Source organism: Pteropus medius, unplaced genomic scaffold, assembly GCF_902729225.1.
Source record: "Pteropus medius unplaced genomic scaffold, Ma_sr-lr_union100, whole genome shotgun sequence".
Lineage (NCBI taxonomy): Eukaryota > Metazoa > Chordata > Mammalia > Chiroptera > Pteropodidae > Pteropus > Pteropus medius.
This window is the reverse complement of record NW_024345481.1, coordinates 937,627-1,077,306: the sequence shown is the minus strand read 5'-3', so window position 1 is coordinate 1,077,306 and position 139,680 is coordinate 937,627. Positions and strand designations below refer to the sequence as shown.

General features: G+C 41.9%; 1 protein-coding gene across 1 annotated transcript; it reads left to right on the top strand.

Annotated features, from left to right (window-relative positions):
* The first annotated feature begins 62,521 nt into the window (after positions 1 to 62,521).
* On the top strand, positions 62,522 to 139,001 carry CNKSR3 (CNKSR family member 3). The gene is made up of 13 exons (XM_039873843.1): positions 62,522 to 62,824; positions 105,872 to 106,035; positions 112,227 to 112,429; positions 112,984 to 113,071; positions 117,802 to 117,843; positions 120,384 to 120,503; positions 122,460 to 122,519; positions 126,493 to 126,561; positions 126,823 to 126,969; positions 131,725 to 131,849; positions 134,225 to 134,433; positions 134,931 to 135,020; positions 137,464 to 139,001. Exons 1-13 carry the CDS (start codon positions 62,773 to 62,775, stop codon positions 137,760 to 137,762), a joined length of 1,668 nt encoding a protein of 555 aa, XP_039729777.1. The 5' UTR covers positions 62,522 to 62,772; the 3' UTR covers positions 137,763 to 139,001.
* Positions 139,002 to 139,680: the final 679 nt, after the last annotated feature.

The window sequence follows — 139,680 nt, the reverse complement described above, 5'->3', positions numbered from 1 at the left end:
AAGGTCAAGTTCTGCCCCGTGGGTGGGAGGGTCAGGTTCTGCCCCGTCCTGTCCCGTGCAGGCCCAGCTGCTCTGCTCTGGCTGGAAGGGGTGGAGGCGAGGGAGCGTGATGCATCATAGGTTTCCATTCGGCAGTGATTGTGGGGACCCAGAAAGGCGAATCTAACCCTCCTCCGACACCAGCATAGGCCTTTTTCAACTTTGTTTTCTGTCTTGCAGTTTCCAGGCTCAGAACTGGCAGCTACAGGAGAAAGATTGAAGCTAAGGGGGCTGCCACCTTAGACTAGGGAAAGCCCTGCACAACCGTCTGTCCTGATCATCAGCCTCTCTCAGACAGAGCCCGTAAGTGGGTGGCAACCCAACACGTGGGCCTGCGAAGAAGAGAACTTCTGTGCAGATGAGCAAATCGGTGCATGGGTTTGCCTGGGAGCGGGTGGGCAGGAATGACTGACATGGGCTGTCACCTCCGAGGCTCTGAGTCAGAATACAGTTCTCTCTAGGTTGAGAAGTTGAGGGAAAGGCGGAGGCATTGGGTTCAGGGCTAGGTGATTTACATGACAACTAATTTATTTAATCCAAGTGAGATTGATATTAATATTCCTATTGTATTGATGAGGCAACAGGAGATTCCGAGGCCTTAAGCAATTCATATCAGCTCCCAGAGTTAATCACAAAGGCAGGATTTAACGCAAGACCTGTCCAAATCCACAGTCCACGCTTTTTCGGTTGCTCCCGTGCCTTCCATGATGCCCTACTCCATATTACTAATCAGTTTTCTCACTCCTGGAAGAAGGAGGCTGGATGGCGAGTTTCTTCCATCTATCCACCTGTTGCGCAGTAGAAACCCCATTATTTGACACTCATTTTTTTAAGATTGATAAAAATGATCTCTCTTCAGCTAGCCCCTTTTTAAAATGCAAAGGCCTCTCTAAAGGACTAACATGTCACTTTCCAGCATATCAGCCAATCTCCTCCCACCCCTGCCCCCAACTAGTGTCAAGAACTGTGACGGGTCTGAGGTTTTACTCTTTGTACAAGTTAATAAGTTAGTCTATTCTAGTTTCGTGGGTAATAGCAGAAGACATGAAACTCCAGGATCAGAGACCATGTTCCTCCTGGCACAGTAAACAGCATAAGCATCAGCATGTTGCGTCCATTCCTTTGTTCCCTAAGTCCCACCGCGGTGATACGGAAGGTCCAGACAGCTGCTGCACAGGCAGTGGATTTGTGTCACAACCGTGGAATACCGAGCTTGAGGAACCCACCAGTTCATAGCAAGCAGGAAGCAAGACTGCCATTTTATTTACATTGTGAGAATAAAGGAAGCCTTATTGAAAGCGGAGTCGGGGAGCCCTGCAGGGGGAGCCCTCGAGCAGGTACCACTCAGTCCACACAACCAGCAGGAGGAAGGAAGGTAAGAGTTATTTCCACAAAGGAGGACGTTTGTCACATAGGAATTTTATCTCCCGCTTTTAAGAAAAAGAAGGAAGATTGCTCCCGGACCGAGCAGCAACGCACTAACCACTGCTTGCAGCCAAAGAGAAACTGCCACGACTTCAGACTTTTTTGTTCTTTTCCAATGAACTTTGGAAAGCTTTCCAAAACAACCTTCCCCAATTTCCTCCTTAAATCTAATAAAAGCGAACCTTTCCTTGGTCTCTTTGAGCTTGCCTATGGTTTGCCATAGCTCATTTGTCCCAAATGGCAATTCTCTGATATTCGCAAATAAACTCATTTTGCTGGTAAAATAACTGGCTATTTTATTTTTGAGGTCGACAGCATAGAGGGAGACATGACCTCGCCCCGCTCAAGTTTGCTCACTGCAGATATGATCCTGAGACATGATCTGAGGTAAGTGAGGGTCTTAGAGTCCTGGCATTCTCAGGGCTGTGAGAGACCCTCGGAACACTGCCTCTCTCAGTGAACAATCCCTTGGTCCTGTATTATATTGACTTCTGGCAAATTCTCACCGACGTATGCCACTCCTTCGGCCACTCTGATTAACCTGACTGACAGATGCTAGAGCCAAATCCATTCACTTTGTTTCATACAGCATTTAATTAAAGTTATGGCAAACAGGGCTCTGCTACTCGCAATATTGACCTGCCCCTTGCTCACCAGGCCTCAACCAACTGTAAATAAATCCTAGGAGGACCAGCGGATGTTTTCTTCGGATAGCCAGGATATAGTCTGAGGCCACTCTGCTATCCATTATGAACTGTGCGGGAAAGTTTAAAGTGAACTACGGATCTTTACAGTCATTAGGAGTTACAGGTGGCAAAAGATGGGCCAAGAAGGTAACCTTATTCCCAAAGGAGGGATACCCGGTGATGTCAGGCCTAGCAGAATAGCTCAGCACCAGCCATGTCCACGTGGGTCTTTCTGCCTTTGCAGCCCATGGGTGAGACTGACAACGTGTCAGATTGTCGGTTACAGTTGCTGCTGGACCCAGGTGGGCCACGTGATTTCTAGTCAGGCTGTAGTGTTGGATACAGGGCACTGAGAGAGCATTAGCTACCTCTCCCGTCCACGTCCGCCGTGCGGCTTAAGAAACCTATGCAATGGTGACCTGAATCAACTTTGGTGAAAAATCCCGAACTCGAGTGACGAGTGTGTCTTTGTTTATATGTGGGAGAGAGTACACCGGGCGACACTCAGCCACCGGAAATACGGGTCTAAGCACCAGGCGACATCCCGCCACCGGAGATATGGACCTAAGGTGTTCTCTCCGCAGGTGCCGAGACTCTCGCTTTCCCTCCACGGCCATGAAATTGACGCTTTCCATCCCCTGAGCTCTAATGGCCCCTTTCTTCATAATCATTCCCTAATGAAAACCCCAAAGTTTTGTCTAGAAGGATCAAGTGCAAGCGGGACCAGAGTGTTTTTTTATAATTTTATAGGGACCAATTACATCCTCTAGCCCGCCCACATGGGAACTCAGGGAACAGTGCACCCAACCAAGCTGGTCATTGTTCTCATGATCCGGAACCCTGTCAAGTCAACGAGAGGGTTTGGGTAGCTGAATCGGATTGAAGTTTGGTTATTGGAGGTCTCCTTTCAGCTTGGTCACCACCTAGGGAGTGTGCCAAACAGGCTGGCCTGGGATTGCTGTTAAAGGAGAAAGACATGTCGTGCCCAGGAGTTGTCTGGGTGGAATTCTGGATTCTCAGAATGAGAATCCAGTCCGCAACCCCTCGCCCCTTTCATCCTCATCAGTGCCAGGAGGGACCCTTTCTGGAGACCCGGGTATTCAGTGGCCAAACTGTCTTACTGTACTGTGTGGACCAGGAGGTACTAAAGGACATCATTTTGAAGTCAGAATCTTTTTGAAGTGGTTTTTGGCGGTGGGGCAGTGATGTTCTGTTAGCCCCTTTCGGCACGACCCGGACCCTGCATAGGAGAAACCCTCTACCACTTAGAAGTAGAGAAACACGAGTAAGGAACACGACTCCGCATACATTCAGATGTGGAAGGCGCAACGAAGTCATTTTAATTTCACTTCCCCAAAGTCCAAACCCCACTAAGTTGAAATTGCGCACCATATTCCCCTACAGGAATGTGCATGAAAGAGTCTAACGTGTGTGTGAATTGGGGCTGCAGCAGAAGGAGCCAGGGGATCTCTGCCATCCCCCTGGGAGCACTGGGAGGGCAAGTGTGCTGGGTGTAGGGGTGGCCAGCCTGCAGGTATGGCGGGGTAGCTTTTTTTTCTCCCGTGACTCTTTGCCTGAGCGCTGGTGCTTCCTCCTTCCCCAGAACGTCTTGGCATTTGATGGGTGCCTGGGCTCACAGGCCCTGTTCGTTCTGTGCCTGTGCGTGTTACCACAATCCTTCGTGTCTTTGGCCACCACTGTACCAGGATACTGTACCAGTATCCTTGTTGCTGGCCAAGTTGGGCTGTGACAGGGGCCAGGCACATGAGCCTGGCTAGCTTTTCTCTGTTCGGCAAGGCTGTGCATTCATTTGACTCAGAAAAAGAAAAATTCTAATGTTTTTCATTCAGAGCCCTATAATGGATAGCAAGGTCCTCATTGCTAACATCATTTTTTTTTTTTTCTTTTAGCTTTGGGGACTGACTCCTTGACTCAGCAGCCACAGACACATTGCCGTTCAGCCACAGGCTCGCTGTCCTCTTGTCACTATAACCTCTCTTCTTCTACCTGCCTGGAGGACAGTGAGTAGACAAACAAGGGGCCATTTGGGTGACTTGTTTCAATCCTGCTTCTCACCCCTCCATCTCATTAACATGTTGGATAACGGGAACTCTTATCCCCTCACTTGTCCGCTGCGTGGATGGAAGCATTCGCTACCTGTCCTGTGAGTCTTCTAATATCCCTGAATCCAGCCCACAAGGCCATTTTCCTTTTCTTCTAGCAAGCCGTGTCTCTGTCAGAATCCTGTCCTCATTGCCATCTCGCTGTGATCGGGGCCACGGGCCAATGCAGAGCATCGCTGGGGAAACTAAAGAGAAGAAAGCAGCTCAGGAAAGTCAGGTGGTATGACCGTCAGCCCTCTGCTTTCACCAGCACAAATACACTGAAATGAGGGCATAGAATTGACGTGCTAAAGACGGAGGCCAGAATCAGGAGTAATCGTGTGTTATAATTTTGTCCAAGCACAATTCTCTTTCATTCTCCCTTGATCAAGCCTGGCCCTTTTCCTGTCAGAAGCTGCCCTAAATGAATTACCCTATTGGGTTCCTTCATTGTATTAGCAACGGATAACATTTTGGCAAACACAACAGACGGTAGAAGAGCCATTTGGGGATAATTTATTGAATCATTAATTTAATAACAAAAACAAAAAATACCAGGATTCTATTATACACCAGGCAGTAGAGCAGATGCTGGGGATACAGTGGAGTGGACCCTGCCCTCAGGGACCTTCGAGTTCATGAGGAGAGAGAGCCGAGGAAAGATGCAGAGAGGTATCTGGCCACCACGTGCTCCACATACACTCAATCTGTACTCCTGGAAAATAGCCAAAGACACACCAACCACTGGGATGGAAATGGGGATGGATTTGAAGTGTCATTCACTTCAAATGATCATTCTCTTAACAACACCTTATTTCATTTGGGATATATTACATGGTATTACATGAGCTTAAAAATAGGGTTCATTATATGTAAGAGTCATTATTATTCATCCTCTTATTCAAGAAGTCCAGGAAGTCAAAGGAAGTGTTTACTGTTTGACTGGAAGACCAGAGAGGTATCTTCGACAACGGCCCAAATGAAAAGCAATTCTAGAAATTCTGTGCTCACGAAATGAAAACGTCCTACAACCTACAACTGCATTGTTTCCTCCTCCACGCTGAGAAATGAAGTTTGAAAACTGGCATAAATATTGGTAATGCTTCTTTGGTGAGCCCGAGTTCTGCATAGTGAGGCTGATGAGTTAGAGGGAGTGATGAAAACTAAACATCTAAGCTGACAGCAAAGGGAGAGCGGCAGTATTCCTTCGGTTGGCAGGAGACACAAATTTGCAAACTCAGATTGGACGTGGAGGAGGAGATGGTATATTTGGTCCAAAATAATAACTTCCAAAATGAAATTAAGATGACATGTAGTCTTTTATCTTACCCTTGTTTCGGCTATACTATTTGCTGTTCTTTAAATATTCTTCCTCTGAAGAGCCTAGAAATATGCTGTTTCTACTGCCCTGGGTGTCCTCTTACCCAGTCACTGGTTCTGCTTGGTAAATGACCTTTAATCTTTCAATATTTAGTTAGAGTTTCATCTCCTTGGTGACACCATGCTCTAATATTCCAGGTAATGAATTTATAAGTCGAAACTTGATTAAAATCCTGGTTCTGCTACTTGCTGTCTGTGTGGCTTGGAACAAATCCTTAAACTCCTCAAATTTCCTTTTTGAAACTTGAAAACGCTATAATCATACCTATTTCATAAGTCTGTTATAAGAATTAATGAGATACCCTCTGAGAAGCACCTCACACAAAGCAGGCACTCAGTACAGTGTATTCCTGTCCTTGGTGTGATGACAATAATTTCCGACATCTCTATTTTAGCATGGACCCCACTGGACAGAGATTTTTGACTATCGTTTTCTCCCTAATTGATTGTAGTCTATTTGAAGGTAAGGCATGTGTTTTGTCTTTATCCTTGAATGTCTGCACTACCTAGAAAAATACTTTTCAGGAGTAGGGACTCAATCAATGTTTAACGAATGAAGAAAGAATAAGTGAAAAAACCGATAAATGAGTAATTAATTGACATTCTCTAATTTCGTAGTCTTTAAACTGTTGTTTTTTAGGGAAGTATTAAACTATTGCTTTTAAGAACCACATTGGCGGGGGGTGTGTGTTTATGTGCGTGCACGCATGAAGATTGAACCTCTAGAAGATGAAGTCAGAGGCTATTGCCTAGGTCAGTATGGAAGCTGGATTGGGCAATTAACTTTCACCAATGGTACAGATGTAAGGAGAAGTACATGTGTTTTTTTGGTTGGGCTGGGGGTGTGTGTGGGGGGTGCTTATCAATCTGTTGCTTATGGTGTGTGTTTTTTATTGAGAGAGGTGTTTGGTTCTCGCAAATATTGGGGTTGGGTGAGCTATGACAATGAACCAAGCTTTTTATAACTAAAATTTGATTGCCCCGTATGTTAAGTAGGAATGTTAATGTCTGCCATGGGTTACTGACAGTCTTTTATTTAATTGTTTATAGCACTAGATCTAGATCATCTGGGGGCATTTGGTCTCAGATGCTCAATGCTTATTTCACATTCACCTCTCTTTAGTGATATGTCCTATCCCTCCCATATTCATTGACCGTGGATCTTGACAATGAATAAAATATATGACAATAATTTTATTTCTTTAACCCTGGAGGGAAAGCTCACATCCCCCAACACCCAGAGAGGGTTCGACACACTGGCAAACATGCATTCACCAATTCATCCATTTCTGTTCGTTCATTTGACAAATATTTACTAAGACTGCTATGTGTCTAGTGTTGTTTTAGCATGTAACAGTGAGCAAGGCAGCTAAGTTTGGAGTTTAGAGTTAAATATATTATTACCTATAACTTAGTAGGTTCCAGGCACTATGCTGTAATCTGGAGATACACCAAGAAAAAATAAGAGTGTTCTGACTGCACAGAAAATACATTAATGGTGGAGTATATCTCTATGTTGAGGGAATGCAAGTATCTATAGAAAAGGGTTTTCTGTTTTCTTGAGTGTTAATTCACGAGAATCACTACTCAGCCTTTAAGTCTCCATTTTTATCCATAAATCATGCCCCAGACGCCACATAAAAGTTTTTGCAAAATTTTCTTGCTGTTTACAACTTTAATATTGAAATTGTTGCCTTGAATTATTCCACGCATTGCATTCTTTCTTCCTTTTAGTTTTCCATTTCCGTTATTCTCGAGTCTTGGACTTGGGGTTCAGACCCTGGGTGTTTCTGGGCCACAGTTTGTTTTCCTTTCATCTACACTTGTGCAGATTGCTTTGGTTTAGCTCCTGCCCCAGTTCAGCTAGGCTCAGGATGGGGATGCCCCAGCTGACAGCCAGTTTATGAGGCCACCCCAAATCCAAGAGTAGGAGTCGAACAAACCCAATGTATTTCAAATCTCATTTCTCAAAATCTTTCTCAAAGGGATGTACCCATTTCAGACATATATGTATGTACATATATAATATATATATAGTGTGGATTGAATCCTTCTTTAATACTTAAGGCTCTTGTATTGCTTTGCAGTTTATCAGCATAAACATTTGTCCTTATATATTATAATAAATCCACATAAAAAACTCTTTGATATTTAGAAAGTACCCTACACTTCATGAAAACACTCATTTATTAATATTCTAATTCCATCAATCAAAACGAATTCACTGAGCACGAATTAGGTACATGTCACTGGGCTAAGAGAGTTGGATGCTGAGAGAGATCAGAGTTCCAGGGAGGTTCAACAGAATGAGAAAGTTGACTTCATAGGAAATCAGAAGCATAACACAGTGCATAATAGAAACCAAATTAGTAACATGGGGAGTAAGCGCTCTCAGAATTCAGAGCTGTGAGAAAGATTACTGCGGAATGGGGTGAAATCTGAGCTGGGCCTTGAAGAAGAGTTGGGGTTTCAGTGGGAAGAGAGGAGGGGGGCAGCCACCAGGCAGGGTTCATGGCGTGAACAAAGACGGAGGTACCTGTGTCTGGATAACATCAAAAAGCTTCGGTTTTGTTGATTTGGCAAAAGCCTCTGTGGCTGTCAGGTGGTCATTGTGTTACAGTAAAATTCGAGTTCCCAGATAAGAATGACTGACAGCTTTCTGAAGACGTAAGTTGAAAAGCAAAAAGAGAAATAATGGTTCTGGGAGGCAGTTTGTTTCACTATATAAAGCTTCAATTACTTTTTGTAGTGCTAAGGAGAGATATGCCCTTCATTAGCGATTGTGTTTTTATGTTTAGCTTCTCTACTAGGGGGAAAATAATCTCTTTGGATGCTTTGCTCATGTCAGCAGAAGCCTCTCTGGAGAATTGCTCTTCGTGGATAATTTCACTCACTGCCCAGTCAGATTAAGACCTTTAACTGCAGATAATGACATTTTCCCTGGGCTGTTGCTTCTGTGAACTCCATTGTGACAGTTTATGTTTAAAAGGTGAATTGGTGTAAACTATGTGTCTGATGGGATTTTTAAGTTTGGTGTGAGATGTGTTCGGTACAGCTGGAACTCACAGGGCTTTGTTTTTCTACAGTTTTGGAGGGATGAATTTACTACGCTGGCCAAACGATTTCCAGTTTTGCGCTTACGGAATTGACTGAAGCCTGGTGGTTGGTACCTGCTTGCTGGTCTGGGTCAAACTGCAGGAATATATACTTCCTTCATGGAGGGCTAGGAAAGGATCATTATTGAGATGGGGGTCTGCAAAGGGTATTCAGAGGACAGTAGCTGGTATGAACCCCAATTATAGATATTGAGAAGGCAAGGATGTGTTCATAAAGACAGTGCTCAGTGTTGAGGCTAACTGCAGAAATGGGACATATATCCAAAGGTTAGAAGTTTAAGAATCGAGAGCAGGACAGGGTACAGCATGAGGGATGATTGTTATGGGCAGTTCTTAAAGAAGGGGCTGATGCCATGGTGCCTGGTCCCTGGTGTGTGATGTCGCTGGGCCCAAAGGAACCACACTGAGATTGGACTCCATTCTTTTTCAGGGTGGTCTCATATGGGTGAGAAGGCAGGCTATTTTTTTTTTCTTTAGAATTATTTCATTAGATCATAAATGTATAACAGCTTCTTAACTCTACAAATGCACTTAAATTTTTTTTTAAAGGAAAAACGTGATATATTATTATACCATGATCCCGGCTAATTGCTTTTCAAAACCTTGGGAAAAAAAATCTTTAAAAAGGTTTCACATACCACCTGAAATGTACAAATTTAAAATTAGCAAAGAAGGATGCTCTACACCCTTATAAATACAACTAGAAAGTGTAGAGGTGTAGGTGGGGCTTCAGGGAAGTCAGCTTTGGAAGGTAGAGGACCCAATCATCTGTGAACAAGGGACATGGGGCCAAAGGTCCTCGGAGGGAGGTGGTTCATGCATTCCACATGGTTGTGGAACCTGAATGACAGACATTGGGCATGTCGATGTTTATGAATGGGATCTAGAAAATTAACTTTTTTTTTTTTTTTGCTAAGTTTCTCTTGACTTCAAGCTAGGCACATGGAAGTGTGCTCAAGAGAAATCAGGTGTTTTTTTTTGTTATTGTCTTTATGTGTGTGTATAAGCTAATTGAAATCCCATTTACTCCAAGCACAGGGAGGAAATTTTAATTTCAATGAAACTGTAGTTATTTCAACCAGACTAAAGCTTGAAAAGCCATTTGGAACCTGAAACTTCTTCCTCTGTTTCTCCGGGACACATGTTTCTTGCTTCTGTTTCTCTCTGTGTATCAGAAGCATTCTCCCCCTCAGGAGACTTTCTCTGCTTTTTCGTCTTGCATATAGGCCAGCTTGGCTGCCAGCACCGTGATAAATCAGACCATCGCTGGCTGGGGCTATCTATTAGTTCATGTTTTTCCAAGGGGGAAATTGCTTGGGTGCTGGGAAGCCAATGGATTGACTGTCTGGGGACCACGTGCCCATCCCTGATCCCATCATCCACAGCTGGAGTGACAGAGATGTAGCATCGCCCCTTCAGAGGCTAGAATAAATGATGAAACTGTGCAGCCCCAAAGCCTTCCATCTGATATTCTGTGGACTGTCAGGCTGTGGAATCTGACCATTCCCCTAGGAAGGGGAGCGACAGAGGCTGGCGCCAGCGTGGCTGGTCTAAGAAGGGAACAGCGTTGTAGCTGTGGGATAAGAAGGGGCTCATCTGTGGCTGTAGGATCGCAGGCAAGAGCAGCACTGCTGGCCCTTGCATCATCCTAGTCTGCTTTTGGTCCTGGTGTGTGCCCTTCCCTTTTTGTTGATTTTTGAGGTGTGCTTCAATATTGTCAACGGCTGTCCCAGAGCAGTGCACCCTCGCCTGCCAGGATGTGCAGCTGGTTTCATGGCCATCGGAAAGCTACAACCCTCCTCCAGGTAACTAAGACATGGGGTAGCTCAGTCTCTCTACGGCTTTTCAGTTCTGAACGGGGCTAATGGATTCCAAGTTCTGTGCAGATGAAGCTCAGAGAGAGAGGCCACACGAGGTACATAATCTCGCTTTGAGAGCAGGTGATGGCCTGACAGCCTTAGCGTTTGAGTAGGTGTAGAAGATGCGAGGTCTGGGACATGAGCACAGACAGAGGCCCTCCCCCTGCGGCCCAGCCCCAGCTCTCCCCACCCTTGCTCTGTCCCTCACTGTGAAGACTCCACACATGAGTGCAGACCCTGCAGCCCACATGTCTCTCCTCGCAAACCGTCAACCATCCTTCGGTCCTGAGGGTGTGCACCCCAACAAGGCAATGCTCGTTTCCTTAGGAAAAGGCCTGCATCAGCCCTGGAAATGTGCTCAGGGCCATTTGGGCAGGAAATTCTGGGTCCTGGATGCCCAGGGCATAGTCTAAAAGGGTTGAATGGTATGTTCTCAAAGTGGGGACATTGGCGAGGCTCAGAGTAGTCCCCTGGTTGCCTCATCTAAACAGGGGTGGCGTGGCTAGAGAATGGCCAGAACGGGACCTTCTAAAGCAGGGGTCCCCAACCGCCAGGCCATGGACCAGTACTGGTCTGTAGCCTGTTAGGAACCGGGCCGCACAGCAGGAGGTGAGCGGCCAGTGAGCGAGTGAAGCTTCATCTGTATCTGCAGCCGCTCCCCAATGCCAGCATCACCGCCTCAGCTCCACCTCAGATCAGGCATTAGATTCTCATAGGAGCACCTGTCCCTGGTGCCAAAAAGATTGGGGACCGCTGCTCTAAAGCAAGGACTCAAGAACCTAGGCCTATGGGCCAGTCTGCTTATGATAGGTGGCATAGAATTATAACCTTGAGAGAATGGGCCCACGGAATCTAGTGTTGCTATTTTGAATAGCTCCAGGGAGGCAAACAGATCTTATGGTCATGAGGTATCAGGCCCTCTTGAAATCGTGTCTCTAGGCCTCCAAAGAGTTCCTTCTGTCACATGGCACAATTGGTCTTGGCAAGGCTCATTGGAATAAATATGTGTACAAGAATAGGTTTTTAGCAACTTTTCCCACCCCTCTCCCCACCACCCACTACCTGTATCCATTTGGGGGAATTCCCCAATTTATGGAAATCTACCCTTACTATAAAAGTAAATGCGAAAATTGATACCTAGTTTCCCAGCCTCCTTTGCAGCTGGGAAATATGACCTATGTTCAACCAAGTAGACAACCTCCTAGGGCAGAGCTTCCCAACCAGCGTGCTGTGGCATCATGGTAGACCACGACTAGGTCACAGAAATGTGTGAAGTGGCATTCTTCAATGGTAAGGAATGGGGTGGTCGAGCCTCTTGGACATGTCACCTCTGACCATAAGCATCCTTATTTACCCCAGTGCATAGTAAAAATATAACTTTCTGTTGTGCTGTGGCAAGAAAAAGGCTGGGAAACACTGAACTAGGAGCCAGCGATGCAGTTATAGGGACCTTGGAAAGTTCTCTTTGGCACAGTGATGGTTGCCAGAAAATGCCAGGTTGTGGGCTGCCCTGGGCTAAGTGTTTTCTCACAGGACCAGTTCTGTGACTTAGTTCTCCATTCCTTCTGTGGATATTTTAAATTTTTAACAAGCATATTTTCTGCTTAAATCAGAGTTATACTGTAGGTACACAATAGCTATTACAACAGCTACAACAGAGAAGTTGGAAGTCTGAACCAGCTGAGCCCTTTGTTGGACAAAGATATTCCTGAAATGGTTACACACTATAAAATTTAGAACTTGAAGGGACTTTGAAGATTCTTCTAGTTCAAGTCTCTCATTAGATAAACAAGAAGCCAAAGCGAAATGACTAGTAGGCTCAGGTAGTTAATGAAAGAAAAAGTCTATATATATTCAGAATTGTGTTTCCCCAAAGTTTTCCATCATTAAAAGAAAAGGGACATTTCCCTCCAAAGCAAATGCAATCCAAACCAAGACCGACCTTTGAGCATTCTTTTCAAAGTCAAGTTTGCTGTTAGTTTCTTAGGTAAAGTGTTGATGGAGAAGTTGCTCAATAATTGACACCTCCGTGGAAACAGAAAACATTCCTCTCAGGTGAAATACGGTTTTGTTTCTATTATCTGAGTGGGCATTTCCTTTAGCAATGCCATCTCCCACTTTTGAATAAAAACTTGGACCACTTCATTGTCTAGCTGTTCCTGGCATTCCCTTTTCCATAGGAAAGAATGCTTTTAATGGCTTTAAGCTAAAGCAAATACTTCTTTCCCTTATGCTGTTAAACAAGCCAAATATGTTCTTCACTCTCTTGGGATTTTCTGGCATTTTATTTATTTATTTTTGATGTGCAAAGCATGCCAGACAACTAAGCAGATCGTTGTGTATGTTTCACATGGATTAAGAAGAAATTTTAGAGTGTCAGAAGGTTTAAATTAAGCAATTAAAAAAGTATTCGAAAAGAATCACTTTTTTAAAGATTGTTTTTGTTTTTTTGTTTTCTTTTAAGTCAAATGAAAGATGCCTGGGGATGGGAGTCGGGGAGTGGCAAGGGCTGAGGGAGGATTTACCAATGCTCAGGAGAATATTTTTTTTTGGAGGGGGTGGTGATAGATACTTTCATTATTTTGATTGTGGTGATGGTTTCGCAGGAGCAAACATGCCTCAAAACTAACTTAGTTGTACATTTGAAGTATGTGCAGTTTGTTTCATGTCAATTATGCCTCAACCAAGTTGTTTTTTAAAAATAAAACAAATGAAACGACAGTTCAGACTCCTCCATAAGAGACTTGAAGTTAGGGAAGGAGAGAGAGCTAAAGAACTAGCAACTGCTGAACGTGCTGTGTAAAATGGTGAGGTAGGTTGAGAAAAACATGGTTAGGGAAAAGCTGCCCACTCAGCTCAGTGGTGAATGCCAGACCAGAAGATCAACACCATGACCAAGGCCATGTCTGTAGGAATGGAGCTTCTCATGGCCTCCTCCCAGTTCTGCTTCCATTAAACTCTTCTCCCTAGGTTTTCTGAGTTCCTTGACCATCTTTGCTTGAGGTGGGAGATGGGCTTTCCTTATGTTTTTAAAAATTATCTAATTATTTTTCATAGCAGGACAAGCAGGATTTATGTTTATTCAATGTGATTCTACAGTTTATCTGAAGGTTCCTGGAATATATAAATTATAGATCAAACTCTTAATCATAATCTCTAAAGCATGGCTCAAATTCTTATGTTTTTCCCAGGAATTTGCTGGAATTCTATCATGTCGGCTGCTGTGTGGAATGAATGAGGAGGGAGAGAGGCTCAGGGGCAGATGCTGAACTTCTTCTGAAACTGGTTAGAAATAGGGAGACACTTCTGAGAGTGAAAAAAGCCACTGTTGAGAGTGAAAAAAGCCACTGTTGGCATTTATGGTGACAGCACAAGCATAAAATGGGACCGCGCTGGGTAAAACAAGACATCTGGTCCCCCTAGTTATAAGACTCTGACCTTTGTAAAAGTGGAAGTCAACGAGCCCAGTTCCTCCTTTGTGTGTGACAGGGAACATAAGCAATGTTCTCACGGGCGAAGGGGGTCAGATCAGTTTGTCCGTTGCATTTGCCTTCCTCTGAGCTGGAGCGAAAACTGGGGGAGGAAGGAAGGCACCAGTTACTCACAAGGATGCCGGGGACCCTGATGACACGGACCGATTGCTCCTTTTTGAGGCCTTTGGGTGACCCTGAACCTCATTTTATTTCTTTGACCAGAGAAGCATCTGAACAATGCATAAGCACAATGGCAACACACTCGGCCTTTCACATTTGAGGGAATCATTGGTTAAGACAAATATGATTTCTCTTCAGTTCAGCTTCCTAAATCTGCCATGATCTTTGCAGCTCAAAAAATAGCATTGAAACAGACTCTTGATTAATTGTGTTTTTTTAATTATAATTATTTTTTTATAGTTTGTACTCCCTTTTTTCTGCACCCTTAAAAAATTGCCATTTGACCTAAGCAGCTAGAATTCGAAAATGAAAGGGTAGATGACAGTGTCACTGGGATGAGAATTAGTAAAAGGTTTTCAATATGAAAATATGTTTAATATCCTGCCCGAGTATTAAAGTGACAGGATGTCTCCTGGATAATCTCTCGAGTCTACAATAATTAGTTTTCATTACATTGTATTGAACAGCTTTTTCTAACATGGCAACCTTTCCCAAACACAGTGATGTACAAGGCTCTGTATGATTTTATTCTAGCTTATCTCACTAGTCTTCTCTCAATCTTTGCTTAACTTATACTTTATCATTAAACTTCTTATAGTATCCCCAGTGCCCCACACAGAAAACGTTAAGGACTTTGAAACATTCATCATCTTCTTTTCATCGCCATGTTTCCTGTAGAGAATGAATTTCCTTCTACCTGACTCCCGTTCTTCTTTTAACTCTCACTGCTTCCGGGAAGTCCTCCCTAAGTCCTTTTCTTACTCCTCCCCAGGCTACATTAGGATTCCTTTTTCTCCTCCTTTTTAATATATGTGCACTTTCTGCTACTATGTGTTATATTATTTTATCAGTTTACATATTTGCGTCTGACATACATTGAATAAGTACTTAGAAAACAGAACCTTGTATATAATGTCTCTCTCTCTCTCTCTCTCTCTCTCTCTCTCTCTCTCTCTCTCCCCTCTATCTCCTCTCTCTCTCACGCCCAGCAGAGTTGACAAAGAGTAGGTGTTTCCAGGGCCTAATGTAATTGTACATGAACCTGAGAAAACAACCAGTTGAAACATTTCCAAGAAAGACAGGTGGGCAAACGATTCCTGCTGAGAGTACGCGTGATGCTGTTTACACGATCGCCCTTGAGCCGAGCTTTGCTTTCCCATTTCCTCAGAGTAAATATGTGTGCATATTAGATGGTAGCAGATGCACAGACTTCGGAGCAGAATAACGAGGCTTTGTTGACTCCACAATGCTGGATCCATTTTTAGCTCTCCCTTTATTTCACGTCACTGTTAGTCTTCTTGGGACTGAGAAATACTACATATTTCACTGCGTATTTTAAAGGGAAATGATGGCGATATAATGAGAAGGAAGCACTGCTTCCCAGCTACTATTAGTGAGCATGCAAGGTCATTTTTTCCAACGTCCCTTTTGACTAAGCATGCTCTGAACACTTTTGGACAGCATCTTTATTCCTGAAGAGGTCTACCACCCCACTTATTGGGGGTCGGGGAGTGGGTCTGAAAAGACCTGGGAGAAAATAATTAGAAATGTTAAGCATGTTTTGTTTTTCAACTTTCTGAAATCTTGGTAATTATTATATATTCGAATGGTCAACTTTAAAAAATTATTATTATTCCAAAATGGGAGAATCAAGACTTGAAGTTTGTGTAATCTAGTCCCGAAATTAATGTTACCAGAAAGTGAGCAAAAAGAAGGTTGATCTATCTTTTGAATTTCTGAATGTAGGGGAGGATATTAAGCAGTACAATCTATTTATTAAGTGCACACGAGTGTAATTATTTCCAACTACACAGATAAACCAATGGAATTTGAGATGACTAGAATATTCAGAACAAAATTCCAGGTCAATTATTCAAAACACAAGTGGGTAACTGAACTAAGGAAGGTGGCTCTGGATATCTCATTCAGAGAACCTCAGGGCTGACTTTTGCCAAACCTTTCCTTTGTAGAATTCCAAAGCTTAGGAATTACCAGTCTGATGTGCAACAAGGAGGACACATCGGGCTTCTGTAAATCCATTTTTCACTAACCAAGGCTGAGACGCGTGTGTGCTTTCTGATTAAACATGTATTGGGCAGGTTAATTACAGTGCTTGCTGCCATGAGGTTTTTGTTATTGTTGTTATTATTGCTGTTGTTGCTGTTTAAAATAGCAAACACCCTGACCACAGCGCCCTGCTCCGTGAAGCAATGTCAGACTCTTGCTGTACAGGGGTTGCCTCTGTTGGGATCAGCACTGAGCACCCAACCCACGGCCAAATGTGAAGGACTTTGCTTATAGGAGGATAGTAATTAGCTAAGGCAACCAGGCTAGTTTTCTCTAAAACTGTTTCCAGGGAATGCAGAATAGATTCATAGAAAATAGAGCAGACACGTAGGTCAAGGCAATGTGGAAAGAGACCGCATGGGCTGTGAGAGGTGGAGAGGAAGGTTGTCTCAAGACCTGCCTAATATCATCACGGCTTTTAAGCTCTGGTGCTCACATATCTTTATATGCTCCCCGTTTTCCTTAAGGTGACCTGAGCACATCTCTGTTCCTGGTAATCAAGTCTATGACTGAACTCAAGGGAAAAAAAGATTAACTGCGTAAAACCTTACATTCAAGTAAGAGAGAGCAGTTGTGTTGTTAGGAAGCCAACTTTTGGCCGGAAGATAGGAAATCTCTTCCCCAGGATATATACGCGATTGAAAAGCTTTTGGTTTCCTACCAATGCTATTTAAAATGCTAAGAATCCACATATAAGTTAGAGATTTTAAAGCTTTGGATGATATTGACAAGTTCAGGCAGATAATTAATATATATTTCATTGAAGTTATTATTTTCTAGAGAACAGTAAATAGATATTTACAAAGCCTTTCTGAAACATACAAAGAAATATTTAATCAATGCTTTGAGTAAGAGGGGTGGTTGAGGATTATAATGAGAATGCAGATAATTATGAAGAAGAATATAATTTCTCTTTAAGTAAAGAACCAATGTGGCTCTCTTAACCAGAGCTATTGCTTAATCAGTCAAGCCAAGAGCCAGAAAAGCAAGGGGGTGGATATTTTATTAAGGGTTTCAGATGTGTGTATTAATCTACAAATGCCCGTAGGAATAGGCTATGGATTTCAGCTAACTCAGAGAAGTATAGCATTGTAAAAAGAGATCAAAAAGATCACATGAAACTAATTGTGTACAGATTTTTAAATTATATAGTAAGGCCACGCACTTCAGTTATATTGGTGAAGTCAATTGCACATAATTGCAATTCTTGTTCATGTGCTTGTATAATGTAAATTTTACTAAAGCTTTAATTCATGTAGCAAGTCTCAGCACATGTGCAAAATTTTAAAGTAAATTTGTAATCACATCATATAATAAAAAAATTTTTTGTTAATTGCTTTTACATTTTGGTGCAATGTCATCTACTTCCAAACAAGAAACATGTCCAATTATCCTTATATTCCACGAATCTGGTAAATTTTCCCTGAAAGCAACCAGAAATAACTATTTAATCACCAATAAGTCATGTATCAAGATGAAATTCTAGCTTGGTTTTTCTAACAGTTCCTAAAAACCTCTTTGCTCAATACATTTTTATTAGCTCTTCTCACATTTATGAATATGACAAAAACATATGAATGGGTGTAAGTATCCACTCATGACATACAACATAAAAATATATTTCCAATTAAAAGAAAAATTCTTACCTTCAGAACGAAATATATAACTTGGGTTCCTTTTGGCCAGGTTTGAAGTTTGAATCTCTTTTGAGCCTAAATCTGTGACCTCATGAACGTCAATCAGCACAGACTCTGTTTTAGGTGGGTTCCCCACCCACCAGCTGTGGGATCTCTTGACCTCTGTAGCTCTTTAGTTCTCAATTTCTTATCTGTAAATTGAAGAGTTGAGTAGAGCAGCAATTTAAAAATTGTGCTCTCTGAAGCCTTGGTGTGACTGTGGATACCTTTAGGGACCTCTAGTTACTGTGAGGGCAGTGGGCATAGCTGTAGGGGCTCTGGGCTCCCCCATAGCACCTCCTCCAATGGAGCGGCTTTACCTATATCTATTTGGATTTATTAGACTTCTATGTGAGCTTTCATTTGATGAAAGAGCTATAAGGCAAAAAAAAAAAAAAGATTTGCAAACCACTAGACCAGATAAAAATTAAGGTTACCGTTTTGTTCTAGAATTAAATTATTCCATTCCAACTATCTGAATGGGTCTGGAATGAAATAGCTCTCAATGAATATGTGTTACATGAATGAATAGAGTTTCTGCCCTGAAGAGATTTATAACCAATAATTTTTCTTGTATCCTATTGCCACTACATTTTAATTGTTTCTTAATCCTTGGATTCGAAAGCAGCAGAAGAGATGTTCTCCATCTTCAAATGTGCTCACATTAAAATCATCCAATTCAGATGAATATCAGATGATAAATTGCAGGCTATGGGGTTGTTAGTGGTTTCATTATTAATTTGAGTAGCACTTGGAATAGAGGTAGGCTGGAAACCTACTGATCTTACTGTGCAAACATGGGCCATTTTTTTGTGGGATTAATAAAAATCTTTCCTTAGAGAGAGAAAGTTCTTCCAATGGTGTGCACATGAGTACATGAATATATCTTAGCAAGCTTTCTAAAGAACTTCTCCAGGAAAACTTTCTATGAGTTGATATCAGAACAAGTATAGAAAACCATGGAGTTGAAGCTGTTGCAGTCCACGAAGGCTGGGGGTCTTCAGCAGCAGATGCTTCTCTTGTTGATTCTGTGTACATCTGTGAACTCTGACTGTTCGGAACATAACGTTCCCAAAGTTATCTGGTAGTTCATGTCTATTGCAACTACCTAGAATGCCCTTTCCACTTTCCTCATCTATGTCCGTCTTACTTAACCTTCAAAATGTCCCACAGTATCACGTAATCCAGGTTCACGTTCCAAGTTCACTATTTTTATTTAGCTATTCCTTCTCCATGGCCTAATTTCTACACATATTTTTAATTTAACATGTATCCATTGACTGTGACCATTTATTTACTTCTCTTTCTCCCTGGCTATCTGAAATCTCTTTTAGGGTAGGGATCATATCTTATTTATTTGACTTTGTGTTTCCTACCTTACCCTGGCATGCTGTAATTGCCAAATAAATTATTTTTTTTCCCTGAAAAACTAGTGGTTTTGAGAATGTTGCCCAAAAGTCACTATATCAATCAGAGTTCAAACAGAAAAGCAGAGACCGCTCTAGATATTTCAGATGGAGCACATTTAATTCAGAGAGTTGGTTTCAAAGGCATTAGAGAGCTGGACAAGCAAAAGGATAAAGAGGATACCCGAAGAGCAACAAGGAATAGGGGTGGTACCCAAAGGTCAGAAGCGGAAGCTATTTCTGGGCTGCTCTAAGCCCACAATCCCGAGACTCCACCTAATGTTGCATCATCGGCTTCCGGATCAACTGAAGAGGTCTTCTCTTCCAAGTTGGTTCCATTAATAAGTGGTCACATCCTGGGCTGCTGAACTAGCTCCCTCCACCCTTAATGCCACCTTAACAACTGCCAAAAACTGCCAGCACACGCCACTAAACAAAAGCCTTCTCTCCGTCTCAGATTAGTGCTTCTCTCTGACAGATCTGACAAGAGGAAAGCTGATGAGAGAGTTTGGAGAACGTGCAGACTTCCAACCTCAGTGGCACAGGAAGGTGGGTGCAGGGCTGAGAGACACCAGTCACTGTGAGACTTCTAGTGTGCTGCTCCCGGGATCTCTCAGTTTTGGAATCTGTAGTGCTAAACATATTGGAGCTTTTCAGCAATACAATAGTGATTGAATAAGCGCGAATGTAAATAAGTCAAAGACATTTCACCTCTCACCTAAAGACAATAATCTTTTTTACCCCGACACAAACTGGGGGATAGGATGCAACTCTCTGAAGTTCATCAGAATTCATACTCAAAGTTATCTCAGTAAAGTAGAACGATTCTCAAGTCAATAAGAGAAAATCTAACAGGAATAAATAAATACAAAGTTTTCATTTGTGTTAAAAATAAAGCTCAAGTCTTTCTATTTGTTTTACATATAGGAAACTTATGATCCATAAATGTGATCTGAACCATATGATGCGGCTTCTAGGAAAATTAGCTATGACAGTCGCTGTATTAACAAGAATCTGATTTTCATGTCTAGGATGGTAATGACGCCACTGCATTTTGTTTATATCTCATTTATAGTTTTATTAATTCCTTTCAGCTGTGAGTTTTCTGCATACAGAATTCAAATTTATGGCAATCTACCTCAGCATATCATTTGGCAAGGAGAAGAAATTAGAGTCTGAGTAGAGCCTGTATAAATGAGAAATGTCACTTCATTACTAGATTTTTTTGTTTGTTTTTGTTTTTGTTTTGTTTTGTTTTGAAATTAGACTGTTGGTAAAAAAAAAGTAGTATTAACACTTTCTCGTTTTTACTCCAGACAAGTGATTCTATACTCTGTTGTGCCTAATGCCCCTTTCTATAACTACTTTGTAATACTCATTTCTCTGTCATGAAATGAAATTTATTAAGGTAATTTACACACAAATTTCATACAATTTAGTATGAAGTCATATATAATATAAAAAAGCAGTTCAATATAAAACTCAGTTGCTATATAAGAAGACATAATGAAGTAGTCAGATGTTTGCTTAATATTACAATGAATAAATTCAGATTTATAAGTAAGAACAATATTCAACTAATATTTTCCATACTTTATCTTTATATTTAACATTTTGAAATAAGGGCTAAATAAGTACATTTGTTTTATGACCCAGAATATCATTTATCTTTGTGACTATTCTGTGGTAGGGTGGAATGTTCCAGAAAAGTAATTAGACAAATTTATTTATATTGTTGTTAAATCTTCTATTTTCTTACTTTCTGCCTACTTTTCCTATCTATTACTGAGAGAATAGTATCAGAATCCCAAATTATTTTACTTCTCCTTTTAGTTCTATCAATTTTTATTATTTTGAAGCTGTTATTAAATGCATAAACATTTAAGATTGTGTGTCTTCTCAATAAATTGACTTTTTTTTTTTCCATTAAAAAATACCCCATTTCGGGTTCTTACTCCATCCAAGACTCCAAAAAAAAAAAAATACCTATTTTTATTCCGAGGAATATTCCTTGTTCTGAAATTTAATTTGTCTGATGTTAATATTGCTCCTTTAACTTCCTTTCGCTCATTGTTTTTATGTTCTATCTTTTTCTATCCTTTGAACTTATCTGGTTTTTTTTATATTTAAAATGTTTTTCTCACAGACAGCACTGTAGTTAGTTCTTGCTTTTTAAAATCTGACCATCTTTGCCTTTTAGTTGGAGTGTTTAAATTATTTGCATTTAATGTAAATATTGAAATGGTTTGAATTAAATCTATCATCTTGCTATTTATTTTCTATTTGTCCAATTTGTGTTTTGTTCCTCTTTTTTCTTGCATCCTGATTTCTTTTGGATTAAATTTTTTTTTTTTTTTAAGATTTTAAGTTTTTCTTTACTATTGGCTGATCAGCTATACATTTTGTTTTACTTTTTCTTGTGCCTGACCCAAGGTTTACCATGTGCATCTTTAACTTATCATGACCTACCTTCAAATAATATTATACTACTACACATATAATATAGACACATTACAACAGCATATCTCCATTTTCTTCCTCCTGTTCTTTGCACTATTGTTTCTTACACGTTATTGTCATACATTGTGCCATTTTTATCGTACATGCCCCACAATGCATGTTATTAGTGTTGCTTTAAATAATTGTCTTTTAATAATATTTTATATTTTTTAGTTGAAAAAAGCATCTTTTAAAGAGATTTAAACTGAGAAAAAATATCCTTTAATATGTTCCCATACATTTATCATTTTCCTCTCTTCATTCCTTTGTGTAGATCCAAATTTTCATTTGGTATTGTTTTCCTTCTATCTGAAAGACTACTTTTTGTATTGTTTGTAGTGCATTCTTGTGGTGAATTCATTCAGATTCTATATGCCTAGATAAGTCTTTATTTTGCTTTTATTTTCAAAAGCAATTTTTTTCTGGGTATGGAATTCTGGATAGGAAGCTTTTCTCCAGTACAAGACGTGGAAGATGTTGCCTCAGTGCCTTGTGGTCTACTAAGTTTCTGGTGAGATGTCTGCTGTCAAATCTATCTTTGCCCCTCTATGTCCCCAGTCTTGCCCCAGAGCTTTTAAGATTTTGTCTTTGTCACTAATTTTATAATGTTTTTTAGTTTGGTTGATTTATGTTTATTCTTATTTGAGTTCCTTGAGAATGTTGAATCTGAGAGTTTACAGCTTTCATCAAACTTCGACATTTTCAGCCATTATTTCTTTAAATGTTTTTCTGTTCCTACCGCCCATTCTGTCTGGTACTCCAGTGTTGTTAGACCACTTGGTGCTGTTCCGTATATAACTGATGTTGGTTTTTGTTTTGTCACGGTTTGTTTTTACAGTTTTTCTTCTCTTAATGCTTCATTTTGGAGAGATTTTATTGCTTCAAGTTTACTGATCTTTCTTCTGCAGTATGTAATCTGCTATTAATCCCATCTAGTAATTTTTTTCTATCAGTTTTCATATTTAGCATCAGTATTTAGTTAAAGATTTGAGAAAACCCTTTGGCAGTCTCAGGAGCTCTCTCTCTCTCTCCGTGCAACTCCCCCTTGCCTCACAAATTCTGGCCACCCTGCTCTCCTTAAGTCTGACCTCTGTCTCCCTAACTTGGTGAGACAACTGGGCTCTGTGCTGTGGTTTGGCAACTGCCTGCAGGCAGTAAGCTGGGGCGACTGAGGCAGTCACCTCATTTGGTTTCTCCTTTCAGGGATCACAGTCTGGCTGGTGCTGGCAGCTGTCCAATGTCTGAAAACAGTTGTTTCATATATTTTGTTAAGTTTTCAGTTGGTACATGCGTGGCAGGAGAATAATTCCTGTGGCCATTAATACTTTATATATGGAAGTGAAAATCTAAATACATAAATTTGAATGTTAATTTAGGATCACTGTGAATATAATAGATACAAAAACAGACTGACATAAGTGCTCTCTTATAGGTGCCTCCAATACTGTAAGCATTTGTTGATGGTTATTTTCCTCAACTATCAATTATTTTTTGTAAATTTCTAAACAAAACAAGTCTCTATCTTCCTTCAAGTTACATGATATTTCATTCCTAAAGGATTCTGTATATATTAAACTGGACCAAAATACTTTGTGTTTAGAATTAAAATGGAGTTAGGTTCTGGACTCAGATGATATAAATAGGTTTTCCTCCTACAGAAAAGACACATAGGATGTGAGACCACATTCCCTTGTGTTGGACTATGATGTGGCATCTTTGGCTCTTACTGGAACCATGGCCTACATAATTAGTACCTTTCATACTTCACATATTTTATCTGTTGTCTACATAACCGTGTGGTAATTTTGAAGCCTAGATGCTATTGAAAATGCAATAAATAAGTTATGTCTTAGCTACAGCTATTGTATCAGGAAAAGAGGGAGATACTTAATATTGTTTTACCAAGATAATCATGATACTTTATAATGAAGGAATCTACTTCTAGTTTGCCTTCCAAACAAGCAGCTTTTTCCTCCAAAAGGCAATGTAAAATGCCCCACATCATCACCATTCATTCATTCATTCAGCTTCCAACATGTGCCAGGTTTTGAGGATATCTGCGTGATATATGAAACAAGAATCCTTGCTCTCATGGAACTTACATATTTATTAATGTTCATGGTAGAGAAACTGTGGCCACCAAAGGAAATATCCACACATCCCTTAAATTGTTAAGATAGTTTCCACATCACAGATTTCTGTTAACTAGTAAAACAGATTATGAGAATTTTAGAGTTTACAAAATGGGAACAAAAGCTTCCATTTAAAAATTTTGGTCAAGATTCCATTCTTAAAAGACTTTATTCTAAGGAAATGCATAACCAGAGTTGAAGACAAGACCTTCAGGCAAAGTTTAGATAATTCGATTCAATCTATTAAGAAGTTCAAAGAAAACTTCAAATAACACTGCTTGACCCATGTTGCAGGAGAGGAAGAAGCCTGTTCTCTCAGTGAGCTAAGTTGCCTGTGATCACATTGGCTCTTGGGAAATTACTGGTTTGGCTGAGATCCCACTTTCAGAAAACACTTCCTTAGGTTTGGCAGCGTGAGTTCTGGATTGATGACCACTTGGCTTGTTTGGACTGATTCTCTTGGCTACCTGCTCTCTAACGCAGCCTCGGCCCAGATCCACAGGTAAAATGCACGTTGTCCCACTCCAGACAGCCGCAATACCTCTGTGAGACAACATTTGGAAATTAGGAATCTGAGACTCAACCAAATGTGCAGCTAAACACACAAAAACACTATTTCAGGAGCCACAGTTTCAAATCCTTGACCCACAATCAATTTTGTGTGGGTTCTAGGGTGAACCAATTAATTTTTTCTGAGGCTCAACGACCTCCACTCTAAAGGACAATGATAGCCTTGTTCATGGGGTTGCTATGGGGATTATAATGAGATCATGTATGTCAGAATGCTTTGTCGGCCACACAGCACCATATGCATATATACGCAATATATATATATATACACACACTCACTCACACACACACACATTGTTATTGTGGTAAGTGATGAGGAGTAGGGTAGGTGGCCTGTTGAAAGACTCCAAAGCCCAAAACATCTGTAGACCCCTGGCCTGCACTGCTGCGTGTAATGTATGTTTTGCTGCTTTTTTAGATCAGGCAACAACAATAAGCTTTTGCTCTCAATGTTGTTTCCTGTTGTCCTTCCCTTTTGGATTTGTAGACGTTGCTTGCAGTCTAGTGTACAGGCAATTAAGTTTGGTGCCCAAGAGACAGGTAGGTGCGCACGACGCCTAGCTTCCCTTCATCAGTGTGGGAGCTTCTGCCTGGGCCTGACCTTCTTCTCTGGGTTGGGGGAGGTCCCTGCGTAGCTGTCCTGAACTCGCTCACCTATCCTAGACCCAGACACACCTGCAAATTACTTACCTTGCAAGGCGGTGCCAGTCCTGGGGCTAAGAGCACATACTTGCTCTTGTGATCTCTGCTGCCTAGTAAATGGTGATTATGGCTCTGCTTGCTGTGTAGGAGTCGGTGATGCGATTATAGCTTCCCATGACAGATGGCAGGCGTGTGTTCCTGCGCTAACAAGAACTTCTTGCCGGATCATCAAAATACATTTTCCTTTTTGGGATCGGACTTTGTAGCATCTTATTCCTAGGTCTGAGAGTTCAGCGTCTGTGCTTCATTGTCAGTCTAACTGCTCTTCAAGCAAGAGATCTGGGAAGAAACACTTTCGGGAAATCATCCGCGTGCTGTTGACTTTCACTCCCTATAGCGTCCCTTTCTCTCTAGCCCAGTAGTCTCTCATGAGCACCAAATACGTGTCTTGAGATAATTGAACTAATTGGACTAAACTGGTTTGTCTATTTACAAGCTCCTTTTAGCTTATTTATTTACTTAGCTTCAATTCTATATGTGCTATATTAATACTTTCTGTAGTTTAGACCAAAAAACAAACAAACAACAACAAAAACCAAACCAGAAATCACAGTGTTTTATCATGTGATTAATAGGATACTAATAGTAATAATCCATTTTCCAAATCACAATGGATCATCCTTTATATGCACGATCTGATTTAATCTTCAGAATGTTGAGTGGGAATTATCATCCTCTTTTTATGACAATAACACTGGACTGTTTTAATTACCCAATTCAATTAAAAGCTAATGACACATATAAATGTAAAAAATATCGAATGAACATTGGTTTGTATTTGGAAAGATTTGCCTTCTGGCATATTGATATTCCAATATGTGAAGGCCAGATCTATGCAAATAAATCAGAAAAGACTCTCAAGGTACTTCTCACACAGGAGTTCCATGAAAAAGAGAGATGCCAACGGGAAGTTAATAGTCGGATTAATTAGAACTTCCCAAAGGGCATGTCCCTCGAAGGACCAGAAGTCACTTTGAAAAGAACACCCAGGGTTACCGCGTCTCTGAATTACGGGAGACTCTGTCCTAGCAACAAGCTTGCCTCTGATCTCTAATGGACACTCTCTGTGGAACCTCTGGGGGCATTTCCACTCGGACCACACCTCTGCATGACCTCTGCTCAGAAGCACGAGTATTCAGCTAAGGATACAGCTGTGGATGTCACTGTGGACATATGTGCATGGGCCAATCCTTGTTGGGGAGTTATCTGTGTGCACACAGGCATGCCATGCCATGCCCTGTAGTAAACTGCCTCTCGGTGACGAAAACCCCAAAGACAGATGTTTCCCACTGAACACAGTGTGCCACAGAAAGGTCCATGAGAAATGTAAATAAGCAAATTTTGAAACAATATTCAGTTTGTGAACGGTTTCTCTGGAATAATAGTGTCTCATTATTAAAACCAGAACACGAAAGGACAACTGTTGCCGCAAATGTTCTCATTTAGAAATATCTCCACCGTATCCCAGATTGAGAGTGAGAGATGAGGTAAAATAACAAAAGCAGCCAATTGAAAGACCACCCAAATTTTGAGTCGATGATTAAAAGGAGCCCTAGGAAGAAGCCTGTGAGTATTCTTAATTATTATCAGGTCTCTAGGACTTTGTGTGCTTTTATTGAACTTGACAATGAATAAGAAGCTGATTGTTTGAGATACGGAGCTCTCTACAAAGCTAACACGGATTTTTTTCCTCTTTTAATACAGCACTTTTCTTGAAGCTTTGAAAACCATAACTCTCTAGAGATCCCTTGTTTGTTTTTTCTGAAAGAATAACCTCTCAATACAAAGCCAATTAGTAAATCCAAAAACGATAATAATTCTTAATAAACACTGAGTAGTTACCTTATGCGTTATTCATTACCTTGTTTAATGTTCACACACACACACATACACACACACACATACACCTCTGAGATGGATACTGTTACTTGAGACTCTGTTTAGCGATGAGTAAAGCGAAGCTTGCAGAAGTTAAGTGACTTGCTCAAAATCGTCTGGATAATACGTAGAAATGAAGAAGATGGGATTCGAATTCATGCAGTCTTTTTCTTAACTATTATAAAAAGTCTTCCTAAGAGAGTCAAAGGACCACTCTCCCCCTCCCCAAAAAAAATCTCAAAAGGGAAGGTAATGAGAGATCGAGTAGCGCGAGTGGAAGAGTTAGAGCTGCGACTCTATAACTGTATTTCTTATTAATATTTTACTGTATTGATTTTGTCACCTTCTTCTGATCTCCCTCCCACCCCCACCCACAAGTTGAACTGTGGCTTCGGCGGCTGGGTTCTCCCAGGAGGGCTTGGGTCCTTTACACGAAGGGGCCACCGGTGCTCTCCTTGATCTGCTGTGTGCTTGGGCCGGATCCACTTACACACATCCCTGCCTCCAGCAGCAGATACAGACTATGTGGATGCCATTATTTCTCCTGTTGCCTAGCGGATGTTATCAAGGGGTCAGTTTGATCAATTAAATAATTCTGCCAAGGTTGAAGGCATTAAATTTTAATTATCAAAAGACAAATGAGAATGGATAAAGCAAATCTTTTTGTGTGTGTCTCTGCAGAATTTAAAATTGGTTTTCCAGTGCCTAATTCAAAACTGGGTAGCCACGTCTCCCAGGCCCGAACAGCCCCTCACCTCATGGCCTGCCCTCCATGCCAGCTGTCAACTCAAGCAATCCTTTCTCAGATGGCCGAGGTACCTAACCTCTCAGCAAATGGGGTCACCTCGGGGGCCCCTTGGGTAGCTCAGAACTGGATAAATAAAATCACTTTTTCACAGTATTTTCTACAAATTGACTTACTTGTCGAGGCCATGGTTGAATAATCTCTAAAGATTAGCAAGGGCTTTTTTAGTGGACTATGAGCATTTGGGGAACAATTTTTGAACGTGTGTTTGAAACAGTATGGGAGAGTCAGTCTCTGTTGATAGTTAAGATGGAAACCAGGCATCAAGAAAGTTTTCTTAGTAGATAGCATCCAAGTATCCCTTTTATCTTAAAATTGTCAGAATTAAAGGTGAAATTTTCCTTTATTAGAGAGGTCCCATTTCTTATTTCTCCACCTTCCCCTCTTCTCTTACATATCCTTATCTACTTAAAATGATCATTCACACTTCTAATCCTTTGTGTTCACATACGCTATCTTAAGGTGCCTCACCCTCACCCTGTGAGTCAGGCGGGGGCGATTAACCCCACATAATGAACGAGGCCCTCAAGGTCAGAGGTCTTGTGACCACATTAGTTCACACATGTAGCAAATGCGCTACCAGCTGGAAGCCAGGTCATGTGAGTCTATCTCACTTTACTTTCCACTGGACACAAGGCCAGCTGGTGTGTTTAGTGCTGGCTTTGGGGGTTTTTGTTTTCTTTCTTGGGGGATGAGTTTGTGGTCCACAAAGTAAGAGCCAGTCATACAAACACAAACTAGAAAATAAATATCACTTTCCAGGACGTTGGGAGAGCAAATGCTCCATGCCACACGGAGTCCAACCTCATTTGGCATTCCAGCAGAAACGTATTTTAAAATGATGCTATCATCACTCCTGACGTTTACACTGACCAGGTCTGGGGGAATGCTTCTGGACAACTCCAGATGTTATTCTTCTAGTGGGTCATTTCCCCTCATTGTATCCACAGAGCAGTTCCTGAAACACAAAGCTATCCCTGTTTCTGGTACCTGACTGAAATTTTCCTGGAGCTCTTCTATTTCCTGGCAGCAATTTAATTGATGCAGAAATATGAACTGGACATGCCTTCTGGTTTTGACGTATCCTCAAATTACAGGATGCTTTCCCCCAAATCTAACAGCTGGCACGCACAGAAAGATCTGAAAATATCACTGAATAAAGTTTATTCGAAAAAGTGCCCACCACAAAATGTTATTTTGACAGCTGTTTAAGTCATAAGCAGATAAAGTGAACCTACTCAAACACCCTAAATTTTATATTTTTTAATTGATGGATTGCCTCACCTGACTTGATTTATTGTTTATGAGTTCACTTTCAAACCTAAATATTTGTCTTGCATTAGAATCACTAAAGTCTATACAATGCTCGATTGTGTTTTTCTTGGGAATTACGATGGATTTTAGAAGAAAAGATTTTGAAATATAATTTCTTGCAAATTCTTTAATTTACCCGCTCATCTGTGATCCACGTTTGAACTCGGTGAATAGAGATTTGCATCTTCGTATTGTCAAGGATGTCAGCTGCATAGACAGTCTTTTTTTTTTTTTTAAATAACAGCCTCATTAATATGTAATTTAAATACTATACAAGTCACCTATTTGAAGTATAAAATTCAATGGTTTTTAGTATGTTCACAACTTGTGTAACCCTAACTACAATTAAAATGAAAATATTTTCATCACCCCTAAAGAAACCTCACACCCATTAGTAGCCCATGGGCAGTCTTTCATACATGACTATAACCCTGGAAATTCTGCTTAAACCCAGCAGATTAACACATGTGTTTATCAGTGTTTGTTCCCAAAGTCCTGCTAAAATAACTGTAAAGATTTTTTTTTTGAAAAGCATAAAACTCAAAGACAACAAAAAAGAAGAGAGAAGATAACAGCAAGTGATTCTCATAAGATTTTGGAAACTGAACTGTGAAAGGACAAGTTGTAACTGACTTAGACGAGAGAAGTCGGAAGCTAAGTGCTTGCAGAGAGTGGCAGGTGTCATGTGGCAGCTCATCAGGGACAAGCTAATTCACCCTGCAGAACACCAGAAAGGCTCAGAGATTTGAGGCTTCTCAAACCTGAAAGCAGAGGTGTTGAATGGGGCTGCAGGGTAGACTCCAATTATTGGGGAGTTGGTTCAAATCATTTTAAAGGTGCAAGTAATGTTTCAGTTTGAATCTGGCAGCAGGAAAAAACCAATATCCTTTCTTAAAAGCAGCCAGGCAGGAGAAATCCCCTCTTACTTGAGAGAGGGTCAACTTTTTTGTTCTAGTCATGCCTTCAACTGATTGGATGAGGCCCACCTGCCATAGGGAGAGCAATCTGCTCTATTCAGTCCAACCATTTAGATGTTAATCTTATTTAAAAACACCCTCAAGAAACACCCAGAATAGTGTTCAACCAAATGGAAACATAAAATTAACCATCACGGTTACCCTATTGTGAAGTACACCAGCATTTAGAACTTATAAGCAGTATTTTAGTATTTTATGCTTGAATATGAACAGACAGCCAGGGACATCCAGGCATCTGAGGACAACCTCTAAGATAAAAGAGATCCCAAATAAGAGCACCTTGGAGGAAACAGAAGAACATATCAAAAACAAACAAACAACATACTATTACCGAATACCCTTGGAGAAGATGAAAGGCAAATTTCTAATAAAAACGAGAGAGTTTTAAAAAAGTAACAATTAGAGAACAAGAAAGAGCTTCCTAGTTATTAAAATGAGGGTGGCATAACTAACACACTAAATAGAAGGTATGAAAGATGAAGTTGAGGAAAAATCTTCCCAAAAGTAGAAAAAAGGGATATTGGGATAGGAAATAGGAGAAAAAATGAAAAGCAAATTAGAGAATCAATTAATTGAACCAAAATGAGAGAACAGAGAAAACAGGGACAGACTGGGGGTATGTGAAATATTCAAAAACCAAGAAGCCTGTCAAGGGCTTAGCACAGTGAATCCAGGGAAACAGGTGGCCCAAGCCAGCAGAGAGGCCCTGTCCAGGGTAAAATTAGGACCGAGACAAAAAGATGACTTTCCTGGCAAAGTTGGAAGGATGTGAGCTCAGTGTTTCTGGTTTTGTTTCTGTTTCTCTCAACATTTGGAGAAAGCCCATCTGTTTTATCCATAGCAGAATTAGAGAGAGAGAGAGTGAGAGAGAGCGGGCGCGCACACATAGGAATCCCATGTTGGAATCTCTTGTTTCAGTCATTGTGAGACCAGGCTCACCCTCCAGCCTTCCTTCTCTAGGACGATGAGAACCATTAAATTCTTCTTTTTCCAGCAAGGTTTCGAGAGTTCTGTTTCCAGCACTTTCAACACGGGTGAGAGAGCTGACCTTGACTTACAGGCTGCAGGTGCTGATCACCTTTGTAGCCAATGCCAAATCCACACATTTTAAACATACTCCTCATTTTCAAGCTGCTGCTCATAAGAAGGAACTTTATTTAATCATTCACGAAGGCAAATATTCTTGAACACAGATTGCAATGCGTGTACAGTGCTGGGCACCATAGATACAGTGAACAAGAGTCAGTCCTTGGTTTTTAAGGAACTTTTTGTCAAAAGGCCTACCGGCGAAGGCAGAGAGACGTGCAGTTTCAGACAGATGATCCACCAAGCAGAGGACACTATAAAGGAAGATGTAGAACGGGCATCCAGCTTGGCTTGGTGGTCAGGGACAGCCTTCTGGAGGATGCTGTGTTGGAGCTGAGCCTTACTGAACAAGGAAGTGATGGCTAGGGAGATGGAAAGGGCAGAAGAGAGGGATCTCCGGGAGTTTACAAGCAGTCAGTGTGCCCAGAGCTAGTGGCAAGAAGTGGGGCTGGGAGGTAAGCAGGAGCTAGGTCATCAAGGGATAAATAAACACCGATGCAGGGAAGCTGATAAATAAACACTGATGCAGGAAGTAAATAAGGAAATTGGAAAAGGGCAAGACCGCTTTCCTTAAATGTTTCCCTAGCACTTGGCAAGGGTTTGTGGTGGTGAATATGTCAATCAATTATGACTTTTGGCTTTAAACATGTCTCAATATTTCGAAATGCCTCAATATTTCAACATGTCTTTTCTCCACATCTGACAATCTGAGATCTTGGCTTATTTCTATGTTGGCCGCTCACCAAGTTACAGCTGGACACCAAGGGCAGGAGAATGGAGAGAGCTCGGGTGACTCGGGAAAGCGTCCTGCTGTCCCTCGATTCCCACTGGAGAATGTTGGATGACGGAGCCTTCCAGTATATCCCAATTGACCAAGCGTGGTCAGAGCGCAGTCCTCAGAGGAGCCAGAGAGTGACATGGCAAGCTCAGGAAACACGGTCAGCCCTGGAACACTCTCACTGCTGGCCACTCATGACCTGTCCATTGGTAAGTCCCTCTATGGCCACCCAGCAACAAGCCCCACGGACTCAGTATGTTCTTATTACCTTTTTAAAGTGCCTCCAACTCTCTCTCTGCCTTGACTCTCTTCTTCTGCTACTGAGCCCCAAATAAACACCCCAGGTCTGCAGACAGTTTTTGTTTCAGGATTTTGCTGCTAGTCCCCATGAGGAAATAGACAAGATGACTCTCACAAAGCTTCTATGGTCACAGTCCCGGAGTCTCCCTCCTGACATCACACCTCTATTCTCTACGTTGTTCCTGAAGACATGGCTCACCAACCTGTCCCATCCCCCTCCTCCCATAAAGACCTCACTTTCAGACACAAGATGGGAAGAAACGATGAGAGCAAGTGTGCACTTAGTAAGCATCTTTGCAAACCTTCTATAAGCAGAGAACCTGTCCATGGAGGCCGGGACCGAGGCTGTACTCAGCTTTTAACCTGTTTGGCCTCTACTTCCCAGGAAATGACCTTGATGGTCAACGAAGTCCAGGTGCGAATAGTTTAATTCAGAGGTTCTCAAACCTCTGTACATTAGAACCACTGGGCAATTTTCCATTTTCATTTTTTTTTTTTTAATACCAGCGCCGGGTCCTACACCCAGATATTTTGACTTAACAAAATGAACATCCATGGACCTGCTGCCCAACATGAGAACCAGAACTTCACCAACACCATCTAAATTCCCTTGTGTACCCCCTCAGACCCTGCCCTCTTACCTCCCAACTCCAGAGTGAGGGATAGTATATATGCATTTTGTTGCTATTTTCATTATTTATGTTAGTTTACTTCACAAATATGTATCTCTAAGCATAATATTGTTCGGTTTGCTCGTTGGAAATCTTAACAAAAATAATTTCTTATTGTATGAAGACCTCTGTAACTTGCTTTTTTCACTCAACTTCATGTTTCTAAAATTTATCCCTGCTTTTAATTAGCAATATTCATCAGGAAAGGGACCCACAATGAGTAGGGAGCTAGCCAACCCATGTAAGCGAATCTGGCCTACCAGCCTGCAAATATTCTTCCGTAGGGTCCTTAAAATTTTAATTGGGCACAAAGATGTAAATTTTCAGACAGTTATTTTGGAAGACTGATGATCTGTTTTGCATATTGACAACTGTTTTTGCTCTCCCATTAGCCCCGCCTTTAAAAGTAGGGGATTTTAACAAATTTTTACTTCATAGACTCCTTACATACTAATAAACTATAGAAAATATTTCAATCAGAGCAATAATCATAACTTCTTTTACTCCAATTTGCTAACCATACACATGGTGGGAATATTAACAGAGCATTTCTTTTTTGCCCACATTAAAGACAAATAAAAAAACCACAAACTTTTCTCCAGAAAATAAATAGTGATAAATGTAGGAACAGTTGCTACATAAACCCTGGAAGAGACTTCACAAGGATGCCCATCTCCTCTCTTGTCTCAGAAAAACACTTTCGGATTAGCGCCTGGCCTGGGATGGGCTGGGCTTTCCAGGGCATTCCAGCTGTAGCTGAAGAATTCGGGAGTGTTAGATATCCTCAGTGACCAAAACACTAACTGGTCACCCAAGCTTGTTTACATAGGCGAAAGCCAATGCTTTGGAATTTCCCCTGACCTAGATGACTGCTCTTCCCCACGGTAACGAAGGGGTAGTTCATGCTCATGAGGCCAGGGGTGTCGCTGCTCTTCAGGACTATACATTAATCCATGCAATTACCTTGCAACAACTTAGTTCTCTTAATTGTACTGAGGCATCTAAGGAATTTGAAGATACTGGTGCTAAGGCTGGCATTTGATTCTACCCAAAACATACATCATTAAGAAGCTTAAGTTAGCATAATCCTAGAGCATTAGAAATGCTGTGGTTCAAAAATGAATTCGGATCACCAAGCATGTCTTAACCCAGGTACAGGGCTTTGACTTTTCATAGTGAGTGACAGGAGGCATTTCCTCTTGGGTTAGGTAGGGCTTAGTTAAGCCGAACATAGAAATGACATTATCTGGACTTTGGAGCATTGAGCATATGTGCGATGTACATTGCATCTTTAATAACGGAAGAGTTAGCTTGTGTCTTTCACCATGAGAAGAAAAAGACATCAGGTTTACATTGAATTAAATGCAAATTATTTTCAAAGTCTTAAAACTGTGCTTGTAGACTGGACTCAAAGAAGTAGCCATCTGTGTATGAACCGGTTTGGGGAAGATCTGAAGTTGTCCACCTCTCCCCGTTCTTTATCTCCAAAATGATACTCTAGACACCACTATGTGTGCAGATTCTGTAACAAGGAGGGGTGCTGAGGCTGAGGGTCCCCGAACTCTCAGTGGAGAAAGCATGGTACTGTAGTAAAGTGGGGAGGTTTATGGGTGGCTGCAAAGTTAAAATGTGGAGCCTCCATAGCTCACAAACTAAGTGCAGTTCGTTTTTTTCTGATGTGCACTTTGCCCAGGAAGGGAAAGGCATGGGACACGGAAGAGAACCAGCAGGTAAGGCGGGACCCCGGGTCTAATCCTGGCTCCCTTTGTAACTGGCTCTATGACTTTAGGCATAAAAAGGAAGCATTTCAGAAGTTGTAAAACATACTTAGGTCTGCAACTTCTAAAAATAAATTGAATTATCTTTAAGGAGATAGTGGGAAAATAACTGGTTTGGGCAACAGAGAGGTCTAGATATGGATCTTGGCTCTGCGCCTAAATTTCTGAATTGTCCAGGCAAGTTAGTTATCTCTTAGGGATTCCAGCTCCTCACTCTTAAGCAGTGGCAGCTATTTCATAGAGTTACCTGTGAATTAATGACATGATATTTGTAGTGCAACTAGATCATTGCCTAAAAAACAAGATGTACTCAGTAAACGGTGATGCTGTTGCTGTCTGCATAACGCGCAAGTTGGGGTACATGATCTCCAGGGTCTCGTATAACTTAGAAAAAAATTCTATGCCATATTATCAGTGACATCTTTGCCTCACAGCACTATCTTGCTTCAGATCTTGCAAGAGCAGCCTCTTCCCCACTGCTTTGGCGACTCATCCTAGCCTCTGAGAATTGGGATCGCCTTCTACCCAGCGGTCCAATCCAACACGATGTCCTTCTATTTCATTGTTATCTTCCCAATTCCTTCATTTCTCCCATATCCACTGCCTCAAAGAACTGCTGTTCAGATGTTTATTATCTCTTGCACAATATTCCAATTGCCTTTTCACGACCTTCCTGCCTTTCAGACTTGCATGTCCTCCTTTATTAATGAGTAACCACAAAGGGACCCTGGGTATGTTCATCACCTGGCCTGCATGGCAGTGGGGTGAGGCCTGGGGCCACTTCTTTCTGTTCCCCATTGTGCCTGATAGCATGACCATTTTCCGTGTGTGTCGTGGGTGCAAAACCTGGGAAGCGCTGATGTCTAATCCACTCTCTGCTCTGCAGCTGAAGTGATCTTTGAAAGAAAAAATATAATCGAATTTACCACAGTCAGTGCCTGAGGATCAATCAGAATTCCTCAGCCTGCTGGGTAAAATTCACTGCTTCAGCTTCAATTTATATCAGGCTTGCCAGGTTATCTTGAGAAAATATTTTTCGAATTCTTTTAATTCCTTTTTTAGCATACCAATGACTTAGCATGGAGAAGCGGGCTTATAGAATCCTCCCACAGCCCCCAGTTAGAGATGGAGTCAGCAAGGAGGAGGGCAGGATGTGGGAAAAGTAAAAGTCCACACATTTTCTGGCCCCGGGGCTGCTGAAGAGCAGAAGGGAGACAGAGAGTTTGTGTAAAGGGGAAGGAGAGTGAGGAGAGCCGAAATCAGTCTGAGTCTTGAGAGGGTGGGGACCTATTAAATCAGTGGGTTACATAGGTCCAAGGACAAGGAGGGAGGCCATTGCCACCGCCTCCCCAGGGTGTGGCCTCAGCAGAATCTGGCAGTGTGGACACTTTCTGAGGTTTATCCTCAGTTCCTGTGTGGGAACGAAGCCAAGCCAGCCGGGGGCCTCCTGAGGCATGGCAAGACAATGTGGCAGAGCGAGATGGTACCCAGGGCACTCAGCTCAGGGGAAAAAGTGAGCTGGACCCAGCCACAGAGCCCCTCCGGGTCCTGAACAAGCCGAGAGGACCCCATCACAGGCTCCACCAACACCTTGGGTGATGAGGTACTCTGGATCATGCTGTGTTGATCTGAGAACCCCAGTGTCTCCCTCAAACCTCAAAGACAGATTTATCCCATACCTGTGTTCCTATGCACCTTGTGGGTGAAAAAAGTGATTCTATGAAAAGTAACCTCACAGGGTGATCTGATCATAAATTCCTAACAAGGCAGGTCTTGGTGGATAGTTACACCCTGGGCATGTAACTTTAGTACAAGGTTTATCCTTGCCTTCAGCAAGCCCTGTCCATTGTTTTTGTGCATCTGGGCTAATGCACCTCTGAAATAAACTAACCATCCTCGCGAGAGCACATAATCTCCTTAACCTTCCTGTAATCCAATCCTCACTTTGCTTTCTCCCACCTCCATGTAATCTTCTTTACGCTCGACTCTTACTTAATTTCAAATCTATAAAAGAAACTGCAAAACTGTTATTCTCCAGAGCATTTGAAATCTTGCTCCCTGCCATAAGTCATCTGTTTGGCTCAAGTGAACTCTGAAAAAAATGCTCTACGGGTTTGGACATTTGTTATGTAGACAACTTGGATAATATTTCAAGAAAGAAGCAGAAGAAGGGGAGGCTGCTTGAGAGACTGGACATTCCTGCGCGCCCCCACCCCCCCGCCCCGATCCCCAGTGGAGACCTGGCATTTCCTAACTGGTCTATGTAAATTATTGGACTGGGCTATGCTTTCAACAAACTTGAAGATCAACTTAATTTGTTTTTCTGTTAACCAGAGTTAGGAATAAAACCAAACTAAAAAAATTACATATTCCTGCACGTCTCAGTGTGAGTGGGTGATCTATATTGCACACTTGCTGTTTTTTAAAGCTCGAAAAAGAGCAAGGGTATAAAGTAGAATGCAAAATTCTCAGTTCCCCGTCTCCACTTTTCCCCTTTGTTCTATTTCTAATGTTTTACAAAGTCAGTGGAGAGCAGAAGACAATGTTTTGAGCTTCTAAATTTGGGCAGCTGATTGAAAGAGCCTGCTGCTAACACCTGAGATTGAAGTGGACTCGGAACTTGGAACACGATTGTGAGCTACATTTGGGACAAGTTTGACTTGATGTAATTATGTATTATCAATATCGAGATATATTTTCGAAGCTGGGGATATCTACCTGGAGCTTAAGCAGGAGATTGGGACAGGAGGTATAGACTGCAGAGTCTTCAATATGAGTGAAAAGTGAAGCTATTGGGATGTTTAAGATCTCACTTAATGAATAGCAAGGACATAGTTTGATGGAGGAGAGAGTCAACAAAAAAGACTGAGAAAAATGGTAAAAGTGGACATCTTTGTCTTGTTTCTACTCTTAAGAAAAATGCTTTTAGCTTTTCCCTGTTGAGTGTGATGTTAGCTGTGGGTTTGTCATATGTGACCTTTATTATGTTGAGCTATGTTCCCACTGTACCTACTATGCTGAGGGTTTTTATCGTAAATGGAGGCTGGATTTTGTCAAATGCTTTTTCTGCATCTATTGATATGCTCATATGGTTTTCATCCTTCATTTTGTTTATGTGGTATATCACATTAATTGATTTGTTGATATTGAACCAACTGTAATTAAAAAATTAAAAAAAAAAAAGGAAAAAAAGAAAAGAAAATGACAAAGAAGATTGTTGTTCTCAACCAGGAAGAAACAAGACGATGTTGTGGATAATCTGGGTCAAATTATTAATTAGTTATTAATTCATTTAACAAATATTAAGTACTTGTCTTGCGCCCAGCATGGAAAGAAGAAACATGAACATGTATGTAAGCTGAGAGGAATAAGCCAATGGGTTAAGTACATTCTTTTAGCAAATGTTTATTGAATAAATCTTCTGTGTTAGACGCTATTACTAGGGGATGGGGAGGGTGACGAAGCAGTGAATGAAACCCTGCTCTCAGTGCGGCCCCATTCTAGTGGGAAGAGACAGACATAGACTCAGAACATATATAAAAATTTTCCTATCTTGGCAAATGCTATAAACATACAAATTGGGTGCTGGGGGTGGGCACTTGATCTAGAGGCTGGGATCTCTCAGCAGTGGACACTTCAGTGCACTGATGTCTACCTGGAGAGAAGGGGATCCACACCAACATCCAAGAGAGCAGCCCTCCCTGCAGGATGTCTCTAGCGAAGATTAGCATTTGAATCAGCAGACTGAGTAAAGAGATCTGCCCTTCCCAGTGTGGGCAAACGTCATTCAATCTGTTGGGGACCAAATGGAACAAACAGGTGAAGGAAGGGTGAATCCTTGCACTGGGTTAAGCCATGGGCTGAGTCCAAAAGCTGCAGAACCAGAAGGTCAGATGCCCGATAGCAGGAGAATAAGGCTGTTCCAACTCGAGAAGAGAGGGCAAGAATCCACTCTTACAGACACGCCCAGAAACAAGGTTTACACCAGTCATCTGGGTATCCCTCAACCCAGTCAAGCTAATGCATAAAATTAACCACCAGAGGAGGTTGAAGGAAAGGCTGGTTGGGAATAAAAGGGAAGTCACAGGAGTGATTGATAACGAAGTCCCCAGAGAGGCGGGCAGTGTGGGAGTAAGTGCAGGAGAGCATATACAAGATTTGATAGGAAAACTTCTTTTTATTTTACTTTATTTACTTTATTTTTTTATATTTCCTCAGCTTTATTGAGGTATAATTGACAAATAAAATTGTAACATAATGAAAGTGTACGAAGCGATGATTCGATATACGTACACCTTGTGAAAGGATTCCCCATTGAGTTAGTTAACACATCACTACCGTTGCCTCATTTATTGACTTTTTCTGTTTTTTTGGAGGCAGGTGGTGAGCCTTTGGAAACCTCTCTTAACAAATGGCAATTCTAAACACAATGTTATCAATTATGGGGTGCTTCTTTTGAGACGTAGAGGAGGAACATACAATGGAAGAAATATTCCATGTCTGGCAAATTTCTAGATCTCTCTGAGCCTTTTTTGTAAAGCAGAGAATTGTAGCTGGAATGAAATCAGCTCATATGCACTAGGGGCCCGGCGGAATGCCTGACACCTAGCTGGTAGGCAGCCAGGTGGTGCATGTGGCAGGAAAGAAAGACTCTGAAATGGGGGCAGAGGAAGCTGAAGGGACTCCTTCCCTATGGATAGTACTGTCTTGGCGAAAGGGGAGGGAGTTCTCTGAGAGCGAGGGCCTGGAGGCAGGAGCTGGCGGGAGGAGAGGGATAACATTTAGAAAGCTGCCACCGAGGGGGCCGGAAGGGATCGGAAACTCTGACTCTTAAAGTCTTTGTTAACTCTGGTTCAGTGATATTTTTTCCCCATGAAGTATTTTTTTAAACCAACGGTTTCATCCAAAACCGAAGTCTCTCTGTACTGAGTCCAAGAAAAACAGAAGTCATATTGCAATTATAAGACTTGACAGGAAAAGGTACCCAAGGGAGCCGTCTTGGCATATGCTTGGGAGGAGGCTCTCTTTAGTGATGATGTCCTATTCATCTCCTCTTCTGATCTGTGTCTGGTTCAGTCTGAAGATTCTAAAATGACCTTACCTTGGATGCTGTAGCACTGGGGTGGCGGGCCGGGGTGCAGGGTGCTGGCAAAGCCTGTGTTTCTAGGTTCAGTCCATGTGGGTTTCCTTTACGGGGAGCCATGGGATTTGGTTACGTTCAATCAGAGAGAGTAGGAATAGGCATGATAGACGATGTTTTGATATATAATGTACATGATTCAAGGTCGAATTAAGCTATATTTTGATGGATTTAAATACCCAGTTTACTTTTTTCCATTTAAAAATATAGTTTGAGAGCATATAACATTCCTTCCTATTCTCAAAAATTACTGACTTAGTACTTTCTGCTCTTTTCTTTCTAGCTAATTCCCTTTGCTTGACAAATATACGAAATATTGCCATTAAAATATTGTGCTTTTATTGTTTTTAATGTCCACTATCTTTGGATGAAGTCATTAAGTGAAATAAACTTCCTTTCTATTTTTTGTTTTCTTTGTATTAGAAAATACAATAAAATGTTCAAGTAGTTTCATGGAGCTATTAAGAAAAGAAGTTAATTTAATCCTTTACTGATTTCACAGTCTTTCTTTTCTATAAATTGCTGTAACTTGTTTTAATGAAACGACTTGTGAAATTTCCTGAAGTACTGTTATTTTTCCTTCTCTTCCTTTTTCTCACATACTTTCAAATTTAGTTTGGAAGCTCGCAGCATCTTTATTTTCGTATCTAACTGCTACATTTTTTATCCTTTTAAAAAGCTTTCTTACACAGAAATGTAAAATCTAAAATGAATTTATGGCTTTAGACTCTTAAGTTAGGAAGCAAAATCTATGGCTGATGGGTAGGAAAAAGATCTTCACCCATCCAGCTCTCTTTTGCCCTTCTTAAAAAGTGACCTTTTCCTGTTCCATAGTAATTAATAAGAGAATCATAAGAAGAGATGAAAAGAGACTTTATGGGCATTAATAATGCTGTGCCCCTGATTTAAGGTCTAAGAAGTCCATCAACACCCCACACGCTGATGTCTTATATAGACCCTTGGTTTGCAAATACGATCAGTGTAATTGCAGCCTTTAGACCACGCAGCCCCTGCTCACTGTGCTGTGACAATCTTTGGCAGGCCAGGTGGTTCCATTTTCTGGATTATTCCTTCAGTTTAAGTGATGTTGTAAGTCGTTTTGCGTAGATGTATAATGACACTTAGATATTGAATGCCATGTCTATAAACATACGATACCACATTAGCAAGTGAAAAGCAGCTCAATCGGCCAATTGCCAATGCTTTAGCCTGTCGTAACAGTATTTGCTTTAAGTATTTAAAATTTTTTTCTTTGATATTTTTGGGCTGTGGTCAAATCCACAAAGTAAACTATGCAAATATTAATTCAGAATGAACTTTTATGCGTGTTAAATTTCTGTTCTTGGGAATGTTAAAATATCCAGTGTTTTTGGTCAATTTTTCTCTGATTAGTTTTATGATTTATTCCTTAAATTCTGCTTTAGTGATCACAACCAAAATATAGTTTGACATTTGAACAATGATAGCAATTATTTATTTTAAAGAACATAGGCTTACGATGGAGAAACATAAACTAAAAGCATTGGGAATTCAGATTTTCTGATCCCCAGGGGATGGATTTTTTTCCATCTGGCGCAGTGACAATGAGAAAACTTGTTTAGAAGTCGAGGTCAGAGAATCGTGAAATTTCTGAGCTATGGAGAACCTTAAATTCTAATACAATCTAATACGACTCCTATTATCGTAGAGATGTAAGCAGAAGACAAGGGAGGTGACTTGTTTGAGGGCACTGAGCTGTTAATGAAAGAGATGGATTCAGGACTGAACTCTCTACATCCAAATTTTCCACCTACCATATAACAAGTCATGTAAGATGAGGCAGGGGGAATAAAGTGTTTGTGGCAGGATTTTGAACACAATTATCTCTGAGTTCTCTTTGAGAAGTCCAGCCATTTTGGAACCCACAACTCTGGACCAGGTGTAACCGATCAAGTTCCGTCAAGGGCAACTTGTTGAAATTTGCCTTGATGTGTTTCATACCTTTGACGTCTGCAAGGGACTTGGAATAGAACCCCACTTTTGATATTAATGATTTGGGGCTTAGATGTCTCAATTATAAAATAAATGGGTCGGCCTAAATCTGTGGTTTTCAAACTTTACCAAGCGTCAGGACCACCTGGAGGGCTTGTTAAAAACTAGTTGTCCTGACTCAATCCCCAAGTTTCGGGTTCAAGAGGTCCAGGTGGGACCTGAGAATGTGCATTTCTAATAAGTTTGCGGATGGTCTGAGGACCACATTTTGAGAACTAGAGGCCTAGAGAGCATCTTGTTTTCTGCACAAAAAATTCTGCGCTTTCTTACTTTAACCTTCTCAGCAAATGAAAGTTAATATTTTATACTTTCACGGCACTTAGAAGGGAAGGGGCCAGGAGGTGTTGTATTAATGGAACCAAGTGAGATCTTCAAGGACAGACACAAGTTGTTTTAGTAGGATTTTAATATCGTATTATGTTGACAGTCATAGATGTTGTTGGAAAAGGAGTGAGAGATATTCTACATATCTGGCAAAAGGAAAAGGCGGAAAAACTTTACTGAATGCATTATAGGCCTCTGGTTGCTGCCTTCCCAGGGAAGTTGATCTCAAAACAAAACTTATTTTTTTAAATTGGAGTCAGTGGGAGTTCCCAACAAGAAACAAAATAGTTGTAAGATCAAAGCACTAAGCAAAAAACCTCGAAACAAGAATCTTATATAACTTCTATCTCTAAAGAAGTCTTCGGGTAAGAATTTTTTGGTTACATTTTATTGATGTTCTTCCATAGTTAAAATGGTATAAAGCCAGGGTTTTAATCCCACTTTTCTCCTTTGTAAACCTTTAATACAACATTCTTGATTGTTTTATTGAGTTACAGGCGGTTCTTTAAACATAACAAAGAAAAACGGGGAAGTCCCAATGCGTGGACATTTCCTGTCCCTATTACAGATCCACAGTATTGCCAGTAGCAATCTCTCTGCAAGAATACCTGTTGGCTGAGGTTGCTATGCTGGGGTTTTAGATATTACAGTTACATTTTGTACTGTACCCAACTTAATTGCCGAATGGACAAACCACTTACTTTTTACATACCATTTATTTGTTTTAGGCCAGGTTTTAAAATAAATATTCCCTAAAGTTGGAACTTATCCTTCGAAAAGTAAAAATTGCATTTAAGATGTAAAATATACTCCCAATGTAAAATAATCTATTATTTTATAATTCTTTAATTTAAAAATGACCTCAAATCTGATGTAAGCCACTTAAAAAGAAGTGAATTCCTTTTTCTGGTAAAGAGCTAATGCACTGGTAGTCTACTTTTGTCTTAACGAAACATGACCCTTGTAAGATGTAAATTTCTAGAAAAGAAAATGAACACATACCTCTCTGGCTTTCTGCCGACTGTATAACAGTTAGCGTCTTACCTGGTTTTCCACGGACACAGCAGGGAGGAAGGTGTGTGAAGAAGGGTCTTGCAATGAAAAGTAGCCTGATTGATCATGTCTAGACCATCTGGGAAACTTGCCTCAAAACAGTTGGTGAGTCTTGGGCCCAGAGTGCCTGGGCAACCATTGTCCCCACGGCAACGCAGAGGGTCTATTGCTGGTGTTGAGCTTAATTGAAGCTCAGAATTTAGGACTTCCTTTTTTTCTTAATTTATTTGATTCGTGACATCTAATGGTTGTGTTTTAGAAGTAATCATATCCGAAATTAAAAATAAAGCTCATCATTTATAATAAAAAAAGTTGGATAATAACAAATACTGGTGAGGAAGTAGAGAAATCGGAACCCACATATTTTGTTGGTGGAATGGCTAAGTTGTGCAGCTGCTTCGGAAAACAGATGACACTTCCTTAAACGGTTAAACTGTAATGATTGGGCAATTTCATTCCTCCAGACTCTCCACACTCCAGTTTAATCTCCATGAGTGTCTAGGCCTGGGCTGTCTGGTCACTGCTCTATCTCTCACTTCTGAACAGAGTTTGGCACCCAGCAGGCCCTGGATGTATTTTTAATTGAAAAAGCCGATGAGACAGGCATACTGTGAAGTCCCTAAGAAGAGCATAGGCTCTGGAGTCACCCTGCCTTGGAATGAATTTTGGCCTGACTCTTACTGTGGGAACTTGCATTAGTTCCTCAGCCTCTTTGAGGCTCAGTTTCCTCTTTTGCAAAATGGGAAAATAATCACATGAAAGATTTTTGAGTGATAAGCACTCAAAAAAACTTATTAAAGAAAATTCATTTAAAACTGAAGACATCACACTTTGTACCATGTACTATGGCCATCCTAACTATAGATGAATAAGATGTGGTCCCTGGCCTCAAGATCACAGGGAACTTTCACTGTAGGTAAGAGATCTATAAAAGCTGAGGAAGAAGCCTAGGTCTGTGAAGAACACATGAAGGTGAATCCGACACATCAGCCAGTTAGAATCATGGATTAGCCAAACTTTGTTCCAGGTTTTTAGCATTAAGGAGACAGCAATTTTGAAGTGAATTTCTTTCTCTAAAATGATGTGTTAAGTGTGAAAATATTAATTCCTATATATTTCAAATGAATGAATTTGGATCATTGTGGGAAAATTTTATTTCATGTCTGGCTAATTTACTTCATTTAAAAACAATGAGTACTTACATATACACGATGAAATATTACTCAGCCATAAGAAGAGATGAAATACTGCCATTTGTGACAACATGGATGGACCTTGAGATAACCATGCTAAGCAAAATAACCCAGACAGAGAAAGTTGAAAACCACATGATATCACTTATATGTGGGATATAAACCTAAAAGCAACAAATGAACAGGACAAAGACTCATGGACATGGACAAGGGACTAGTGGTTACCAAAGGGAGGGGGGAAAGGGGATAGATGAGGTAAAGGGGGTCAAATATGTGGTGACAGAAAGAAATCTAACTATGGGAGGTGAACACACAGTGTAAATATATACATGCCTTACTGTTAAAATGTAGAGCTGAAACATTGGATTTCGTTAACCAATGTCATCATAAAAAATAAATAAAAAACAAAAACAAAAAACAAAAAACAATGAAACTTAGTACATGGAACATAGAATGTATTAAAAAACATAACTTTATTTTTGTATTCTGCTCATTTTTTAAAATGTATTCAGTGGGAGTGTTTTCCCTCTATTTCTGGATCATAGCTTGGGCAGAGCCCATGATTATGGAGCTCACTTTTAGATTATTGTAGTTCTATAAGGTTAGGATCACAGGAGCAGATTGTGTCTCTCTGGACTTTAAATTTTTCCTAAGTTCTAGAATATACTATATATATGGTGTATGTACATAGTGTGTATGTGTGTATCTTTTTATAGTCCTAATATGTAGCATCCTAAATACAGTCCTGTAGTCTAATACTGGGTAGAGGAGCCAAGTGTCAATATTCTGCTTTCAACTTAAATAGTGGAGGCGTTTTCACCACTATTCTGTTAAAACTGGAATTTCGGTGCTTGCCATCTGTTTAGGAGGGTCCCAGAGCGGCTTTCCTGGATAAATAAAGTCTCATTCTGTATAAAGCAGATAAAGATCTAATTAAGTAACAATTTTTGTGTGATAAAAATATATGTAGCCTTTACAAAGCCTCTTATGCATATTTTTACATTTAATAAAATGGAAGTACACTAAATAAATATTTTTTTTTGTGGCATCTAAAGTAATAATAATGAGTAAGGAACCATTCCTTGTCTTTCTCTACTCCTTCTCTAAGCTCTTTTATAAATTCATTTGACCTCATAATGGATCCTAAGAGCAGTTTCCACCCTGTTTGGTCCTCCGTCTGCATGTTCTTGCCTCTCTGCCGCTGTCACCCAGAGCTGTTGATTCAGGTTTTTCAGGTTCTTAGTGTGATCCCCGGAGGGGCAGACCTGAATGCGTGTGATGGAAAAAGTTCAGAGAAACCTTTACTTAAGCTTATTTGTTAAAGTTAAGCATTTCCCTGTTTCCCAAACCCCTGTCGTCATTGCTACCAGGACACAAGGGTGTAGTCTCAGCTCCGCCATGATCATGACCTCTTGCTAGCTGTTCCACTCTCTCTCTGAACCTCTCGACACACGGGATTGTGCTGAGTATCAGCTCTGCTTTCCCACATTGTGCTCCAGATGTGTACGGGACTGTATTACAAAAACCTCAGCTTCTGATTTACCTCTTTTTTTTTTTCTATTCCTAATTCACAGCAACTCCTTTTCTAATCATTTCCAAAACGATGTATTATAATTCATATATACGGCATCAATGTTTACTGTCCCCTAAATGTCATATAAAAGTAAATCCACTGTACCAGAAAATGGCATAAGGGAACGTGTGGTTGGGGAAGAAATTCATTATTTAAAAACTAAAAGCAAATGAATAAATAAATGCGCACAACAATAACCACACACACAAATAAACCTCATTTCACTGATCGGCTTTTTAATACGGGATTTGCAGATTTTGATCATATTTTGTAATGCAAGCATTTTTGCCCTCCTCTTTTTTAAAAAGCTAACAACTTAATGAAAATGTAAATTTTGTCCTACAGTTTCCTAGTGAATTGTTGAATGAGCAAAGGCCATTACCTCTCCTTATGTCACAGTTACAGTATCCACACAGCTACCTGACCCCGTGTCGTAATGCCCTTTGAAATCAGGGCTGAGTTTTATTTATTTTTGTATTTTCCCCTGGATCTTTACTTGTCTTATAAATTAATAGGGGAAAAATATTTCTCATTACTGCTTTCCCCTCCCACCCCCCGAAGGTGATTTGCAAAAAATAAGGTCATTGTCAGCATATGCCCTCCAAAAAGAAAGTAAGTTTAATTTATGCCTATTCGTTGTTTATATCAATAGCATGAGAGATTCGGGCAGAAATAAGAGATATAAAATTAGGACAGTCTCTCTGGATCCCTTTACAATTAAAAATCACACAAAGTCTTTTTACTTGAAAGTTTTAGTTCATTGCTACTGTTAAAAAACTCTTAAGTCACGACTCCAGTCACAGTTACTGTGGGCAAGTATTCAAGACTCACCAACCTTTGCTCTTCTTTAAACTGAAGCAGGTCATTAAAATGGGGAGATGGAAGACACAGAGGAGGAACACACACACACACACACACACACACACACACACACGCACACACATGCGATGACAATGGGCTGCCTCTGGGACTGCTCTGCAGGCTCAGCTGGTGTTTTGTGGCCTTTGTTGGTCTTGCTCAGGGTGGAGAACTGAGGACCTTGCTGCATGGTGACATGTGACCATCTAGCTGTATGCTATTGTCAAAGAAAACAGTATAGGTGCGCTCACATGGATCTGGTAATGAATATAATCATCACAGAGATGCATAGGCACAAATGTTTAGCATTTTATATACATTGCTATAATTATTATGATTTTTAAAAAATCAAAACCACAGATCTTTAATTTCTAGCTTTGGTATATGTCTTATCAGTCCAGAATGTTCCCTGTAAAACCTACCATTCCTTTCTGACTTCATCATCACCAAATCTAACTGCATTTATTCTGAGTACTTAGGATTCCTTTGCCTTCTATGGCATTCCTCCTATATCCCCAGATATAGTGCAAAGTCCGCCCTCTGTACTCAGACCCACGCTGTGTCTTCTCCACCCTCCCACACTGTGCTCCCAGTGCCCAGGTCCAAGAGAGTGAGCATGAGGTTAGAGGGTTGTGGATCCCAAAGGTTGGTGGGTAAGAAGATAATTCGAAGGGAAAGGAGGCCAAAGCTCAGGGACGGTCCTATAGGAATGAAAGGATACACTGAGATTTAGTGCTGTCTTTCCTAAATCTTTGAGTATTGATCAGCTGTGTTAAGGAGAGGCGTCAGGAAGAAAGGCGAGGACCCATCTCAAGCACCACATTCGCCCTCTGGCCAAGCATTTGCACCTGGCCCCCTAAAGCCACAGACTTCTATCCTGGCTCTCCTGCAGGACACACAGGTGTTGGAGGCCTCTCTGACACCCCCACCTACTATGGGGTATGCCGAGTATGAGTATTCTACATCGATGTGACTTTTAGGGTTAATAATAATAAGTCCATTTTGTTTGGAGCTATAGAATTTACCAAGTGTCCTCATTTAACATAAGCCTGTGTGGTAAGCATTATTACCATCTTTTAAAAAAATAATTTTTAATACATCGTGGTGATTTGATATGTTATACATTGTGAAAGAATCCCACCCTCCGCCCCACCCCCGCCCCCAATGCCTCACATAGGTATCTCTTTTTTTTTCCTTGGTAAGAACATTTAAGTTCTATTATCTTAGCCAATTTCGATTATACCCATTTTTGAACGAGTTAACAGGGGCTCAGCGAGGAGACGTCCCACAGCTGGCTGGTGGTCAAGCCAGAATCCTGATTCATGCCAAGAAAGCAGAGAGAGCACTGGGACGCAGAGCGGTGAACTCAGTGGTGGTGGGAGGAGGAGGGAGAAGATGCCGTGAAGGTGAAAGGAAAGAAAAGGGAAGATGGGAGCCCTGAAGTCACGCTCGTCCCCTTGCCCGCGTTTCGTGGTGCTGGACTGGGTTCATCTGGAGCTCTGTGCAGTCGGCCCAGAGCTGTCCACCGAGGTGAACTGGGCCCTGTGAGGTCTGCTCTTTCATCTCAGCAAGACTTCTTAGCTACAATTTTGAGAATCTGAAAAAAAAAATCTATCCTATTTTTGGAAATCCCTGCCTACAGTTTTTATTCTAGTCGTATTATCAAATTCTATTTATAACGAATTTGAAGGGACCATAAAAATCCAACTGTTCTGACATCTGGCATCAAATGTGGCTTCTATGAGAAATCTTAGGAAGCTTTCTTTCTCTCGGAAGAGCTAACTGGGTTCTATTGTTTTATCTTAAAGTCACCTATATAATATCCTACCATAGATTATTAAATATTGAGCTGCTCCCCTGTTCTTTTCTAATTTTAAAATAAGAAAAAAGATTCATTTTGGTTTTAAATGGGATTTAAAAAATCTGTGTTTTTAAGTGACAAAATATCCTTGGCCCAATCTTAGCAGTTAGAAAACAGTTGTTCCTATGGACATTTCCTGCTTCTTGTTTTCCGTTCTTGCTTTGTGACTTCTGTGTTCAGATCACTTTTCTACAGGTGAAGCCAAGTTTACATTATTTATAATGTACTAAGTGAGTCTCTAAAGGACTCGATCAGTGGTTCTCAAACTCTTTAGTCTTAGGATCTCTTTACTCTCTTAAAAATTTACAAGAACCCCAGAGGGTTCTTATGTGAGTTTATGTGAGGTATATGTACCAATATTTACCCCAGATAGAAATGAAAACTAAGAATATTGTGAAATATTTCTGTATAATTCATTTAAAACAGCCATAGTAGTGTTAACTGAAATAATACATTTTTAAAATAAAAAGTAACGAAACCAAACAAACAGAATTCACGAGAAGAATGGCATTGTTGTACATTTTTGCAGATGTCGTCGATGTCTGGCTTAATAGGAGACAGCTGAATTCTCATATCTGTTTCTGCATTCAGTCTGCTGCAGTATCAGAAGTTATGTAACCTCTGGAAGACTCCACTGTGAAAAAGACAAATAGCGTCTTAGTTTTACTATAAAAATAATTTTGACCCTGTGGAGCCTCTGAGAGGGTGTTAGGGACCATGACACGTTCCCCAATCACATGTTGATGATCGCTTCACTAAATCACCATGGTAAGACTTAAAGGAACCTAAGAGGTCTTTGCTAATAGGCTGGTCACACTTAAAACCATCCTAAAATATTGGTTATTTACAGGTATACTTGTAGATTGTCTTTTTGTGACTATGCTATTGAGCATTCATATATGATTTTTTTTTGAAGGGGGTACATTCCATCATTTACATATCATCAGAAGAGCTTAGCATTCGGAAATAAACAATATAGTGTAGTGGTTAAGAAAACAGCTTTACAAAGTGAAGAATACTGTGCACTATCATTTGCATTAAAAATAAAGTTAAGAGATGCTTTATAGACTCTCTAAAAGAATACATTAAAAAACTGGTGATAGTGGTTCTTTTTGGAGTGAGGACTGGGGAGCAGAATATCTGGAGTAGAAAAGGATGGCTATCACCCATTAGTAGTTCATGATTTGTTTTTTAAACCAGGAGAATGTATGAGTTTCTCGATTAAAATATACAGTTAGTAACAAAAGGAAAAAAAAAAAAACCCTCTAGAATCCGAAAGATTTAGCTTAGAAGCTTAGTCAGCCACTTATTTCCTCCATAACATTAGTCTAATTATTTGACCTGTTTAATACCCATTTTTATAACCTGTAAATCGAAGTTATTGATAGTACTTACCTCGTTAAGATTAGCGTAATGGTTAACTGAAAAATAAAATAACATTTTGTTCTTGTTCCATAGAAGCATATATTTTACTTATTTTTATTTTTGATCATAATTATCATCACTATAAATCAAAGACTTGTTTTGAAAGTCAATAATCATTCTTTAATTTTCCTTTTATTGGGTGATTCTGAAGTTTCATTAGATAAATGTGGTCATGCAATTACAATTACCATCTGCCAATGAGTTGTTTAAAAGTCTAGATTATTCTATTGATTTTTGATTGCCTCTTCTTATTTCTGCCTAACATTGTTCATGCTAGGCATCGTCCATAATCACATTTTTATACCTCGCATGTGACCTAGGTCAACCTTAACCTGGGCCTAACTCATAGGTCCACGGTTCCTTCAGCATAAGGCGGGATCCGTAGTGCTAGTCCAGCTGGTCTGAACTGGCCTTTTGCCCTTTTTATGCCTGAGTGTTCTTCATTCTGCCCTGTTATTCCTGTATTTGGATTTGGAATCATCTATTTTAGTAAACCTCTTATTTCTTGATTATTCTGCTCAGCTAGAGTAAATTTCTAAGTTCCTACTCCTCTGATTTTGATTCTGTGTATGTTTCTGTACTGAACTCCATACTCACTTCCTGCCTAACTCAATATGCCCATGATTATTGGCTGTGTGTTTCCATCTCGTCATTTGGCTTTAATCCTTGATGGCCACTTCACAAGTGTCTGAGATTCAACTGCCACTTCTTGGTGCCTAACAGATCTAAAGATGCCTATCCCAATAATGTATAAGTTTATATGAGAAGCAAATTATTTGCTTTGACGAACAGTGGAGAACATAGAAATAGCATTCTCTGATACATGTGACACACACAGTGTACAGAGATGCATCTTAAAAGGTGACCATTTTCTACCTGGGTCATTTCACATCGTCTTCCCTCTATCTGTGTCTGCCTCTGCATCCAAATTTCCCTTTTCATAAGGACGTCAGACATAGTGGAGTAGGGTCTATACTAATGACGTCATTTAAACTTGGTTCTCTATGTAAAGACTCCAAGTCTCCAAATAAAGTTACATTCCGAGGTATGGGAGTTAAGACTCTGACATATTTACAGTTGGGGGACATAATTCTACTTTTCCTAGGCAGGACTTTTGAGATTCCGGCTACTTAAGATTATGGTCCAGAAGGGGTTGCAAGGGGTTCCAGATGGTCATGTCCTCTTAGATGCCTTCCCCTTGCAGAGGGAGGGCTGTAGAGAGAGGAGGATCACAGGGCCCAGGTAGTGTGCCTTTTAGTGACGCGTTCCATATCATAGCTTGTGTAATTATAAACTGTAGCAAACTCTGCCCCACCTTTCTCCCCAGCCAGAGTTTCAGAGTAAGCTGGGCCTATGGCCTCCTGCCAGCAGCTACATCCATTCGCCTGAAGGCTTTCTCTTGCCCAAGAAGCCTGCTCTGTGCCAGGGACATGACACTCCCTGGGGAGCAGCCCTAGACCCACAACTGAGGACTGTTGGGACAGAAATGCCTCAGTTCCCTCACTCCTTGTGAGAAATAATTCTGAGGAAAGAGTAAATATGTGAATCAAGATCAAAGACTTTCCCCTCTCATTTAAAAATTTTATTAAAAGATATTTGTTGAATGTGAAAAAAATTAACACTGAATTGTCATAGATATACATTTTTTTCATAATGTATTTTATCTGTTTTTGGTCTCCTGTACATTTGAAAGTAAACTCCAAGACGATGGGGATTTGTGTCTGTTTTGTTGGCTGCTGAGTGGCCAAGTCAACCTAGGGCCTGAAGCGCACGCGAGAAGACAATGCTGTCGGGATGTGGACGATAAGACAGCAGAGGACCAGGAGGTCAGGAGGCAATATTCAAATTACCCATGATGCTGCATTTCAGCATCTTATTTTGTTTTACCATGATTTCCCTTCCCCCCAATATTATAATTATTTGAGAGCTGTTTGTACCTGGTCCATGACATTTATTGGTGTTTAAATTTCCAAAATAATGGAGCATGGGAGATACGTGGATCCACCAGGTAACTGCTCTGGCCACATACACAGCCCTCGACCTCTTCCCTGCTCTCTCCTCTTCCACACACAAGACAAGCCAATGCTTCTAATTCTTTCTCCAGGTGCCAGTAATTCATAAAGAATCGATTATCATTTTTCTATTTAAGGTGAAAACCCATCGTCAAGTCAGTTTTTACGTAACTGATTTATTTGTGCACTCTCATTTTTTTCTGTTCCTTTCCTTTTTCTCTTCTTATTTTCTAGGATTATTTTCTTCAGGTCATGTAAGCCAATCTGGTTTTAGCTCAGATAACCTATACAAGATCTGGAATTAAACTTCTCTCTCTTGAATTAATACACAATTCCTCTAGTTGCCTACCATAAGACTAATGTGGTGATCTTGTCTACTACAGTAACACTTTTTGGGGGGGTGGGTTATATTTTCTTTGAGAAAAGGTCACCTAATTTTTAAAAATGTTATTTCATTTACCTCAGCTAGAACAGGAGGAGATTGTGGTAGATACTCGACTCCTCGTTGAATTGGTAACAAGATAATCGTAGATTTGTTAAAACCGAGACCTCATTGGTAAAGTATGGCATAGTCATTTACTAAGCATTTCTTCAAAGTCCAGTGGTTACAAAGAAATTAAAAGGACACAATGACTGCCACGGAAGAGCACAGAGGAATTGTATAACTTGAACAAAGAGTCAATTTAGTAGAGGAGGATTTAGTTGGACATGGGTGGAAAAATAATTAGATTGATTATATGGATCTTTAGATGCAAATAGAAGAGCCATTGGAACAAAGAAAACCAACTGACTGACCTATCTGGCTTTGTAGTAAACACAGGATAGCACCAGCTTTGTGAGCGTTGAAAGTGAACATTGTTCTAGTTATTTTGGCTCTTAGAAGACTTATCGCATTGTATTCATGTTATAGCCTCTCAACATTTTCAAATTATCAATAGAGTTTTTTAGATGCTTTTGAGAAATTTTCGTCCATTTTCACACATTCTGGATGTGTGTGTGTGGTTATTCTTTTGTTCATTTGTTTGACTTTCTATAGAATTCTCTCTTCTAATTGTTTGTAAGTTAACATGATGTGGAGATTATTGAATTTTATTTCCAGTTAAGTCTTTTCTTTTTTATCAGCAAATCGATTTCACAAATACTATATCTGTATAATAAAGTCATCTTAACGTTAGAAAGGTTACTCTGCCTCTACTATAAATATTATTAATATTTAGCCCCTTCGCTGAAGTTTTTTTAGTTTACTATTGAGGAAACAGTAGATGAAAAAGTTTTTTATCCTCTACTCATAATCTGATAGAAATCATAACTAATTCATCAAATGGCTCATGTGTTCAAGAAATGTTTATTGAGCACAAACTCTGTGCCATGCGCCACTTTCACTGTAAGTGCAGAGCACTAAATGAAATAGAAATTTTTTCTTGCAGTTCACGTATTCCAATGAGATGGGATTGACAATAGATAAATTAAGAATGTTAGAGATAGTGACTTATTATATATTTATGTGACAGAAATCTTAATGTAGAAATAGTTCAAATATTCTATATTAGTTATCTATTGTTGTAGAACTTACCCTCGAAATTTAGCAGCTTAAAACAATAAATGTCTATTATCTCACCCACTTTCCACTAGTCAGGGATCCAGGATCCGCTTAGCTAATGGTTTAGCTCAGGCTCTCTCATGAGGTTGCGTCAAGACATCGGCCAAAGCTGCACCTAACTAAAGGCTGACTAGGGTTGAAGCATTGCTTTCAGGATAGTGGACTCCTATGGCTGGCAAGTTAGTTCTGGTCCTTGTCAGTGGCCTCAACTTTTCACCACATGGACCTCTCCGCAGGGCTGTTTGAGTGTTCTCACAACATGGAGGCTGGCTTCCCTCCCAGGGAGTGATCCAAGAGAAAGAGGCAGAAGCCACATGTCCTTTAAGACATATCTTCAAAGTCACATATCTTCACTTCTGCCATATTCTGTTAGAACTGACTCACTCAATCAAGAGGAGGGGAATTAGGCTTTACCTCTTGAAGGGGAGATATCAAAGAATTTGGAGATATTTTTTAAAATCACCATAATTACTCTAATACTTTTAAGAACAAATTAAACAAATGAAATGGTATGTTTCAGAGATACTGCAAGATGAGTTATGCCTTGTTTTATACACATTGTTTATTAGTACATACTGCCTTATTTTACAGCTGTTGTATTTTTATTGTTTATTAGTATTATTTTTGGACAAAAAAAATCATTGAAAATTTAGCTTTTTTGAGCTTTATTCTTTCCTTATTGATTTGGTTGCTTTGCTACTATGGTGTCAACACTGTTTAGGGTTCCATTAATGAAACCATTTAAGCCATTTAAACATTTCCTGTATTAGCTGATGAATTTTAGATTTTATTGCTACTTCACGTTTGTATTGAACATGACTTGTCTAAATGACTGGGAGACTCAAATTACGTGGCCCAGGAATAAAATTAGATTCCTTTTGATTCTCAAACAAGTTACTTTTGGTGGGGCATCTGCAGTCTATAGAAGCATACGTAGCTCCTGTGTAAGAACCCATTTAGGCTTATCTGTATATAAATGCTGTATGATGGGATGAAAATTTAAAATCGTGGTCAGCTATAGTTTAACCCGGAAACCTAGTGAGTCATTGCACATGGTTATTCAGGGGATATAAACAGTATATAGAGAAACAAGGATGAAGAAGTAATTCTTTGGCTTCTTGGCTATCATGTTTGCGTGTTTGACTGGGACACATGACAGTCTCCCCCTCTGTGACCCATGTGTGATGATAGTTCAGGGCTTAGCTCTTAATGACTGGAATGGTAAATTTGGAATTCGTCAAGTTTTCTCCATGACTTTGGAATTCATTGAACTTTTCTCCATGACTATACTTCCCCGCTTGGGCAGTCTTCCATGCGGAGCCTTTAAAAGTATGGTAGCTCTACGGGAGACTGACAGTGATTTAGCCTCTGGACCTTTGAAGATAAAGGACTCTTGCCAACTGTATAAGGCCCCCTTTTACAGAAGAGAATGCTTTTAAGTTCCTCAGTAAATTAATTAGTAACCAAAGATGATACCATTCTTTGAATTGCTCCCACTTTTACAGCAAACAACTGCAGAAACAAATGCCATCAGAAGAAAAAAAACAGGGAAAAAATTATATAAAAGATAATCAGTCAAATGTCAGGACTTTGTCAGTTATGTGGAGATTTCATCTCTATTTCTAGATCCTGCCCTAAACAGAAAAAGCTTTTGATGGAGCCGGATGTTAAACAGAAAAGGGATCCCAGGAGACACACTTCTTCTCCCATTGTGCTCCTGGGGAATTTAGCATCTTGAATCTCTGAGACATATCTAGTTGTACAGAGATGCGGACAGAGGTGATAGAAGCTCATTGACTCAGAAAGACGTATTTTATACACTGAGTGCAAAAAACAAATCAACTCCTGATTAAAACCATACTTGTATCTGAAATTTTTTTCTGGTAGGAAGAGGTAAACCTCAGCTGTATTTATGCTGATTTTTAAACAATGCTAAGCAGGGTTGCCACAGTTACATTTATGATGACATAGAGCTGAGAAAGACTTTATAGATGGTTTGGTTCTGGCCCCAGAGAGATGAAATGACTTGGTGAATCATTACTTGGTAAAGGGATGTGGGCAGAGCAGAGCTAGTACTAGAATCCTCCAGTACCTTTTTTTTTTTTTTCCCTGGGAAAACAAAAGCCCCAATTTTGGGACTTTGAGTGAAGTGTAATTAAATTAGAGGTCATTTTGTGGATACGTTTTCATCTGAGAAAAAGAAGGGGGGATAAGAGCCACAGAAATAAAGAGAATATAAATTGTAAAAAAATAATCCAGTGAAATTAATCTTTAAACAATGTTGGCCTGTGAGACCTCCTGGGGGGTGGGGGCAGCGGGGAAGGCAAAGTGAGGGGAGCTGAAAGTGAATTCATACCTTGGGTCCTAAATGAAAATCGAGACTCCTCACTTCACTCCAGATGATGTTTCTTTCTTGGGGAGCCAGAGTTGGCATATGATCACTGGGAATAGTAATAAGTGCTTCTCCGTGCCTTTAATATTTTTACTTCTTTTATTTTAAGACTGATATAAGTGAAACCCTCAGTTTGACAAGCAAAGTATGATTTGCTATCATTGCATTATTAATAGCTTCTGACAAATCACGTATGTTCATTCTATGTGAAAATTGATAAACAATATATGTGATCCTGAATCTCGTCCTTTCTCTCCCCTTATCACTATTCCAGTTCCCATTTTGAAAGCCGATGTCAGCAACTGAGGCTCTACAACCATGGTGAGCCCTGTGGACTTACAGAAGACGAGAATCCATCAGGTGCCTTGCAGAAGTCCCTTCTTCCTCTTCTGTACTCAACAACTGATATTTTACAAGTAGAAAGGAGAATTTTGAAGCTAAAAGGATCCTTAAAGTTCCTTTGGACCTAAATTGTAAATATATGGTCCCAAAGAAGTTGACTTGCTCAAGGTTACATGGCTATCGACTGTTTAAGAGATGAGGATAATAAAGTTAGTTGGGACTGCAGAGTTCTGCTTTAAAACATGAATTCTCTGAGAACAAGACCATCTTAGGCCAACATCCTAGTGAAGATGAAGTTATCTAACCATGGGAGATGCTCACAAAGGGGGAGGAGCGGTCCTGGAAGAAGAGGTGATACCGAAGGCAAACCTGACTTCCTTGACTATGTAACCTGGGTCTTCACAAGTGAGGCCACCACAATAATCGTATTTCTCCTCTTCTCGATTCCTGCTCCATCGTGCTGGCTGCTGTGTGGCACCCACAGGGGACATCATTTGGAGCAGGACAGAAGTGAGGCCTCCTGGCTTACCTCCCAGGAGTTATGGAGGTACCCCCTTTGTTTCATTCCATCCAGCAGCAGGGATTTCCTGGGACTTGAGTATCACAAGTTTAACCACTGAAGGGGGTTCTCTTGGCCTCTAAACTGAGGTTCTTCCAGCTCCTGGAATCTCTCCCATCCCCCCACCCCTCAGGCATTTCTCTGGGACTAAGTTCAGGAGGAGAAAATGGAAAAGGAGTGGATATAATCCAGTTCCTCTGTAACTAAAAGCAAAACGTACATGGAACTCAAATGGAAAAAAAGAGATTCGATCTGGGAATTTTTTTCCAGAGTGGAACTCATGCTATAAAAATTACTGTCAAACGATTCCTGTCGCTATCATTTGTGAGCTGGTTGTGGGTTTTAACAACCATTTTACTGACTTTTTGGCAGCAAGCGTGAGTTTTCCTGTTCAATTAGACTTTTGGGAGTGCTCTTAAAATCCTATGGAATCATCTGACTCCCTACAGGAAAACACTGATTGCTATTAATTTTCATCCCTTCCCTTTGGATGCTGAAGTGGACTGAAACACTTCCTGCTTTTCTCCTCTGTTCTTTTTCTTTCCACCTTTCTGCCATCGCAAACGATTATAGTTTTTCCAAATACAAGGGTTTAGTTGTGGGAAATTAAGGAATAGGGCCCCATTACAAGCTCTAATGTCTAAGGATCCCAAATGGGAAACATAAATGTGCTTTTAGTGAAAATCTGAATGTGTTCATTAGCAGTGGCTACAGAATTTCAATACCCTCGATAGATTGAAACTAGAAGAAATTTTCCTTTTCTTTATGCCATTGTAGCTAAGCAATGAAAGAGCAAAAATCTCTTAGACTGAACCCAAAATTCATTAAAGTTGCTTAATTATAGCTGGGGCATTTGCATGTATGCTTTCGTTGATTTAAAATGACATTATAAAATATTTCTGTTATGCCAAACTCAAATCCAAAACATGCGAAACAGTAAATAATTATTTTTATGTTCTTATTAACACTTCAGAGAATTCTGTAAAATTGTAGCTTAGTGTGTTTATGATACTTATCTGTGTTTTATTTTTAATGTTAAAAGTGTAGTTGGCCTAATTTGATGATGGTTTTATTTTGAGGTTTAGAATGATTTATATTGGTCTTTTTTTCTGACATCAATATGGAACTTATGTCTGAAACAAAAATCATTGAGTCTGAAACTCTTGGTATTGTATTTACTTGTTTGGTGAGTATGAGTCCCACAAAGTTAAATTGAAACTGTAAGAACTACTGGTGTAAATGACATTCTGTTCTCTTTGGACACTCTGCACCTCGATAGCTGGGACAAAGAGTATAAATCTGTGGGGGGAACCTGGGTTTGATCATTCCTTCTTTATTTATAGCAAGTGCCATTGTTAACTATTTTAGCACTTTTGTGAGCATTGCCTCATATAAGGACTCTTCAAAACTAGAGCTATGAATTCTAGAAAATGGGATTTAACAGGGTCAATGCTTCTCTTTTGTGTTAAAAAGTTTAATCAACTTCTCCAAGTCTGATTTGAAATAGCTGAGGTTTTTGAACATTTACCCATTTGACATTGATCTCTGAGTTACAGATAGGGCTCAGTAAAAAAAAAAAAAAAAAAAAGCCAAATATCGGCTTTCTTACTGTAGGATGACTTCATTATTGTGACTGAATGATCAAAAGAATTAGAATAAGTAGGGCAGCACTTGTGAGACTTAAGAAAACAAACAAAAATTGAGGACCTAACTATCTGAGTTATCTGATGGCAAACTTGGCATATCTAGGAAGATAACTATACTACTGTGGTGTGAAATATTCAAACCAAATGGAATTAAATGAAAGACAAGGTCATCAGCAGCCTGGATAATTTAGTTAACCGATGACTTTGCAGCGGGTTAATGTCATAGATAAGAATGCTTATCATTCAAGATAAAAGATATAACGTAAGAGACATACGTGAGGCAATTATATGTGAAGGAAATATTACGTAATTTCGAGTGTTCTGAAAATAGTAAAAAAGCAGTGTGATGGGAAGAAAATGATAATCTTAGATTGTGAGAAAAGTTTAATATTTGAAGCATCTTGCTTTATTTAACATTTTTCCTTTCATTTTGGAAAATATTGTTTTGGACTACAGAAGGCAAGTGGGTCTTTACAGATTAATAATTTATTTGAAAGTTCACTTATTTTGCTAAGCCTGTGTTTATCAAAAACAAAACAAACAAAACAAAACAAAAAAAAACTGTAGTCATAACCACTAATCCAAAATGCTTCATCTGTTGTTTTCGAATAAAAAAAATTAATAAAATACAGACTGGCTCAAAAGGTGAATATCACATTAATCCTTAAAACCCCTTTGTCTGGGTTTACCAGAGGACTTTCCTCTGACTAAAAATTACAGAAGAAAATACCCCTCGACGAAAACGCATGATGCCCTTGACTTATAAAGGGTACTCGGCAGGACTGTACAAAGAGTACATATCACAAGTATTCTGAATCCTCCTTGTGCCCAGTTTAGTGCATTACAAGTACTGAATAAGCATTTCACTAATTACATAAATGACCTAAATGTGCAAGGAGACCCAAAGCCAGAAAGAAGGAGCTAGAAAGAGAAATATAGGAGACCTGGTCTTTGGTATCAGTTCTACAAGTTCAATGCAATTTAAAAAAGGATTTATTCAGCTCCTTGTTATGTGTCAGGAACTGTGGTAAACATCAGGATGCCAAAGACGTCTGCTTCTGAAGAAGATGGCACAGCCGCAGGCATGCGCACGGCATGCACCCGTAACAGTACAGCTACCGATTACAGCTTGCAGAGAAGAAAACTTAGCAAAGCTACAAATGAGCATTTGTATCCACTTTAATTTCCAAAGCTATTTACTAAGATTCTGCCTTTATTATATGCCATTAGCGACTTTGGATGTCTTCAAGTTTGCCTTTCAGACAGGGGAGGCAGGCCTCCCTAAAACTTTCACATGCTAACAGCTGTAATTAAGGTAGGAGGCCTTATTTAAATAGTAATTAGCCTTCAGGACTTGAAGTGTAAACAACGCTAATTCATTTAGATACTTAATTGGTCTTCGGTTTGGAGATCTTAGCATGGCCTTCCTCTTTAACTATGAGGTATTTATGTACAGACTACAGACAGTGTATTGACTCGGTGGGATGAAATTTTGCAAACTCTTGCTTGATTCCCAGAATTTTAGCTTTTGATTCTCCAGTAATGATTAATGCAAATGCATTTGAGAACACTGTGAAAACATCAAATAAAATTCTATGGCAAAATCATTAACACTTGACCTTTCTTCATAATTATAGGGACCATCTGGTCCAATTTATTCATGTTATTCTCATGTAAGTATTGATAGATCTTCTTTCATACTTGGAATACCTTGGTTTGGAGATAAATTATGTGGTCACTCTAATCACAATAAAAAATGACAACATACGGTGATTGCTGTTACTAAAGATGTGGGGAAAGATTGGTCACTTTTTTCAGTGGAACCAGTGACAAATGTCAGGGTCCTTCTTCCTGCTTACTGTCATAAAGATGTTTAACAATTGATGCTATTAAGTTTAAAAGGTCATTTTTCTTTTTTTAAGAACAACTACTCTACCAGAAATTTCGTCATTGCCTATGCTAAGTTTCCTGGTCTGCCAATAACTTGCTCAAAAAAAGTCATTGTATTTGATAACTACATATCTCTCTGTTGTTGTGGTTCCTCAGTCCTATAGATAAGTCACATGGAAGGTGGGTCTGATGTTTTATTTTGTAAAATATGTTTCTTCTTGCTTACTCTGGCTCATCACACTATACAACAGATGCTTGGGGTTGCTGCTAGCCATCTTTCCAACATGTGCATCTAAACAGGCCTGTACAAAGAGTACATATCACAAAAATTCGACAAATATTTAATGAGCGCTGTGGCTGGCACATAGGAAGCATTCACAAATATTTATTGAATGAATAAATACCAGTCACACTTTCGAATCTGTACTAGGTGCTACCAGGTAGGTGGTAGAAACAGGGAGAGAAGAGAAAGCTCTAGATCAGGTAGAGTCTGTCTTCAAGGGGTTAACAGTCTCTAAGGGATGATGTAAATAAATAGCCATAATTGAACTTAAGAATCATTAATAAGTGACAAAAGAATCTTTATGAGTTGGAGGTAAAGCTCACTGGGGCTGGGGAGGGGACGCAGAGAGGGTTTGAAAGAGGAGAGGTCAATATTTGAATTTAGGCTTTTCCCACAGATCAGGGGTAACTCTGGTCCAGATTGAGTTCTTTGAATGTGGAAGGGCCCTTCTCCCGTCATTTGCTGAAATTGTGCAAACGCTGCTTTTTTTTCTTTCTTTCTTTCTTTCTTTCTTTTTTTTTTTTTTTTGGCTAAGAACTTCCCTTCACGATTGATGACTAAATCCAAATGAGCATTAGCTCACTTTGCGAATATAAATACTATTATACGGCAATGTATAACGCTAAAAGCTACTCACTTATTATGATTCATTCTGGTGGCGAAGTTGAGATACTGCAGTGAGTTAAAGATTAAGAGAGTGAGTTAAATTGCCACTCTGTCACCCAAAATATTAAGTAAAATAATTTTACCTTAAAAAAATTAAAATCAGGAAGGCTTAATTGCACAGCAATAGTGATACAAAGCATTAAAGACGAACAGAACACGAAGATCCTCCTGTGTGTCTGCGCGTACGGTCGCTCTCATCGAGACAGACTGACTGTTCTGCTCTGCTACCAACAGGACCCGGGCCTCGCGGGAGCCAGTGGGCTCCCGGGGATGCGCGCACCGTCTCCAACCCGCTCCTCGAAAAGGAAAGTGCGGCCCGGGACGCTCCGGGCGTGTGCGCCCAGGGCCTGGAGAGAGAAAGTAACGCGAGTCGCCCGTTTCGGGCGGACCCACCCCCTCCCACGAGTTTCGCTAGGTCGTCGGCCCCGCCCCCTCTTTTATTCCGGGAGCAGCGACCCGAGCTGAAACTTTGTAACCCGAGCGCTCCGGCTCTGCCCGGCTGCCTGCCCCGGAGCTGCCTAGAGGGAGGCGCCGGAGGTGGGACCTGCGGGCGGGAGCGCTCGCCGACGGCCGCGCGCGCGGAGCGGGGGCCCGGGAGAGCACGCCGCGACCAGCGGGCGCCGGGGCGGGAGCGGCGGTGCGGAGGGGCGGCTGCGAGCAGCCGAGCCGAGGCCAAGGGCTCTGGGGGTCGCAGCGCCGAGTCCCCGCAGCTGCGATCGCTCAGGAGCCGCAGCAGTATCGGGCTCCCTGCGGCGGCGGCGGGAGGAGGAGGAGGAGGAGGAGGAGCTGCAGCTGGACGGTGGCAGCTGGAGGAGGAGCCGCACGCTGTCCCGTGTGCCGGGAGAGGGCCGCGCCGTTCCCGCTGAGCCGCGCCGGATGACCCGCTGACCGCGGCCATGCAGCCTTGACGGGGCGCTCGGGCGCGCGGGGACAGCCGCGGGGCGCGCCCTCCCGGGAGCACGGCGGGGGCAGGCAGCAGGACTTTACCTCCGCCTCTATCCCAGCTCGGAGTGAAGCCATTTACCATGGAACCCGTGACCAAGTGGAGCCCTAAACAAGTGGTGGACTGGACGAGAGGTGAGCGGGCCCGGGGCCCCGGCGTCTCCAGCCCGGGGGAGGGGGCGCACGGGGGCACAGGGCAGGGGGTGCTCAGCCCCTTCTGCGGGCGAGAAGCATTTGAGAGCGCAGCGCGGTGACAATGCAAACTTCTTCCGAGGGGCCTGTGCGCCCCTAGCTCTTGTGCCTGTTTCTGGGGGTGCGGGTTGTGGCAAGCCGAGGGGAGCCCCATCTTTAAACCAGGGAGTAGCGATGGCCTCTCTAGGGAGGCCGAGGCTTGGGGGTGCCGGTGTCGGGACGTGGGGGCGCCCTCCCTGCCTTGCCTGGGTGCGGTGCCCGAGCCCCGGCTGCCTGTCATGGAGCGCAGAGGCACCAGGCGCCTTTGTGTGGGTGACTCCCCTCCGACCTCATACAGATGCCGCCTGCCCGGAGCGGTAGCCCGCATGGCGGGGCAGTCGGACAGGTAAAAGGAGACTCTGGCGACTCGCCGAGCCTCTGTTTTCTTTGGAGAAGGAGAGAGGGCGGCACAAGAGCCAAACATTGAAGCTTTTCGCGCCCGCGAGAATCCTTGAGCCAGGCTCCCCGGGGCTCGGTGACTTTTTGCTCGGGAGGGCGGCAGCACCCCCGGTGGCGCTGCATTTTTAGGCCACATTGAAACTCTGGGAAGAAGAAATCTGTTTTGAACCGCTGTCCTGAGTTATGCCGTATTTGGGATGAAAAGCAGTGAGATGGGGTGGTAATGGGTGACTGAGCAGGGGAAGAAGCTTGTACCCTGAGCCGTCGCAGTTACTTTTTACTGTTTACCAAGATTTCGAGGGAGAGGACACAGAAGTTCCTGAAGCCTCTTCGTACTATTCCAAGGGAACGAAGTCCACCAAGAACAACCAATATTTCATGCCCTCTCCGCCCCGCCCCCGCCCCCCCAGCTCACATCTCTGTTTCAAGTTACTGTTTTTGTGTTCTGTCTGCTCTTCCAGGTGAGGAATGATGTCCTTTCTCAATAATAACTAGAATTATATAGCGCTTTACAGTTTGCTAAAGAGCTCTCTCTCTGTTATTGCTCTTGGTCATCACAGTAAGCCTGTGAGGTAGGTGATACTGATAAGGTGAGGTCATCTTTCAAACTGTCTCACCCATGGCTGGGGCATCATGAGCACCGATCACCTGTCTCTGCATCTCATTTCTCTTGCCTGTTACACGTAGACCACGTGGAGTGGGACATGTGGGAGGTGTCAGTGGGGCATATCTGACCATTTCCGGCACTCTCTCCTGAGAAGAGGTTGGTCCCGTGACCAAAATCTCCTGGGCTCTTATTTAAAATGAAGATGAAAACAACAAGTACTTGTACATTGAGTAAAAAGTAAACAGCATCATCAATGCTTGGTACAAAACATTAACTTAAAAGCTGTAAATACCCAGACCCTATTTTGAAATGGGGTTTGTTCCCCCATTCAAGATACTGCCATGTTTCCTATCTAGTGACTTGACCAGACTGAGTTGGTTGATCTATTTTACCTGTCTGTCCATCATAGAGAAACCTAAAAAATTGATAATTTCAGCAGTCTTTGACCTTGAGAGCTGCTCTGTCCAGTATAATAGTAGCCACAGGTGGCTCTGAGCCCTCGAAATGTGGCTAGTCAGAACTGTGATGTTCTGTAAGTGTAAAGTACGTGTGGCATGTACATGTGAACTATTCCATTAGTAAATTTTCATACTGGCTACATGTTGACACGATAGTATTTTTTTTTTTTTGGCATATTGAGTTAAATAAAATTTATTACTAAAATTAACTTGTTTATGTTTAGCTTCTTAAATGTGGCTCCTAAAAGAATAGAAAATTACACACGTGGCACACATTCGTGGCTTACGTATCTACTGCACAGTATTGCTCCCCAGTAGAGAAAGGGTTACAACTTATCACCCTGGCTTTCTTGAGCCTCTGCCAGCCTACTTGATAATGTACAACCAGAAAAATGGTAACAGGCACACAAGAAGATTATGGAGTGAGATCTTCACACTCTCGAGATTTGTCTTGTTGTTTTTTTTTTTTTTTTGAGTCCCTCTTGGGATTGAGAGAGAAGTGTAAATTCATATCCTGTTATGTTTGTTTAGCATTTAAAAGGAAGAGCTGATTAAAATGTTTTCGAGATCCAATTGCCTGGACATTGTGACTTGGTTGACATTGCTTTCATCCAGGGAAAGTTTCCTCCCGACCTGACAGCCACTGGGTGGTTCAGTGTCTTGGCGCCTTGAGCATAGGATACTGATCGGGTTACATACCTGTGGTTAGCACGTGGCAGCTTTATACAGAAGGCTTGTGCCCTTTTGGACCCTTAAGTACAGCCTCCTAGAGTGACCTGGACACATTCTGTGTTTGAATCTAGAAAAGATAAAAGGAGAAAGTATGTGGCTAACTCTTAGATGACAAGAGGCTACATACTCCCAAATTGCATGATACATTACTTGAATATTTCTCATAGTAACAATGTGAAAGTATTGACTTTTTAATTAATTATTGACACAGGCAAACATGTTTGCTTATAGGACTATTTTTAGCTGTCTTTGCTAACGTCTCTACCCAACCCCTATTTTATAAATATATCTTACTGATAAGCAGCTCTTCGTGTAGACTTTGCCACTCTTGGTATCCCGTGAGTGTAGCTATCGTTAGGAGCACTGTAGAGAGCCTGCGATTTAGGACAATCTAAGTCTGACCACGGTCTACAGCTTTCTCTCCTATTAACGTTGTTTGGTGGCCGCATGCATTAGGAGAAAGGTCGACGTCTACAGAATGAATTAATTTGGCTTTTATTATTATTTATTTTTATTGATCTTTAGCTGTACTGTCATCAATTTATCATCATCTTCGTAGCTCCTCACTAAATGTTAACAATGTTTCAGGCGTGGGTTTAAGCATTGTACAAGTATTAGCTCATTTAATATGCATAACTACCCTTTAGGTAAGAACTATTATTTCCATTTTGCAGTTGAGGAAACTGAGGCACAGAAAGGTTAAGTACCTAGACTGCAGCTGGGAAATGACAGAGCAGTGTTTGACCCCAGGGGAGTTTGGCTTCATTCCATCTTCTTAGGAGGTTCTTGCCTGGGTCATGCCTGGAAGACTCCGAGGATCTTCACATTGATGAGGTGACCTCCGGGATGATTAACACCACGTGCTAGTTGGGGAGAGCCGTCTGGTATATATGTGTCTTATCCTACATATTTGATATATGTCAGGAAAGGTATTTGTAAGTCAAATTAATTCCTGGTTCATGGCACCTTGCCTTTCAGATAATTCAGTAAAGGCTTTTGCAAAGCAGATGATCTTTTATAATGCGTATCAGAGAAGAGTAGGGTCAGCTGCACATAACAGAAAATCCAGTTTACAGTTGGTTAACCAAACGGGAGTGTTGATTTTTCTTGTAAAAGAAGTCTGGAGATAGGGAATCCAGGACTATATGGGGCTCCGTGGTACTGTCAGGGCCCCAAGCTCCTTCTGCCAACCTGTTCGGCCATTCTGAGCACGGGGCATAAATGCCTCAAGGCAAGATGGCGGCTCCACCTCCAGGATCACGTTCCTGTTCCCAGCAGGAGAAGGGAGACCTAGAGAAGACAAAAGCCTCTTCCTTTAGAGAGTTCTTCTAGAAGCTCCATCACGTGATGACTTGGCTTAAATCTTAGTTGCCAGAACTGTCACATGGCCACTTCCCGCTACAAGGAGGCTGGTCACTGTCGTTTTGGTTTTTTACGACCCTGAATAAAATTAGCATACAGTAAGGAAGAAGGGGAGAGTAGATATTGGTCCGCAGCCAGTAGCGTCTTACACACAGTAATTTACAGGTACCGATATTCATAGATTACTTCTCAAAGTTAGACACATATCACAATGTCCCACTTATCTTGAGCCTCTGGGTCAGCCCTGTTTTAGAAATTGTGTTCTATTTTCCTTCTCAGGTCAAAACCTTAACTTCGATGTGGTCTCATATTGTAAAATGCAGCCACCCACGTTTGTGATTCTACTTTCAGGCCATGGGTGGGGCGGGGGGCGGCGGTGTTTCAACGAGGAGGGCCACTGGTTTGTCTGAGCAGCCCAGTCCCTCCTGCCTTCGGTCATCGATTGTCCGGAATGGGCAGGCTCTCCATAAGTGTGTTGCTGAGTGAGTGCATCTATACAACTAGCTGTAATCCCAGAACAGAAGTCTTTCAGACCGGCTTCTGGCGCTGCTAATGTGAGCCCCATTTCCCCATCACCGACAAGAGTAAAGGCCTGAGCCTGTGGGACTCGGGGTGTTTGCCCCTTCTCCGTAATCTGGTCACGGGCGTTGTGTTTCCCTGTCATGTGTGTTACTGCGTGGACGTCAGCAGTCTTAAAGTGCCTCACCGTTTGGTCATGGAGGGGCTAGAATTTGCATAGAAACTACAGAGATCAGTACATTGCAGGTCAGTTGTTCTTAGGCCCTTCCTGCCATCGTCCTAATGGAGGCCTTCTTTCTGTAATCCTGAATGCAGTCAGGTTACACATTTTCCTTTCCCCGTTCTAGTCACCGACAAAGGGAGGTCTTTTCCTTTTTCAGTCGTAGATCTGCCCTTCGGCCCTAGGTCAAGATCTCTTTTTATCCTGCTCTCTTCTCCGTTCTGTTCTCTCTCCTGGACTTCATCTATGGAGATTTCTTAATCGTAATAATTGAAAAACATTCACTGAAGCACGTATTACGTGTCAGACACTGGGCTAAGTGCTTCGTTTATGCTTCTTCATGCGATCCTCAGAAAACCCAGTGAGGTGTACCAGGTGTACCAGCTATTATGAGCCCATGTGAAAAACAAAGACACCAAAGCAGAGGGAATGAGAGAGAGCAAGGTGTGTGTGTGTGTGTGTGTGTGTGTGTGTGTGTGTGTGTGTGTGTGTATAGGGGAAGGAGGATGTGCTCAGGGTTCCCCATTTGTAAGCAGTGTTGTTCTCAGATGCTCTTCTTCCCTCCATCACTCCCCTGCTTGGGCCGGTACCAGGCAGTAGAGCGTAGAGGTGAGAGTGTGGGCTCTGGCCTCAGACTCAGTTCCACCCCTGACTGTGTGATCTTTGTAAGCTCTCAATAAATTACCTCTCTTTGTTTTTATTGCTTCCTCTCTTTTATCCCATAGCTCCAGGACATCAATTATTCCTTCCAGGCAGTCAGGTCCGTCATGTTGAAGAGATCTCCCCGATGTTGCCCGCTGCTCTGGTCAAGAAGGTTCTGGGGTAGCTGAGTGACAAATGCCTCTTGCCAATATCATGAACCTTCTTTGGGTATATTTAAACTGTATTTTCTTAACTTTTTTTCTTGTTGTAGCTGGACTTCCAGTGAGCATAGCATTAGGACTGGTTCTTGCTGTCTCCTGCTGACTCCTGTCTGGCCCCTGGTCCACGAATGGGCATCTGTGTCACCCGGCAGATAGACATCCAGAATCACAGGCCTGCCGAATCAGGATCTGCATTTTAGCTGGATCTCGGGTGATCGGTGTGCTCATTACTGCTTCAGAAGCACTGCTGTAGCACGCAGCTGCAAACACGTTTTCATGCTTTGTCGGCAGGTCCTGCTATCTGATCTGACGTGGCCTCAGTCTATTTTATTTAAGTTCTCCAGTGATGACACTTAATTTGAAGATGCTTGGCTTGGCCACTAATTAAGCAAAAAGGCAATCTTAGGGTGTGTGCTTGTATTTATAAGCACCACCTAGCAACAGCGTTAGGGAATTCTCAGCCAACTAACTGAGACATTTCCTCTGAGATTCCTTACATCTTTTTTTTTTCCCCTTGGGACTTGAAGCGTTCCCATAACAACATTCATTCATTCATTCATTCATTCATTCATTTTTAAAGACATGTGGTAAGAAGGCTGTTGTATGGGGGGCCTGGGCACTGCAGGTGAGGTTTGACACAGGATCCGCAGGTGGACTGGAGGATGGGTTGGGCGTTTGGCTAGTCACACCCTCTTACAGTCTGACTACATGGGGTTCGACAACGTTTTCATCGTTGATGGAAGATGATCCTGAATGTCATTTCAGGAATAAATAACCAGGGCCTTTCTCAAAATTTGAATGTATGGGTCGTACTGAGGCCAGGCGTCTCAGTTCTGTGTCCTTGGAGACTGGGACGTGACCTCTTCATGCCCAGGCCTCACCTGTATGCCTCCCTTTTGTGATCACGTGGTTGCGTAGAGCTGTGAGGACCTCTCTTTTCTGTCCCACCACTTCCATGTCACCGTCTCGATTTTTGACCTCTCCTGGCCTGTTGTGTTCTGGCTCTGGGACATTTGTGTTCTCACCTTGCTTTGCCTCTTTACTCTCATTTTGTGTTATTTCTGGAGTTACCACCACTGGCTTAGCTAGCTGTCATGTAGGTTTTTAGTGAATAAAGCAAGTTTTATAGACACGAGCTCTGCAGAGGTCTTCTGTGGTTGTTCCCTTCACAAGCCCAAGACGTGCAGAGCAAAGGTGCATCTTGTTGCAGATGAAGAAATTGAGGCTTGGGAGGTTAAATGAACTGTCCAAGGTCAAAGGCCTGGGATTGGGGCGAGACTCCTCCGTCCAGCCCCTGGTTCTGCCTCTGGCCAAGGTGGGTACATTCAGTTTTCTCCTAATCGGCAGGAAGGGGCGACTTCAAAGAACTTGTCACTTCTGTGTTTCTTTATGATCTCTTCAGGATTTACATTCACGAGGCACGTACCTTTTCTTTCTTTCATTTCTTTTTTAAAATTACACAGCTTAAGCAGGACCCTACATGTTCTGGATCTGACTTTTTAGCATTCGAGGTACTTACTGCCGGTTATTAGTTTTTATTGCAGTTGGTTGGGTTTTATCGTTTCAGAATGCAGCTCAGTGATGGAATGGATCATTTCTTTTTTAAGTCTCTTAATCTAATTTTTATCTTTATTTTGAGCATCATGTCGCAGAGTTTTTTTGTCTGATACAATTAATTTCTGTTTGGTAGAAACACACACACCCACACAAATACATTGAACTTTCTTAAACAATATCTGCCATTTTTATGGCCCTGTTTCCTGCTTGCCTTTGAATCTTCACAACTCCTTCATTTTGACTGCTTTGGGGGAGAAGGTCAGGCAGAGATAGTGATCGATACATACATAGGCTTTGGAATAAACTAGAACTGGATTCAAATTCTCTATCTGACACTAAATGTTTCAAAACCTTGGGTAAATTATCTTCTCCAAGCCTGCCTTAGTTTTCCCATCTATAAAATGGTATCGATAATAACCAACTCACAGGATTTTAGTTAGAATTAAAAGAGGTAATATAGAGACAGCACTTTGCATAATGCACAGCATATAAATGTTAACAAACTAATTATTGGCTAATTCATAATAACTTCAAGCTAATATATAATTGGATTATTTGTGCTTAAATATTTCATGTTGTTTCGGCTGATCGTCACCTTTCACGTGCTTACTAAAAATTTAAGATGATTCTATCCTCCTTTAATTAGTATATAGGTGGTAAGTTAAATCAGCTCCGTTTTCTGTGTTTCTCAGTGTTTGACACTTTCTTCTCCTTCCTCTGAGGACCCTGTTTGTCTTACATGACGGTGGGGTCCCAGAGGGGTATAATGGTGGCTCTCTTGGAGAGGGCTTAGGAGGAATACTTAGGTTGAAGACAGATTCCACCCTGTGGTTGGAAGAGAGTTTCATTCAGTCACCAAATAGTTCCTGAGGACTTACTAAGTTCCAGGTGTCATTCTAGGTGTTAGAAATCCAGCTGTGTTCTAGGTAACGGGGTCCACCTGGGTCCCTGCTTTCATACCGTAGATGCGGGGATGAAAAACAACAATCATAACACAACAACCACTACAACAAAACTGGTGAACAGGAAAATATCCACTACCGATAAGTGCAAAGAGGAAACTGAAGCAGAGATGTGAAGGTGAGTGACTGGGGGTGGGGACGACTTCTGTGGAGGGCATCATCAGGGAAGTCTCTCCGAGCAGACGACATTGAGGCATGAATGACAAGATGGAACCAGCCATTGGAAAATTAGGGGAAGAGCATCGTAGGCAGAAGGAACAGCTAGTGCAAAGGCCCGAGGTGCAAATGAGCTTGGAGTGTCTGCGGGAAGGACGTGGGACTCGCGGAGGGCAAGGACAGCGGAGCGGTGGGGGGTGGGGCTGAGGAGAGAGAGACACGCAGAGGCCGCATCACGCAACGGCTTCTAAGTTTTGTTCAGGTGTTTGCAATTTTTTTCGAGTTGTTTTGGAAAGCAGGGGAATGACATGATCTAATTTGGATTCCTGGGGCAGAAATAAATACTTCCAGCTGGAAGGCATCGCAGGGTTCTGAAGATGATGGTATCTTGGACGAAGGTATTGGTGCGTCCAGCATTTGAAAAGCCAAGTTCTAGGTACAGTTGGTTCATTGATAGCGTCACATCCCATTCATTTTGAAATTATATTTGAAGTGGGGGTGGATATAGTTGTATACATATTTCTTTCCCTGGCAGGTTAAGAGCCCTCCCCTCATCCTGATTCTTCTCTTGTCATTTAAAATGGAGAGCAGCAATCTGTCTTTATGCATTCACACGCTTTGTTCGCATCGTTGTTCTTTGCTGGCACGTTTTGCTGGGAGCTACGGTTTCTGAAGCTGTTTATTCATCTATGAATAGGGTTTTTGTGAAAGTGGACTTAGCCTAGTTTGTTTTCTTTGACATCAAATAGCTGATTGAACAGTTTTTAAACCTGGGATCAGAAGGGCAAATGCAGTAGTATTTATCAGAGCAAACAAGCTCCTCAGAATGCAGTCAGTAGGTTGAAAAAATCGGAAAGCTTTCTGTATGAAAACTTAAAAAAAAATTGGAGTCAAAGGAGCTGATAGATCTGATTTAAAATATTTTACTCCACTGACACTCTTAATTTGGCTTTAGAAAATAGAGCCATTTTTGTTTGTATAGATGGTATTTTATGAAATTTTCAACAGATAAGAGTTGAACACATGTTTTAAATCCATTACCACTTCTCAACAGAGGAGGACGGAGTGGGAGGCAGTCTTAGAATCACCTGGAAGCTTTCTCTCACTACACACACCTAGTCTCCCCCAACCCCCCTCCTTTAAGGATAATATCTGTCAGCCCTTTTAGAGGAAAACCCCTGTATGTTATCCATCAGCAAAGGCCATGATGATGATAATCTGAATCATGCTTTCCTGAGGAAAACCTTTTTAGTGAAAGGAAACGTTCTATTTCCTCTTTTCAGAGATTTGCAGCTCGGGGGAAATTCAGTGCTTTTGGGTTTAGGAGTGGATGTGTGTGTGTGTGTGTGTGTGTGTGTGTGTGTGTATGCCTGTCTCTGTGTCCAGCTTTAACCTGTGTTAATTGAATACATTTTTATGCTCTCAGATTAATTTCACATTATTGCATCTTAAGGACTACCCGGAGCATGATCTTTGAGATAGAGGAAAGCTAGCTGACTGTGTAGAGTAGACCAGACTTCACGTCATGAACGTAACACCTGTTGAAATTGTCAGCACCGTCTTAACATGAATTCCAGTTCGAGTCTTAAACTAACCATGAGCAGATGATATGACTGTGAGTAGCATTTGTGAAAATGACTGACTACACTAAAGCCCCAAATTGTTCATAATAAGTATTTAAAAAGCCATAAATATTCTTTGCTAGCAAGACGTCTGGAGAGTGGCATATGGTATGAAGTGGTTTGGCTGTAAGTACCCCTAGGCCAAGTTGAAGAATCTTATAAAAAGCTGATTTGTAGAGAAAGACCCTTGTTGGAGGTGAAGAAATTCTTCGTTCTTATTGGCACTGTCTAATCAGGCAACTTAATGAGCACTATAAGTATCTGACTATTGTATCTGACTCCTGATATTTTTAAACTGAGATTTTCAAGAGACCCTTTCCCAGCCACATACCTGTGGCACTTCCCAACATCTTGTCACTTTTGTTCTTAAACTTAATTTTTCAGCAACAGCATCAGCCCTGGAACTTAGACATGTAAATGCTCAGGCCCCACCTCAGACCCACAGAATCAGAAACTCTGGGAGAGGGACTCGGCACACTGTTGCGACAGGTCCCTCGGGTGATTCTGGTGCTGGCTAAAATTTGAGAACTACTGGTCTTTAGCTCTCCTGTGGAGTGTACAAAACTGTGTGGTATAAGGCAGGCAGGCTATCCCCATGATTCCTGTCTACAGCTGGTTTTTAGCTAATACCCGATGATTGATGGGGAAGAACTTTTCCAGTAGGGATAGTTGTTGTATATTTCAGTGGATGAGTTAGTGCACCCAGGTCTGCGAGTGTCCTTTCTGCAGAGTGAGCAGAGAAGTTAAAGCTGTGCCAGCCCAGGCCCTGGGATCCTTTCGTTCTGTTCTTCGGTGAGTGCTCAGCCCCAGGAAAACAGGAGGAGTCTCTGAAAGGACCTGTTCAGGTTCTGTGTGGAATTTCCAGACCTCGCTCTTGTAGAACAGAATGTAACTCCCCCCACCCATTCCATTTTGAGAGAGAGTAATAGTTCTCTCACTAGCGCTCAGGTTTTGGCTTTGAACAATACGTGCAGTTGCAAAGAGAACTGAGGGAAAGGAAAAGCAGAAAAGGGAAATACTCAGGGTGGCAAACATGTTGCAGCTCAAGGTGAAAAGCTCTCTTGTCTGAGTAGCAGATGGGGTTTGAGAGCCCCCACAGTTGGCAAAGGCCAAAGAGAGTTCAACATAAAAAAGATACTGAAACTGTGAACAGGCTGAAGACCAGGAACTGCACCGAGACTTGCAACAGGAGCTGCAAACTCAGATGCCTTCAGGGGCCAGGCCGGCAGTGTCAGAGAGTGAAATGTGGGGCATGGGAGACATTAGGGAGTGGTGGAGACTGTGGCAAATACAAAGACACGTTCATTGCTCGGTTTCTGCTGACAGTGCACTCACAGATTCCAGGTCTTCTGCTTTTTGTTTTGTTGTTTTCAAATGAAGCTGGAATCGGGATTTCGATGTAACATTTCCCAGTTTTTACAACACTGTCCAGTTTTGGGGACATAAAACCAATAGATCTGCAGGCCAGTTTGCAGTTTGCTCTGTGGACAGCCATGTTAATTGTCCAAGTGAGAAACATACCTATAAACATACCTCTCTGAATACAAAGAGCTATATACTATTTAACTATAATTTGATTTTGCTATTTGACTAATGCTATTATTTCTAAAATTGCAGTATGTAACTCTGCGAAGGTATTGTTAAGCCAGAAATACTCATTTACGTTGATGAACCTGGCAGACCACTGGATAGTTACTCTTCAGTGTAAAACCAGGAACTTGTCTTCTTCTGATTGAGCTGATTTTGCCGTTGGCTGTGTGGGATTGGCCCCTGTGTGGGATTGGCCTCCTGGCAGGAGCTGTTCTGTTTGTACAGAAATTAGGGTATATGTTCCAAGTTTCTGTGCCGATTTGTGGTTTCTTGTTTGAGTTAGTAAGTTACCAGTTGTTCAGGTCTTTCTGTGTTCACGGTGTTCTGCATTGGGACACCAAACAAGAAAAGCACTAGCTTTAGTACTTAAACTGGAGTGGTACCCGTTCCAACTCACAGTCTACAGACTTCTCAACAAAAATGACGGAATACATTAACCTTTCGGTTTGCTTTGTGACCAGTTCATTCATATGTGTGTGTGTGTGTGTGTGTGTGTGTGTGTATCCATATATATATATATACACATACATACATATATAAACATTTACATATTTTCACATACATAATACATGAGTATACAGACTATACACATATGCATATATATTCATTATAGATGATCTTTGTTATACCTTCATTAATTTTTTATTTCAACCATTAATTCCCTTTAAAAAGCTTAAAAAAATATGTATTTTCCTTTCTCTTGTACCATTTACTCAGTTTCATGCTAGGGACAAAAGGTAAGTTAGATACAAATGAAGCCTTGTCCATAAGCTGATGGTTTCACAGGTGGGCAGCAGTTAGCAGGTGACATTGACTGGGATTCTCTGTGCACTAGGCCTTTGCTATGGCTTTTCATGAATTGTCTCATTTAGTCCTCACAGGGCTTATTTGACAGCAGCACTTTTATTGTGTTCATTTTAGAGTTAAGGAAACCAAGCCCCGACCTGAAGCTGCATAATTAGTAAATGGGGTTTGAAAGAAAGACAGGGTTCACTTACCTGTCTTTCTTTCCAGGATCTTGACCCCTCAAGTTTTGGCTGCCTTAGCGACTCTCTGTTACCTTTAGGAAGCTAGCCTGTATTTTAAATTTCTTCTTTAGTCTTGTCTGCGTTGGTTTGATAACATGGTTAATCCAGCACAGCCAGATGTGTCCAGCCACATTGTTTGAATGCAAGACTTTGGGTGTTGGTGCTCAGATTTTAGCAGGTGTAAGAGTCACTAGTACCGACCAAACAGTTCCTCGCCCTGACTGACCGTCGGAGAGTTTGCTAATGCAGGTGCATGGTGGGGCCCTGAGAGCTGCCTGTTTAGCAGGTAGCTCTGCACGTCTTTCTCAGGTAGTCTGTGAACCACAGTTTGGGAGCCCCTGACTTATAGGAAACTTGTTCTTAATTCACTGGGTAATAGGGAAATAGAGTTTGAAAGGGGGCGTATTGCTACCAAACTGTAGAAACATGAGGAGGGGTGACTAGCTCTTGGAAGCCTTTAGGGTAATCTCTTATTGGGAGTTGAAGGGGCCTGAGCTACAGCAGAGGCCTTGGGAAAGAGAGGAGGGAGGAAATGCCGAGAGAGGCACAGGCCAGGAGCAGCCCGGAAGCTTTTGCATGGTCTGAATGTGGACGTAGTGAGAGGGGGCCTTGATGTCCAGGGTTTGTGCCTCAGTGCCTTAGCACGGCGGTGCCATTAGAAGTGTGTTGAATTCTGGGAGGAGCTGTTTTGCAGGTTCAAGTGTGGGTAGAACTTATAGAAACTGACTCCAAAATCTGTTCTGGTTTGTAGATGATGCACCTTACATGGTACCAACATCTTGCATGATTTGAACACTTTAAAAAACACCCTTTAGAAAGTGCCCTCTCTCACTGGCGCACTATAATTGTCTCATATTTTAATGAGGTGCAAATATCATGCAGTTTGGCACATGAAATGTGTTAAAATAGGATAGTGTTAGCTGAAATTCAGGTCCTCACACTTGAGTGTGAAATGATGCAATATACATGAATATGACACCCAGAATTATTTCTGTACAATGCTTTCTAAGTCACAGAACACAAAATAAAATAGGATTAGAGTCCTACAGGACAGCGTGTAAACGGAGATAGAAGATCAGTGCTGATCAATGCAAAATGCATCTTGGAATAATCCCTGAGTCTTGTCCAGTGCTTAGTGAGATAAGCAGTTCTGGCTGCCTTGTGTGGCTGCAGTTGCTCTGTGGGTGGGTGAACCGGTTCTCTGAGATTAGTGTCTCCTCTGCGTTGCCGAAGCAAGCGGTGGGCAGAAAGACCCACTGGAAGAGTGCCAAGGGTGTGTAGGGCTCCTCAAGGGCCTGGCACCGAGGGGAGGGGCCGGCCCATCCCCCCTCAGCAGGCATGACGTGGCCCGTTTTCTCATTCATCATTGGCCCAACCAACCCTTAGAAGTAGTTGTGATTTTTTTCTGTGATTTCTGTTGGGTAAGGTTAACCTGACTCTTTAACTAATGGTAACCAGATTCTTTGTTAAATAGGATCAACTAGAAAATGAGAGATTATTTCCGCCCCCCCAAAAATCTTTCCCAGTGCTCTGCATTAAAACGTGCTGATTTCTTTTTATCTATGATTTTTAAATGAACACTAACTCTGTGTACCTGGCATTCTGAAATGATGCCCCTTGTCTTTCACATTCATTCTAGCTCTGGAAATGAAATTTTCAATGAAGTGCTGTGTCCCCAGGCCACAGCAGGAGAGCTATAACTCTGACTCTTCGCACCCTCAGTCTTTTGAACAGAATGACTTGTTAACTGGCCTCTCTCCTCAGTCTGGTGAGGGCTGCTACTCACTGTGCGTTCATTCAGCAGGTACTTTTTGCGTGCCAACTGGGTACCAGGCACTGTTCCAAGAGCCGAGGAAACAGCAGTGAATAACATAGGCAACAGTTCCTGTCTTCCCGGAGCTGATATTCTAGTGGGGGTAGACAGACAATAAGTAAAATTTGTAGCACGTAGAAAGGATATGCGATGGGGAAGGGCCAGAAGTGGACGCAGGAAGGGATTGGGGGTGCAGCTTAAGTAGGGTGACCAGGGAAAGGTTCCAGTCAGCAACGCAGCTGACATGTGGAAGAATGCTCTTGGCAGAGGGAAGACCCAGTACAAGTACCTGGGACGAGAAAGTGCCTGACGCCTGGAAGGAGCGAGGAGGCCGGTGTGGCTGGAGCCGAGCGAGCCAAAGGGAAGAGCAGCATGAGAGGAGGTGGAAGAGGAGAGGGTGGGATCAGAAACCACGTAAGATGCTGTGGCAGTGATCGTTTGAAAGGTGACCCTTGGGCCGGGTGGTAACCGTGGCCACCGTGAGAGGTGGCCGTGTTCTGGGTATTCTGAAAGGCCAGTGGGATTTACTGAGAGGTGGGGTACGGTGTGAGAGGGTAGCCATGGAGTTTTTGGGCTGCGGAGTTGGAGGGATAGATGTGCCATTTACAGAGAGGTGGAAGAGAAGGTTTAAGGGAATATCTGGATTTCGAATTCGCAATGTGTGTTAGTCCACCGAGTGAGGTAGGTTGCTGGGTGTGCGTGTCTGGTGAATGGGGGAGGTTGGGTGACCGTTAGGGTATGCATGACGTGAAACCTTTGAGACTGGACAATATCGCCAAATGAGTGAGCACAGGGAGGCAGGAGAAGAGAAGAAACCTGGGGTGTTCCAACCTCGGGAAGTCTGGGAGGCGGGCCACCCGCAAAGACTGCCGTGAAGCTGTTACCAGGGAGTAGACAGAACTAGCAGAGGGCAGTGTCCTCGGGGCCCATGAAGAAAAGCGTCTCCAGAAGGAGGAGTGGTCCGCTGGGCCACGTACTGCCGTTAGGCCCCAAGGGGAGGGCTGAGAATTGACCCTTGTATTGAGCTGTGTGGAGGACATTGGTGAACTTGACAGGGTAGTTCTGGTGGGTTGCAGAGGACAAAGTCTGAGTAAATTCAAGAGCAAATGGGAGAAGAGGAATCGATGTCCCAAGAGGCCACCAACGTTAAAACACCTTCGTGAGTGAACACAGCACTGTCTTCTTCTCAGTAGGACTTGAGTACTGAATGCATTTTATTTTAATTCCTCTAATCAACGTCTGGAATAGATAACTGTTTGGCAATTAAATTTTTGATAGATTGAGACATGTTACGTCCTTGCCAAATTGGGTAACAGTACACTGGAGATTAAGCAATCTCTTATTTTAATACTAACAAAGCCATTCATTTGATCATTTGATGAATGACTGTGTACTGGTGGCTTCTGTAAAGAAGAGGAATTCAGCAGAATTCTTTTTCTATTTCCTTTCTTTTCTTTTTTTGGGGGGGCGGGGGGAAATGAGAGTAAACAGATTTCTAACCTGAGTTCTGTTATTTCATAGTTTATATACTTGGGTAGAAAAGATTTGTTATGGACGAATCCAAAAGGAATTGGAGGAATTCCTTGTTGCTGATGACTTACCTGTATATATTGTAAGATTTATCTGACATATTCAGAATGCCATGAAATCAAACAGAGCAGTGGTCCCCAGCCTTTTTGGCACCAGGGACCGGTGCTCCTCTGAGAATCTAATGCCTGATGATCTGAGGTGGAGCCGAGGCGGTGATGCTGGCGCTGGGGGGTGGCTGCAAGTATGAAGCTTCGCTTGCTCGCCTGCTGACCACCTGCTGTGTGGCCTGTTTCCTAGCAGGCCACAGACTAGTACCAGTGCATGGCCTGGAGGTTGGGGACCCCTGATATACAGAAAATATCTGTTACAGCCCTTAGGTGGAAGCCATTTGTTAATGGGAAAATTGGTGCAAGCAGAGATAAACCAGTCAGCTTTAAATATAAGTCATCAAATATTTATTGAGCAACGATCATTTGTAATATGTCTTCTAGGTGCAGTGAACAAAACAGGGTCTCTGTGTCTTCGGCACCTTCTATCCCGTGGAGTACATGGACAAGTGTACAGGCATTTAAGCTACAGGGCATCCTAGGATTGCACAAGAACATTTAACTCAGATTTGAACGGGCTCAGCATGGCAGGCTTCTTGGAGGAGGCGACACCCAAGTCGAGACCTGTAGGCTAAGCGGGAGGTCGTCAGGTGTAGAGTAGGGGAAAGAAAATATTTGTCAGGAAACTGGGAAGAGACAGCATGGCATTTACTAGCAACTGAAAGGACTTGATTGTGCTAAGTCTGTCATGAGGAGGAGTGGAGAGAGAGGAGGCTGAGGGGGTCGTGTGTGGGGAGGCGGCTAGATCACCAGAGCCCTGTTCTTGCCTCTGAGCAGGTGGAAACCAATGAAGGACTTAATCTTGAATGGCTTTCCTTTGTGGAGGAAGTGTGTGTGTGTGTATGTATGTACATATGTACATAATTCATACATTTATATGTGTATAGATATGTACATCCGTGTACGTATTTTTAAGGTTCCTATGTGTTATTCGATTCAGGATTCTATGAGGGAGGCACTATGCCTTCCTTTATGGAACATAGCGTTTCATTCTTCTGGGTTTTAGATCTGGGGTGAACCAGTCACTCTACGGCACGGGAGCCTCTGAATCTCAAGGAAAAATATCAGTGAAAGGCTTTGTGCAAAAATTAACTTGATTTCCTGGGTACTTACTTATTTTCTTTGATCTGTGACATGTGACACTGATTGGACTTTTAGCGTAGGAAACAAACAAACAAAAAAACCTCTTCATTAAAAGAAGGAGCAACTACGAAAACGTTGACTTAAGGTAAAAAGGAGGTAGGAGTTGGGCTGCCAGGCAGCAGGAGAGAGAAGGGAAGGCAGGAGGGATGGAGAGGAACTGAGCCTGGTGGGAGGGTGGCTCGGGGCTGAGGGGAGTGTGGCCTGGACGTCACACCTTGAGCTGTGCGCGTTCTATGTTTTATCACCTGGAATCTGCTGCCCGTGGCTGATTAATGATTAATGATTGTTTCTAGTTCAGCATATAATGCAGTCTTTATGTGTTCAGAGTCTTCACTCTACTGGGGTGAGCCAGAGCATGGAGGAGCATTTGTAGGAATTTATTCTCTAGAAGTGGTCAGAAGTATCATGCAAGGGTTTGGATGGCTCCCCACTCTCCACTCCCCAGAAGGATGTCTGAGCATGTATGACACACCACCCCTCTTCCCCCCATTTCCACTTTTAGCTTGGTGCAATTCACCCCTAAATCTGGAAAACACATACCGTGAACATTTCAGACCCAGGTTGGTGTGAATCATACTCGCTCTACCAGCTCCGGAAGCTGCCACCTGGGTATTCATTTCTGAGGTCCTGAACTCTGGAAGAACATGCAAGATTATACTTAAAACCAATGGGGCTTGATTATGGGAGGATGAAACACAACAAAATGAGACCCCGCCTCTGCAGGGCGTGGCTGCCCTCTCCTGCTTTGCATTGTTTCCCAGATTGTTGTGGGTGGTTGGCATTGTCACACCATTCCCAGGGTTAAACACATACTTGGTCTGGGAAAGCGTCCATCTTCCACAGTCCACAATTATAATTCAGTGGAATGTGGTTTTGAAAATAATTGAACAAGGTAAATTTTTACTTTTTTAATAGTTATCATTAGAAAAAAAAAATCAGTTTTTCTGTCTCCTGCCCCTGATGACTCTGGAATATGGGACCCCTTGTGGGACATTGATAACTATTACTGTCATTAATTTAACACCCTCCTCTATATACCGGAGCAAATTGAAGTTGTGTTTTGTAACTTCTTTTTACATCAATGGGCTTGTTTCACATCCCAAGGGTGTTTTTGGTTTTCTTTATCTTTTCTTAAAAAGCCTTAGAATGGATATTGCAAAAATATTTTGTGGGGGTAGCATGCATATTGGTAGTTTTTCTGTTTTCTGATTTTAAAATTAATTTTAACTTGAGATAATATATCATGTTTCAATTCTGCTGTGGAAATTCCATCTCCTAAAATCATGCTCTCGTGAATCAAGGAGAAAAGGAACATTTTCTAAGACTAATTAATGAACAGAAAGGGAAAAAAGTATAAATGCCTACAAGCAACCTTAGGAGTTCAGGGAGAAGTCTAAAGATCCAAGAAAATCTATTTTATTAAATGCAGTTGTGGTAGACTTCCTGGAAGTGATAAATGAAGGACAATTAATCTTTATAATGACTTTAATTGTCATCAGAAGATCTGAAAAGAATTTTGTAGGTTAAGGTAGGTAATTATCCCTAGAGTTCACTATATAACAATAATGTCACAAAAACAAAAGTAGTTCTGAAACTCCTTTTCTTACAAAAGCAGACTGCATACTGTAGACCATATTATTGTAATTATTGGTTTTATTTGCTTTTTTACAGATCCAAAGTTTTAATGAAAGTGACATATTGTTGCAATGAGACATAAAGAATAGTTTTGTTATTTTCTTCCTTTCATTTTTGTTCTGTTTCATGTACTTAACATTCCTTATCTTTTTTGAAAAAGATCATTTTCATCCCATTTAATCCAAATGATAGGGTTAACATTTGCACTTGAGATGGTCAAGGATGGTGTCAAATTAGGGCTAGGCTGTGCAATAAAAGTCCTTGGTAAACGCTTCTGGGGTGGGGGTGGGGAGGGGCGGTGGAGGAAGGTAAGGCCTGAATGTCTCTGACAAAGTTGCAATCGACTTTGAAGAACAGGGCTCTCAGTGGAATGTGTCTGCTTTGGAGCATATGCCTGTTCTTAATTGCCTGCAGTAGAGGAATAATTGCTCTACTCTTAAGGTTTTTGCCTAGAAAGAAAATGTACCGATGTATCCATCCAGTCTCCCTTCTCATCCCCCTCCCCACCCCCTTTGGTATGATTGTGTATGTTTGTGTGTTTGTGTGTGGCCATCCCTCGTTCTAAACGTTTGTGGCTGCTGTTGTATAACCTAGTGGTTAAGACCAGGACTGGCTGTTTTAAGTTTTGATTCTTTATCATCACTTATTGGATGTGTGATGTTGGCCAACTTGTGTACATTGTTTAGTCCGCTAGTTTATTTTTAAATGTGGGGTCATGCTTTACTAAATTTTCAAGGTTTACGTTGAGGATTCAGTGAGAGAATACAGGTGACATATTTACCACAATAAATGTAAGTGGTTAACAAAACTCTAGCTGTTGTTTTTATTGCGTAGACTATAGGCATATTCTGCGGGAAAAATCCACATTTCCAATAGAATAGTTTCAAGTTAAGCGAAGATACCCTGCCTTTTACAAATGGTAAGTTACAGACTGATAGGAAGAATGATAAAGAGAAGATGGGATCACATATCCTTTAGGGGAATGTGTTGATATTAAACGATGTTTAAAAGAGGACATGCCAGTTCTACCTCTTAAACTTCAAGATGTGGATGATTAAATCTCTCTCCTGGTTGATCCCACTAACACAGCGTTTTGAGATTTGACAAATGCCAATAGTGATCCTTGGAGTATAGTTACTAAAAGTCGGAGGGAAGGTTGTCTCCAAACGCAGGCCCTTCAAGTTCATATTTCTTTTTTTATCACTATGTCCACGACTTATTACATTTCCTGCTTCACTATGGCTTTTGATACTGGTGGGTGTGACAGTCATTTTTGGGTGTGTCCACAATGTAGTACGTATACCACTGAGTAATAGTCTCTGTCATCATCTGGCCCATCGGCCCCACATAGAAGGCGCCCCATCTTGCCAAGCCCAATTAAGAAAACTCGCCTGGTCTCTTCTCGGGAGCCAAGAAGTTATTTCGTAAGATCTGCTCCTGTAAGCCCTGTGGGAGCAGCTATCAGAATGGGGATTACTTCTGTTCTTGAGTCACCAGAGTGGCTTCCCTCAGTTTCAGACTCACAGAAAGTTGCAGACTGTTCCAAGGACTTTTAGATTACATGTGCAAAGGGGAGAAAGAATGATCCCCGACAGTTTTGAAAAGGCACCTGTGCAGGTAGGCGTCTGGCGTGATGGGAGACATGCTATCAGTGCCCAGAGTGGACCTGGGTTATGAGCGAGACTCATATCTGGTGCTTGTTTTGGGATGCGTGGGGGTTAAATAAAAAGTTTAAGGGTTTACCTGATTTGTAGACCTTTTGTAAGTTACCTTATGTGTGTGTGTGTGTGGGGGTGTTTTTATATTTTAATATATGCGTGCCTGCTTCCAGAACAGGATTTCATCAGTGATTGATGTAGAAAAGTTGCCCCCAAACTGGATACATCTGTATTAGCCAAAGAACGCCCTTTTCCCCTGGAGAGATTGACACCTAATTTCTTCTAGATCAGTTTCCAGCTTAACATATTTGCCTGATTAGTTAGTGTTTAGATATTACTTTAAAAATATGTGTTTGTAAGGTACCTATCCCCTTCCCCCAAAACAGCATAGCTTTAGGTCTGCGTGGGGAAATGTGATCCATAATGAGTGGATTACTGCACAGTATAATTTACATGCTATAGATTTTCAAACTTGTATACTGAATTTAAAAGCTGAAAACAATCCATAGGCAATTCCAAAAGGAGAGAAGTAAAATCCAAGCCAATGGGATTTTGCCAGTGGAGCTGGCAGTTTTGCTTTCTAAGAAGGCAGGGCTATGAGTCAAGTTAAAAATGCCCCCTGCAGAGTCCTGAAGTGATCAGGTCAGGAGCCGCCACCAGGCCTCTGTGGCCTGTTTACTGTCTGTTCATAAGCCTTAGAGACTCAGGTTTGCTGTTAGTGTCCTTTGCTGCTCAAATTTGCAACAGAGGCCTTGGCCTCCATTAAGATAATAGCAACTTGGTTTTATTTTCTCATTTTTATTCATTTTATTTGGGGGAAGGTGCAGGAGAAAATCATTAGGTTCGAGATCAGGGAGACCAGGAGGATCTTTACGGTGAAGAAATCTAGGTGTTTGGTGGTGCTAAGATGCTAATCCCGTTCAGATTTGTGAACCAGAAGACAGCCTGCCTATTAGGAAAACGGAGGTATTTCTTGACTTCTGCTAGGACTGCGGTTCCAGCACCATGATTTCCATGTTTTTTCCTCATCACTAACTATAATTTGGAGAGTTGGTGATAACCGTAGATCGTGCAGTCCAAATGCATGTTCTTTTGAGTGAATAAATTGTTTCATTTTATAGTTAACAAAACTGTGGCTCAGAAAGTTCATGGCTAAGATGAGGAGGCAGGAACTAGACCAGATCCGAAGTCTCCGGAGTGCTGGTTCTGAATATTTCTGATGACACTATTTTCCTAGCCTCACCCTCATGGCCCCCAACCCCCAAATCCTGTAAAATTTTAGGTCCCGCCCACCAGCAGATCCACGAGCTTGTGAAGTACTAGGCTCAGTGTCAGCTTTTGGGGATCCAGTGATCAGGAGCTTTCAGTCTAGCTGGGAGATGCCAACACTAATTGTTACGCAATATGGTATGGTCCATTCGGTGATGGATGTGTTTACAGGTCTAGGAGCCATTTGGAGAAGCACAGAATCCGGTGTGTGTATGGTTTAGAGGACAGTTGTTTGAGGGCAGTTATAAAGGACAAAGGGGAGTTTGCCAGCCAGATGAGGGTCGAGAGTGGGGCCTTTTAGGTGAAGAGATTTAGGAAACTAAACAGTCCACTGGCAGTGTTGGAGGGGAAGCTGCTAGTGGGAGCATGGCTAGTTGCTGTCCACCTTCTCCAGCCAGCTTCAGAATGGAAAGAAGCGTCGAAAATTCACTAGCAATTCTGTTTTCTTTTAGGCAAAAGAATGTTACATGTCTTTGAATAAGATGGCTGGTGTGACTGTGCAGAAGTCGTGAGGAGTGTGGCCTGTCAGGTGCCTGGGGACTCGATAGCTTAGATGGGATCAGGAAAGAAGGTTCAGGAATGACGCTTTATCTCGGACTCAGAAATGTAGGAAAGAAGGTTCAGGAATGATGCTTTATCTCGGACTCAGAAATGTAAAGGCAGCAGGTTGTGTCTGGAGCCTTCCTGCCTCGTCTCCCAGATGCCGCTGGGGTGAAGGTGTGGATGCAGGTTTTACATGTTCAGCTTCCGGAACCAGATAGAACTGCCTTTCAGTTTTCACGGCCCTGGAGGAAACAGATAACGAGTGACAGGAAGCAGCTGCTTCTTAGTGGAGGGCAGAAACGCTCCCTCATGGAGCAACTTGGTCACCGCACGAATGTTAATGGAAAGTCCGCTCTGATGAAACATTTGGAAGCCGCGGAATGTGATTTGTTTTCATGTACTCGCTCCTCTCCCATTGTCTCTGTTGCCGGCAGATTTGATTTTTGTTTCTCCAGTGATACAGAAATACTTTCATTTGGTAAAAAAATGTAAATGTTATAACTCTAGGTAATTAAAAATGATCTAATTTTCCCCTCCTTGCTAATAAACTCTCTTTCAGAGCACCTTCCAGAACCCTTCCTAGGCATTTGCGTAAATGTTTATATATATTTGTGTATAATTGTTTTCATTTATATAAAATGGATTCACGCATAGTTCAAATCTGAGCCATAGTTTTTTTTTTTTGTTTTTACATTTAAAGTTGTCTTAAAGATCTTTTCATATCACTCTGTTTAAACTTAACATTTTAGAAGTGACTTTTATAAAATCAAACATAATTAACTTTACCAGTAATTGAGGATTGGCTGTATGAAAATCCGAGTGTGTTTTAGGAAGAGGAGCCTGTCCTGGTCCACCCTCACGGGTGGCGAACAGCAAACTGAGGACGTTTGATGACAGGCTGGCTGGCACCTGGTCAGCCCGACAAGGCAGAACTGATCTCTTACTATGAGTGTTTCTGAGTGAGGCACCTGTTCTACTGCAGACGGACATTTAGTCGTTTCTTATGCCAGGATCAAATCAAAGTGAGAGGCCTGACACATCTTTGAGACCTCTGCCTAAGACATAAGGAGAGTGGGGAACTTGTATCTTTATCCAAAGCTTGCTTTATAATATTGCAAAGCTTAAGGGAGGTCGATCAATTTTTGACTCCAAGGCAACTTCTTTGAATTTTAACACTGAGTAGTGGGAAGACGAAATGGTCAGATCATCATTTCAATACATTTACAGGCTGCTGACATCTCGGGAAGCGTTTGATGACAACTTGCTAAAATCGTATGGCATATTTGAGATGTCTGAACCCCAAAAGACCATGGCATTTGAGGCTGCTCCCCGAAGTCCATCAGCAGTTGTCCTAAGAGCAGCAATTGCTGCTGGAATGTCGTCGTTATGAGCTCAGCGTGTGTTGTTTAGACAAAGGGGGAAGACGCCTTAATGGCTTGACAATTTGCCAGCCACCTGCTGTCATTCTTTTCCTTCGGTGCTTTGAAAGTGACCAGAACCTGATCATTGGATCTCTTTTAAAAATAACACAGGCATACATAAAATCATAAAAGTCTAAGAAGAAAAATAATGTGATTATGGAAATATGTGCCGATTTTCCTAAGCTTCTCTGTTCTTGAAGACATCAAGTCTCTTATATTTCACATTGACAGTTGCCACCATAAAGAAGGAAATTCTACAGGGGAGATGGACTTTAGTGGTCAGTTACTTAGATCTTTTACTGGAACTACCGTATCAAATAAGCATTAGAAGGACCTTCAAGTTTCTTGAAGATGAGAGCCTCTCATGGCCTTATAAAGAAATCATAATGTCTAGATGTGATGGCACATACAGTTATTTTAATCTGACTTTCAAGCAAACAGGGGCTTGTGGGACATAAAGAACTTAAGAACACGGTATAGCTTCTGTTGGACGTGAAATTGCTATTTACAGTTCAGTAGTGTCCCCTCTTTGACAGTGGACAGCAGGGACATGCTCGCTCAATGGTGAATAGGGCTTCTTCAGACATAGATTGACATTCTGCATTCATTCATTTATTAAGCCTCAGCTGATTTGATTGCGTAGAGAGCAGTTCAAGGAGACAGCTGTGCTCCCTTACATCTATCTGTTCTGCTCATGGGATCCTCCCACACTTGCAGCCTTTACTTGCCATGGGGAAGTCACACTCTATGACGAGAGCATCACCTGCAGTAGGGAGAAGGCAGAGCCAGCCTGGGGCAGAGTAGAAACCCCTCTGTGGAAATCTCACTCCAGTGCTTACTGTTGGTATGACCTTGAGTTAGCTTAGCCCTTCAGAGCTTGCTTCTCCATCTGCAAAATGGGGATAATACATCATATGGTTATTATGAGGATTAATGAGACACTGGGAGTGAATGCCAGCTCATGTCATGGAATACAAAAAGGTTCAGGAAATGGGACTTGTGGTGTCTTTATTTCTTTTCTTTTGTGTACTTCTGTCATGAAATGAGATGGCCCTGGCCCCAGCCGTTCCGGTTCTCAGCACTGTTCAGCCGGGTTAACTTTTTGTTGCTGACAGTCAACAAAAGGAAAGTTTACTTTTGTAAAAAGTACCCCTCTGGAGTTTCAGCCGTTCTGTGATTTATTTGTCTTCATTCCTCCCCCACTAAGAGCATGGCCCTGCGGTAAACCCAGATTTGTCAAGGGCAGAACTAAACTCAACCACAGTGTGAAGGAGTTGGGGACCTGGGGAAGGGGAAGAGGGGGACGCTGACAATATACAGTTACAGTAAGTTACAAGCACAAAATCTCCAGTTACTTTGGCATAAGGTTTTACATTTGAAAGTCTCTTCCAGGCGCTTCCTCTTGAACAAAAAACGTTAGAATCCCACAGGAAAGGACAGATGATTTTTTTTTTTTTTAAAGCCATTTTGAAATACATAAACACAAACGTGTCACCGTAGAGACGACCATCGCTGGAGTTTCTGCGTTGCAGAGTCTCGTACCGATTTTGAGCAGGGGCTCGATTTGTGCGGTAATCGTCGTCAGCCCTTTGCGTGACTCATGCATTCCTGGCTGCTGCAGTAAGATCTGTGTTTATGTGAAATATGGAAACGATTTTCCCCAACTCTTTTCTTTTGTGCTGGAGTTTGGACGGAACAGCTGACGCTTTCCTTTGTTATTTTTAAAGGGTCTTCGTTTTCAGAACTGTGGTTCGGGCTTGAAGAGGGACAGCTGGCAGCCTGGCCCGGGCTGGTCTTCATGACATGTCGCTGAGATTCCTGCAGCTAAAACCTGACTCTGACTCCAGCATCCTTACATTGAGACGGGAGGCCCCGTCTTCGAAAACTTTGATTTGTCTGACGTTGAAAACAAAATGGAAACTAAAATAGTTGGCAGAGGGGTCGGCACCGAAGGAAGGATTTCTTACCTAGAATTTGTCTTTTTATTGAGAGCCATATGTCTTGTGTCCTGGTCTGTGTGTGTGTGTGTGTGTGTGTGTGTGTGTGTTTCCCCTTCTTTTTTTTTCTTCTTCAGCTGTTCTTCTGCTTGGATCCCATGAGTTTGGGGAAGGTGTAGGCTGAGTTGTGAAGGGCCCAGAGTTTAGCAGTAGGAAAAGAAAAGCCAAAAACGAGTGTGTGTTCCTCCCCACTTTGAAACAGTTTATCCTCCTAAAAAAGAAAGTTTCGTGAAAATGGTCCTAGGCCATAAAGGAGCCTATAACCTGCTTTCATCGCGTCCAAACCTACATTCTCATTATGTCTCGAGCAATCCTTTTAGTGTCTTGGCAGATAGGGTTTCTCCCTTCACAGCACGGTGTTTTTCCAACTGCAGAGTTATAGCTGCTTCATGTGCCATGACACATGGCTAGGTGTCAAGATATTTTATAGGGAAAAGAAACTCAAGACTTCTAAAACACGCAACTTTCAGGGGAAAAAAGCGCCAGTTTTCCAAGAGAGTTTTAAATACAGGGCATTCATGGGTTTGTGCTTCCTTCAGATGGGCCCATCTCTTCAAAGATGGCATTATAAAAAGAGGACGTGCATGTCACTCATTCGTTAGCCGAGTCCCGAAAAGGTGTAGCTGTCTTGAAGGACCAGGTGCTGGGGACACAGGGATGAGCGTCACTCTCGGACCTTTAAAGAGCTCCATTTTACTAAGGAGTCAGAGACATGAATAAGAATTCATGGTCCGGGTGGCAGAAAGGAGGGCTGGGGAACTTTGCTGGGGTGGGTGGGGGTGGATGCCTGGTGTCCAGAGAAGGCCCCCTAAGAGGGGAGAGGCTTCAGGGGAATCTTGAGGAACAGAGGGAGTTTGCCCGGTCTGATAAGAGTGTGGGAGGTTTTGCAGGCAGAAGAAAAGCAAATGCGAAGGCACGAAATTGGGAAGCAGCAAGGCATGTCTGGAGAATGAATCCTAACTCAGAGAGGCTGGAGTTGCATGTAGGATGTGAGGGGGAGAAAGGCAGGCGTGGAACTAGGCCAGGAAGCCTAGGGCCAACTTCGGGGGGCCTTCGCCAGCTCCCCCTACTCGAGAAGCCTTCTCTGATCAGTATTGTCCTTCATCTTCTTTCTCCGCTTTAGCCTTCTTCTTGATACTTAGCGCCCGACCTGTCGCAGGTCATTGTGTTTGTGGCCTGTGTCCTGTTAGGATGGAAGCCACGAAAGCACAGACTTTCTTCGGGTGAAGCTGCATCCCCAGTGTCTCGGGCAGTGTCCAGGGTTAGCGATGTTAGAGAGTTTGGACGTCATCCTCTGCGCTTTATTGGGGGAGGGAGTGTCACATGAGTGTATTTGGGTGTTAGAAAGGGTGGTGTGAATGACACACAGAGCCGATGGCAGGTCTTCAGGGAGGGCGCGGGAAGGAAGCACATCAGCCATCCCGCTCCTCACCCCACAGAGGACGGGCCCAAGCTTTGTCGACCTGGTCGATTATCCGTAGCTAGTATCAATGACATCCTACTGCGAATACTCCAAAACTGTAGTAAAAGTTATAGAGAAGCTCTGAGAATTTGTGTTTCCTACCATAAAAGTCAGTAGCTGCCCAGGCGTTCCAGTAGATGTTACGATGACGTGATGTTACACAGTCCCGTGCTGCATAACGGCATTTCAGTCAACGATGGGCCGCATCTACTCCATAAGCTTACAATGGAGTCGAAAAATTCCTATCACCTGGTGACGACGTAGCTGCCATTATGTTGTAGTGCAACAAATTACTCATGTGTTTGGGGTGATGCTGGTGTGAACAAACCTACTGCACTGCCAGTCGTATAAAAGTATAGCACCTACAGTTATGTACAGAAGATAATAATAAAGGTAATAAATGACGATGTTACCTGTTTGTGTGTTTACTATACTTTTTATCATTATTTTTAGAGCGTGCTCTTTCTACTTATGTAAAAAGTTTGCTGTAAACAGTATGTTGTGTTGCACTGACAGAGGCCTCATGCATCTCCTGTTGACCACATCTGTTGACTGCATCATTTTCTCTTGTCCTTGGTTTAATGTCGTGTTGTTTTGTACAGTTACAGGCTGTGCAAGCTTGTAGCCCAGAGCAGAAGGCCTAGGTGTGTAGCAGGCTCTGCCATCTAGGTGTGTGTGAGTGCACTCTGTGATGTTTGCACAATGAGGAAATCGCCCGACGACGCATTTCTCAAAGAATGTCTCTCTGCTGTTCAGTGGCACGTGACTGTCATCATTTTCTTCAGTTATTGATAGTTCAGTGATAGAAAGATTTGAGAAATCTTAATGAATTACCTTTCTTTGAAACGCATAGAATGCTTTGATACAAAATGGGTTCTTTATGTAAAAATAGGTTTTAATAGGCTTCAAGACAGCTGACCTCATCGCTGTGTGTGTCTCGTGGTTAGACTGTCTGCAAAATTAAAAAAAGATAAGAAAGTGGACATTATGCAGTTTTTCTTAGAGAGCTGATATGATGTATTCTGTTCACAGGTCTGACGAAGGTATGAACTGTTCCACATACACAAATTGTCCTGATTACTGAAGTTTATCACTTTAAGACCTAGATATTTTTTATTTTTCTTTCAGTTTTCGATAGAAATCTTTCTAAAAGAAACTACTTGTGTTCGTGAGCAAAGTGCATTCAACAGTCTGTGAATTTTGCATAATTATCGAAGTGTGTGATTATCATAATGATAATGTATTGACACTTGTAACTGTCTTGGCCAGTGACCCTAGAATGCCATCTTTTCGAAGTTGCCCCTGGTTTTTAGGTAGCAGATGCTTCTACCAGCATACCCCTGTGTGCTTTTTTTGAATTTACTTACCTTCTCTCCTTGAAGGCTGGGAAACATAACAACTTAATTTACTTTCTAAATAGAGAGTGAATAGGCTTTGGGTGAGTCTCTGTGTGAGACATCCTGTATAAGTCGAATGAATGAACTTTATTACATAGGCTTATTTTATCACATATTTTAACATTTCAAAGAAAGAGGACTCATTTTATAATTGTCATATCTTTATAATTTTCATATCTTTCTAATATTAAACCATCCGTATCCGGAAAAAAAAAAAGATTATCATATCATTATTTTCATTGGCAATCCTGCTGGGTTTGCAGAGTGAAAAAAAATCCTCAAGCCTGTTATACTGTTGTCTAGATGGCTTTTGGTTTACCTTTGGGTTCTAAGGTGTGTGAGGTGAGGTCACCGGAGGTGTTAGCGTACTAAAAATTGTTTTTCGTCATCTTTGACAACGATTATTGGGTGTCTGCCACATGTAAGGCACTGAATGACGGGGAAATGACTTCTTCCTAAAAATTCAAATTCTCATTTGAAAGAGATGGAGGAGAAAGGACTTTGGTACTTGGAACGTGTCAGAGAGTGTGGTAGCGTGGGCCAGCCCTATGTGCCGATGGCCCAGCCAGAGTCCTTCTCTCTCCAGAAGGCTGACTTTTCACCGAGGGGGCAGCTTTCAGGTAACTCAGATGGAGCTGAGGGGAACAGACCTCAGGGAAGGTGCAATCAGCCCTGTTCGTCAGAGGTGTGGCACGTGGTGGCCAGATCAGCATACCTAAGTTAAAGCTTGTCTGTACTTGCCAGGCCGGTGGGGTGGACAGCAAGGGCTACGGGATGTGGGACAGGTGATCACTTCCAGCTGGGGAGGGGTCGGTTCATGAAGTGGGAAGGATCATGTTGGATCCTGAGTGAGGAGGGTGACTGCTGTGTCGGAGGAGGCGAGGGAGGGCCGGCCAGGAGGAGAATAATGCCCGGGATGGGGCAGGTGGAAAAGGGCCAGGCGTGTGTTGTAACTCCGATCTGTTCTTTCACGAGAGCTTGTTCATTCTCCCGCTTCTCTGTCTGAGCCTCCCTGTGGGAAGACAATGGGTTCTGGAGCTGGATGAACTTGGATCTCAAAACCAGTTCTGCCACTTTCCGGCAGTGTCATCTTCAGCAATTTTCTTAGTCCCTCTTACATCAACCCCCTCGTAAAAGGCAGGGAGATAATGAGACTGATCTTGTGGACTCTTCAGAAAAATGAGACTTGTATTTGACCATGTACTAGATAAATCTGGTATATGCTCAGTGAATGGTAATTTCCTTGGGCCAACCCTTAGTCAGGGCTCCTGTCTGGAGCCTCCTCATGCCCACGGGCTGTGCCCACTTACTGACTCACTTAAAGATACAGTCAGCTCAGCAGGTGCAGGAGGAAACACGTTACTTCACCTCCTGCCTACACTTCGCTCCCATTTCAGATGTATACGTTCACCCTTTTACGTCTGGTTGGAGTTTGAATTCTTACAGCTAACATTGTTCCAACCCTTGCTGTCATCTCTGATTAATTTTGAACTTTCATGGGACATTTCTAGTCTGTCATCTGATCCTGGCTGTTTCTTTTTCTTGTGACGCTGGAGTCCCCGTCTGCGCTGGCCTCACACCATTCACGAGTGAATTGCTCAGAAATGTTTTTAAGAGAATCTGACTTTGTTTAGCCCCCTCCACCTTACATGTTCTTCAGATGCTACCAAACTCCCCTCCTGCCATGGTCCTTTGGTTTGGCCATGGCTGTTTCATCTAACCTTGCTTTTCATTAGTTCTGAGCATAACAATAGGTCATATGTTTTTATTTGTGCTTATTGTGTGCCAGTTATGTATCCAGGCCTTTGTTTATGTTAGCCCATTTTTCTTTAGAACAGCCCCTTGAGGTACCATTATTCTTGCCATTTTGTGGTGGAGGAAACTGAGACACAGGGTAATTAAGTGATTGCCCAAGGTCGCATGACCAATCAGTGTTTGAACCCAGGAGCCCTGGCTCCAGACCCTAGGCTCTTGAAATCTGCTCTGTCTTCCTGTCTTTCATCCATCAAAACTCCTAGAGAGCAGAGGCTGTGTCAGTCAGCTCTGCTTACCACACGCCATGCCTCGTCTTGCCGTGCAGTAGACTCTAACTACAGGTACGTTCTGCATAACTTCTTCATTCGTCTCTGAGTCCTAGTTCATGCCACCCTCTCCCAGCGTCATGGCAGGAGGTGGAGGAAGGGGTAAGTGCTCTCCTGTGACTATGCAGCCTGGGGTTCAGATCTCAGACACTTACCAGTGATCTGACCTTGTTCAAGTTGCTTCTCTTAAGCCACAGTTTTACTTTGTAAAATGGGGTAATAGTGATGACCACCTCAGAGTTTTTGTGAAGTGTGTGTCCTGTGTCTAGCATGTGGAAAATGGTCAGTGAACATTACCTTTCAGAAGTAGTTGTATTGCATCACCCCTCCTCCTCCACCCCCGTCTCTCTCAGCTAACTTTTGTCTATTCTTTTAGGCTTGTCCGTTCCATTTCAACTTGTATGTTCTCTATGGCACTCGTGTAACTTTTTCAGCTCACAAAGAACCAGGTACTTTTTCCTGTTTGACCACTTCTTAGCTGTGTAAGTTTGAGCAACTCACTAAATATTACAAGTCTCAGTTGTATCATGGTGTGACAAAGGGTTTTTTGTGGATAAAATAAGGAATATGCAACTCTAAGCACCCAGTAAACTTTAGTTGTCTTGCCTTTGACCCTCCTTTGTCACGAAGTCTTCCTCCACTAACCAGCCTACATTCCATAAAAGCTCATCAGTAGACTCAGATATCTGACTTCATTGTGTGGAAGACAGGGAGGCTTCTGTTGTATGGGATGGAGTGGACTGTGGTCCGTTAGCAGGGAACTCATGAAGCTGAAGAGCCCCTGCCCTGTGTCATTTTGCTTTTTTGGAAATGTACTCTTGGTGGTGGTTCTAAACGAAGCCAAGCCTCATACTGTATAGCGCAGTCTTGGCATCCTTTGAATTCATTCATTCAACAAATACTTCTCGAATACATACTCTGTGCCAAGAACTGTCCTAGCTGTTGAGGGTGGGATGATAAACAAAACCAACCTGGTTCTGGTTTTCACGGAGCTTGTCGTGCTGGATAGACAGACACCAGCCATGCAAGTATTAACTTATAAAGAGAGAGATGTTACAAAGGGAACGCGAAGCTGCCATGAAATGTAAAATACGAGGGACCGAGTGTTGAGAGCCAGGGAGTATTCTCACTGGAGGGGATGTGTGAGCCGAGAGCTGAGGGCTGAGAAGGGGTGCCCAAGTAAAGAAGCAATGGACTACCTTCAAATTTAATACTCACTCTTTTTCTCCTAATAGGAGATGCTATTAGTATTTTATTAACCTTAGAGGATTACAGATGATCATTAGTCTTCGAATCTGGAGGTGCACAAATATCCTGTCACTGTTTTTTATCTAACTTGAATATAAATAGTACATGCGTCAGGCTGGGCGAGGGAGGCTGAAAGTTTTTGAGCACAATCAGGCATTGTGTTTTTTATTATACTTGGGGCCAGGCTGTCAGTCAGGCTCATCCAGGCACTTTGTCACATTACAGGTCGCGTTGTCTGGGCTTGCCTACCCAAAGACAGGTGCTCTTTATTTTAATTTGTGTTCCGTATATTTGCTCTGAAAGTTGTTTTTGTTGAAACTTGAAGAGCCAGGTGCTTGCAGCTCGAGTATGACTGACTTATTGGATATTCGAACACGAAGAAGGGACACCCCTCAGTCAAGTGTTACACGCTACCAAAATAAGACAGTGTTTAGGGCATTGTGCTTTAACATCCCTGCCCTGCCTGCCCCACCCCGTTCCCCCCATCCCCCCCACACAGACTATAATCATCCCTATAGAACTCTTTCTGATCTTCTCTTTCCAGAAAGGTATTTCCTGAGATGTTGTAGTAGAGTCTTCCAAAGTGAGAAGCCTGTGACAGTACTGGAGATGATTTCCGATTGTCTGACTAGGTCAAGGGAAGACTGTAGCTCGCATTTCTTCAACACCGGCCACTTGCAATTGTCCTTTAAACGTGAAGAAGCAGGCCTTGGGAGACAAACTAGATCCAGCTAACTTCGCTTCATTTTCATTATATTTATGTTTACGATACTTTCTATTTATGGCAAGTGATACTAATTTGTAGCAGTGATTTAAAGATTTTTCAAAATGATTTTAAAAACGAATTGATTTAAAAAAATCGATACTCGAATTTGGCAAAATTATAAAGGTAGTTCTTGAATGACTGAAGTTGGGGAATAATGCCTCAGTAATCTGGATTTTTCCCGTGCTATCTGGCATTTGGTTTTTATTTCTGAGGACCTATGTTAAATTTGGGTGTTAAAATCTGATAACACAATAAAATATTACTTCAAACCCACTAGCATGGCTCTAATAAAAAAGATGGTTAATAGCAATGTTGGTGAAGATATGGAGAAATTGGAACCCTCATAAATTGCTGGTAGGAATGAAAAATGGTACAATCCCTTTGGGAAATAGTTTGGCAGTTCCTCAAAAAGTTAAACATAGAGTTACCATATGACTCAACAATTTTACTCATAGGTATATACTCGAGAGAATTGAAAACATATGTTCACGTAAAAACCTGTACACGAATGCTCATAGCATCATTATTTATAATAGTCAAAAAGTAGAAACAACCCAAGCATCTATCAGCTGATGAATGGATTAAAAATATGGTACATCCACACAATGAGATATTAGCTATAAAAAAGAATGAAGTACTTACACATGCTACAACATGAATAAACCTTGAAAACATTATGCTAAGTGAAATAAGCCAGGCACAAAAGGCTGCATATTGTATGAATCCACTTACAATGTCCTGAATGGGCAAATCATTGGGTAGAAAGTGGATTAGGGATTGCAGGGGCTGGGGGACAGACGGGGGCTGAAGAGTGGCTGCTAGTGGGTACGGGCTTTCTTTTGGGGATGATGGAAATGTTCTCGGATTAGACCCTAGTCACACAACTTTGTGAATATACTAAACATTACTGAATCGTATACTTTAAAAGGGTGAATTTTTTGGTATGTGAATTATGTCTTAATAAAAAAACCAGGCGGCATGAAAACATGGGACTTGCCCTAGAAGGCTTTATGAGGAGGTGTCGTCATCACTGCCATGGCCCCTCTCTTATTAGGGTTGTGCTTTTCCCAATGGTGCCTTATGGCCTTTGACGCCAACATCTTAACATAGACCGACACAGGTAGGTTCTAACCTGCCGTGCAAAGTATAACCTTATGTTTTTATCTTCACAGTAGTAGTCTAGCTAGATATGTGGGTTTTATATATATGTATGTGTTTTTATATATTAATAATAGAATTATAGATGTGTATATATGTGTATGTGTGTGTATATATATAACAGAAGAGGTAGAGACTTAAAGACGTTGAATAATAGAGTAGGGACTTAAACTTGGGTCTTTATACTGTACTTTCCACTATAATTTCTAAACAAATTGTCATATATATCAGAGGTAGCCAGCCAAGGTCAGATTTGCAAAATGAGGTTGAAGAGGAGAAAGTTTACCCATGTCAGATCAAGTCACTTATATAAGGGTATATTTTAGTTTATCTTTTCAGTGATGCCACTTGTAAATATTGACTGAAGATGTCCTTTGTAGAGTGCTTCGTGATTTACGAAGCAATGTGAAACACAGCCCTTCATGTTATTTTACTTTAAAACCAAGGAAGCTGATGTCTAAAAGTAAGTACCTGCCCCTAGACACACAGGAAATTCAGTCGGGCTGCATTTTGGGTCAGGTCGTCTGACTCCGTATCCACTGTTTTCACTCTCTCGTTACACCCTCTGGCTGTTCTGCAGTGCGTGGGTCCATTCATTCAGCAGTTACTACCCGAGCGCCTCCGAAGAGCCAGTATCTGTTCATGGAGCTGGAGATAGGTAGGTAATAAGGTAGACGCGGCCCCTAATTCTTGTGGTACAGACAGTTTCGAGGGAGGAGACCGACAGGAAGCCATTAACCTAATAAGAAGGTAATTTAAAATAGTGATGCGTTAAAGAGAAAATAAAATGGTAGTGCGATAGAAGTGACTGTGATACGTGCCATCAACCTTGAGAGAGAAGATAACCTGTTAAGAAGGCCTCCCGGGGGCTGGCTGGGCTCAAATTTAACAGTAGAGCCCAGCAGCTGTTTCTAAACGGGACTCTCACACAAGCCACACTTAAGTCCGCTTCCCTCTGGCTCGGGGAGTGTGCTTTCCCTTTCCAGCAAAGATTGAAGACTGCAGACTGTGTTTCCCTGGCTGGAGCCGAAACACCGAACGCCAGAACGGCTGGACCAGAGCAGAGCTGTCTAGCTGGGGGTGGGCCTCGCCCGAGGGCCCCCTTTGCAGCTGTGCTGTTTCCTAAGTGAGGTGAAGCACTGTTGAGCTGCTCCACAGCCACGCTGTCCTCACAGCTGTCCTGTATCACAGTTATGCCGTTTGCACCGAATAAAGCGTCCATCTTCACCGCACCCCGAACTGGGGATTCCTGTTGGCACTGAATTGGTGCCAACGACCATGGGTTGACACATCAATGAACATTTGTTAGATTGGATGGTCAGGGAGTGCTTCTCTGAGACCTTAAGTACCTGAGAGAGTCAGCCAGGCACAGATCTGCCTGAAGACTTTTCTAGGAAGATGAGCATGTGGTGTCGTGCGTGCAGTCCTCGCATCCTGTGATCCTAGGGGGTCAAACTTGGAGATGTGAATTTAAGCCAGTGTCCTGGTCTTCTCTGGTATACATAGGCCATTTTCTACTTTTTGGCAGTGTGCACGTGTGTGTGTGTCTGTGTCTGCCTATACGCACACGTATGCTATATTATATGTAGTATAAATAAATAATAAATATAAAAATAAATTTCAAATTAAATGCTTGTTTTTCAATGGAAAAATATAAGTCTAGATGTGTGATTTTCCTAACAGGCATGAGCCTCATGCAAAATTACTTCGAGAGGTTACCTCTTAGGAATATGACGTATGTTTTTTGCTTGGGTGACTAAACAGGTGTTTTGACCGTAAAAAGAAGATGGCATTTTCGGTCGTTGGCCCTCCTCGGTCGGGACCACCTGCTGACTATATTTTTCATGAGAATCCCTGGAAGCATTTGTAAGCTCCTCCCCATCCCATACTCATGAGTGCCGTTTGGCAGTGTCTAGTCGATGCTAAATAAATACATTGAAGTTGACTCAGATGGAATGAACTCTTTGTTCTGGGGAAAATGTCACTATTTTAGAGCTCCCAAGCAGAAAGCTTTTGTCTTGTTGAGAGTGATACGCCCCTCCAAAACAAGAAATAGGCAAATGAAAGGATAGAAGTGATTTGAGTCAAACATCTGAGTTTCGGGGTGGTGATGGAGGTGTTCGGTGAGGGTGGGGTAAGAGGTTCTGTGAAAAAGGTTTCAATAGCTTTTGTTTCACCGAAGGACGGGTCTTGGTAGTGGTTGTCAAGATTGTTCGGACTCTTAGTGCAGACAGAAGCCATCTAATCTGCATTTACTCTCCCCAGAGCTTCACCTGAGCTTCACCCGCCTCCTTGCTGTCCTGTACCTGCTTCGCGCATTCTTACCCGTTTGTTCTCTCTTTGGTTCACTCTTTTTCACTTTTTCATAGAGCGGCATTCTCACATTTTCTTTCCCTCTGTAAAAAACAAAATACGAGTGGAGGAGAATAACTTAATATATCTGTCTTCGCTCATCCTTCCTCTCCCTTTCTCCCCGTGCTTTCTTGTAGGAAGTTCTCATTTCTTGCCCTGAGGGCAAAGCCTGGGTCCCAGACTGTGGTAGCGCGAACCCTCCAGTTTTACGGTATTTCCCATTTTTACAGCATCCTTGCTCATGCTCGTGTGCGCTCCTGTAGAGCAGGTGCTTCTTTTGTTTTTGTTTGTGGTAAAATGCAAGTTGGTACATGAGCCGAGTGAACTGAACTGTTTTCTCCTTAGGCAGCAAACCACAGATGGTGTTTGTTTTTTTTTTTTTTTCCCCGTAGCCTCTGGGTATACAGGTCTGTGGACCTGTACTGACAGCTACTGCTCGTTTTCTTCTTTCGCTATTATTGCCTCTTTCTGCTTTGCTCCTTTTCTAGGATGCTAATGGCATACAGAAAACTCATCTTTTTCTAAATTCGAGTTTTCGAAAAATAACTTTGGACAGTATAGGCAGAGAGTTTTGTGAAGTCCACAGACATTTAATCCTTTAAAGGCAGCTAATTTTATGGGCATACCCTCTGTGGTAACCACTGGCCTGAAGGACCAGTTTCTAGAGCCGCGTTCAAAAGCGAAAGAGCTAGAGAAGAATTCTATCCAGATTTCTTGGGAAAAAAAAATAGAGTCCATCTCACCTATGCTTTAGAATGTTATGAAGAAACATGGAACCCCAACTCCTACAGATGGCTTGTTGATAACACGCCACCTGTGCGTAGGCATTGGTGTCCTCCGTTTCTTGATTTTCTCATTTGACCCATCTAGGTGGGAGAGCTGTTGAGTTGACATGACCATTAAAATTTCTGAGGGTGATGCAATCGTAGGCAGTAAACTAAGTCAGCTTAGTGACTTGTGCAATTTCCTGTTACCTAAAACTGTATTTTCCTTAAGATCAGTTAAAGAGATATCGGTGAGCATGTGCGCTGGAGGATGGAGAGGCAGAGTCTGGTGGTGAAGGGCAGAGACCCTGGTGTGAGCCCTGGCCCTGTGTGGCTTTGGGCAAGTCACCTCCCCTCTCTGCGTCTCAGCTCTTCATCTGCAATGTGGGACACTTATAATCCATGTTCCTGGGGACATTAGGGGGATTTCGGCATTTTTATATTCAATTTTAGAAAGGTGCCGGCCATGTAGTAAGTGACATTTAACAGTTTGCTTTTATTACGTGTATAATTATATATATATTTTCCCCAATTCTAGTTGACTCTTCTTAATTTTATATCACAGAAAACTTGATTTCTTCTTATCCATGGTATTTGGTAAGCTTTATCAATACTATTGTGTTTCGCATTAAAGACTTTAGAATTTGTTCGAAGCCATTGGTTTCGCAGGTCTAAGGCCGAAATCTGTCTTTTTTCACCAAACACAGCCCTCTTTGTGGTTTTTCACCTGCATTTGCTTCTGTACCGTGATGGCACTTGGGAGAGGATGCTGGCAGTTGAGGCTTTATGGTTCATTCAGGCCTTTGACTTTCTTTAGTGTGCAAACCGAAAAAGGACGGTTTGTCCTGTCTGTCAGTGGGACTGTCTCCACATGTAGAATCTTTTTTGTTTTCTTTTGAGTAGCTCAGTAAGCTCTTTAGACATCACCTTGTCTGCTCCCTCCGGGGGCTCTGCATCCTGAGTCAGTCCCAGCCAAGCCAGCACAGCACAGGACCTGTTTTTTTGTTAAGTATGATACAAAAGGTAAGAGTATAATCTTTAAAATTCTGCTCTAACTCTGGGCCTACACGATCTTATAATGTATAACCTCAGAAGTGCTACTTTCTTACATACCAGTGACTGTGTATAAATAATGCCAAATACCTGCCCTGTTGCTAGGAACTGGCTCTGATATTCAAGCCCTTGATCTTTCTATTAACAGGGCTTTGGGTGATGGTGGTGTCTTGTTAATTTGAAGACAAGAAGAAGAAGGTAGTGCCCTAAGATGGCAGAATCATAGAAACATAGCTGGGGACCTTGGGATCAGCTTCTGTTCCTCCTGCATTCCACACTTCGGTGAATAGGTAAAGTTACCTGCCTGAGGTCACATAGCTAGAAAGAATTAGAGCCATAGGCCCACATGCTCTTCTTCCTCCTGTGTGATATAAAGGTGACTATAAGAGGAGAGAACCTATGAGAGTAATGTCACTTGAGTAGCATAGGACATGGGGCATGTGTTGGCCCCTAGAGCGTAGTAACAACTGAGTTTTCTGGAGAACAAGGAGAAAGCTTTACTTTAGTTGCTCAGAAATGAGAGCTGGCGTTCATGATAATGGCAACCTTGTGGGAATTTTGTGTTGAAACCTAAAAGACCCTTCCCCCGTTACGCTTTTCTCATTGAGGCTGCGAGGGCTGGGAACTTTCTTTCTCATTTCCCATTGTGAATGTCCATAGCTCTTGTCACAAAGGGTTATTGAAAGACAGGGTAGAAGGTGTGGGTTGGATAGGTTCACTAAGAATACTGACGGATTGCGGGGGTCGTACACCCTCATCGATTTACACCTCTCTAAACTGTGTTCTTCAACCTCACCTAGGTTTTCCTTCTTTTGTGCTCTTGTATCCAACCAATATTTGAGTGCCTCCTCCGTGCCATGTCACGCTTGAGGTGTAATGGTACCCAGTCCAGACAGGCATGGTCGCGGCCCTGTGTTTTCGAGAGGCACATGCAGGATAAGGAATAAATAATACTCACAAGCTTGCTGAGTCCTGTGAAGGAAGCCAACAAGACTCACAGGGAGGAATGGGGGTGGTGGGTCTCCCTTACAGGGATCAGGCAGAGGCCCCCTGTGATGTGATATTTGAGCCGAGACTGAGAAATGAGGAGGAAGGAACATTCTCGAGAGAAAACATCATGCAGACAGGCCTTGAGGTGGAAAAGAGCTTGAGGTGTCCAAACACTAGATGTAACCAGTTTCTAGCACAGTTGCGAGACAATGTGGAATAAGACAAGGCTGGAGATGCAGGCAGGAGCCAGGCAGACGTGACTGGATTCTGCTGGCTGTGGCTTTTATCCAAAGTGCAGTAGGAAGCCAGCAGGGCTTGGAGCAAGGGAGTGACATTTATACTGCATGTTAAGAAGGCTTTAGTGGACCTTGAAAACTTTTACGTGAAGTTCTTTGACTTTCTTCATGCATTCGTTTGTTTATTTCGCAAATATTGTGTATCAGCAATGTTCTAGATACTGGGGAATGAGCAATAAACCAAAAGAAGCCTCTGCTTTCATAGAGCTTATATTCTGATATAAATTCCTACAACATTTTTCGGTGGAATCAATGACTGTGGCAAGTTCCCACGTTTGGAAACCCTTCGTGGGGAAGGTAATTCCATGGCTGTTGAGATTTTGTTATTTTTTTCTGATTTACTCCGTTCCAGAGGGGGCTACCTAAGCATCTGGGAATTTCTGTGTCTCTAGTTTTATTCTGAAATGGAGGACCTGAATAAATTACATTTCTTTTATTTCACAAAATATACAGAGTATTATGTGCTTGATAGCGTTTTAAGCTCTTTATAAATATTAACATTTAATTTTCATTACAGATCTATGCAGTACGTCGTATTATTCTCTCTGTTTTTCAAATGAGGCCACTGAGCGACTTGCCCCACGTACCCAGTTAGCAAGAATTAAGATGGGATTGGAACTCCGTCTTTCAGCCACTGCCCTGTCACTTTCTGATTCAAATTATAACAGTTTTTAAAAACAATCGTAAAATATTTCTTTTTATCCTTTCTGCATTTTGGATTTCTTTGAAAGTTTAGCGTTATTTGCAGCCAGATTTAGTGACAGGGGAGGTATCGGGGCCCGCTCTTCCTCTGACCCTCATTCTGACCCTCGCGTGTTCCTTTCCAAGTCTTTCCACATTGAATTATGTGTGTAACTTAATTTGTATAAATGGAATGTGTTTAACCTAATTTTGTTTAATTATGTCTCCGTCCTGCTAGACTTTCTGTAAGTTTCCTTCGAAGCCAAGAACTGGTAATTAGGCACATTTGACGAATAGGTAAAAACTGTTTGGTTTATCGCAAACTCTAAAACCAGTTTACTTGAAATGGGGGATTTCCCCTTTTTATTGTGGGACTGCTTAATAATTTGATTCAGCTGTTTATAAATGTTTAATTGTATTCTGAACAATGGGATAACTGAACAATAGGCCATCATGTATTAGAATAATAAAACTGGGAACAATACTGTTTAAAACTTAGCATATTCAATATACAAGTCCCTTGAGGGCAAGGTCTTTGCAAAGCTGCCCTGTATTCTGTTTGTAGGGAGGTAGCAACAGCATGTTTTTCCTTGATAATTCTCCTACATCTCAGGAATCTTTTGATTACCTGAGATTAGACCATTTATATTCCCTGAGACTCCTCAAGGATATTCTGGCCTGTTTTTCAGGAAATGGTCTGTATTCTTGTTTTCAATCTCTGATCGTTTGCACCCTTGTCCTATCTGGAATCTCCTCCATACCTCCCATCTCAACCTTGTTCTCTGTGTCTAAAATCGTTCCCCAATGCTCCAAAGCTACTTGTGAAATTCCGTGTTTTTCAGTGAAACTTTCCATAGTTGGTTAAAAGAGAAATCTAACCTTATCTTTATTTCTACTCAATATTCAGAGATGAAGTTTAACGAACATCCATTGTGCATGATTTCTTCACTTTACTTTTAACTGCACATGCAAGCTGATACGAGTCTCTCCGTTTTATGTTTGTATTTTGAGCAATGAACTTGGTTGGCACGGCGAACACGAATTTCAGTTCAGTTGGTCACTGGGCCTCATTTATTTTGTTTAGGAAAGAGTTTATCACATGCGAATGAATACGAAATAAAAGGTTATTAGGTTGACGTTGGTTTTCCAGGGCTGTCATAACAAAGTCCCACAGACTGGGTGGCTGAAACAACAGAAATCAATTTTCTTGCAGTTCTGGAGGCCAGAAGTCTGGGGTCATAGTGTCGGCAGGGCTGGTGTCTTCCCAGGCTGCCCTCCTTGGCTGGTGATGGCCGTCTTCTCCCTCTGTCTTAACCTGGTCTTCCCTCTGTGTGTCTCCTCTTCCTAAAAGCACACCAGTCCTATTGGTTTAAAAGTAGGCAAGGGGAGAGAACACCGTGAAGGCGGGAGAGCGTAGGACAATTGTTTTTGATTTGGCTTAGAACTAGCTAAGCGATTTAGGATACAATTCGCAGTAATTAATCTTCTGTCCATACCTTCTCAATTTTTTGAACTCAGTGAGATCTGAAGTGTCTTCTAAATACCTCTGAGATTCCACGATTCTGTTTTAATAATTTTTGTAATGAGACCTTACTGCTTACTTAGGAAGATGCTTGGAGAGGAATTTTTATGATCCTGTGTTTGCCAGGTAGAATGCAAAAGAGCAGGGCTTGTGTCAAACAGACCTTGATTTGAATTCAGTCTCTTCTTCCATATCAAGCTGAAGAAAAGAGCTATAAAAATCCTTCTCTTGGCATCTTACAAGCTCCGTGACTGTAGAAAGGTTATGGAGTCCTAATTTAGTCATCTATGAAGTGGCAATAGAAATGTTTGGAGACTCTCCTTAGCCCTTGGCCATTGTCACTGTTATCTGCTGCATATGGATACTGCCCTTCTGTAGACGCCCAGGTTGGCTCCGGGTGCTCAGACCCAGCCTCTGGTCACCCCAGCCCAGGTGGGGCATTGTTGTCAATACCCACTGATTTGTATGGCCTCCACTGCCCTCTTGACTCATAGGCCGCAGAAGCCACTTGTGGCTCAAGGCTGTCAAAGTGGAGCTGGGTTTATATTAATGTCCTCGACCTCACTTGCTGTGTGACAGAGCCCTTCTGCTAGACAGATGTCACTTCAGGGAAAAAGGATTGTTTCCAATTCATCTGGTTACCATAAAATTATTTCTTACCTTCTCTTCCTATATAGTTGATAGTCCCAAAAATTTATCAGGAAATTGCTCCTCTTCCTATATCTTACCAGGAGGCAAATGGGGAAAGTTTGCAGGGGTAGAAATATTATTTAGCCTAACACATCAGACTTTAAGATCCGTAGGCTTTAGTATTGCCAGGAGTAAGCACGAGACCTGTGTCTACTTTTCCTAGTCCAGAGAGTACCCACATAGCAGAGTTTTTGTGAGAGGTAAATGAAGCATCACGTTTGTGTGTGTGTGTGTGTGTGTGTGTGTGTGTGTGTGTGTGAGCGGGGAGGAGATAGCATTATGCCTTCCACACATGTTGTTTTAGTTAAATTGAGTTTACATCCTTTGTGTTGAAATTGAATTCATATAAATCTATTAGTTTATTATTAGGCTTTAGTACTCTAACTGATTCAGATAAAATTTTATTCCAGCAAAACCTTTGAAACAAGTTGACTGGAGAGTTCTCTATATAGAGATAAAGATTTCCAAGTTCTATTTGGCCATCCTATTTTAATCATTTTATAAGAACATCAAAATACAACACTATTGGCAGTAGTATTTGGGCTGGAAAATTCCTGTAAGCTGACTCATTTAACATTGCTTTTCTCTGGTACCGATGCTGGTACCTTCTCCTTTGGATTCCGTATTCATCGGAAGTTTTTCGTTTGCAGGGACAGACATGTATGATATTGTTGGGGCATTTTTTTTTCTCTCTCTCAAGTGGATTTATTTCCAGAAAACTGATCGGAAAAACGAGCGTCCCCAAAATTGTGTCCTTATGACTTTCAGTTGGAAAGGAAGAGCCTCTGTCTTTCTGTGTCCATAAATCAAATATCAAGAAGATTTTAATTGGTTCTGCTTGAGTCACATGGTCATCCTGGAGCCTAATACTGGCTGGTAGATAAAATATTGTGGCCAACCACTGTGACAGAGCATCTTGATTGGCAGGCCCCCTGGGATCACGTGGGCTGGGAGAGGGGTGGTGTCCCAAAGGAAAAGTTGCTTAGCAAACCGCCAAACATATGTCTAGTACAGATAACTAGCATTTCAAATCAAGAGGGGTTTAGTGTATTCTTTTAGTCGAATGGGAATGGGAAGATAACTCCCCAAACTGTGCTGGATCCTTGTAGAAATTTTAAGCTGCACATTTAAAATCTGTTTGAGGATACACTGGGAAGGTGTCCATCAGGTGGCATACACATTATACAGACATTCAAATAATGGAGCATAAGTGGCGATTTCTTAGATTGACTTAAATGTGGGCTGTTTTTTGAGTCAAGAAACAGAATGACAATAATGGCCTCCTTTGCTTTCTTGGTAGGGCTGGATGATTGCCTGCAGCAGTACGTCCACAAGTTTGAACGGGAGAAAATAAATGGAGAGCAGCTGCTACAGATTTCCCATCAGGACCTCGAGGAGCTCGGTGTCACACGAATTGGACACCAGGAACTTGTGTTGGAGGCTGTCGACCTTCTCTGCGCACTGGTTAGTTCAGGAGAAGGGGTTCTGTACTGTGATGGCGCTCTTTAGAACCTTATTCTTTTAAATTTTCATTGTTTGCTTGCGATTTCGCATATCATCATTTTCTTAATGGTCCGTTGTAATGAGCCGAAGATAATATAAGAAAGGAAGAAAATAAATACTAGATTAAGATTTGGCAAAGCGTGGCCTATGATTCAAATCTGGCCTACTGTTTTTATAAATAAAGTTTTATTGGGACACAGCCGTGCCTGTTCATTTAATGTGTTGTCTGTGGCCGCTTTTATGCCATAATGGCAGAATTGAGTAGTTATCACAGGGACTGTGTGGTTCCCCAAAGCCTAAAATACTTATTATCTTGTCCTTTACTGTGAAAGTTTGCCTCTTACAGAAAAAGTCTGTATTAGTCTTATTTTTTATCTTTTATTAAGAATAAAAGGGTGGAGATAGTCCTGAATGAAATATCCTCTAAGTTGAAATGGCAAATGGGTTCTGATTTTTATGTCTGTTTTTGTTACTATAAAAAGCACATTTATATTTCACAGATATTTGTGATATTTAAATCACTGATTCTTGTACTTGAAATAATCAATGTATGAAACGGTAGCTAGATGGGAAAAAATGTGAACTTGGTTCCATTTCGCAGATGGCTGACCTTTGGCTTGACCATGACTGAGTTAACTCCTGCCAGGTTCTGACTCGTGTATTACATCTGTGGCTGCGGGGGGTAGCTTTTTCAGGTGTGGGCTAAAAATACCCGTAAGGGATTTGTGTTTATGACCTGGTTGGCATAGGGTGGGTTCCATGCCTGTCTGTCATGGTCCCGTGCTAAATATACAGCTTCTCGAACTGTCAGCATTTGGACGGACTGGGCAGCATTCAAGCTGGGTTAGCAAATGCCGTGAACATGAGCCAGGTCTGTAGGGTCATCACTGAGCACGGTGAGAAAGAATGCACTGCACTCCTGATTATTCTGCCATCGCTGGTCTGCGTTCCATTGATTATACACCACTTGCTGCATAGTGCGTGCTCTTTTGCTTAAAATGGACAGAGCCTTGTCTTCTGCTCTGAGATGCGCTGCTCTCGTTTAGGAAAGTAATGGGGAAATTATTTGTGGTTGATGCCACCAGGGAGATGCCGTGGCCAGGCAGCGTGAGCGTCGGCTGGGGAGGCAGGCTTTCTGCGTTCTGATTCTGGCTCTGCTACACGCTCCTCACTCTGACCTTCAGGGAGACGGTGTCTGTTTTCCTCATCTGTACAGGAACATTCCCTTGGATGTGGCCATGTGCTAGCATGGAAGTGTTTTGCGCTGCCCAGATGCCTAAAAGTCCTGTTTATTATTAGAACTGTGTGTTTTATTAATACAGTGAAAATGTTTGAGTTTACTTTTATTATACTTTCTGGGAACAGTGCTTTTCAGTCTTTTGTGCTCATTGGAATTGTCTCTTTCAACTTTGCGAGGGCTCTGAGGACAGGAACATCACTTCGAAACCCACGATATGAGAGGTGAGGAGGAAAGGTGGAGAAGAGGCACGTCGTGTACAACAAGTGGGATAATAAACATAACAGCTGGCTCCCTTTGCCTTTCCCCTTCCCTACCTCTTAAAATATTAGACTAAAATGAACAAAGCTGGACAAATGCCAGAACCTAAAGCTGCGTTTTATCTCCTACGATTTCCTTCTCATTTCCTTTGTAGACAAAGTTTTGACCTCAGACTCATTCTGGACGTGCTCTGTGCTGTGGGTTGCCAGTGAATGCATCTGACAGGAGGCTCACAGGAGGGTTCTCGAATGAATGTGGCTTTTCTGGTTGGGGAGCGTTTGAGAGAGTTTTAATAAAATATCTTTTAGTCTTGATATAATCTCCTTTTCACATGTTCATATTGTGATGCGTGTATTAATTATATACTATGTGGTTAATTTGTTTACACCATATAGATCTTTGTATACATAAATTGGTGATTTGTGTGTGTGTGTGGTAATTTTCTGCCTTGAACACTTCATCCCCTGGGCAGTTAATGTGTAGTTACAGTTGGCCCTGGTGTCATAAAAGGGATTTTTATGTAAGCTTAGTTTAGTGGATGTTGATTTTATGATGGACAGGAAATGAATAGAATTAGAAGAAAGGACAGGGGTGGGGGCGGGGGGGGGAGGGGTTAGGTAAAACAAAAACATTGGAAAGTTTTGGAAAGAAAAGGACAGATAGAATGATAGAATGGTTAGGAACCTAAAATAGGGAACAGCTACTGGTTAAGATTCCAAAACCAGTGAATACACAGACCACATAAATCGCTGGCCATGGGTAGAGAGCAAGGAGAGACATCGCTGGCTGCGAATGTCAGCCTTGGCTGGCCAAGAGGAGAGTGCCTTGTATTATGGGCAGAACCAGCACCACTTCCCAGGAATGAATTCAGAGCCCAGTTTTTCTCCCTCTATCTCTGGGGCAGAGGGCAGCCGGGGCAGACTCTAGAGTAGTAGGTCTTTGCAGCAGGAGAGCTATCAGCCACGTGTGACTATTTAAGTTAAAATGAACTAAAATGAAATAAAATTCAGTTCCTCAGTCACAGTAGCTACTTTTCCAGCGCTCTATAGCTATTGTAGCTACTGGCCACGACATTTGGACAGTAAAGATAGAGAACATGTTCCTCATTACAGAAAGTTCTATGGAATAGCATTGATCTAGAGGGAGAGAGAGTTATAAAGTATAACTGTAACCCATTTTCCTTGCCAAATCCACTAGACCCTAGTTACCTGAAGACCAAGACAGAGACAGATGCGTTTTTAAGGTTGAAGCAGGCTGAGGAAGTGAACAAAGTTGGAATCAGTACACGTATTGAGTGATGCCACCTACATGTGTAATTAAGTGAAATACCTGTAATGTATCTACCTGCCTAGGATGCCTCTGTACCCCTAAGAGTAGTCATTAAAAACTGTCCTTTTTTTTTTTTTATGGGGAGAAATTATGCAGGAGGAGTAATCTTTGCTAGCAATTTGTCTTTAACTTGATCTTGCTTCCAAGCTTATTGAATGCCTTTAGGAACACTGAGAAATATATTTCTTAGGTTGTGACTTAATTGACCCAAGTCAATAAGATGGTTTTGACTGGATGTCTCTGACATTCCTTAATTACACGTATGAGATCATGAACAGAGCTAGTAGGACTGGGAAAAGAAGGTAGATTTGTCCTCAGCTAAAATATGTATTATTTAAGGCACCAGGAGAGTGAGAATCTGTGTGTTTCCTCTTCTGTCGTCTTGTATGCTGTTTCTCTGCCAGACCAGGAAATGACCCCCGATGGCTGACTTCTAATGAAGTGAGATCTCGGTAGAAAGTTTTCTGTATGCGTGCAGATTTTTGGAGACTCGTTTCATTTCCTACCTAGTTTGTATTTTCTTGATATCTTATCCTAAAGCGATTTCTGAAGGAGACAGGTTTTAGGGAAAAGATTAGTGCAAATAATCAAATCTGGTCTCAGAAATTATTCATTTTCTGTCTTTCATTGTAGGGCACTTAAGTCAATAATCCTTTCCTGATTATGTTTCTGCTGTGGAGGTTCTTTTGAGCTAATATAATCACTTTCTTGTTCTCTTGATATTGTGGAATGGGATGGAAGGGGAAGGAATTTTCCTTCTTAGCTCCTTGCTGCTTTTAAACATTATCCTTTATTAAACTATATCTCTGCATCCTTCCAATCCTACGACTTGTTTTGGAGGGAAAATAAAAAGAATCGGAGCAAATTGAGTGGACATGAGAAGAACCAGTTAATAAGAAGCTACACTCCCCCTTTATTTTAATATTGAAAGTGGTGAGTTTGTAGAAGATGGAGGTTTAAAAGTTCTTGTGACATTAACATGCACTTAATCCTCTTTGAGTTCAAGAAGTAAGTGGGGATGGTAATGAGTTCCGAGTAATTTATGATGACGTTGACTCTCTAGAAAGCTGACTTTCCTGCTTTTAGTTCGGAACTCTTGATATAAGTTGGCAGGCTTAGTAATTGACTGAATGAGGGGACAGTTCCCTTTAATCATATGCACTGGTCCTAGAGAACAAGCTGTGTCATGTGGCTCTTTATCCATTCATTTGTGACTCTTTGATTCTCTGAATTGAAAAAAAGCCACGACGAAAATCCACCTTTTTATTTTTGTCTTCTCCGTTGAAGGACAATGTCATGTTTTCGTCTCTAGAAAACGGCTGTGAGAAAGGATGATAAATATAAGGTTTAGATGGAACACTCATTTTTATGAAATTCACAGGTTTTTTTTTTTTTTTTTTTTTTAAGCTTACAGAAGGTAGTTTTCAGTTAATGGATCTGGAAGTTTTTATATTTATCCTTACTTAACTCCTTAAAAAATTTCTACCTACACTTTTTAAAAAGATTCTTTTATATTATACTGGGAAGCAATATAAATTTAAACTTCAAATAAAATCTGTTAAAGTTAGAATTGTTCTCATCAAGGTTAAAGTCTTGTTATTGTTATTATTTGCCATTGTTTACCTTGCCCCTTCCCTCCAAAAAGAAAGTTGTCATAAACTCCCTGATATACTTAGGCTTTATGTATCTTGATTTTGAGATGTGACTCACCCGTTCTGGGATATTAGAGATGGGGACTGTAAGAGACGAGGGACTAAGGGACAGGCTGGGTGCAGGGGACGAAAGCAGTGCTCAGACCCAAAGCGGACCTACTGGCCTCTCCGAAGAGTGAGGTCTGCATGGTTAAAGCCAGCCGAAAGGAGCTTCTAGCACTTCAGAGGGGATGGAGCAGGTCAGAATAGAATTTGGGACAGTTAACCAGCTTGCTGGCTTGAGCTAGGTCTGAGATCACTGGCCACTTCCTTTTCGTCTCCTGCAGTGCTCATCTTGCTTTCTGTCTTATTGCTTTGTCTTTCCTTGGGCAGCGGGTAGAGAAGGGGGGACATACAACTTTGTGATCAAAAGCTTGAACCCTTAGTGCAGATCGCCTTGGTTAGAATCCTACCCCTACCACTGATTAGCTGTGTAACTCCGAAGAATTTAATGTCTCTGTGCCTTCACCTGTAAAATGAGTTAATATTTTGACTTTCCTGGGCTGTTCACGTGAGATAGTTCTTACCTAGCACGTAGCCTGATTCCTGGCGTAGAGGAAGTGTTCAGTCATGTTGGCCATTACGTTATTCCCACTTTCTAAATGGGATCACATTCTTGCCTTGGGATGCTACTGACACAGTATAATATGCCCCAGAAATAACTTCATTTGTTGTTAAAATGATAGAACAGATGAAAATACAGAAATTCATCTCCCACCTCCCTCCAAAGTCATCTCAGATTTATGCGTCGTTTCCTGGGGCTTTTGTTCTTTATCTGAAAGGGAGTCTAGGCAATCTTGTCACGTGAAATTGTTTTTTTTTTTTAAGCACCCCAGTAAGTTGAACACTGTTCAAAAAGAACACAGTTTAGAAGCTCCCGAGACGGAAATTATATTTCAGATGAGTTGACGTTTAGCCAGTGCTGCTCTGTTCCTGTGAGAGAGTCTCATCCTGTGGAAATTCATCTTTTCAAACGCTTATTTTATTGTCCACTGTGCTGGAGATACAGCAGTCACAGTGTACACAGCTTCCTGCCCTCACAGCCCTTGCATCTCAGTGAGGAAGACAGTAGAAAACAGGGCGGTTCAGAGAGATGACAGGTAGGTGAGGGGCCAGAGAGTGACCCGAGGAGGCGTTTGCAATGTCTGGAGATATTTTTGGTTGTCACAGCTACGGAAGGGGTGCTACTGCTATCTAGTGAGTAGAGGCCAGCTGAACATCCTGCCACGTATGGGAATCCGCCCCTAAAACCCAAACAAAGGATTGTTTGGCTCTCAGTGAAAAGTGCCCTGTCGATTGAGAAACTCTGCTCTAGATGGTGCTGGAAGCCTCGAAGAAGAGATGGGACTTCGGGCTAATCAGGTTGTACGTGGTAAGAAGGAGCTTTTCCCACCAATGTTTGTGGGAGGAGCTTTTTGGGAAGAGGCACTGGCAGGAACAAAGTCCCTGAGGCGGCAGCAGGCCAGCGTGGCCATCGCGGGTGAGGTCAACACTGTGGGTAAATCACGAAAGGTTTCGTGGCCACGGTAGGAGTTATTCAGGTTACTCCGTGGGCTTTGAAGCTATCGTGAGAGTTTGGACAAAACAATCGTTGATTGTTTTGAATTTTTCCCTTTGATTTTTATTTCCCACAGAATTATGGCCTTGAAACTGATAACATGAAGAACTTGGTTCTGAAACTGCGAGCGTCTTCCCACAACTTACAGAATTACATAAGCGGCCGGCGGAAAAGTCCAGCGTATGACGGGACCACGTCCCACAAGCCTCCCAATGAGTTCCTGACTTCCGTGGTGGAGCTCATAGGCGCTGCCAAGGCCTTGCTGTCTTGGCTGGACCGGTGCGTTGCCATGTGTTCCTTTGTCCTGTCAAGGGAGGGGGCCTGAGATGCACACGGGCCTGAACTTTGTCTTAGGAAAATGAACCATTGTCCCTGTCTTGTCTCTTCCACGGGGCCTCTCCAGGAACTCTGGATCTTTGGTAAATGTTAGGGTCTCTTTGGAAATTATCGAGAAGTGACTAGCAGGAACAAATTAACCTCATCTGAGAGAACAGCGAAACTGTGCTGAAGTGGAGTTTTTACTGAGGTTAAACATTAATGATTATTTGGTTTTATGACGGTCGTCAGTTGGCTTCTGAAGGCTTGTTAAGTCTCTTGGCTCATTTATGTGACATTTTGATTTTGATTTTTTTTATCTAGCACTTCTCTGTCTCATTCAGATTTCTGTTTTGTGTGTTTTTTTTTTGAGAGGAAACGGTTATATAACAAATACTTTAACTGATCCTGTCGTGTAGCTATGCTTGTCAGCATACAGTGTGGGATCCCGGTGGCTGCCCCTCCCCTGCCCCTCACACGTTTCACTTTTTTAAAGAGAGAATTTTGTTGCTTTCTAGGGCTCCATTTACAGGGATCACCGATTTCTCAGTAACAAAGAACAAAATCATCCAACTTTGCTTGGACCTGACCACTACAGTCCAGAAGGTGCGTGCGTCGTTGTCTCTTCCTAAACGTTTTTTTTCCTCCCTTTTCCCTCTTTCCTCTTCTTCAGAGGATTCACATGCAGGTAGGAAGCGGCCTCTTTTCTCTCCATTTTTCCCTCACATCAGAATTGGAGAGGGGAAGAAAGGCTTTAAATTAGCTGCATGATGCAGTTGGCTTCTGAAAAATGACCAATGGCCGTCACCTCAAAGATTATCTTCTTTCGTTTTAAAAGAATTGAGCTACGTGTCCTGTTATTTTCTCTAAAATATTAGCACACTTAATTTTTAAAATAGAAATTCTGGAGTAACTAAATTTCACTAGAATGTTTGTTTAGGACAGAGGCTGACAGAAAAATCAGTATCTCATGGCCCGCCCCCATGTCAGAGGCACAAAGAAGCTTGGAGGTTTTCACATTGACAAAGGTTCTGGTTTGGAAATGACACCTGTCAATTTCATTCACAGCTCATTGGCCAGACCCAAGTATCTTAGTAAGGGCCAGGAAGACTGATATCAGTCTGTAACGTAACTAGTTTCTGTGACCTGAACTTTAAAAAAATTTCTTATAAGACCCTCAGCTCTTAAGATCACTTAACATATTACCTGGCACCTAGGAAACACTTGTGAAATATTTTTGAATTGAACTGAGGCTATGAAACGTCATGTCTGCTTGGTTCTAAAATTCTGTGATCCCAATATTTGTTTCCACTACTGATTTGGCAAAAAGTAAAGAAAGTCTTTTCCTCAATCCTGACTCTGCCGTATTATAGATACAGTTCTGAAAAGCCGTGTGATTTCTGCTTGTGCCTGGAACACGCGGAGTGAAGTTTGGCTTTGCATGTGGCAGCTGCTCTGGTCCAGTAGTGAGGAGCAGCTGTTGAACTTCAGGCGCATGTGACTTCCCACACTTTTGAGGCCGAGTTCTTAGAAAGGAGCTCAGAGCAACTAAAGTGGCTCTGAGTTTCCGCTCTTTTTTTATGATGTGTGAAGTAATTGTGATCTAAAAGAGTCTGATACCAATCCTGACATGTTAATTCTACAGCCACCACGCCCTGGCACTTGTGGTGGAAGGCATTTATTTTTCCGAGACCTTGAGTTTTCTTTTTCTTCTCTGCATCCCTCTTCCCACTATATTCTGCCTCCTATTTTGATTTTTTACAAAAATTTACTTGGGATCAATTAAAATGACAATATAAGAGTTAGAGTTAAACGTTGTAATTAGCAGATGGGAAAGTTTTGCTCATAGGTGCTTCTGTTTTATTTCAAGGGTCCTTGACCATGTGACTGATTCAGGCTGCCCCTGCTGTGTGTAGTGTAGGGGGAGGAGGAGAAAGTGATGAAGTCGAAGGCAGCGGTGGTAGTATTTGTTTTCACAAGGTGCTTTGCCGAAGCAGGTCGATGTTGGCTTCGTAGGTATCTGCAGTGTTCCTTACAAAAATATTTATTTAGCACTTAGTATGTGTCTGCCACTATTCTAGGCAGTGAGGATACCAGTAAATAGCAGCTGAAAAAAATCCCTGACTTCATGGAACTTGGGGGAGAGAGAAAATGAAAAGATAGATAAGCAAAATGTATGTCAAGTGAAAGTCAGAGACGTGTTAAGGAGAGAAGGTACAGGAAGCCTTGAGAGTGGAAGCCGGTTTTAGATCTGTGGCTAGAGTAACCCACTGAGAAGAGGAGATCTGAGTGACCTGATCACTGTGACTCAGTGTTTGTCTGGGCGGAATGGCTTACAGCATTGTCTCAGGTGGCGTTTTCCTGGTACTCATAGAGGTGTTGATTGTTATGAATGATGATAAAACATCTCCCCTGGGACGGTGAGATCTGGATCCAGTCATGTCAGGAGAAAGGCGTCCACTGTGCCCCCTCTTCACGCTTGCCTCTGCTTATTGAGGCCTCACAAAGCCTGGCACGTGGTTAGTGGTGATTTTTAGGTGTCTGTTTAAATGAATGATACAATGCTTTGACAAATAAGCTGATGAGAATTTGTCTCTTAGGAGAAACTTAACCCAGATTTAAGGGATACAATGGATATTGTTTCTTTTTTTGTTTCTTTTTGGTTTTCCCTTTGGAGTTTATTGAGCCTGTGCTTCAGAGGTAGACAGTCATAGGTTCAAATCCTACCTCTACCATTAATTAGGCCCGGGACCTTGGACGAGTCACTTATGAGCCTCAGTTTTTCTTATCTGTAAAATGGAAATACTAACACTTACCTTACCAGATGATTTGGTGAGATTTCTATAAGTTGTTGTTGAGAAAGAAAAGAGGAAGAAAAACTGTAATATGAAGACAAATGACCAAAAAAATTTTTTAAAAAATATATATATTTGTAAAATACACATACATCCAAAAAAAAAAAACTATACAGAAAGGAATATATAAGTATAGTAGGCAATTTGGAAGAAAAATTGAGTTTATCTTAGCAGGGAGAGAAGTGTCGGGGGGAACATGGGAGCCAAGGCAAAAAAATAAGTTTTTAAAAATGTATTTATTTAAATTGGTTTCAAATATACAGTACATTGGTTGACATCTATATAGTTCATAAACTGACCCCCCCAATTGCTCCTCCTCCCTGGCCCCCCCCAGCCATCATATTAGTGCTAATTGCATTCCTTAAATTTTTTCATTTACAAAAAGCCTGGATATCACCACATGTATGCATTCATGTAAAATTAAAAATAAGGAAATAATATAAACTTAAAAATAATATTAAGAGGATTAAATGAGATATAAAATATATAAAGCCCTGTGCCCACTTAAGAAATAGTAGCCTATAATAAGAAATATAAAAACCTTGCCTGATAGCTGCCAGGTAGGCTGGCCCGAGTCTGCTGATCCAAGGAATGTGACAAAGCTCAGCCCCACCGTCGGGCTTATGAGCGAGTGACTTGCTTGCAATACTCCTTTTTTTCCATTCCGTGGCTTTCATGCCAGACAGCATGAAGTCACGCCTGCAGCTGCTTCCTCCCAGGAGGACTGGGTGTGGGGACCCCCGTTCAAGGTGGTGAAAGTTAAAAAGTGAGCCCTTTCACACACCGATGTGAACATTTCAGGGAGGCAGGTGTTTCTCTCACCCAGTGGCTCCATCACCACAACGAGGAACCCGTTTTCTTGGTGGCCTCTTGGATCCATCAAAGAATCAAGTATCAGGGATCAGGAGTTCGGACATCCACCTGGAACCTTGGGCCTCGGGGTGTGGAGAGGAGCTCTCTGCGTGTGGGTGGTTCTCACAGTGACAACAGTGATTTGGGGATTCGTAGCGAAAGATCATAAACACAAATTAGTTTTATTTCTAGCATAGGACCACTTAAGTGTTCTGTTTTTCTAAAGTCAACATTTATTTAATAATTCTGTCCTTCAGATGGTGTTAATAAGGTAGGAGCCATCATGGTAGTTGATGCCCAAGTTGGAGAAAGAAGAGCATGTTTTTGAGCTGTAATGACTCATATTTTATAAAAGTTGATCCCGTACTTCGGATTTGTATCAGACTCACGCATGTAAAAATACATTTCTAAATTTTTTTCTTTAAAACATTTTCTCTCTCAGCTGCTTTTTTCCTGAGAGTCAGTGTCAATTTTGGAAGCTCTGAGAAATTATAACTATTTGTCACATTTTTACGTAGTAGAGACAATTTTTTAAAAATTTTAAGAAGACCCTGAAAATCTGATTACAAAATCACATGGGGTAGAAATTGGTTGCTATTTCCACTCCCACCTCCCCGATAACCTAAAAAGACTTTCTGATCGAAGTGAAATTCTTTCTGACAATTCCAACAGAATTGACTAATACCTTTCATGTACATAAAATAATTAGCATTTTCCCTAGTATGTTCCAGTTAGGAATTATACTTAATGGTGCTGAATAAACTCAAAGACCGTATAGTTGGTCTCCCTTTTTCTTATGCATACACTCTGCCATGTAGAGATTCAAATTCTCTGCTGCAGGCAAGTTCTAGAAGTTTAACCGTGAGAGTTTCAAACTGGCAGTTTCACTCTGGCCACTTCTAGACAGGACAATAGTGATTCCTATAATCAGCTAACCAGGTTCATACAGTTCCGAGTCTTTTGTTCTTAAGCTGAGTAAATAACGCTTTGCATTCCAGCCCTTTATTTAATGTCATAATAGCATACCTCAAGACCACTTTTTTGGCAGTGTGTTAAATGAATGTTTTGTGGAACTTTTTTTGTCTATTAAGGACTGAAATATCTGATTTAATCTCAGCGGTGCTTAAAATAAACTTTTGCGGCTGAGCTTATTCGGGCCCTTATTTCAAAGCTATTCTTATAGGCGGGCCCAGAGCCGAAGACGCCTGGCTTGTGGGCCCAGTGCTAGCTGAGTCTGCGGCCACGTTTGGGAGCCATTGTCAGGTTTACTGAGCTTTGACTTCTGGTGTTCTGCTCTCTGTACTGTCTGGACAGCAGGTGGATTTCAGCTCAATGATTTTTGTAGGTTTATAGATTAAATCATCGATCGGATGGGTTTCTGGGATAAACTCTTTGGGTGAGGATCGAGTGAAGCCTCGAGAAGAGTCAGGTGGCAGCTCCATGCCCGCTCTGCCCTCTCTCTCCACCCAGGTCTCTCTTTCACCAGGACTGCTCCGGCTGTGGGGTTGGGGGGATGTGTCAGGCACCATCTTGGGTTCCAGGAAATATCTAGACAGCTAAGCCGACAGTTTCTGAAAGTTTTTAGCTCTTACATTTAGTTTTCCTTTTTTTTTGTCTTTCCTTCTTTAGGATTGCCTTGTAGCAGAAATGGAAGATAAAGTTCTAACTGTAGTAAGTATACATTCTAAGAGTTACTGTAAACTTCCTTTACGAAAAACAGCGGCAATCACATTAATTAAAGTAAATGCACTGTGGTTAATTACTTCGGGATATACTTTGAAATATTGGCTTTTAGGATGTGGGACTATTCATTTAAATGGAAAAGGAAGAATAAAAGTTATTTAACAACAAGGCCAACGATTGTGAAAACCTGTGTTGAAATTGGATATATCGGGGTCTCTCTTTTCCTTTTTTTTTGTTTTTTTACTCCGAACGTTTTATCAGGGTGCAGTTATACTTAAGTTGATAGCTAGCCTGTTAATCAGGGCTAAACTGATCTGCAGATTTCACTTTAGGACCATTTTGAATAATGAAAAAAAATTCTTGGCAAAAACTCTGTGATGGAGGGGGGATGTACTGTGCCTGTTTAAAGAGCATTTTGTAACTATTCGGCATCACTTCCTCCTTTTGACATAAGCCAGCCTGTGCTCTTTTGATAAGGCCTTCCTCCTACTGATGTTGAGGAATTTAGCAATGAAATTGCTATAAATATATGTTCCATAAATAGAGAGGCTAAACAAATTGGAGGAATGTGAAAAGTGTCACTTCTTGGATTCTCCCCCTTCAAAAAAAAGTCACTCTTTGGAATTTCCTGATTTCTTTGGTTGTTTAATTTTGAAAGGTTAGATGAATCCGATTGGGGGAAGTACCATGCGTCACCACTGTGATTTCTACATGGAGACCGCTTAATGCAGATCTTCGCATTGTCTCTAAACGTTTACTTTGTCGATGTTTGGCGTTCAGAGACCGTGAGCGTCCCCGTCACTAACACGTCCGTTGACCTAAATTTAAAACACAAAACTATAAAACTCTTAGAAGAAAACAGGAGAAACTCTAAGCGATCTTAGGTTTGGCAACGAGTTTTTATAGATACAGGACTACAAGCACGAGCCATAAAAGAAAAATGGATAAAGTAGACTTCATTAGAATGAAAAACTGCTCCGTGCACCGTTAGAAGGAAAAGATAAGCACAAACCAAAACACTTATCAGATAGAGGACTTGTAAACAAAATATACAAAGAACCCTTAAAACTCAATAATAAAACCACAACAACTCGGTTAAAAAGTGGGCAGAAGATCTGAACAGACACCTCACCAAACAAAGTATACAACTGGCAAATAAGTATATGAAAAGATATTCAACCTTGTGTTTCATTAGGAAACTGTAGATTAAAACAACAGGATGCTACGTACACCTATTAGAATAACTAAAAACATGACAACACCAAGTGCTGTTGAAGGATATGGAGCAGTAGGACCTCTTATTTGTTCCTGGTTGGAATGCAAAATGGTATAGACACTTTGGAAGAGAGTTTAGTTTCTTACAAAACTAAACCTGCTCTTACCCTACGACTCAGCAATTGTACTCCTAGGTATTTACCTAAATGAATTGAAAACTTATATCCACAAAACTTTGCACAGGACTTTACAGCAGCTTTATTCATAACTGCCAAAACTTGGGAGCAACCAAAATGTCCAGGAGTAGGTAGGTGGATAAATAAACTGTTGTACATCCAGACAATGGCATGTTATTCAATATTAAAAAGAAATGAGGTATCAAGCCATGAAAAAGTATGGCAGAAACTAAAATGCACATTACTAAGTGAAAGAAGCCAATCTGAAAAGGCTACGTGCAACGTAATTCTAACTATATGACATTCTGAAAAAGGCAAAGCCATAGAGACTAAAAAATACCAACGATTGCCGGGATTCGCGGTGGGGGAGGAGGAGACAGATGAATGAATGGAGCATGGGATTTTAAGGAGCGAAATTATTCTGTATGATATTGTAATGGTGGATACACGACGTAATGCATTTGTCAAAACCCATAGAACTGTACACCACAAAAGAGATCCCTAATGTAAACATAATAATCTCTCAATATTGTTTATCAGTTGTGACAAATATACCACACTAATGCAAGATGTTTATAACATCGAGTTACTATTAACTGTATTATAATCTGATAACTATTGAGAACTGTGTTTGGGTAGGAAAGAAGTATATAAGAACTCTGCACTTTTTGCTCAATAAACAGAAAGGTTTCTATAAACTTAAAACTACTTTAAAAAGTAAAATCTATTAATAAAAACAGGTGCAGGCAAAAAAAAAAAAAGACACATTTTTTGAAACCTGGTCAATATTTGATAGGCAAAGAATATGAATGATCGCTGAAAAAAAAATACAAATGGCTGTGAATCGATGATTCTCTTAACTGCCGAAAGGGGATTTCTGCCTGGTCTGTGCTCTTCAGTGGTCATAAACGAAATAATGTAAAAGCTGCACTTTTTAAACAAAACGTAAATAGTGGCATCATTCCCACAATTGCAAATACAGAGTCCAAATGCCATGCGTTAATTAAGCAGTATTATCAAAATGATTTCTGACCAGAGCTAAAGATTATAGGTGAAGTGCATTTCTTTAACATCTAGTTTGAGATAAACTTAGTTAATGATTGAACCTCTCCTGACTTTGTGACTCTCCAACTCTAGGTCAAGGTTTTAAATGGCATCTGTGACAAAACAATTCGCTCTACCACGGATCCTGTTATGAGCCAGTGTGCATGTCTGGAGGAAGTTCACTTACCAAACATTAAACCTGGGGAAGGCCTGGTAAGAATTCTCACGACACTTGTTTTTAAATAATAACACTTCGTCGTTTATTAATTTTTTTTTTTTATAATTCCTTATTGCCTTCACTGTAATTCTGAATAAGATTAAAATTAGACTGTCTCCCATCATGTACTTAGGAATTTGTCATCTTGAACTGTTGACATATTTTATGTCTTCAAAGTATAAAAATAAACAACAATTTTTAAACTGTACACTCATATCTTGAAGGAATTGTCTTAATAGTTTTATTTTTAGGACTTAGCAATGCAAGGAAATACAAAACATTTACACAAAGGAAAGATGATCTCTGGGTACATAACAACATCTGCTCTGAGAGTCTGTATTAGCACTTAGGATGAATGTGAGAAGAGGCTGTTTGGAAGAAATGATTCTTAAAAAACGTTCAGAAATGGTTCATCAGTAATGTATGAGCTCTACAATAACATACCCTGAGAATGCATACAGGTAGATACCTAGTTACTTAGATACCTAGCTCTCCCTGTCTCTAGCATGCAGCCAGTGAAAGTTGCTGAAATTTAAGTGAAGAAATTGTGAGACCCCTTGATAAACTTAGAGACTTTGAGTCCAGGTTTAAATCCCAGCCCTCAAGTAACTTAACCTCTTTATGTGTCAATTTCTTCATCTGGCAAAAATGTATAATAATAATAACTGTTCTCAGGGTTGAAAGTATTAATTTAGATGCTAGACACTGAATGCCAGATGCTGTATGCAGAGGACACGTGCAGTAATTGGTGGCTGCAGCTACTGTAGCTACTATTGATGATGAGGATGATGGGGAGTGCCTAGTGTATAGGTAGCTATGGGGGAGATAGCACGATAGTCTCTGCTCTCAGACAGGGGAAAAAAAAGCAACCAAATGTCGACCAGCCTGCATTCATAGTAAGTAGACGTATTCATACAGAGGGTGCTCGGCTTCAGAGTAAACGATAGATGATAATAAATTATTAGACAGAGAAAGTTTCTAGTCACATAGAAGCAGAGAAACGGCCCAAGTGGCAGAACTAGAGTTGCCACTTGAGATGGTACAAGCAAACGCTCTGGGAAGAGGGTCGCCGCATTCAGGGAGAAGCTGATCACTCTGCGAGTGACAGTGACCGGATAGGAGAGGAATGGGGAGAACCTTGAAGGGGCCAGAATTTCAAGAGACTCTCATTGTTGAGTGGTGTAGATGGCTGATCAGGGCAAGGTCAGGGTCAAAATAATTTCTTAGGAGAATTTGCATTATTGCAACATTGATACCAGGGTGAGCAGCTAGTCTCTGCCCAATCTGCTTTTTGCTGTATTTCCTCATCTTATAAAAGTTTAATAAACATTTTTTATACATGATGTGCCAAACTGCAGAAATGTTTCCTTGATGGTAGGAGTTCACTTCTGAGTTTGCTTACTAAGCCTTTTAGGAAGGAACATATTTATCTTACGCCTCCCTTAACCCAGAAGGGTGCCTATTTCTAAGTTATTCCCTATGTCGTGTTATTTAACAGTCTTTGCTCATACAGCTCGTACAGATCTGGGTTGTTAGTGGCTGGAATAAGACACCCCGCAATGACTGCTGATACCAAATTTAACTGAATATATTGTGTCACTAGATAAAGAGATGGTCAGGAGAGAACAGTCCTTGTTTGAAAGGCCTCCTTCATTCTCTGCAGGGCTGAGACGATTCCTCCCAAATCCCCAGAGTTATGGCAAAATTTGGCGTGCCTGGCACGCAAATGACGACATCAAAGAGATGTCGTTTCTGATTTCTTTTACTGGCATTTCGGTTTCTTTAGTTCTCCTTCACCATTCCTTGGATCTTGTTTCACAATGTTTCAGGAGGCTTAGAATTAGTATTGTTCGGCAGGGGCTGCCTTTAATGTTTTATAAGTTCAAGTCTCATTTGCGGCTGTATTTCTAAACGTCGGCGTAAAGAATTAATATATTTGTGACTTGCTCTAGGGCATGTACATCAAATCGACCTATGATGGATTGCACGTGATTACTGGAACCACAGAGAATGTAAGTGCCTGTTTGTTAAAGGTAAAAGGTATTGGATGTTTAAACAAATTCGACACAGAGTCCCCACGCTTTTCATTTAAATATATGCATGCTGTTTTGTTATCCACGGTGAGAGCGTGGGCGCCTGTTTTGTTTATTTCTGTTGCTAGCTCGCTGCTTATCACCAGCTGTTGTCAATTTATTATTCAAATTGTCCTTTTTTAGCTCTCATTCACACACCTTGCCCAGTTTTTACTCCCATCCTTGTGTTAATTATTCCTTTTGCACCCTGGAAGTGTTAACCCAGAAATGCAAAAACAACGATCTGTTTGTTGCCGAGAATCACTCTTATAAGAACTGGGAATGTTAGCCATATGTGTAAAATATCGTTGTTGTTGTTGTTGTTGTTATTGTTGATTGTTTAATGGAATTTATACGTGTCACTAGAAAGAAACTCTTGAGATTTTTGCATGATGTAGGTTTTTTTTTAAGGAGTTGTATTTCATATTTGGCATGATATTGAAATGTAGTTGTTTTTTGTTTTGTTTTGTTTTGTTTTTGCCCTAATCCTTTGAATGGAAAAAACAGAACTGTTTCTACTGTGAGAGACTTTGCACACTGTTATCTTTCTTTCAGAAATTCTGCTACATGAAAGGTGTTTCTTTAGGCCCTCAAACATTTTGAATTTGGGAAAAGTAGAGCTAATTGAATGCTTTCTTTTTGCAACGTGCAATATGGCTAGCTTTTAAACGACGTTGATATGAAGTTTAAAATGTTTGAATAGCTTCCAGAATCTGTGTAAAAGAAGCACATGTCTGTGGAATTAATCTACTATTTAATCAACTCTGACAAGAGGAAGTAATTCCTTAAAATAGAAGAAATTTGGTACCTTTTCCTAATTTGTTGGGTGGAAATACACATTGAATTTTGAACTTCAACTGCCAGGTCTTTTGATAAAATAAAAGAGCATGATCTTTGGTGAGGATTTGTGACACTCGCTTGATTTTTATAGTAAGAGAAAAATGACATTGCTTAAGGCAGTCAGTGAATTATAAACAAATTGTGTGGTTCTGGCAGACGAACGAGGAAAAGATGGTAGTGTCTTTAGGCATTCTTCATTGAACTACAATGAGAATACACTGAAAACTACTAGGAATTTTTATATCACCTTACCTAATAGGCAATAACAGCACAGGAAGTTCTGCTTTTAGGCTGGGGATGTGGAAAAGAAAAAATGCACAACACGTTACGCGGTTCATCCCTTATTCTTGTCATAGACTGAGTATATTTCAGCCAAACCATGACAGGAACATACACACGCGCTACTCGGTGCATTATGTTGGACTTGGATGGATTAAGAGGAATGGTGAATACTGTTTCAGTGTTTAGAGTTCAAGTTTTGCACCTAGCCCTTTGGCATTAACAACCAGACTCTCCTTGGTCTTCTGGAATCAATTTCAATCTTGGGTAACTGTGTAGAACGCTGTAATATTGCTTTCAAAAGGTACACAGATTTCTCTTCTTCAAAACGCACCCCCCTTTTATTTTAAAGATGAGAGTTGAATGAGACTAAACAAGCTTCTTTGAATCAAATGATATGTCAAATGTAATGATATATTTTCTAGAATTCCTACCAGACTCAAAAGGCTGGGTGAGAAATTCAGGGTTTACCTGAATGTAGTTGATCCTAGCACCCCCATAAAGGATCGTACATGTTGTCTCAGAGAGAGGTGGTTTCCATCCAGTTTAAATTCAAAAAAGGGAAAATTTGTCTTATTACTTCTGGCCATCCATCTGAAAATGTCATTCAGTCCTTCAGTTATTCAGCTGTGTTCACCGAGCACCTGGATTGTGCTGAACACTTGTTAAGTCTTGTAGATGAGGGTGGGAAGTTAGGTAAGAGCCTACTTCTTGTAGGTTTAATCTGGATATTTTACACTTCAGGCTGGATATTTTACACTTAAATGGCAGTAGAAAATGCCAGCTCCAGCTATCACTGAAGGTTGCTATGATTTCAGAGTTAGAATATCTTAATGGAAGCCCAGTGGATGGAAATCACCCATTGCATTGCTAAGCCAATTTCTCCATATCTCTCTATCTTGGACTCTAGGCTGAAGCAATGCCAGAGGCCATTTCAGTCCTCCAGCCCATTTTTTTTGTTTTTTTTGTTTTGTTTGTTTTTTTTTTGTTTTGGAGGTTATCTGAGAAGCCATGATCATTCCAAGGTCAAACCGAGTAGTCTCTCGTGATTCTCTGTCTGGCTTCCTTTTTGATGTTGTTCAAGACCTTGACGGGAGTCTTGACAGGTTCCCATCTGTACTCCTATTCCCCACTCCTGAGATGAGGTGGGCATTAGATTAGCCTCTGAAGAATGGAAACATTCTTTTCCAGGTCATCACCTTCCACAACAAACCAGAGCAAGCATCATTTTTCTGTAGTCTGGCTCATGGTGAAGATAGGACAGAGCTACTGCCATAAGGACAGCTCTCCCTTTACCAGTGTTCTGCCAAGCACAAATCTTAATCACTTGGTAGGACATTTGAGAAATAAATGCATGAGGATCCTTAGGATAGGAAGTCAATTCAGGACACTGGGACTCGTTTTTTAAGATTACACACTTGCAGACAGGGACATCCTGGCCTCAGGGCCATCTTTTATAATATGAAGTTTACCTTAAATAAGTCCTCATTTAGCCCAGGAAGGTTAACTGGAAAAATCAGTCTGCAACTCTAGGTTAATCATCGAACACACAGGAGCAAAAAGGAACACTGAGACATTCATTTTTTTTTTTTAAGTGCCTCAAGAGAGAGATTTGAGTTAGGCCATCTCCCTGTGGTATCCACGACGCTCGTGTCTCAGAGGAGGAGGCACTGCTGGTTGTTATGGAGGCAGGTTAAATGTTTTTGAAAAATAACAGTCACACCTGTGCTTTGCGTTAGATCCAGATAAATCAGTGGGAGTGTTTCTACAATTTAATGCTGCTTGCTCACTTCTTGTTGAGCCTATCACAGCAGTTGAGTGAGAAAATTCAGCAAACGTATCTGTCTAGTTGCTAGCCCCGCACCATGTTCAGAGGTGCTATTTTTTTAAGGATAGCTGTAAATTGAAGATTCAGCCAGTGTCATGTTACTAAATAACATTTCGTTATAATTTGTAATCAAAGGTTTAGCCTTTCCTTCTTTTTTTGCTAATATGTGGTATCTTAATCTTAAAGAGTTCTAGTTTGATTAAATGAACAAGGATACTATGGGCAAAATATTGGACAACTATAGTCCATTAATATATGTAAATATACACACATATGTGAATATATCTATATCTATGTCCGTTTGCAGATTTGTAGCAAAGTATTATTTGGGAAAATATAAAGTCTGGAAGTTTGTTTTGATGCTGAAAACGAATTTATTTTGAATTTAAGCTATAATGGAAAAAATTTTATTTTCTCTGAAGAAATACAATTTCTATTCTCACCCTCTTTCTATTTTAGTAGCATCGTGATAACATGTAAAACAAGGCTGAGTAAAAATTAGATTTAGTTCAATCATTGCTTAAAAGGAAATGGGATGACAGAGTTACAGAAATGGTCCTTACGTGTTAAACAAGTTGGTCAGCTTTTACAAGATTAATTTTGATAAGGATATATGTATATATGTGTATAAGTATATGTATATGATGTATTTTTTCGGTGAAACAATGGCTTTTATCAGCTCATGATGTCAACAATATGTCCTACTCACCCTGATAGGTGAGATGAACCTGGCTCTTCTGACGGATTATCTGTAATAATAAAGAACACCTGAATAACACAAGCATTCCTATGTCAGGTTTTACACACTATGTAATCTCAGGGAACTCATGCATACTTTGTAATATTTCTTGAGAAAATTATGTTTCCATTGCTCACTGTCTACAGAAGAAAGAAAGAAAAAGAAATCGAAGCAGAAAGAAATAGCAGGTTAGAAAAGTAAGACAGGTCTGCATTTGTTTCCAACAGTCTCCTGCAGACAGATCTCAGAAGATCCACGCTGGTGACGAAGTCATTCAGGTCAATCAGCAGACTGTGGTGAGTTCCTCGTCGCGTCTTAAGACTTGCTGTTCCCCTCCAGAACTCTGAACTAAACTCGAAGCCATTTTGCTTGAATTTTTAAAATTCGCCATTTATATCCAATTTTCCATAATGTTAAGCAATGCTCAGATGGACATATTTGCATTTAAGTGCATGTCCCTCTGTGCTCACAGCGGAGCTCCTTGAGATACATTCAGAGGTTTGATTTTTCCTTACTCATGAGTCCCCGCCCTCGCTCCTCCTTTTCTTCCTTTGAAGGTGGGATGGCAGCTAAAGAATCTGGTGAGAAAACTGAGAGAGAACCCCACGGGCGTTGTGCTACTGCTGAAGAAGCGCCCCACGGGCTCTTTCAACTTCACTCCTGCTCCCTTGAAGAACCTGCGCTGGAAGCCGCCCCTTGTGCAGGTATCGTGCATATTTCTGCTACCTGCATCGGCTGTGTTTCCGCCACCGGTTGCGGGCCTCCGTCTGGAGTCAGCGCATGGACCGTGTCAAATGTCTGATTAGTCTCCAGAAAGAAAGCTGAAGATTAGGAGATTGGTTTCAGAACTCTGTGTGTGTGTGTGTGTGTGCACACGATTCTTCTCTAACCCTACTTAGATGAAAATAGACATTTGAGATTTGCCCTGGAACATTATGGCAGCCGCGAGCCACGTGCGACGGTTTAAGCGAAATCAGAAGTTCAGTTCCTCTGTCTGACTTGTCACGTGGCAGAGGCTTCGCAGCCACGTCGGGCTAGTGGCTGTCACTGCTTCAGGAAGTTCATTCTGGTCCTTCTCTCCCCTTTCAAACACACGCTTATGTAAGTGTGTCCAGTTTGAGCACTAGCCTTAGACGCATGGGGCTGAGTCCTGAGCTGCGATTTAGCAAGGCAGGGCCGGGGACAGTGGGACTAATGCACATGGTGGCCAGCAGCATCACTCCACCATTTAGACATTGTTTGGAATCGTCGGTCTTGGATGGTAATAAAAAGTAGACCGACTTTTAGTGAGTTTGATTATTTAAATTCTCTACAAACACTATATCCTTTATTGCCTGCACCTGGGTGGACTGCGCTCCCTGACCCCTCTCTTATGCCATCAGTCCTTAGTGTTTATTTCTTAAACTGTAAATAAAAAGCAATGACATTTTAATGCCCTTTGATAAGATGGAGATTGCAATTTACGTGTAACTGTCTGTGATTTTATTGACCATCTTCAAATGGAAGGAATAGTAGTCATCTCAGGTCATCAATATGAACGCTTAGCTATGTGTAGATCACTGGAAATACGGTTACATGTGTAAATGAGGGCGGCGGGGGAGGTGCGTAAATCACAGGATGCAGAGGGTGGAGCAGGGAGGGGCCCGGAATTAAAATCACTTCTTAAATTATAACTGAATGTATCGACCACACCCCAGCTGCTTCTGTTTGCATTGCTCAGTACGAGTTGTAACATCTTTAAAATTTGGGGGATTTCTCAGAATGGGTTACTTACCATCATAGAGGTCTTAATTCATCATTGGTTGTTGGCGCTCTGCCAGCTGCTTGGTGCACGGGGTAAATGTTGGGCTCTAGCGACGGGGAGATGGGAATGGGCTGGGTGGGTGGAGGCGCCTCTTCCCATGGACGTGGGAGCACCTTGGAGCCTGGAAGGCGAGGTGGGGTTTAGCAGATGGGAGGGCATGTCACAGAGGAGACGAACACTGTGGGAGGGAGGGAGAAGAAAGAGGAGGAAGCCAGCAAGGTGGCGTCTCAGGTAAATCTAGCCTTGGCCTGTTATACAGGTGTAACCACAGAGCGACAGGCTCCTATCGCTGTACTCGGGAGGGCAGCTGTCGACTGAGGGTTATTCTCTAGTGAAGGGGACAGCTCTGAGGCTTCAGCAGCTGATACTATTGGCATTTGGGTTCGTTGGCTGGCAGAGGGGCTGCGGTATACAGGCATCACCATCCTCTGTGACATGCGTAGATGAGACCCCAGCCCTGGGGCGGAGGGTGGCAGAGAACGCAGGCTGGTGGGCTGAGGCGGTAGAGTGCCAGGCTGGGGAGCATGGGCTTCATCTCACAGGTAACAGGTTGACAGGTGTTTTTACATTAATATTTGCATTAGTTTGCCAGCACTGCCATAACAAAGAACCACGGACTGGTGGCTAACACAACACTCATTCTCACAATTCTGGGGGCGGGAAGTCTGAGATCAAGGTGTTGGCAGGGTTGGCTTCTTCTAAGGCGTCTCTCCTTGACCTCCCGATGGCTAGCTTCTCCCTGTGTCTTCAGATGTCTTTCCTCTGTGTGTCTGTGTCCCACTCTTATGTTCTTATAGGGACACCAACTATATTGGATTAAGGCCCAATCTAATGACCACGTGTTAATTCTCTTAAAGATTCTATCTCCAAATGCAGTTCTATTCTCTGGCACTAGGTGTTGGGACTTTTGAGGGAGACACAGTTCAGCTCATGACACTATCTAAACAGAAGAAACACCGGGTGGGAACTCTTGCATGTCTGGATGATGGGCGATGTGGTTCTGGGAAAGGCTGGTGACGGGCAATTCCAGCGAAAGACTAATATAAAAGGCTGTTTGGAAGAAGCATCAAGAAGACTCACAAAGCAGTACGGCATAGTGGTTAGGCGGTGGGCCGGGGGCAGGGCCGGAGTTGAATCCCTCTAGTTCAAATCAAAGCTTTGCCACTTACTGGCTGTGGGACCTTAGACAAGATTTAATCTTTCTAAACCTCCTAATTATTAGTGTTGACTGTTAGGCATTTGGGTGAGGGATGAGGAAAGCAAGCACAGCAGGTGTGAAATGTGACAGTGAACCTGGGTGGTGATATCAGTGACAGAAATTAGACCATCAGCAAAGAGCCATCTGGAAAGGCAGAGATGAATAGGTCTTTTCAGAATCACTGAGTTTGAAGCATTAGGAAAATTCAAGTGCATATGTTCGGAAGCTAAGTGAAAATTCTTTTTAAATATAGGCTAGAGCTAGTTCCTTGACCTCTGGAGATTCATTTAAGGAAGGAGCACTTTCCTGTTCCCCAGTTCTGTCTTCCTTTCTGCCAAGTCCCACTAACTGTGCACTTAGGGAAGAGAGGTGACAGTGATGGATGAGACACCCAACTTTGCTTTTGACTCAGGCAGAAGAGCACCATCAAAGTGCTGAGATCTTTTTTACAGCTTGGGTACCAGGTATTCTCACGTGTCCAGGATATTTTCAGAATATAAACCCTGGTAGATGAATATTCCACAGACTTTGCCCCTGGGTCGCTTTGCGTGTCATTCTTCAGGGTCTTTATTCCTGGGCGCCCACTTCTTCTGGGAGGGAGCTTCTTTAATTCTCGCCAACATCATTGATGTGGTCCTGTCCCTGTCATCGTTCTGTTTTAGGTCACAGTCCCGGTATATGAGGCTTATCGATTCAGAAGTAATCATCAATGTTGGCATTTTCATCGAGTGCCTAGTGTCTGAAAATGCTCCAGTGTACTTTTCTTCTTGTCGAGGGCCTGGATCCTGCCCCATGTTTTCAGACATCATCCAAGATGAACAGATGGAGATGTTAATCGATTACAGATTGAGTAGGGCTAACAGAGGACGTGTTAGTGGCCAACTTCCAGGAAGTGGTGATTGTGCTCCAGGAGACTCTGGACTAAGCTCCTGTTTTTCTGTGCCTTGGTGTCTCCCCTGAAAACGGGGCTGTCACTCTGTGAGCCCTGGCTATGCTAGCCCTTGCCATCTGAATCCAGTCCACAGTGTCGCTTTGGAGCGACTTGGGGGTCTCCATCACCATCTGGGCTCCATAGGGTATGAGGTGCCTTTTTATGTCCGTCCAGGGACTAGTGCTGTTCTCATGGGGTGCCTCCCGCTGGCCTTTACCAGATGTCTTCGTGTCTTGACTCTGGGATCCTTTCGTTGTGCCTTTACCGACTAGAAAACGTTCATCATTTTGTTGTTGTTATTGTTAGTCTATAGAAGAGAGAAGATCGAAGGTCTCACATGAGATTTAAAGAAATGTCTTTTGAGACCGATCTCATGATTATAATTGATTTGAATGATTTTAGGATTTTAAAATTAACTTGTATGTACGCGTATGTGTATACAATACTAAATTAAATACCCGAGGTTGTGCGCTGACTATGTGCCGAACAGAGTGCTAAGCTCATTACATGTAATATCTCACTTCGCACCGCGGCCCTGTGTTGGTGCTATTCTTGTCCCCATTTATTCCCATTTTATAGACAAGGCACAGAGAAGTTCAGCGATTTACCCAGAGACACACAGCTGGTAAGAGGCGCAGTAGTTCCTTTTCATCTGTGGTTTCACTTTCCGTGGTTTTAGTGACCTGCAGTTTCATTCTCCTGTGGTCAACCCCTGTCCAGAAATATTAAATGGAAACTTCTAGAAATAAAAAAAACTAATCCGTTTAAATTGCTCACCCTTCTGAGTAGTGCGATGAAGTCTCTCGCTGTCCTGGGCACCTGGCTCCCAACCCTCTATCAGATTGGCTATTTTGAGAGAGAGACCACATTCAGATAACTTTTATTACAGAATGTAGTTAGAATTATTCTATTTTATTATTAGTTATTGTTAATCTCTTACCGTGCCTAATTTATGAACTGAACTTTATCACAGGTATGCATGTATAGGAAAAAACATAGCATATATAGGGTTCGGTGTTATCTGCGGTTTCAGGCATCCACTGAAGATCTTGGAATGTGTCCCCGGCGTATAAGTGGGACCGCTGCATAGCCAGGATGGCACCCACATTGTCCGAGTCCCCAGCCCACCCTCCTAGCCAATGGTAGCGTTGTTAGTGATTTGTGTGCACTAACTCATTTAATCCTCGCTGCAACCCTGTGCAAGAGATCCTGTCAGCACGACTCTGTTTCAGAGGAGGAAACTGAGGCACGAGCTTTTAAATGATTTGCTCAGAGCTAGAATTTTAACCTGGGCACCTGGCTCCCAAGCCTCTGTCTCTCACGATGCATCTTGTCTTTCAGAGCCCCCAGTGAATTCTGAGTGTCTCAAAGAACAATACAGGGCGAATGCTGCTAATAGTTATAGACACATGAATGACCTCGCCTCGTTTACGCTGGGGCTGGGGCTGGCTTTAGGGAGGGGGAGACGTGCACCAAGAATAATCTCCGAGGTAACCTCTGCCCTTTTGCACTTACCCCTGTTTCAGACCTCACCTCCACCCACGACAACCCAGTCCCCCGAAAGCACCATGGATACCTCGCTGAAGAAGGAGAAGCCAGCCATCCTAGATCTTTATATTCCTCCCCCGCCGGCTGTTCCCTACTCTCCCCGGTACGTCAGAGTCCATGTTTGCGGTGTCCATGGAGATTCTAAGTAGTGGTGTGAAGACCACGCAGATATTGAGAGGAAAAGTCGCCGAATTCCAGTGTGACAGGGTTGAGTCTTGAAATTGCCATTAAGGAGTGTGATTCTGGGGTTGGGATGGGGAGTGGGAGGATTGGGTGAAGGTGTGCCAGGGTACCTACTGCCAGCTGTAAGATTAATAAGTCCTGGGGCTGTAACGTGCAGCATGGTGGCTGCAGTTACCAACACTGTGTTTTGTGTTTGCAAGTTGCTGAGAGAGTAAATCTAAAACATGCTCATCAGAAGAAAAAAAAAGAATTTGTGACTATGTGAGGCGATGGATATTAACTAAATTTATTGTGGTGATCATTGTGCAATCTACACATATGTAAAATCATTATATTGTGTACCTGAAACTACAGTGTTATGCCAATTATATCTCAGTAAAACAGGGGGGAAAGTGTCCCTACGTTTTCTTTAGGGGGACATGTAGGGACAGATCCAGGTTTTGTGGGTCTTGGAGCGTTACAGTTTGGGGAAGAAGGGCTCTTTATGAAAGTGTGTGCTCTTGGAAACACACTGATTTGGCTCCTCCTTGGCCATTGAAAGGGGCTGTTTGGGGGGTTCCCACATGGTAAATTCATCTCTGGGAAGGAAGATAATAAATATTCCTGGGAGATTAAAGTTATAGCTTTATTTTGCCGAAGGAGATGTCGTCTTTATAGCACTCAAAGAAACATGAATGTAGGTGTGGATGTACTGTATTTGCACGCACATGTGTGTTTGTGTGTGTGTCTGTTATAAGTTCTTAAAGATTGTTGCTTTCTTACTGGCTATCTTAAGTGTTTTAAGGTATGAATGTGGTTGTACCAGATGATGTATAAGTATGCTATGTAGGCTTATTTATATCAACTTACATATTTGCATATGCTGGTAAAACTGGAGAATCCGGCTCATTTATTCGATATACATCTATTTAGTGTCGGGCCTCTGTGACCATCTTACACAAAACAGATGTAGTTCTTGCTCCAGAGAACTGCCAATGTCTTAGTCAACTGGTCAAGAATAAATTGAGAAACATGTAATTATGCTATAATGTTTCATAAGACAAAGTTCAAGTTGAACATAGGGTGATGTTTTACTTTATATTGGAGTTTTTCATTTGCTTGTTTGTTTTTGTTAAACTGAACTATTTGCTTCTATTATGTTTCTTCTCTGGGCACCAAGATGAATTAACACCATTTCCCTCTTCTTTGAGGCTTGGTTTGCCCAGAATTTATTAAAGCATATAGAGCAGTTACCTTACGTGATCAGGGACATTCTGGTTGTTAGACAGGACCCTTCCCTGAAGTCGCAGACCAGAGTCATGTGGCCATGAGATCTTAGGTGTGTTTAAAGTGACAGGTAGTGGCCTTTGCAGATGGAAAACACAGTTTGACTGATGAGTAGTATGTAGGTTGTTCTATCAGAAACTGTAGGGAGGACACCGTTAATGAAGGATATCTTCTGAGTGATGAAAAATGCACACAGTTACAGAGGATGAGTGGTGAGTCACGAAAGCTTTGTGAACAGGATGCTATATGCCAGGTTTAAAAGTGTAGAAAGAGGTAGACCCATGGGGGGAGGGGCGTGCAGGCAGCTGGCTCACCGGGATCACCACACAGGCGAGGCTGATCTTCAGACTGTTTTTGTACTCAGTTGATTCTGTGATTTGTCTCGTCGTTTTTTTAGAGGGATCAACCAATGGAATTTATTAGAGGTAAAAAATTTAACCAGTTGGTCACTTGGACTCAACTAAAATGACTTTTAACTTTTTATTATAAGCTGACATTTCGAAAGAATCAAGTTGGATTCGATGATCCCACTTTTGCCAGTTTCTGTCCGTAGTTCAGAAAATAGACACCTCGCATGGGGGACTATAAAGGCCCCTTTGTATTTTTTGACATAATTTTCAAATCTAACAACTGCATTATACATCGAGCGTCTTCTTTGCTGGGTCTTGGCAAAGATACTACTCTGGGCATGAGAAAAATGGTTCAAGAGATCACACCTTCTCTCGTGATTCCTGTAGCAAATAATGGACAGTTCAATGGTAGGACAGATGTCCAGGGCAACCAGAGCTGTCTTTTCAAAGCTGTCAATATATAGGACCATGGAAAAAAATTTCATTTTCCCTTATTTAGTAGGTGTTTACTCTAATTTAATAGGATCTCTCTGTATTTGAGGGGCAACTGGGATTGAAAAAGTAATGATTTTTCCCCCAGTGGGAAAGGGGATTCAGATTTTCTCATGGATGTCTCCTGTAATTCTTCAGTATGGGAGGGTCTTGGTCAACAACTTCATCATCACCTACTGTCTTCCAGGGATGAGAACGGGAGTTTTGTGTATGGAGGATTCAGTAAGTGTAAACAACCATTGCCTGGTCCCAAGGGTTCGGAGTCCCCAAATTCCTTCTTGGACCAGGAAAGTAGAAGACGGAGATTCACCATTGCCGACTCTGATCAGTTGCCGGGGTATTCGGTGGAAACCAATATTCCGCCCACAAAAATGAGACAGAAAACACCATCTTACGGTACGTTTCTGAGTGTGCGTTTTGTTCTGCTGTCCGCTGTTCTTTTCTTCTCCACCCCTTTCCTTATTTGGAGCCGTCAGATGAATCTGGCAGACTCTACGGGTAATCTGAGGAAAACATAAACCTCAATGAAATTCTAAGTATGAGACCTTTATTCATTTCTGTAAAGCGAAGCCTTGTTGAGTCACTGCTCTGCCTGGCATCAAAGCCGGTGGGTGAGATCATGTTACAGTTTTAGCTTTCAGAGGCTGGGTTTTAACTTTGGAGTTGTTTTGCTCTGTACACACCACAGACTCAAGTTCAGCGTGCCTCTGTCCTGAGTGCTCGCTCACGGAAATGCGATGCTTGAAACTACTTTCTTTATTTTAAAATAGGTTATTGCTTCTGCTTAACTGAGTGTGACATTGCAGGGGTGGCGGTCTAAGTTACACATAAAGGGGAGGGTTCTCCAAGTCCAAACACTCAGCCCTGTCGCCTTCCTTCCCCTCCCGCTGAAGGCAAGCCCCGGCCCTTGTCCATGCCTGCGGATGGGAGCTGGATGGGGATCGTGGACCCTTTTGCCAGACCTCGAGGTCATGGGAAGAAAGGTAAGTTTAAGCAAATAGAATCAAATAAGGAGCGAGGAGGCCCAGGCCCCAGTTTCAGCCCTATTCCTAACTGTGGTTAAGGATAGAGGACTCAGGATGGAGGACTTAGGGCTTCTGAGTCTCATCTTCTCATCTGCAGAATCAAAACTGCTAAAGAGCTCTCAGATCCTACTTATTTCTAGAATGGCAGAATTATGCAATCCTAGTGAGCTCTTAGGAGTCTCCTAATTAGTATTGCGTGCTTTGAAAAGGCCATAGACGTTAACGGTCCAATTTCTAAACAAGTAGAAATAAATTATTCGTTAAACCATCTCATCCCAAATTTTATGACTATGATTATTGGAGTCTGATGTTTTTAATGAACAGAATGGAGTTTTTCCCTTCCAAATCCATCTTGTGTTAGAGAGTAACGACCGTTGGAAAAGAAATCTGTGTTTTAATTCACCCTGTAATCAGTTACTGGTTATTGCACTGGTCTTGAGGGAAATGTTTATAAATAGTCTTATTTTTTGCTAGTTTATATTTGATTATCAACCCTGGCAGGGCATTTATAGCGTTGTTTTGGTAGTGCTGAAACAAAAGCAGATGAAAAGTTAAAGTTCAGTGGGTCTCGGATAGTAAAAGGAAGAAGAAGAACATTCTGGAGGCCCAGCTTCCAGAGCGATCAACCCTGAACATCTCCCAGACACTTGGTAACGTGTGTCCCCTACATACCCTAATCACCTGGATTATGCTAATGCGGAAGAGGGAGAAGACAACTGTGGAAGGTCCAAGATACCTCTAGGTGACGTGTGAAAATCAGAGCAGTCAGCAGGTGGCAGGGCTGTCCTTTGTTTAGATTTAGAAATGTCAGCATCTTCACCGCCATTCTTTTAGCCCGTTAAGCCCTTGAGTTAGCCCTTTGGTTCCTTTACATATTGAGAGATGGAATGAGGGAGTGGGGGAGTGTGAAATCAGTAAATGGAAACTGATTCGACCCCCTATCCCATTTTCCACATTTTTCTTGTATGATTGTTTTAGAATGAAAGGTGTCTGTCTGCACAAAGGGCACTTAAAAAAAATAACAGCTTTCCTGTGATATAACTCACATACCATAAGACTCACCCTGTTAAAGCGTACAATTAATTGAGTGGTTTTTACTATGTGCATGGAGTTGTATGTCCATCGTTACTGTTTAATTCTAGAACATTTTGTCATCGCGAAAAGAAACCTGACTCATAAGCGGTCACTTCTCGTTGCTTTCTTCCCGGCCCCTGGCAACTGCCTGCCAATCGACTGTCTCTGTGGATTCGCTTATTCTGGACATTTCGTATAAATAGACTCCTACGATATGTGGCTTTTTGACAATGGGCACTTTTTGAAAGTAACTTCCCCTTTGATCACAAAAGTAAAACAAGTACATTGAAAAACATCTAGAAGGTACAAGAAAATAAAACTCAATTGTAATCTGCTTCCCCAACCAAGAAATAACCACTCTGAACGTTTTGTGGATCTTCCGGTTGTTCTTATACATGTTTTATACACTTAGAAAAAATGTGCAGAATGGGAGAAATGGATGTTCACTAATACTATAAGGTGAATATTATCTAGAACATTTTTTAAAGTTACCGCATTAATATTCATCTATCTTATGGTTATAGCACCTATTTAAATAAATAGTCTGCTATTGTTATTTCTGTTTCTTTCTGCCCCGATTGTAAATAATGCTTCATTAAGCACCCTGGTACATAGATCTTTGCACAGTTTTAGGAGTGGAATTTCTGAGTCAAAAGAATGCTATATGTCACCAAAGTGCCCTAGTAGGTTTCTATTTAGTTTCATGCCCCCCACCCCAAAAGAGAGAGACACTGGCATCTAGGGCAGGTTCATTCTTCCTTGCTCAGAAATGTCCCAAGCATGGCAGAGCATTAAAATTTTTGGACCCCATCCATTAAAGGTGAATAGTGCCTGTCTTTCATTCAGGTGACAACTGAAGTCTTTCCTCCCTTTTTAAAGGCTCCTCAGTGGTGCTCCAGGATAAGAACCACTGTTCTAGAAGCATGCACTATGTGTCGCATGTACTGAAAAAGGATGGCTGGAGAAGGAGTGATAGAATCATACAGTTTTCTTTTGTTTTTGTTTTTGTTTTTTTTATTTCAAGCGAAATTATGAAAGTTCTTAAAGGTAAAGAAGGGTGGGCTCTCTGACTCTACCCTGCCCTTGTGTCACCTGTCAGGTGTGAAAGCAGCCTGAAGTGTGTTGGCCCTCTTCCATTTGTGCCTTCTAACCACCCTGTGGGGAGGGCCTGGCCATCCGCAAGGCCTTGGAGTCTGTCCGTGGGAGGAGGGCAGGGGCTGGCGCCCACTTTCAGAGATGCATGGGAAGTCCGAGCAGGCTGCGGCCCGCTGAGCAGGCTGCAACGAAGGGTTATTTTAATGGACTTGTGGGCTTTGTCTGCAAACAGGTGAGGATGCTCTTTGCCGGTATTTCAGTAACGAACGGATCCCTCCCATCATCGAAGAAAGCTCCTCTCCGCCGTACCGGTTCTCAAGGCCCACGACCGAGCGGCAGCTGGTCCGGGGCGCGGACTACATCCGGGGGAGCAGGTGCTACATCAGTTCGGACCTGCACAGCAGCGCCACGATTGCATTCCAGGAGGAAGGGACCAAAAAGAAACCCGTCTCGGTGGGGGCCAAGTCCTCGTCTACAGAACCGTCCGTGCTGGTCAGCTGGTTTACTCGCCTGAAACTGTTGACTCACTGAGCCCTGTCTTCGCGGACTCCTCCCTGTCTCCTGCTCCCAAGTGCCTTGCTTCCCGCGTGGACGACCTGTTCTGGTTCTCTTCATCCACAGTATTATGTAGAGACATTAAGCAAATTCTTAAAAAAAAATTTTTTTTTTTTTTTTGAAAATCGTACGCCATCCTTTTTGGAAATTTGAAGTAATTGGGTGAGACCAAATCCAGAAGGTCTTAGGCGCTGGCTTGCGGAGGCAGAGGAAAGAAATGAGTAGAGAGTCTGCCCTTTGTTCTTCTTTAGAGTTGGGACCTGGAGACACTCTGCAAACCAGAGCCTCTGCCAGAAATGTCACGGTCATTGGGAGGAACTGGGGCATTGTTCATGGTGGGAGCGGGATCACATTGGTGGCCGTTGTCACACAGATGTGTTGGTTTGTGGTCCAACTTCTTCGCCTGAAAAAGCCAGTGGAGAAACATTTTTGTTTTGATTTTTTTTTTAAGCGACATCCCACATTTGTAAGTGTAGTATCTTTGACTTTGAAATCACAAGTGTCTGCCTTTTTCAGAGCACAGACGTAAGCGTAGGCCTGTTACACTTGGTTGACCCCCTTTCCCTAACAATCTCAGTATAGGTCAGTTAATACAGAAACCCACAAACACAGTGACATAGGGCTTATTACACACAAAGACGTTTATGGTTCCGAGGGGTGGTGTTGTTGTTGTTATATATTATTGTCTTTAAAGGAAAAGAAGCTATAAGATTTGCTGACAGCCAAAGTATCATTCAGAAAAGTGAAACAAGACAGGTTTATGAGAGAGACGTCAGTTTGCACATTGACCTGTTCAGTGCCTATCTTCCAGGAAAAAATGGACAGTTCTTCAAAATTGTACACGTTTTGCTAATTAGAACCATCTTGGAAAGTCTCACGGTCACAATTTTTCAACTAGCATCAGGTATTTTTGGAAAAGTATGTCTGGATATTAACTCTTGTTTAAACTGAATGTATGATATTTTGTTAGAATGGAAAAGTACTATCTTGTTAATTTAAGTGTTTTAAAATACAGTTGTATATTTTTCTTACTCTTAGTCACATGTAATTGAAATGTTTCTGTTTCGCGTCATACACGAAGCTAATGAAAAAGAGTGTTCAAAGTATTTTCAGATTTACAAGTGACCACCATGGCTGCCGCCACCATGGGTGCTATTGCTAAAAAAGAAAAATAATAAACCTTCCCAAGCATTTTGGGATTTTATGGATTAGAAAGGGGGGTGTCCAGGAAGTGTCTGTAGAGTAACATGACATTTGGGGAATTTTCTGAGGTGTGCTTCTCGTCAGAGCTGGTATCCCCTACTTAAAAATACCCCCCACCACCCCATATCACTGGAATTGTTTACTTTGCTGAACTTCCTGAAATTCGATAAATTGGAAATTTCGTGGAGTTGGTAAATATCTTCCTTTTAAAATACCTTTGGTGGGCGGCGGAGGGGTAAGGGAACTAGCAACCCTTAGATACTAGTGGGACTGAATTTAGTCAAGCTACTGTCCTGTCAGCCTCTGAGAACTGCAGCGAGAATATGGGTGTATCACGGGGGATGGAAAGGGGTTTGGCAAACCCAGGGCAGGAGAGGCCGGAATGTGGTTCATTGGGTGCTTAACGGCACAGTGTACAGGCCAAAGGTGGGGGCGGGAGGTCTGGTAACAGGGCCCTGGTGACTTGGAGGGAGCCCTTGCCCATTTTACTGTTAGCCCGAGCTGGCTCTGTGCCCGGAAACAGGGGCGGCAACATCCCCTCTCACTCCCTGGGCTTAGGGGAGGGCTCCAGGCACTGCAGTTGGGCTGAGTGATGAGTAAAGTAGCTTTGGAGGTCTTAGCTAGAGATTAGCTCCTCTTCGGGGAAGAAGATGCCACTTGTGATCAAGTGAAAAATGAGTATTCAGAAGTC

What these genes read in the sequence shown, in the direction of transcription:
- CNKSR3 (XM_039873843.1), top strand. Translation starts at nt 62,773, where the DNA reads ATGGAACCCGTGACCAAGTGGAGCCCTAAACAAGTGGTGGACTGGACG. An exon ending in TCGACCTTCTCTGCGCACTG is followed by an intron (nt 106,036 to 112,226) that starts GTTAGTTCAGGA and finishes TATTTCCCACAG; the next exon opens with AATTATGGCCTTGAAACTGA. An exon ending in ACAGAAAACACCATCTTACG is followed by an intron (nt 134,434 to 134,930) that starts GTACGTTTCTGA and finishes CTCCCGCTGAAG; the next exon opens with GCAAGCCCCGGCCCTTGTCC.